Source organism: Populus nigra, chromosome 8 (assembly GCF_951802175.1).
Source record: "Populus nigra chromosome 8, ddPopNigr1.1, whole genome shotgun sequence".
Taxonomy (NCBI): Eukaryota; Viridiplantae; Streptophyta; class Magnoliopsida; order Malpighiales; family Salicaceae; genus Populus; species Populus nigra.
The window spans coordinates 9,098,634-9,242,812 of NC_084859.1; the positions used below are offsets into that span (position 1 = coordinate 9,098,634).

The 144,179-nt window shown below is 30.6% G+C and overlaps 8 protein-coding genes across 20 annotated transcripts; 2 read left to right on the forward strand and 6 right to left on the reverse strand.

Moving 5' to 3' along the window:
* The first annotated feature begins 16,488 nt into the window (after positions 1 to 16,488).
* LOC133701109 (uncharacterized protein At1g15400-like) lies at positions 16,489 to 17,408 on the forward strand. Its single transcript, XM_062124916.1, has one exon. The coding sequence runs from the start codon at positions 16,698 to 16,700 to the stop codon at positions 17,076 to 17,078; it is 381 nt and encodes a 126-aa protein (XP_061980900.1). The 5' UTR covers positions 16,489 to 16,697; the 3' UTR covers positions 17,079 to 17,408.
* A 12,425-nt stretch (positions 17,409 to 29,833) lies between these two features.
* On the reverse strand, positions 29,834 to 31,217 carry LOC133701925 (uncharacterized mitochondrial protein AtMg00810-like). Its single transcript, XM_062126125.1, has 2 exons — positions 30,982 to 31,217; positions 29,834 to 30,683 (listed from the first exon to the last, which is right to left on the reverse strand). The coding sequence occupies exons 1-2, from the start codon at positions 31,215 to 31,217 to the stop codon at positions 29,834 to 29,836; spliced, it is 1,086 nt and encodes a 361-aa protein (XP_061982109.1).
* A 16,672-nt stretch (positions 31,218 to 47,889) lies between these two features.
* On the reverse strand, positions 47,890 to 50,005 carry LOC133701064 (glyoxylase I 4-like). The gene is made up of 3 exons (XM_062124845.1): positions 49,715 to 50,005; positions 49,504 to 49,609; positions 47,890 to 48,392 (listed from the first exon to the last, which is right to left on the reverse strand). The coding sequence occupies exons 1-3, from the start codon at positions 49,855 to 49,857 to the stop codon at positions 48,132 to 48,134; spliced, it is 510 nt and encodes a 169-aa protein (XP_061980829.1). The 5' UTR covers positions 49,858 to 50,005; the 3' UTR covers positions 47,890 to 48,131.
* Positions 50,006 to 72,700: 22,695 nt separating this feature from the next.
* LOC133700650 (O-fucosyltransferase 13) lies at positions 72,701 to 76,897 on the forward strand. 2 transcript variants are annotated; one of them, XM_062124241.1, is made up of 6 exons: positions 72,701 to 72,954; positions 73,039 to 73,118; positions 73,695 to 73,765; positions 73,863 to 73,951; positions 75,595 to 75,816; positions 76,002 to 76,897. In XM_062124241.1, the coding sequence occupies exons 1-6, from the start codon at positions 72,836 to 72,838 to the stop codon at positions 76,732 to 76,734; spliced, it is 1,314 nt and encodes a 437-aa protein (XP_061980225.1). In that variant the 5' UTR covers positions 72,701 to 72,835; the 3' UTR covers positions 76,735 to 76,897. The 2 variants fall into 2 exon arrangements, with proteins under 2 accessions (XP_061980225.1, XP_061980226.1); XM_062124242.1 differs by having other exon boundaries at positions 72,895 to 72,954; positions 73,659 to 73,765.
* Positions 76,898 to 80,206: 3,309 nt separating this feature from the next.
* Positions 80,207 to 85,033, reverse strand: LOC133702171 (pentatricopeptide repeat-containing protein At1g80150, mitochondrial-like). 6 transcript variants are annotated; one of them, XR_009843672.1, is made up of 4 exons: positions 84,645 to 85,033; positions 82,957 to 84,472; positions 82,511 to 82,590; positions 80,207 to 80,610 (listed from the first exon to the last, which is right to left on the reverse strand). XR_009843672.1 is itself a non-coding variant. In XM_062126424.1 (2 exons), the coding sequence occupies exon 2, from the start codon at positions 84,396 to 84,398 to the stop codon at positions 83,193 to 83,195; it is 1,206 nt and encodes a 401-aa protein (XP_061982408.1). In that variant the 5' UTR covers positions 84,399 to 84,472; positions 84,595 to 85,033; the 3' UTR covers positions 82,510 to 83,192. The 6 variants fall into 6 exon arrangements, 1 of the variants encoding a protein (XP_061982408.1); XR_009843670.1 differs by having other exon boundaries at positions 84,595 to 85,033; XR_009843674.1 differs by lacking the exon at positions 82,957 to 84,472 and having other exon boundaries at positions 84,645 to 85,030.
* Positions 85,034 to 86,004: 971 nt separating this feature from the next.
* LOC133700603 (uncharacterized) lies at positions 86,005 to 91,113 on the reverse strand. The gene is made up of 8 exons (XM_062124178.1): positions 90,798 to 91,113; positions 89,700 to 89,812; positions 88,493 to 88,564; positions 87,445 to 87,480; positions 86,948 to 86,993; positions 86,693 to 86,780; positions 86,486 to 86,543; positions 86,005 to 86,370 (listed from the first exon to the last, which is right to left on the reverse strand). Exons 1-8 carry the CDS (start codon positions 90,874 to 90,876, stop codon positions 86,320 to 86,322), a joined length of 543 nt encoding a protein of 180 aa, XP_061980162.1. The 5' UTR covers positions 90,877 to 91,113; the 3' UTR covers positions 86,005 to 86,319.
* Positions 91,114 to 94,691: 3,578 nt separating this feature from the next.
* On the reverse strand, positions 94,692 to 101,061 carry LOC133701909 (polyadenylate-binding protein-interacting protein 3-like). 7 transcript variants are annotated; one of them, XM_062126096.1, is made up of 15 exons: positions 100,683 to 101,061; positions 99,707 to 99,862; positions 99,482 to 99,637; positions 99,204 to 99,334; positions 98,766 to 98,956; positions 97,941 to 98,118; positions 97,613 to 97,849; positions 97,241 to 97,365; positions 97,037 to 97,106; positions 96,883 to 96,910; positions 96,253 to 96,578; positions 96,003 to 96,146; positions 95,479 to 95,577; positions 95,295 to 95,357; positions 94,692 to 94,978 (listed from the first exon to the last, which is right to left on the reverse strand). In XM_062126096.1, the coding sequence occupies exons 2-15, from the start codon at positions 99,843 to 99,845 to the stop codon at positions 94,946 to 94,948; spliced, it is 1,920 nt and encodes a 639-aa protein (XP_061982080.1). In that variant the 5' UTR covers positions 99,846 to 99,862; positions 100,683 to 101,061; the 3' UTR covers positions 94,692 to 94,945. The 7 variants fall into 7 exon arrangements, with proteins under 7 accessions (XP_061982080.1, XP_061982077.1, XP_061982081.1 ...); XM_062126093.1 differs by having other exon boundaries at positions 96,877 to 96,910; positions 99,707 to 99,865; positions 100,683 to 101,059; XM_062126097.1 differs by having other exon boundaries at positions 96,877 to 96,910; positions 99,716 to 99,862; positions 100,683 to 101,058.
* A 1,622-nt stretch (positions 101,062 to 102,683) lies between these two features.
* On the reverse strand, positions 102,684 to 108,648 carry LOC133700636 (phospholipid:diacylglycerol acyltransferase 1-like). The gene is made up of 7 exons (XM_062124221.1): positions 107,970 to 108,648; positions 106,919 to 107,141; positions 106,531 to 106,814; positions 105,298 to 105,625; positions 104,865 to 105,124; positions 103,743 to 104,235; positions 102,684 to 103,208 (listed from the first exon to the last, which is right to left on the reverse strand). Exons 1-6 carry the CDS (start codon positions 108,413 to 108,415, stop codon positions 103,752 to 103,754), a joined length of 2,025 nt encoding a protein of 674 aa, XP_061980205.1. The 5' UTR covers positions 108,416 to 108,648; the 3' UTR covers positions 102,684 to 103,208; positions 103,743 to 103,751.
* Positions 108,649 to 144,179: the final 35,531 nt, after the last annotated feature.

The following is a 144,179-nucleotide window of genomic DNA, read 5'->3' on the forward strand; positions in this document are numbered from 1 at the left end:
TTAGTTAGTCGGAATTTTCATCTTCGTCCTCTATTGAATTGTTATCATCAGCTTCATCGCACTCTTCAATTTCGTTATAATCTTCTTCAACAACATTCTTTTTTCCACTAGTAGAGCTCAGAACAACATTCAACTCCTCTGCGTCAACATCAACAAGACTATCGTTGAAAACACGAAAATTCGAATTTTCTTCTAAGTCAATCGACGGAGCAACTCGGTATGGTTCAACCAACTCACTAGCTTGAAAGACTTCATCTATCACACTTGTGTCTTCGTTCTCATCCTGAACAACCTCGACACGACCCTTGGGTTTTGTTTTTAAAACGGATAACCAATCAACTCTTGATCGGTCCTTTCTAAAGGAAGGGGTGTATGTGCAATAAACTTGTTGGCATTGCTTTGCGAAAACAAAGACGTCGTTTACGTTGCGGTGTCTAGCTTTTGAATTGATTTCAACGAGACCATAGTGAGGATCTACTCTGATTCCTCTGTCAGTTGTGTCATACCAATAGCATTTGAATAAAAACACTCTATTTTGCTCGCTATGATATTGCAATTCGATGACCTCTTCCAATCTACCGTAGTAGTCAACTTCAAACTCACTAGAAGTCGATCCCTTAATACAAACACCGCTGTTGTATGTCTTTCTTCCATGCCCGTATTCTTCAGTATGAAAGACATATCCATTGACAAAATATCCATTATAGCACTTGACTTTTCTTTCAGGGCTCAAACATAGTAAAGACAGTGAAATAGCAGCACTACCTCCCATTTGATAAACCTAGCTTGTAAATTAAATACAACAATAATCAATAAACGGATATTATGTAACATTGACTACAATTAATTACATTGCAAGAGATAATGAGTTTGTGATAGGACTTACATGTGTTCTAAACCATGTGGCAAATTGTTCATCTTGTAATTGAAAGATCTGGGATTCGGTCAGCTGTGAGTTATTGGACAGTAAGTATCGTCGATGTTGCCTGCAAGGTTGTTCCAAAGTATATGAGTGTATGGTATCACAAAACATAAATAGTACACTCTTGACAAAGTTTAAGTCGAACATCCACTTACTTAATAAAAGGTCTAAGCTCATCACAGTTAAATAGGACATAATTGTGTGCTTGTCTGAACTCTATTTCAGACAAATATCTTCCCCTCACGGCATTTTTAGGTGTGGGTCGTCCAGGATTGGAGAATATTGACAAGTTCCCACTTGAATGCACTTCACCACCATCATCATGTCGTGGAACACGGTTTATCCTCGTTCTCAAATGAGGTTCAAAATAGTATGAGATAAATGTTGAGATCTCCTCAACAATATACGCCTCACATATCGACGCCTCAACATGCGCCTTGTTCTTAACCTTTTTTTTAAGATTGAGCAAGTATCTGCATATATATATATATATTAATAAAAAATTATCAATTAAAAACATTAAAATAAAAATAAAAACATATAATTATAAATGTCATAGCAACTGTAATATCTAACCTCTCGAATGGATACATCCATCTGTACTGGACCGGTCCTTAAACTTTTACCTCAAACGGTAAATGTATGGGTAGATGCTCCATTGAGTCAAAAAATGATGGAGGGAATATCATCTCAAGTTTGCATATTGTCTCGACGATATTCTTTTCAAGCCTTTCAATGTGATCAACATTCAACTTGCTGGAGCATATGTCTCTGAAGAAATGACTAATCTTCGTTAGTGCATCCCATATCCCCTTTGGCAACAAATCACGAAAAGCTAATGGGATGAGTGTTTGCATAAACACATGGCAGTCATGACTCTTCATTCCATATAATCTGCATTCCTCCGTATTAACCAGCCTTGATATGTTCGAGGCATGTCCATCGGGGAAACGCAGACTCTTAAGCCATTTGTAGACTAGTAGTTGTGCGTTTTTCTCTAGCACGAAGCTTGCTCTTGGTTTTGCGACCCGTGACCCATCACAAACCAACTCCATATTTTTACGGTTACAGAACAACGCTACATCCAATCTAGCCTTGATGTTGTCCTTTGTCTTCCCCTTCACATCCATGACGGTGTTGAAAATGTTCTCAAACACGTTCTTTTCAATGTGCATGACGTCAAGGTTATGGCGGAGAAGATTGGTCTTCCAATAAGGAAGCTCCCAAAATATACTTCGCTTCACCCAATTATGGGTCAAACCAAAACCAGGAAATTTCTACTTACCTGATTGGAGACCAAACACAATTTCACCGTACTCTGACACAACATCAAACAATTCTTTACCGGCAAGACGCGGGGGTGCAACATCATTTTCAACTCTGCCAACAAAGAAATCCTTTCTGTTCTTTCTGTACCTGTGGTTATGTGGCAAGAAACGACGGTGACAGTCAAAAAAAGAAGCTTTACCCCCGTTTGTTAGCGTGAATGCCTTGTTGTTCTCCATACAATATGGACATGCTAGCTTTCCATGCGTGCTCCAACCAGAAACCATTCCATAAGCTGGGAAATCATTGATAGTCCACATCAAAGCCGCTCTCATAACAAAATTTTGTTTCCTCGAGATGTCATAAGTCAAAGCTCCAGGGGACCACAACTGCGTCAACTCATCAATCAACGGACGAAGACAAACATCTATATTCCGCCCCGGACTGCTCGGACCTGGTATGACCACAGATAAAAACATGAACTCCGGCCTCATACACATCCCCGGTGGCAAGTTATAAACCGTCAGTATGACCGGCCAACAAGAATAAGGAGCAGCAAATGACCCGAATGGGTTGAATCCGTCTGTACACAACCCAAGACGCACGTTCCTTGATTCAGCTGAAAAGGGAGGATGCATACTGTTAAAGTGTTTCCAGGCTTCACCGTCAGAAGGATGAACCATCACTCCATCAACCGCATGGTGTGATTGGTGCCATGTCATGTGCTCAGCAGTCCTTGGTGACATGAATAACCTCTGCAGTCTAGGTGTGATTGGGAAGTATCTAAGTTTTTTATATGCCACGAGAGTCTTCCCTCTACCAGTTCTGGGTTTGTAACGGGAATGCCCGCATGTCATGCACTCGGTCATCTCAGCATTTTCAAGGTAGTATAACATGCAGAAGTTAGGGCATATATCAATTTTCTGGTATCCTAAACCGAGGGGTTTCATCATGGACTTGGCAGCATAGAAGTTCTCTTTCAGCCTGTTCCCTTCAGGTAAAATGCTTCTCGCCCATTCAATAATCTTGTCATAACCGGCCTCACTCAACCCGTGATCTGACTTGATGGTGAACACCTGTGCTACAGCTGATAATTTACTGTGGTTCGTGCAGCCATCCCATAATGGTTCGTCAGAATCTCTCAACAGATCAAAAAACCTTGCTGCATCTGCATTAGGTTCTTCTTCTACGATTGGACATTCCCTGACATTACATTCACTCATTCTCATTGCATCCATAACCATATTCCTGTAAGGATTACTGTTCTCATTTCCAACTTCATGCATGTTGCTAGCACTAGAAATTGACCCAACCACCTGTTCTTCCATGCTCTCATCAGGAACAAATAGTTCTCCGTGAGCATACCAACACAGGTAATCTTCCATGAACCCTTTGGTTAGAAGATGCATCGTTACAACATCTTGATGCAGAAACTTTAAATTTTTACACTTCCTGCATGGACACCTAATACCGCCATCAGTAAAATTCCTCGGAATAGATGTTGCGAAATTAATAAAACCCTGGACACCGTTACAATAATCCATCCTCCGCAATCCTTGGGGTGAGTCCCGATACATCCATGAACGATCATCCATGACTTCTATTGAACCTCTATAAAACATAACAAAAATATTGGTTTTCCCCGACATTATCCAACAAACTAAAACAACACTTATGTTAAATATTCATTATCAATTATCAACTATCAACTATCAACGTTCATACAAACAATTTAACAACTACAAAATTATACATTCATACTACAAGTTTCTTTGACAAATAACAATTAAACAAGTACAAACATTAACAAAATACATATACTAAAACAATAAAATTCACAATTAAATATTAAAACTAAAAAGGATAGATTTACTTACAAAAAAATGAAAAAATCTACAAGAAACGGATATTGTGACCACGTACAAGATATAAGAAACTTGAGTGCTCGTGTTGAGAATAGTGGAGAGTTTGGGATGGGTGTTTGGCTGCAGTTTGGGAGGGGAGCTGTAGTTTGGGAGGGGAGAGGTGGGATGGGAAAGAAGAAGAAGGAGAAACAGAGGAAGAGAGTGTCGGCAGATGGGTGCATATAATGGTTTTTCCGACGGAATCACCGACGGACTCCTTCTGTCTGTGATTCCGTCGGTGATGCCGTCGGTGACAGCGCCACGTCACTGTACGGCTATCTCAGTTTGAATCCCTCGGTACTTTCCGTCGGTAAAATCGCCTGACGTCACCACGCCGTTGCATATTTCCAGACGAACTGTATACCCCGTCGGCGAAACCGTCGGTATATACCGACGGAATGACCGAAGGAATAAATCCGTCGGTATATACCGACAGATTTGGAGACGGAATTATTTCCGTCGGTAATAATTACCGACGGAAAAATTCTATCGGTAATTCCGTTGCTTTTCTCCGGTTTTCTGGTAGTGCAAACGGGGATAGCCTCCTATCCAAGGGTATTGTTCTGATCTGAGTGAACTTTGCAAACTTTGCAGCCCATCTTAACTGTGAACCCGTATCTCTCACGGCACTAATTTCAAGCATTGAAAAATGAGCTGTGTCCAGGAAGATATATATAAACTCCGTACCCGTCAAAAACTTATAAATGTTCATCAAAAGGAACTTAGTCAATAACTTGAAAGTAATATTCTCAATCTTTATCATGGCTTCGATAAAGCCATGGGACTGTTACATGCATATAAAATTCAGATATGGTGCAGATGAACAAGAATCGGCCATGCTCACCATCCTCGAAGAGTCTTCTACGCCATCTAGTTGACCTCGCTGCATGAACTTCTAATCTACTCTGCAACTTGATCGTAGATAATATATGTGTGTGTGTGTGTGGATGAATATGAACAATATAGTAGCGAGGATGAATTTTTTTTTTTTTGGTATTGGAATATACCATAGTTCACTTCAATATGATCTTACTAACATATAGTAGCGAGGATGCATCTCTTGGTCAAGAAAATTTCATATAACATCTAAGAAAAACTCATTTTTCCAGGTGATTTACTGTTTCTTCTAATATTGTTGACTTACTGTTTGCTTCTTTTTCTTCTTCTTCTTCTTCTTACTTTTTTTTCGTTCATTTTGTTTCAATATCATGTCACATTTGGTTGGCCTAAGATCTGGGATTGATAGTTTGATTCACTTAACTTAGTATGGGGTTTTCAATGTAAAAACAAATAAAATCAACTTTGGGTTGCTGCTAGATTTTTCAAAAAAATTGTTCTGAATTTTTTGGTTTTCAAATAATTACAACTAAAGGGACTGCAATTAAAAATTCAGAAAAAATTCAGTTATTTTTAGTCCAGGAGAAGAAATGTTATTTACTTTTCCTAGATGATTTTCTATTTCTTCTCCAAGACATCTTCAATTTAATTTTAAATTTCATTCAAATCAAGTACAATCAAGGTCCAACATTGGAAAGAAAGAGGAAAAAGAAAGAGATAATTAGCCCACTAGATTAACACATTATAATCATGTATATATTTTAGATCATTAGCTAACACAAAATGTATAGGAATGATCAAATATATTACCGTCTTATTATAAAAAAAATATACTATCTTGAAATTAAATCGATTTAAATCTTAATTAGATAAAGAAATCACTTAAAAAAAACTAATTTTTTGTTAACAGCATATGTTACTCGGTTTATTTTAGTAACCACAAACAATTATATTTCATTGACAATCTTAGTTTTTGTACACATTATTTTTTGGCCTTGTATAAAAAAATTTCTCAAACCTGCAGAGAATCACGTAACAAGTAACTAGTTTTTTCTCAATTCCCATGTAGTTGACATTGTCTACTTCTGACATGATTGATCAATGATTTATATAAATTGTTCACCCACTGCAATTAACAAAATTATTTCCTTCTTTTATTCTGAATCTGTATAAAGTATTCATCAATAGTAATATTGATCAATGATTTATTGGGTAATTTTTTGTTATTTAATTTGCAAGATTTAAATTTCTAATGTACCTAATTGCAGTCCCGTTGATCCAGCCAAAATATAGAAAACAAACATCAAAGGAGCAGTCAAAGGTGCTTTAAGATGTTTTTAAAGCTATTTTATTTATAAAAAAAAAACCGAAAAACTTATCGGATTAGGTTTTTTTAAAAAAATTTGTGTTACTTCACTTGATTAATGATATTGAAAAGAAAGTCAATTTTATTAAATTAATCAGTCGTCTGAGCAATTAAGGTGCTAACCAGCTAGCACACCACGTGGGATGTCACATTTTCGCTTGTTTAATAAAAACTTTACTTCAGCCATTTTATTATTGTGTATTCGATTGCGTCATATGTTCCTTCCTTGTGAGATTAATCAATCATGTTCCTTCTTTCTCAAATTTCTATTTGTTCATCTAAAAATTCATAATGTGAGAGTTGATTTACTTCATATCTTGTTTGAAATTAAATTACTTGCTGGATTAAATTCATTAAGTAAATTTAAATTCAATTAATAGTCTATTATGATTTTTATATTTGAAATAAAATACTAAAATATATAATTGAGTTCAATTATACTATTTATAATGCATGCAAAAATAAATTAAATTAGCAATTTTAATTATTTTTTATTAATTAAAAAAATTATTTTTGTTACAAAAATACCCATCATTCATGCATAATTGGCCAAGTACAACAAAAAAAAAAGAAGAAAAAGAAATGAAAGAGTCGGGCAAAAACCAACAAAAATAAAAGATAAAAAAAATTGAAAGATTACTAACATGCCTTCAAAGGTGATAAGATATAAACTATAGCTTCAGTTTTTCCTCTTTGTTATTGATCAAAACAAGTGTGTAAATACATCAAATGAATAATAGAGAATTGTTCAAGATCCTACAAACTAGGAGTTTGTTACAAACAGAATCTTATACCTAGAAAAGACAGCTAACTATATTTGAATAATGCAATATGATATCTACAAGGAGGACTAAGTCAAGTAGTTAAGGACTGAGTGATGCGAACCTTATGATCACGTGGTCACGCAACTCATACGCAAAGACATCAATTCCTGAAAAGCTAAGTAAATCAGGTTTGATATTAGTGTGACACAAAGATAACTTGTATCTAGATACGAACACTATTGGAAACGGAAACCCCCACCCAACGAATATTAATTCGCGAACGAGAAGTATGAGGATAACGCCACAAAGTCAGTTGTTCTTCAATAAGTAGTTTTTCTATTCTTTAGAGAACCAAGTAAGGGAGATTATCTCACCAATACACATACAAAGTACGGCAAATAAGAAGTTTTATTAATTTGAATTATCTAACTTACATGTCTGATATGTCTTTATTTATACTGACTCTAGACTTAAATAAACCCCTAATGGATCTTCCTTGGGTGGACTTATATCAAGCCTTACAATTGACCCAAATAAGTAATAATAACCCAAAGACTAAGAAGAAAATAACAAAAATAATAAAAATCTGAAAATTACTATCCTACATATGCTAGAATCATATTTGTCACCATTAAGAAGTCCCAAGTAGACTAGGAAATCTGATTTGAAGGTAGAATTAATTCTGAAGTCTTATTTCCTTGTTGTAGCTAGGATGAATAAGGAATCCTTGTAAGAAAAGGATTCTGAAACATTTATGAATCCTGCCACACTTAGAAACTATGTTGCAGCCCATTAAAAATCTTTATAGAACAAGGAGATTCTCAAAATAAGTTACCACATCCTTGTAGGGAAAGGATCCTTGCTAAATAGGAAGTCCATAAATCCAAAGGAAGTAAATAACAAAATTCATACAGCCTCTATTGATCAATATTGCAATGCCTTCCTGAACTCAATGATACGATCCAGGCAATAAAAAAACAATCAGATTTGGATTATGATGTAAAATTCATAATTGTCCAATTTCACGGCAACAATCATAATTCTTAATCCAACTATTGATGGGGCTAAAATGTTATGTGGAATCTCTTGACATGTTGTCCTACCTTGGGTTAAAATTTCAGGTCAATCAGAGTTCAGGAAGGCATCGCAATACTGGTCAACAAAGGATGTATGAATTTTATTATTTACTTTCTTTTGACTTGTGGACTTTTTATTTGACTAGGATTCTTTTCCTACAAGGCTGTGATAGCTTGTTTTGGAAATCTCCTTGTTCTACAAGGATCTTTAATGGGTTGCAATATAATTTTCAAGTGTGGCAAGGATTCATAAATTTTCAGAATCCTTTTCTTATAAGGATTCCTTATTCATCCTAGCTACAACAAAGAAAGAAGACTTTAGAATTAATTCTACCTTCATATCAGATTTCCTAGTCTATTTGGAACTTTTTAAGGGTAACAAATCTTATTATAGCATATTTAGGATAGTAATTTTTGGATTTTTATTTTTATTATTATTTTCTTTTTAGTCTTTGGGTTATTATTATTTATTTTGGTCAATTGTAAGTGTGGCTCATACAAGTCCACCTAAGGGGGGTTCATTAGGGTTTATTTGAGTCTAGAATTAGTATAAATAAAGGCATAACCAAAATGTAAGTTACATAATTTTCAGATTAATAAACTTTTTTTGCTGTACTTCTTGTATGTTGGTAGGATAATCTCCCTTCCTTAGTTTTCTAAAGAACTAAAACATGATTTATCAAAGAACAACTGACTTCATGACGTCTTCCTTATACTTCTCGTTCGCAAATCAATATTCGTTGGGTGGGGATTTCTATTTCCAATAGTTCTGGTGCCTAGGTACAAGTTATCTTTGTGTCACACTCCTATCAAACCTGATTTACATGGCTTTCCAGAACTTGGTGTCTTTACATGTGGGTTGCGCGACCACGTGATCACGAGATTCGCATCACTAAGTCCCTCTATTATGTCTCGTCTAGATGCATTTCGGGAGAGAACTCCAATCTTATACTTGAGTTGAAGAAAACATTATCGTGAAAGAGGTTGTGTGAAAGCTTCAACAAGTTAATCTTTAAAAGAGACATGAGCAACACGAAAAGCACCATTTTGAACTTGATCCTGAATAAAATAAAAGTTTATTGCAATATGCTTCGTGCGGGAATGAAAATTTTGATTGGAACAGAGTTGGGTTGCTCCAATATTATCACAATAGATAACAAATGAAATTAAATTTAGCAACAGTATTTGCAACAGAGTGATACTCTGCCTCAGTAAAGGATCTAACAATAGTCTGTTGCTTTATAGAACTCCAGGATAGTAGATTCTTACCAAGATAAATAATGTAGGCACTTGTTGAGCAAAAAGAATCCTTCTCCCCTACCCAATCACCGTTAGAGCAAGCATACAAATTGATAGAAGAGTCATTATAGATTTGTAAACTATCATTAATGGTGCTAACAAGATAATGCAATAACCATTTTTACAAAGGACCAATGTTTTGTTCTTAGGCAGTGCATTTATTATGGCAGCTTGTTAACAACAAATGTTATGTCTGGTCTTTTTATTAGCAAATATTGGAGGCTCCCAACTACCTAATGATATTCAGCTGGATCAAACAAAGAAGATCCTCAATTTAACATAAAATGAGGACTAGTTGGTATGGGAGTAAGAACAGTCTTGGCCCCTTGCATCTTGGTTTGAGTTAGAAGATCCATGATGTAACGCCTTTGTGAGAGTAACAAGCCATGTTTTTTGGAACAACTTCTACACCCAGAAAGATTGTGAGTTATCAAAGATCTTTGATGGAAAATCATTGAGCTAGAGTGTCAATAAATTGATTGACTTTGGTAGCATTGTCTCTTGTGAGAATTAAGTCATCCACATAAATAAAGAGATACATGATGCAGTCATTAGCATGAAAGACAAATAAAAAGGCTCTTGGTACCATACCTAAAAGGCTTGTTTTAGGCTATAAATTGTTTTTCTGAGTTTGTAGACATATGAGGGGCTGCCTTTATCAATAAATCCTAATGGTTATGACATGTAGACATTCTCTGAAAGGTGACCTTGAAGAAAGGCATTGATTACATCAAGTTGTCTTAAGGACCAATCATGACTCATAACTATGCTAATAACAAGGCGAATAGTGGTTGGTTTTATAAATGGACTGAATTTGTCATAGTAGTCTATTCCAGGGCGTTGGTGGAAACCTTTTTCAACCAAACAAGCTTTGAACTTGTCAACAGAACCATCAGATTTATTTTTAGTTCAAAAAATCCATTTGCAACCAACAAGATTGTGACTTGTAGCTGGGGGAACTAGCATCCATAGGTCATTATTTACTAGAGCATCATACTCCTTAGACATGGTTTAATGTCATTTATGATCTTTGAGGGCTTGGGTCACTGTGGTTGGTTCAGTGTCTCTACCTTTGGTTAATTAGGTGTGTAGATTTATTTTTGTGAGGGGTTTGTGAATATTATTTTTGGCTCTAGTAGTTAAGGAGTGGTAGGTTGTGAATGAGGCACAAACAAGTCCATCTGTTGTGATGGTTGTTGGAAAGTATTGATATTAACAGATTTATGTGGTGGTTGAGTAGATGTGCTAGTATAGGTTAGACTTCACTAGAGAATTATTGTTGAGCTTCCACTACAGATGGAAGATTGAGTAATAGTACCAAGGACGAGGATAAGATTCGAGGTGGTGAGGGAATCCAAGTGGCAATAGAGTTTGAATTGGGATGAGAGGAATGTGCAGAGATACGAGTGAAAGGAAATACAAATTCAACAAATCTGACATGCCTAGAGACATATTTTAGAGATGGATGGATCAAGACAATAATAGGCACTCTGAGTTAAAGAATATCTAAGGAATACACATGGTTTGGATCGATTGTCTAGTTTATTGGTTGCATATGGTCTAAGTCAGGGATAACATAAGCAACCAAAGATTTTTAGTTTTGAGTAATTAGGAGTTGTTGTTTTAAAAAAATTCATATAGAAATGAGAGGTTTTAGTGTAGGTATTGGCAAACAATTTATCAAATAGATTGTTGTAGCTAAGGGATAAGTCTAATAACTTAAAAGAAAAGAGGCATGTGATAGTAATGCTAATCCAGTTTCTATAATGTGAAGATATCTCCTTTATAAAAAAGCCATAATGTTTAAGTGTGTGAGGTGATGTAGTGAGATGAGAAATACCATTTTTTGAAAGGTAATGGGATAGAGCAATATATTCACCATCATTGTTAGAGTAAAGTGTTTTTATTGTTTTATCAAAGTGTTTTTCAACAATGGCTTTAAATTTAATGAAAATGGTTTTGACTTCTAACTTTTGTTTAAGAGGATAGAACCAAATATATCTGGTGAAATGATCCACAAAAATCACATAATATTTAAAGCCATCATTTGATATAATTGGAGAAGTTTGAACATCAGAAAAGCCATTTTCAAGAGGTTGAGAAGAAATAATTATGGATTAAGAAAATGATAATTTATGGCTTTTATTATATAGACAAGCATTACATGAAAAGTTAGAGGAAGAAGAGAAACCAAGTTTATTGTTGGAAACAATCTGTTTCAGAATAGGAAAAGCTGGGTGTCTTAATTAATGATGCCACTCGGATAAGGTTGTTATGATGCTTGAAAAGAAGTAATGGTGGAGATACCGACCACTCATAAATTTCATCTTTAGTTTGGCCCTTTAGAAGTGTTATCCCCGTGTGAATTTTCATTACAAGAAAAGCAGTGAGTAAGAATTCAATTGAGACATTATTTGAGATATAAAATTAAGAAATTGAAATAAAAAAATTTTTATAATAGGAACACATAGGACATTATTCAATTGAAAAGTGTTATGAGATGTTTTGAGAGAGGAAGAAACTGTGTGAGTAATGGAGAGACCCAAGTCATCTTCGATCATAATTTCATTTGATCCGTTGTATGGAGTATGCATGGAAAGATTGTTTAGATCAGTTGTAACATGGTGAGAGGCACTACTGTCCAAGAGCCAAGGTTCATTGATGTGATTATTGGTATCATAAGAAGCCCTTGGTTGCCATGGAGAAGCAGGTTTATTGATCAAAGTAGTGGGATTGCTATTGGATGTTTGAACTGGGACTAGCCAAAATAAAGGACATCATTTTGCTGTATGACCTTGTATCTTACAAATTTAGCAGTAACCCAGGTATGGTCGAGATGAGCGATTTTCTTGATACCTATTTTGTGTTGTGGGTTGTTTGTTGTTTTGTGTTGTATGATACCTACTGGATTGGTTGTTGGAGGGATGCCATAAATGATTGTTGTTGTTTGAGGATGTAGGTGGGCGCCAGTTATTCTTGCTCCTGGGATTAGCAATGGTAGGAAAATATAATGGTTCTGGTTTTGTAGTGAGCGCCAAAGCTTCAAAATTGAGCAGTTTTTCATGCAGATCCTTAAAGGTTATAAATGTGTCTCTAGCTTGGATAACACGTGTTAGTTCTTTATATTCATCACCAAGTCCATCAAGTATCTTGTTTGTGAGGTCTTCTACATCAAGTGGTGCGCCAAGAAGGGCAAGTTCATCAGCTTTTGCTTTTATAAGTTGCAGGAACATTGTGACACTGTCAGAGCCTTTGGTGATCATCTTGAGTTGGCCCTTGGCCTGTTTGTTGCGTCCATGAGAAGGCATGGCATAGGTGGTGGCCAAGATAGTCCATGCTTCTCGAGCAGTCGTGTCTTGAGCAATGAATGGTATGATAGTTTGGGAGATGGAGCCAATGATGGCATTCAAGATTAACTGATCCTGTCATATCTAGAGGATATGAGTAGGGTTTGATCTAGTTATGTCATTTTGTGTAAGAGTGGCTAAGGGACAAGGCCGTGAGCCATCAATATAGCCTAAAAGATCATAGCCAATAAAAAAGGTTTAAAATTGTAGCTTCGAAGAGGTGTAATTGCTGGAAATGAGTTTTAGAGGGGTTTGGGTAGCAACATTAATGCTGATAAGGGTGTGATCGGATTCATCGGTGTTAAGAATAGAGGTTGATGGATTGGCCATGTCTAAAAAAGAAGAAGGGAAAAAAAAAGAAGGAATTTGTTATCTCTTAGTTTTGCTTTGATACAATGATAAGATATAAATTATAACTTGAGTTTTTCCTCTTTGTTATTGACCAAAACAAGTGTATAAATACATCAAATGAATAACATAGAATTATTGAAGATCCTACAAACTAGAAGGTTGTTATAAATAGAATCCTATACCTTGAAAAGACAGCTAAGTATATTTGAATAATGCAATCTGATATCAACAAGAAGGATTATCAAGTAGTGAAGGACTGAGTCTCTCTATTAAGATATAGTGTTGTCAAAGATTTTTAGGAGGAGAAAAGGAGGGGTAAAAATAGGATTTTTGTTAACATGTGGGGTTTTTTTAGAATATTGTTTTCAACATTAATTTATCAACGAGAGATTATTATAGTAAATCATAAGATCTCTATATTTTTTTTATAAATTAAACTTCATTTAGAATATGAATCAATATCTTTAAAAGAATTCATTTAACCGTATTATGAATTCATTCTCAGGTTCCAAACAAACCATAACAAAGCTATACTCTTTTTAAACTCACGAAATATATATATAATTGGAGGTCGAAACCCTTTATTCCAATCCAAAAATAAGAATAATTAATTATCATAAGAGAAAGCAGACGACACAAAGAACTTGTTGCAGGTGAATTAGATGCCAAAAAAGCCTTCAATAGATATCAACCGTGCTGTCTTTGTTGAGCTTTAAACATGTTGGCATCAAACAAGCTTTCGGATAATCGTTCCAGCAATTTCTTTCCTCCAATACCTCAGTTTAGAGTTTTTTATAACGTCCTTTTACAGACAAAAACAATACAAGCTAGATGGTATATACTAAAACAAGGCGGCTTCGCGTGGAGGATGAGTTAGGCACGGGTCAGCTATGGTGAAGACATAGATTAACATTACAAAAAAAATAAATTATATATAAATTAAAAGTCATCAGTAAAACAGTGAAATGATACTTATACTTTTGAACTAAAAATTTAAGAAGTTTGTAGTTGGGGGTATAATCATTTTTTCCTGGTGATCTATTATGCAAAATTAATTGAAGACAAATTGAACATGACATCTTTTTTAGCATAGTAAAACGACTATTTTTCTCTTAAAAACAAAAAAAAATATTAAGTCTTCAATCATGAGTTTTTTTTGTTTTTTCAAAAAATAACTGCACAATAAAATTATAATAATACCCTCCAGAGAAAAGGAAAGGTATACATGTATGAGAGGCTTCTTCATCTTTCTAATTTTTTTTATAAAGTTGAATTACATAATCACCCTTGAATTAAAAAAACACTAAGGTTGGTTTCAATGCATTTTAGTCTTTTCATTATGGAATTTTTTGTATTTTTTTATTTTAGTTAGTGGTTATTTGGTAATTTTAAATAATTAAATATTATCGAAAAAAATTTATGAATCGCGTTGACACGTGACAACCCTCAAGCTTTTTGGGCAGCACGTGTAAGGTCATAAGGTTGCCAAAATCCTTCATCCGCGGTGGGGTTGGGAGCAGCAAGTCATCCCCTTTCCAGTAAAGTGACGTGTACTAACAACGAAGGTTTGGTTAGGCTGTAGTGGAGTTTTTCTCTCTTTACCCCTCATGTCTTGAAATTCATGACAACCATTCCAAAAAACAATTTTGTACTTCAGTTTGTAGTTTTATTGATTCTGACTTTCATTCTTTTAATTATTATTTTTTTTAATACTTTAAAAGTTTAACTATTTTACAATTATTTTCTATGTTTATATTCCATTTAATTTTTATATTCGATTTTATCCTTCTACTTTTAATTGCTTTTTTTCTATGTTTTATATACTTTTCTTAATTATTATTTTTTTCAATTGTCTCTTACCATTTTATTGCATTTGTTTTTTAATCTAATTTTGGTCATCATTTTTTTATTGTTATTTTCTTATACTTTTCTTTATTTATCTTTTTATTTATTTATTTTGCCTCTCAACAATTTATTTCATTTTTTTATCCAATGTTGATCTTTATTTTTTCAATTATATTTTTCTATCCTTTTCTTAATTTATATTATTTTTTAATTTTATCCCCTAATTATTTTCTTTTATTTTTTTATATCATATTTGGTCCATATTGTTTCAGTTTTTTACTTTATTATTTTTTCATGATTACCTTTTTATAAGTTCATTCTTGTCTCATAACCCGACCTTGATTAAGTTTGATCCTTTTTTGGGATCATTTATTAAAAAAAAAATTCAAATTTATCATTTGAGATATAGTTATTAAGCACTTGGCTTCATTGTTTGTTTAACTTTTTTTTTATTGAGTTGTCATGACCTTATAACCTGGATAACAGGTTGATCGAGTTAACCCAGGTTTACTTAGATTTTTTCCTGGATTTTTTTTATAAGGATGATTTTTTTTAATTTTATTATTTGATATTAAATTATTTGCTCTTGATCTTTGTAGTTTTTTCACATTTTGTTTTGTTGAGTTATCCTGAGTACAAGTTAGTCAAGTTAGCTCGGGTTACTCGGGTTTTTTTAATATTTTTTATTTAAATATGGGTTTTTTTTTTTGCAAGGTTCTTCTTTTGAAAGTCTAAGTTTTGTTTTATTTCGATCTTATGTTACGAGTACTTGATTAGTCAAGTTAATCCTGGTGTTTTCCCCTCGGCTTTTTTTATGACATTGATTTTTTTTAATTTTATTATTTGAAATTAAATTATTGGCCATTCACCTTTGTCATTTTTAGCTTTTTTTTTCCTATTAAGTTATCCTGATACCAAGTAAGTAAAATTAACTCGGATTAACTCGATTTTTTTATTTTTTTTATTGAACTTTGGTTTTTTTTACTAGGTTTTTCTTTTGAAATTTTATTTTTTTTAATCTCAATTTCATATCGTGAGCTATGGGTTAGTCAAGTAGTTCAGGTTGATTTAAGTTTTCTTCTTCGACGTTATATTATTTAAATTTTTTTTCATTATTTAGCATTTGGTTATTAAATCTTTAGCTTTGTAATTAATTTTTATTTTTTTTTATAAGTTATTTCAATTTTATATCTTGAATTACTTGTTAATAAAATTAATCCGGATTTGTTCGAATGGTCATCCCATGGGCTTTTTTATTTTACGTTAAGAAAAATTTAAGTATGTGGCGTATCACGTGGTCCCTATCTAGTGTTATATTAAACCTGAATTGATCATATAATACACGATATATATAGTAAATGAAATCACAGATAATAAATTCATTTGCCTAACAGTTGATTAATGAGTGCGGTAACAATTAAGTAAACAAATTTACCATGATAAAAGAAAAATTACTATCGATCCTTTTGAGATAATGGGATGACATGAATCTCAACAGAAAGAACAAGGTTAAACAAGTCTTGTTATATCTGACCGAGTTGCCTTCTTATGAGCCTTCTCAGTTCTCTCTCAACCAAACCACCGCGACCATTGTTTATCTTCTTCTTTTACATATGTCCCTTTCTATAAATATTCATATATAGAAAGAAGAGAAAAGTCGTATATATTTCATTCATTTATAGCCAGCCCATAGAGAAAGGTCTAGAGAGAGGATTAATTAATGGCTGGCTTGCAAAGATCTGCCGTGTCTTTCAGGAGGCAAGGTTCCTCAGGGCTTGTATGGGATGATAAGCTTATCTCGGGAGAGCTAAACAAAGTCAACCAAAAACAAGAACACGAAGAACAAGAGCCACAGCATGATCAGAAGACAGATATCAAGCTAGAGAACGATGTCAGACCAACTTCAAGATCATCAACGACGCCCAGCATCACCATTGAGAGAAGTCGATCCAACGGTGGACAACGTGGCTACCGCACCGGCAGGGTGTCTCCGGCAATAGAGCCTCCCTCTCCAAAGGTGTCTGCATGTGGGTTTTGTGGCGCTTTCGGAAAACAAGCAAAGAATCATCGGAAAAAAGCCGGTAAGGGCAGATCCCGATAGTTTTCGTTGTTTCGATGGAATATTCCGGTGGAAATGAGGTGTGGTTATTCATAGTATGGTTATATTCATACAGGTTTGTAGATTTATTAAAACTCGTCAGTTCATCTCAATAAAGTGAGATATAGGAATTTTTAGAAAAAAAAAAAAAAAAAGAGTTATGGATTGCATTTTTGTTTTGTTAATTTATCGTGGCAGTCTATTGTCTTTTGCTTTTTACATGTTTAGATTTTAGGTATGTTTTCTTGTCTTGGTGCTTCCACTTATGTGTATATGGTCGAGTACTTGAGGATTTTTTTTTTTGTGTACAAAATCAATTTTTAATTTTCTTTCTCTTGCATGTCTAGTCAAGTTGCCTTGTATCCGGAATCTTATTCTAATCATCGCAAAACCAGCTGAAATCCTTGATATATGATGGGATTTGAACATGTTGCAAAAGACTCAGATTTTTTTCAAGCTAGGATTTGGGATCTTCCATCGCTCCCAAATTGTCAAAGAAAACGCACAATCTAGGTGAATCTAACCTTTCAGTTCTGCTTCCTCTCGGAAGAGATTCATCGGGATCACTAGAGGTTGCTGGACCCTGTTAAATAGGTTGTTGCAGTTCGTTAACTATTTCTAGTAGTAATGCTTTTCTCCACGCAGACAACTTTTAAGGGTGAGTGGTTTGGGTGACCAACTTCCCTGCAGTTTTATTCTGACACGGACCTAATCAGCATCCACCGAATTGTGAACCAAAACCCCACTGATACATCTCAATCTGAGGTCAGCTAGGGCTGTAGCTACACAGAACTGAGTTGGCATTTAATCTAAGCCGAGACTCGGGTTATGGTTAAAGAAGTCAAATCATGAATTTACTGAAGTTTTGAATATTTCTTTTATAAAAAAAACAAGAGTTTTAATTCATCCCTTCCATGTTTTTTTTAAAGTGTAATTGGAATTATTTAAAAAAAAATTTTATGTGGGTAATATATCTAAATAATATTTTTTAATTTTAAAAATTATTTTTAATAGTAACATATCAAAATGATCCAAAAATATATAAAAAATTTAAAAAAAATTCAAAATTTACCTAACTTTTATTTAAAACACAATACCAATCAAGACTTTGGGTGTGTTAGGGGTTGTAATAGCACTGACGGTTAAAAATATTTTTTGTTTAAAAATGTAATAAATTATTTTTGATATTAACACATCAAAACAATCTAAAAACATAAAAAAATTCAATTTAAACAAAAAAAAAACCTGATTTTACCTTGTTCCCAATCATACACCTGTATAGGAGTATGGTTGCAACTTTTCACTCGTAAATGTATCAAAATTATTTTTTTTATTTTTTAAAAATTATTTTTTATATTAGCGCATAAAATGATCTAAAAACATCAAAAAAAATATTAATTTGAAGTAAAGAAAAAAATAATTTTTTTTTAATTTTTTCAAAAATATTTTTAAAACACAAAAACAGACATATTTTTTAATTCCCTCTGTTTGTTTTTGCGTTTCAAAAATATTTTTGAAAAAAAATAATTTTTTTTGCTTTAAATTAATATTTTTTTGATATTTTTAGATTATTTTAATACATTAATTTTAAAAATTATTTTTTAAAAAATTATTTTAATATATTTTTACATAAAAAATACTTTCAAAGAAAGCGCACTCCAAATATACTCCGAACTTCACTCATTAGACCCGGCTGGATAATATAATTATGGACCAGGCAAGTCCGGCAGGTAATGCCATGATTGTCTGATCAATCTGTGATATTCGAACCGGCCTCCGAAAAATTCCATTTTGCATTTAATGTATGTGGGTAAGTGGGTAACTATATATATAAATATATAATACAATACAAGCCAGTCTTTTTGTTTCACATGCGCTCGGATGATGATGCCATGATGGCTTTAGTTCCAACCACATGGTTGGATAAGAATCCTCAATATTTTTTCTTTCCTATTTCGGTGGGGTGAGGTGGGGGGGTGAGGTGGGGGGGGTGGGGTGGGGTGGGTAGATTTAGATTCTCTCGTAACGTTATCTTATTAAAAATAGTACCTGATTTGTTTTTTTTTTATTTTTTTCAAGTAATGAATTATATGTTTAGTAGGATAAGTAAATTAATCTGATTATTTAAAATATCAGTAAGATTTTTATGAAATTAACTGAACCGAACAATTTTTCTAGTTTATTGATTCAATTCCATTAGAAATTTTAAAAAAAAATTATTTCAATAAATTTTGATTTTAAAAATAAAAAACCTAATCCAAATCAAACTAAATTAAACAGAACTGATCAATATATTAAAGTCTTGAACAAATACCCAATTAAAGACCCATTAATTCAAATTGATCTTATTCAATTTTAATAAATTATTATTTTAAAAATCTTCATCCATTTAATTTTTTTTTTAATGGTAAGGGATATCCTTGGATTAACCTATACATTAATTTGAGACCAAGTTCTTTTTTCTAAGCGATCTTAAAAGCACTCCTTTTAAAAGCATACACTTTCTATATTGGTCTAATGTATTTAGAGATGTTTAATAAATCTTAATAATGCTAGTCTCTAAATTTAAACCTAAAAAATCAAAAAATAAATGAAACAAACCTCTTTAATCACCAAGCTAATCTTTCAGGTTATATTTAAAAATAAAAAAAAATCATTTTAATATAATTCTAAATAAAAAATACTTTAAATTTTAATAAAAAAAATTAACATTTATACAGGAAAGTAAATTGTCAAACCCAAAAAACTCGAAGAGGGTCTCAGCTATGGAGATTCCCTTGTAGTAGAAGTCTCTTATTTGGATCAGAGGATGATTGAAGCCTGTCATATGGATGAGTATATTTCAGACGATGATGAAGAGGCTGATGTGGGAGAAGAGGAAAGATTGCCCGCTAATTAAATTGTCTGCTAAAGAGAAAGCAAGAATCAACGAGCCTTGCTGTCAATCCTTAATTTTCAAAATTATATTATAGCAATAACTGAACCAAGAATTAGTGGTCGGGCAACAGAGAAAATAATTGAAAACTAAAATTCAATGCTAGTTTTTGAGTGAAAGCAAACGGTATTTGGTTATTGTGGAGTAAATCATAGTTGATATAACAGTGCTGAAACCATCTGGACATTTGATTCACATCCTGGTATATGATGGATTTAGGCAGTGTTGGTCTCATCTTTACAGACAAGAAAGTGGAGGGTATCTGAGAGGCTTGATAGAGGATTTGGGAATTAGTCACTCACCACCATAAATTTTAAATTTACCCATGAAATATTTTGTCGGTATTTATACTCTTCATTTGTCGGCATGAATTTTATTGATAGGCTCATAAACAGAAATACTTAGTTGGAAAAACTATTGTTGGTGATTTGTCATCTGTTGGTGAGTTCGTCGGTAATAAAATTTTCAGTGAATTTATAAACTGTGAATATGATATATCACCGATAAAAAAACATTATGCAATTCCTTTGGTGATTTTCTTGTCCGTCAGTATTTCTTATTGTGAATTTGACATATAACCGACAATAAGATCGTATGCAATTCCATCAGTTATTAAACAATAGTAGTGACATTTGCAGTAATTCATTTTCAACTCTATAGAATATACCAATAGATATCTTTAGTAATAATTTAATTTAAAAAGAAAATATATTAAATAAAAGTAGAAAATAATTAATATAAAAATCAATATATTATTACAAATTCAAACATTTATAAGTTCAAATATAATTAATCTAGAATACAGGTACTAGAAGATAAGAAGGAGGCGAGTCTTTACCAAGACCGTAGGGCCAATAAAGGGAAACACATGTATCACTAATCTGTGATTTCATCTCCATTACCGATAGGCCAAGTTCAGCTGTCTCAGTAGATAGTCGTGCATAATCAATAGTAATATAGGTCGTCCGAACTTGAAATCGCTGGTCTAAAATCACCTCGAACTCTGGAGTTTAAGTGCTTAGAACCAATTGAGAGCATCTAATGGTTGAAACATTGTGGGCTATCTGTAAGTCCTCGATCGTAATGTTAGAGAGACCGTACAACCTAATTTCTATCAGGTGTAATAAATGATTCTGTCTCCAACCACAAATCCAAATCAAGATCCGGATGGGTCAAAGATCATCCTCGTATTTCTCCTTCAACACGGTGTTATATGTATCCTAAAAAAAAGTCAGCAAATTCAAAAAAATAATAACTTAAGAAAAAAATAGTTGAAAACTAATATACCACAATGTACTGAGTTCGGCCATCCAAGAGCTTTTGCACCCTCTTTTTACAATCATCATTCCGCCCGTGTGTTTTCACAAAAAGCTTCATCGACTTGATTCGCATCTAAGAACCATAGCCTACAAAAGAAGACTTTAATTTGACATGTTAGCAAGAACCATTAATGACAAAAAAAAAACATTTTACCACCATTTGTTAATGTATTGACATGCTGATTTTTTATGCGCACTCTTACTAGAAACCATTTTATATGTAGAAAAATCATTGATAGTCTATATCAAAGTTGCCTTCATCTAAATTTTTTTTTCCTTGATGCATTATAAGCCAAAGCTCGGATGACCACAATAATAATTTATTCATCAATTAATGATTGTAGACAATCATCTAAATTCCAACTCGGACTATTAGAACCGAGTATGACCTTAGATAAAAGCATGAATTTCGACCTCATATACACCCCTGATGACAAGTTGTAAATTATGAGTATCACCTACCAAATAAGAATAGGAAGCAGCAAATGAATCGAATTGATCGATTTCGTCTATATATAACATAAGATACATGTTCCTTGATCCCGTTGAAAACTAAAGACGTTCCCTACTAAAATATTTATAAGCTTCATCATTGAAAAGGTACACCATCACTCCATCCACCACATTATATAATTGGTGTTATATGTAGGAGGGAATTGTTTGATATAAAATCCTTTAAAGCTCCAGGTCTGGATGATTATCAACCTTACGTTTATCAATCTCGACGGAATATAATAGGGCCTGCTGTTTGCAAGTTTATCAAAAACGTTATTAAAGGAAAAGCTTACGTATCCGAGATTCACCAGACGTTCTTGGTTTTAGTTCCAAAGGTGCTAAAACCAGAGTATCTGCACCATTTCAGCCTGTAGGCCTATGCAATGTCAATTTCAAAATCCTAACAAAACTTCTGGTTAATCACCTTAAATTCATGATGTTAAAACTAATCTCTATTAATCAGAGTAGTTTCGTGCCTAGAAGACAGATTACTGATAATAATATAGTGGTGGCTCAGGAAGTAATCCATTCTATAAGAAATATTAAAAGGAGAAAATGTTAAATGACTATTAAAGTGGACCTGGAAAAGGCTTATGATTGCTTGAGATGGGATTTCCTCAGAGATACTTTGATGGATGTTGGTTTTCCTACTCAGTTAGTTGTATTCTATCAGCTTTCTTAAGAATTCTATGAAATAGAATAGATATCCGTCTCATTTATTTTTTAATTTTTATTTAAATTTTTATTTTTTTATTGTTATTTTTTATATAATTAATTTTTTTTTTCAATTTTATCTTTCTACATTTGATTTATTAGAGGTTGGAATTCATGGTTTGTTTAGTGACTCGAGTCACGAATTTAAAAGATTAGAATGAGTTGACATTGTTTTTTTGTTATTCCATCCTTCGACATTGTTCATTTTGAAAAAAAGGCTTTTACATTTTTTCGGTTTCCTTTCAATCATTTTACCATGATCTTATAGCCTAGGCAACAAGTTTGGCCAGGAAAACCCTGATAGGTTTTTTAGGGTGTTTTTTTTTCGGTTTCATCCTTAATAATTAGGTTCTCTTTAAAATTTATCTTCATTATTTTTCCTATTTTTTCTTCTCTGAGGTGATCCTGTTCGCATGATCTAACTTGCCAGCTTTGGCAGCATTACTCGGGTTTGGTATTTTATTTTTATGAGCTTCTTTTGGTTGACTATCTTTTGTATTTCATCCTTTTGTATTTTGATTATCAGGAATTGGCCATCGTTATTTTTTTAATTTGTTTTCTATAAGTTGGACCGACCTCACAACATGGGTTGACTCGAGAAGCTTTATCTTTTAATATTATGTTATCTTGGAATTAAACTTTGTAATTTTTTATTTTTTTTAACAATTTCTTTTTTTTTAAGGCTTATCGTTATCACTTTTTCTCCATATAATATTGTTATTATATAATTGAATGAAAATAGCTTGTTTAACCCAGTAGCAAGATGACTCCAGTCATTAGTTTTCTCCTTCTTTAAAACCCACTAGCGGCGCCTGAATATCATTTTTACACATTACAAAAAAAAAAAAAAAAAAAAAAATTGACTCGGCCCTTGTCCAAGAGAAGGCCACTTGTCGATTGTAAACTAAGAATACTCGAGCCTGTCCATGATGCGAAAGGATTGGAGCAAATACAAAGCAAAACTAAAGCCATCGATCGCATATTGCGCAAGCTGCCTTTGTTAAAAAAAATATAAGACTTCTTATTTTTATAATAATAATAAAAAAAAAGCTAAAACCAAAAGCAAATTCAATGTAAATAGACTTCTTTCACTATTCACCACTATAGTATAATTATTGTTTTGCCTTTAAAAATCCAAATACTTTGGTGTAAGGGATATATTAATCTTTTCACACAATTCTTTAGTCATTAAATAAATAATCAAGGGTATGTGTTTTTTCTATTTTTTTTACGCACAATATAATAACTCAATTACTCTTCAAGTCAAGAATTTAAAAAATAATAGACAATGGTATTTCTATCTATTCATTTTTTGAAAAACAATGATATTATAATTTTACCATTGAAATAAAAGAAAATAAAGCATGCATTTTGGGGCCTTTCAGTCTTTTCACTAAAGGTTTTTTTACTACCAATTTCATGAAGAGAAATTTTTGTTTATTTTACGTAGATTAAATGGAAAAAGGTGTTGACATGTGCAACAAAATGTCATTTTATTGTGTCATTAAAAGTGATATCATGTCCTCTTCATGTTGGGACAATGCGTGTTGGTGGTAGTGGTGATGCAGTTTGTTGTCAATGGGGTTTTTTTTGTTTTTTTTATTATTTTTTCTCTCCACCTCTGAAAACTATAGTTTGATCCTCTTTGTTGTTGGTATTTCAACTTCAGTCTTTATTTTTTTTTTATTTTAAGTTTTTGTTCTTTGCCCTTTTGTAAGAGTTTTATTATTTTCAATGTCATCCTTCAATTCCAATTTGTTATATATTATTTTTTTTAATTTAATCCTTATTATTTTGATTTTTTTTCTAGACCATTTTATAAAGATTTTATGGGTTTTCAATTTCATTCTTCAATCCAAATTTATGGTATATTCCAATTTGTTCCACATTCTTTTGATATTTTTGTCCTTTTATTAAAGTTTTTTTTTCAATTTAACCGTTCAATAAAAAATCAACAATTGCCCCTGTAATTTATTTTTATTTCAATTTTATCCTCATTCATTTAATTATTATTTTGTTTATATTTTGGATCCTTGTGTGTAATTGATTTTCTTTTCTGATTTTATCTTTTAACGTTTGATTTGTTAGATAGCTTCACAGTTTTTCCATGTATGGTACTTCTAGTTTAATGACCTAAGTCACGAGTTTTAAAAGTTAATCGTTTGACATCTTTTTTAAAAAAAAAACAAAAAATTAGCTTTGTAGGTTTTTTTTTGTTTTTTTTTTCTATTGAGTTATTCTAATCTCATGACTAAGGACATGAGTTTAGTTGTTAACCCGAACTAGCTCGATCCTTATTGTCTAGGTTATATATCTATCATTCTAACTCGATTGACTTGAGCTAGTTTTTCCTTTTTTTAATCCAATTTCATCCCTCCATACTTAATTAGCTAAAAATTGAATTACATCGTTTCTCTACTCTTTAAAGAAGGTTTTTTTTCTTTTGTTTGTTTATGATTTTTGTCCATTTTTTTTTATTATCTAATTAAAATAAAACTAATTTATTTGGCCACTTAGGACTATAACCCGAGTTGTTGAAATTTTTTTTCTCTTTTTAAAACATGCTTACAACACCTAAATATTATAAAAATATTATTTTTTATGAAAAAAATAATACAAACCCACAACGTACTGCATGCCATATCTAATTGTACCTATATGTGTAAAGGCCACAGTATAATGAGATGAACTTTATTGATAAAAAATATATAATTATTTTACCCTTTTTATTTATTTTTAATGTGAAATATTTATTATGTAAAATACGTAATAAAGTTTTCTTTTACATTCAAACACAACTCTTCCTCTCACTGAAATATCTTTAATAATTCGAGTGTGATATTAAAAACTTGGAACCTAGCTTTTTTCCTTAACCATAGAAAAACAGACAAAGCCATAGAAACCTAGCCACTGTTAGGATTCATTCCAAGCCTAATTTGGTATGTATTGAAGAGATGCATTGACTTCCGCATCTATATGAGGCCTTCACACATGAAGCCATGCATACAAAGATGACGAATTCAAGATGTAAGAAAATTGGATTCAAGGATTAGATTCTAATTCTAAAAGATTTTGGTACCAAAATGAAAATAATTTAAAATTTTGAGGATCTAAGTGTAAAGAATAGAAGTTTGGAAAGATATATCTAGTTTCAAGTTCGATTTTAAAATTACAATATACCTGAAACATGTAAGGAAAGCATTGTAACTTTCCTCATATTTTATTGTAGATTGCTACGGTGTTTTTTTTTTCTTTTCATAATTGTTTTTTTAGATTTTATTTTTTTAATATTAAGCTGTTAAAAATTAACTTTGTAATTTTTTTCTTTAAAACACTGTAAATTGCTATAGTGTTTCCTCACATAGTTTTTTTTTGTTATACCTAAAACATGTGGGGAAAGCACTGTACCTTTCCTCTTATTTTCCTGTGGATTGTGATAGTGCTTTCCTTCTTCTTCTTCTTCTTCTTCTTCTTCTTTGGTTTTTTTTTGTAATTTTTATTTTTTAAAAATTATCTTTGCTGATTTTATATATATATATATATATATATATATATATATATATATTAAGCTGGTTAAAAATTTAGCTTTGTAATTTTTTTCTTTAAAACATTGTGAATCACCACATAGTTTTTTTTCGTTATAATTTTTTTCAAAATTGTTTGTCGATTTTATTTTCTTAATATTGAGCTGTGACTTTTCTCATAAAACACTGTGGATTGCTACAGTGTTTCCCCACTTGGTTTTTTTTTTTGTTTCTTATGATTTTTTTCAAAATTATAGTTGTCGATTTTATTTTTTTAATATTGAGCTAGTTGAGAATTTAGCTTTGTAATTATTTTTCTTTAAAACATTGTGAATTGCTACAGTGTTTCCCCACATGGTTTTTTTCCCTTTTTTGTGTTTTCTTTTTTGTATGATTTTTTCTAAAATTATCTTTTTTGATTTTTTTTAATATTGAGCTGGTTAGAATTTAGCTTGGTGATTTTTTTTCTTTAAAATATTGTGGATTACTATAGTGTTTTTCTATATGGTTTTTTTATGATTTTTTCTAAAATTGTCTTTGTCGATTTTATTTTTTTATATTGAATTGGTTGAAAATTACAATCACAATAAAGCTAAATCATGTGGAGAAAGCACTATAGCTTTCCTTACAAAACATCATGGATTGCTACAGTGTCTCTTCACATGGTTTTTTTTCTCTTATGATTTTTTCAAAATTATCTTTGCTAATTTTATTTTTTTAATATTAATTTGGTTAAGAGTTACAATTACAAGTAAGGCTAAATCATGTGGGGAAACACTATAGATTTTCTCACAAAACACTGTGGATTGCTACAGTGTTTCCAACATGGTTTTTTTTTTTGTTTTTTATGTTATTTTTTTAATATTAAGCTGGTTGAGAATATAGCTTTGTAATTTTTTTTAAAACACTGTATATTGTTGTTGTGTTTCCCCACTTTTTTTTTATTATGATTTTTTTCAAAATTATCTTTGTATAATAAAGCTAATTTATATAGGGGAAAGCACTGTAACTTTCCTCACAAAACACTCTAGAATGCTACAATATTTCCCTACATGGTTTTTTTTTAAATTATCTTTGTTGATTTTACTGGGGAAAACACTGTAGTTTTCCCCACAAAACACTATAGATTCAGTTTTTAAGTTTTTTTATCATCAACATAATTTTTTTTTCTGCCATAAAATATTAGCTTCATCGTACTTTTAGTTTATATTATTTATTTAACATTAATTCATAATTATAATACTATTAAATATATATATTTATTTTATATCTATAACATGTAATTGAAAACTTAACGGGAAGTTCGGTTGTGTTTGATCTTCTCATTGTTTTTCATTAAAAAATTATAAATTTTGAAAAAATTCGTTTCCCTTTCCAGTAGAGACGGTATAACAGCCCGTAGATTTTTAATTCTTACGGGCTGCCAGACAAGGGGCGTCTTTTTGAAAAACCGCGTCGGCCCTTGTCAACCTGGTCTGGGATGATCTAGGCATCGTTTGACATTGCGTTTATAATTATGTTTCATTAAAATTTGAAATTTTTTTGCTAAAATTAAATGTGATTTGTACTTTTTGGATCGTTTTGATGTGTGCTAATATCAAAAATAATTTTTAAAAAATGAAAAAAACATCATTGACATGCATTTCGGCACGAAAAGCTATTTGAAAAGCATCCGCAACCACACTGCCAAACACGCTCCTAGTGTGGCAAGTTACCGTAGGGGAGATACCCAGCTTCCTGTGAAAGTAATTAGGATAGAGTTTACTTTAAAAATGTTTTTTTTATTTGAAAATATATTAAAATAATATATATTTTTTATTATTTAAAATTTATTTTTGATATTAATACATCAAAACGATAAAATAAATATATAAAAAATTAATGTTAAAGTGAAGTTCAATTATTTTTTTTGTGAAAACTTTGTTGAAATTTAATTTTCACCATAAACCCTTTAACATAAAATATTGACATAATTTAAGCAAATTATATGTGAAAGAGAAACATGTTTTGGAGAAATTTAAAACCATTTAAAAGCTTTTATAATACATGGAAAATAAACAATTTTTCATAGTGGTTTATTTAATGATAATGTGAAAAGTTAAAATCAGGTCTAAATAGCATTCTAGATTTTAAAGGAAAGAGAACCCAAGTAAAGTGAGTTTTCATTTTAAACTTATACATGCACTTGTTGGTTGGCTCAGCTGGTATCTGAGTTTGAGTTTGAGTTCGAGTTCATTGTAAAATAAGTTTTTAAGCTACAAAAATAATTATATTTTTCTAGCTCACTAGTTTATTTAATCTAGCCTAAAAATAATAGAATTTGATCAGTTTTCTTTTAAAAGATTTTTTTGTAGACCTAAACATTTTTTTTATTAGCTTAGAAAAACATTTGATTAATTGCTAATACGTTGAGTTTTAATTCATGTTTATGGAGGGTAATTAAAGCTGGTAATGGAGGAATTCCATTAGTTTTTGTGTTCCAAAAATCCTCTATAATAAGGTGTTGAAGAAAAGTGTTTTGATTTGGTTTTTTCTACTCTATTTTGGACAAAATTCTCTGCAGATTTTGACAGTATTCTTCATCTCTTTTGGTTTTTTAATTTATTTTCAATGCTCTATTTTTTAATTTTTTCTTCACTTATTTTGCTTTTTTTAATTTTTTTTTCTAATCTAAAGCTTAATATCAATTCTTATAAAGAGATTCTAAGTAATATTTTATTAGTTCATTGGATATTATTTAAAAATGCACTTAAATAAAATAATATTGTCGAAGTCTTGTAAGGTTGTTGAAGTTACTCTTTTGCACAAGTGATGAGTAATAAAGTTTTAAGGATAAAAAATTAATCTTTAATAACAATAAAAATTTCAACTAAATACTTTAACCTAGTTTTGTTTCAATATAATTTCTATACATGCATGTTAAGATTGTATTCCTATATCTTATGCAAGTTTATATATTTTCTGAGAATATATGCTAGTTTTATGTAATTACAAGACTACTAAGTTCTTATATTTTTGCATAATTATAAACAAAATAAATGTACTTATTGTTTAATCATTTAATTATCAATTAATTTTGGACAACAAATGCTGCCTTATAAAATATAACATGAAGATAGTTTGGAAATAGAATTTTGAATTGCACTTTCTTGAAGCAAAGTTTTCGAACCCACAACGTCTTAAGTTGGGATTTTTTTTTCGTAGTTCACCAACAATTGTCGATATAGGGCTGGGATGATATTGTTTTGTGCAAAGGAATGGTTTGGGAGATGATAGGCTGATGTGTAATGAAGGCCCAAACCTAAAGCTTTAATGAATGTGCCAAGAAAGATACCCACGAACACAAGATATAAGTGGTCGATATGAATTGCAAGCTTTTTATACTGACACCAAACATATCACTTCAATATTTGAAAATTTAAATAGAGCATTAGATAAGATAAAGGGTGTTTCGAAAAACTGGCACAACTATAATATTTATATTTTCTGAGCTAATCTGAATAAGATAATATAAATATAAGATAATATAAATATTATAAATGATAATGAAATAAAAATAAATAAATAAATAAATATTATAATGGGGTGAATAGTTCAAAAATTTAAAATTAAGTTAACTTTGTATGAAAACTAACCTATCTTTTCTTTAGTACTGTATTCATCTTAAATAGAGATGTGTATAAACCACATAAGTTCAGCAGTGGTGGAGGCTAAAGCACAATGTTCAACTTCCGCTGTTGAACGAAACACTGTAGCTTGCTTTTTAGCTCCCTAGGACAACAGGTTATCACCCATATAAATAGCAAAGCCAGTTGTAGAACGACGATCATCCCTGGAACCTGCCCAATCCGCATTACAAAAACCACGAAGTGCAATGTGAGGAGTTTTTACAAAGTCAAGACCAATATTAAGAGTACCTTTGAGGTACCGAAATATACGCTTAACAACAATGAGATGAGTGTCACGAGGATGTTGCATGAACTGACAAATATTATGGACTACATAGGAGATATCAGGGCGTGTTAAGGTGAGATATTGAAGTGAACCAACAAGGCGCCGATAATAGGATGGATCAAATAGGAGAGCTCCCTTATTAGTAGTCAACGACGTACAAGAGGCCATAGGAGTGGAGACTGGTTTCGCAGCAGCCAGACCAAACTTCTGAAGCAGAGAAAGTAGATAGCGAGTCTGAGTGACAATGATGATTGACTCATCACGTGTGATTTGGAGTCCTAAAAAGAAATGAACATCTCCAAGATCCTTCATATGAAAAGCAGCAAAGAGATGAGCAATAAAGCTCTTGATTTTGGAAAGAGAGCTCCCTATTATAAGGATGTCATCGACATAAATTAAGAACACAATTATATCTGAACCTTGATGATGAGAAAATAAGGATTGGTCATAGAGACATCGATGGAAACCCATTTGCTGAATATAAGCACTAAACTTCATGTACCACACTCTAGGAGCCTGTTTTAAACCGTAAAGAGCTTTATGCAGGTGGCAAACATGATAAGGATGAGATGAGTCTTCAAAGCCAGGGGGTTGAGATAAATAGACACGCTCTTGTAAATCACCATGGAGAAAAGCATTACTGACATCAAGTTGTTTAATTGACCAGCTGTGAGACAAACCAAGTGTGAGAATTAATTGGATGGTACCATGTTTAACCACTGGACTAAAGGTTTCATCATAATCCAATCTAGGAAGTTGTGTGAAACAACGAGCTACTATTTGGGCTTTATATTGTTCAATTGAGCCATCAGATCGTGTTTTAATTTTAAACATTCATTTGCTGCTGACTAGGTTCATGTCTGGTCGTCGAGGCACCAAAGTCCAACGTGTTGTTGCTGGAAAGAGTAGTAATTTCATCTTGCATGGCTTGCTGTTATTTTGGATAAGTGAGAGCTTGCTTATACGTCTGAGACTCTTGTGGTTGGTTGGCAAAATCAACTAGTAAGCATGCAGGTATTTGATATTTGGAAGAAAAGAAAGCTTTAGGCTTTAATGAACCTGTTTGAGCCCGTGTGATCATAGGATGACTTCGACGTGGAGCAGAATGTGAGATGATCTCAATTGACAGAGAAGACAATTTTGAAGCATCCTGAATGACAGGGTTAGGAGGAGGCTCCTGGTATGGGGCGGACTGAGGCATTAATGCAGAGTGTTGAACAAGAGGAGATGAAGAATGCATATGGCCAATAGGATTGACAGAGTGTATCTCTATATCTCTTCAAACTCGACCCACCCATTTACCTTATAATAACAAATTTAATTTGTTATTATATGTTCTTTCTTTGTTTTGCAATTGATTCTTCTATTTTAGTCAATTGATTCAATTGATATATTAAGTCTAAATTATTTGTTAGAACTTATAATAGGTTTTGAGCTAATTTATTGAGCTCAATTCTTAGTTTTAACTAAGCTCAACCCATGAAAATTAGTAATATAAGCCAACTTATAAATATTTATGATATCCATATAAAAAATATAACCTAACTTGATATATCCAACCCACTTAAGTTAAAAAAAAATGGATCGGATTTATAATTTGTAAAATATCAGAAGTTGTATTAGATATAATTATAGGTTTAAACTTGACCCAACTATTTCCATTAACACCCCTAACATTAGGGATGGTTAGTTTACCCATATCAAATGGATACCGATCCAAACCAACCCAAATGAGTTGAGAATTTTTAGACTAGATTTGGTTCGGGTCAGGTTCGAGTAGAACTTAAAGACAAAAAAAAAATCAAGTTTTGGATTAGATATGGATTTTGATCTCCTCAACCTGAACTTGGCCCAGCCTAAAACAAATAAATAACCTTAAATTTTAAAAAAACTACATATGTATAAAGCTAGTTAAGTACTAAATAGTTTCAAATTATAGTATTTGGATTTGAGTTTAAGTTGTTATGGATACACGAAACCGATTAGGTCGGGTTTGGGTTTCGAAAATCCATAATCATTTGGGATTAGATTTGAATAGTTATTTTAGATTCAAATATAGATAATACAAAACCTATATATATATATACATTATCTTCCCTAAAAAAATATGATAAACACCTTAATCAATCTCATGTTTCATACAGTCAATTTCAAATTAAGTTAATGATCAATAAGAGCCTTTCATTGTATAAACATCATTTGCTTTGCGTTTAACCTTAGATATATTGATACATTAATATTTGGTTTTTTCAAAAAAACAGTGATCAATTTTTTTAAAAAAAAAAAGAGAGAAAAGTATCTATTTTACTTTAGTTGTTGATAATGTGGAAGAGAACATAACGATCACTTTTCCAACTCTATGTAGTTCAAATGAAGCTTGTAAACTTATATGTTTTTTATGTATATCAAAATAATTTCGAGTCTATTTTATATTTTGATAGCAAATAATTTTTTAAAATAATTTTTATTTAAAAATATATTAAAATAATATTTTTTTATTTTTAAAATTTATTTTTTGATATTAACATGTTAAAATAATCTAAAAATATTAAAAAATACTTAAATAAAAAAACATTTTTTTTCAAAAGCAAATTAGCACCAACTTGTCAAAGAAGCTACAAAATTTGCATGTGATGACAACTCACCCTGTACAATGATATTCAACTTCTATCTAGGTCTTTTTGTTAGCAAACTTATGGCTCAAGTCAACAATAAAATTAATATAATAATTAAAAAGATATATAAATAGAGAAATAAAAACTGGCTATGTTTTCAAAGAAATTAGATCCAATGATGAAGTACTGATGATTAAATGATGTTAAAAAAATGTATTTATAATGAAATTATTGTTTTACATTTTTAATTTTGTCAGAGTTTAACTTTGTGTTAATCAAATATTTTATTTAATTATCATTGCTTTAATTATTTTTTATTGTTAATTTTTAAAAAAAATAATAATTTAATGACTGAATAAAATTTAATTTAATTATAGTATCTTATTAACAATGAATTATCTTTTTTATGATGATTACAAAAAGAAAATTAAAATAATTTTGATAAGTTAAGAAGTTACTATTTTAAATTCATTCAGGAAAAAAAAAATTCATTGTGAAATATCTTAACTTTTCAAATAAAAAATTTAATAATTTTGATGGTTATAGGATATATTTGTTTACTATGTCCTTCATCAACTATGTATAAATTAACTAAAAATATTCATAAAAATATTCATTTTATCTTGTATATCATCATTGATGCAACCATATTATTCAATAGTTTCACCCATATTTAACTAGTGTTTTGCCTATTTTTTATATATAAAATGTCTTGATATTCTTTGTTTTATGTTTTGAAGGCATTTTTGAATGAAAGATGCAAAAAGAAGTAAATTAGAGATAATTGGCAGATTTGACCTTCGGTCGATGTTTTGTGCAGAGCGTGAGCTCTAGAGGTTGAAATGAAGTGATTCCAGTGGCATTAAAAAGCTAACATCCATACCTTTCTGGACATCTAAGGCAAGAAAATAAAATAAGGAAGAGCATGGAAATCGCAGCCTTCAAAGTCAAATCTCGCAATCTGTCAGTGTTTACCTTCGGTCATTCCAACTTGAATATCTGGAGCTACAGAAGTCCAATTGATGCAAACTCAATGTTTTTGGATTTAGGACTCAAATTTCTATCAACTCTCCAAATTTCAGCCAAAAACGATGTTATATGAGGGAGATATGAATTTTCAAAGATGACATCTGAATTCTGCCAGCAAACAGATTTCGTGAAGAAACGAGTCCAAATTACATTTCGAAGCATCTAAACCGACATCCAAGTTTTTATTTCAGCAATTTAGCTCCTCTAAGTCAAAGCTTGAAGATTTCATGCAAGGCTATTTCTCCTTTTTTAGGAAAATAGTTATTGAAGTACTTAAATGTAAACAGTCTACTTAATGGAGGACTATTTTGTAAAATAGAGACTTAGGGTTTCCTAGGATATAAAAAGAATGAGAGAAGAGAAGGGGGGCAGCCAGCCAAGAAGAGAAAAATGCCCCCTCCTCTAAGAAACCCTAAATTATGCATTCTTCCTTCTTTTTGATTAGTTGTTCAACAAACATGCAAGGCTAAACATTTTTTCTTGGTTGCAAGGACACGGAAACCTTCGGATTTCAAGAACTGTGAGATTTATTTTACCTTTTCTTTTCAGTTTATATGATGAATATGTTTGTTCTCCTATGCTTATTTTTCTATGATTGTTTATTTTAATTGCTAGAGCGGACTCTAAGTTATTATTGTAGACAATCTATTGCTAAGTTTGATATCAAAACCGGAGTTGTGGTATATGAACTTGTGAAGCAACTGAGTTTAATAATTGTGGCAGATCTACGTTATTAATCTTAGGGAGAACATTCAATCAAATCAAACATAGACTGCGGACAGTTATGTTTTCTTGATTAATCAACTTATCTAGTTCTTAAGGCTGCCATTGAATTAAATTACTAGTGCGGACACTGTGGTTGTTTGATGGTTAGGGTTAGTTATACGACGGATCCGTTAACTAACCAATGTTAAGAAGAGATAAATATTCAGAATATAAATTGATGTTTTGTTTCCATGATCAGTTCTGATTTCTGTAGGTGGATGTATGCTTGCGACCAAGGTTTGTTTTCTTGATAAGTTTCGGTTTTAATTGATTTTGTTTGCTAGTTTAATTGTTGTCATAGTTTAGATAATCACAAACCAAATCCCCCCAATTACATAGCGTACAACATAAAAATCTAACTTGAAACTTCCTCGTGGGATCGACCCCTTGCTTGCTCTATACTATCTTATGTGTTTTAAGTTAGGGTAATTAATTTGTGCGAACGTGACATCGCAACAATCATCATATAGAGCTCCATCTCTATCTTTTTTATCTTCTCATCTTTTTTATTTTTGTTTAGTTGTAACCAAATGCTACATATCATCCATAAACAAAATACAAATAGAGTCGTGCCACATCGATTTGCTAAGCATTAACAACATTATTGATTAGTCAAGTGTTAGGGTTTACTCATGCGAGACAAACAAGTCAAGGCACCGCAAATAATAGAAAACCTAGAACACTTCACTGCTTGTTCGTTGAGACAATGATAGAATACAGAGAGAAAATATGGGTTTGATTATAGTACTCTTCTTCTCATGATTTCTTTGAAGTTTTGTTGATGCTATAAAAAGGGAACCATCGAGTCGCGTTTAAACCATCAGCACAACAACATTTAGAAACTCCAGAATTTTCATTTCCAGACATGAACTTTTCTAGAGTAAGAAAAAAGAATACATTTTCTTTCAGCAGATACAACAGTAGAGACCATTTGGAACATTTTGGAGCAATGAACAATTGAAATCATATTTTTCTTTACAATTCCTTCAAAAGAGAAACTAGAAAGCTATGATTCCAACAGAGTCAAATTCATCAAAAGGCATAAGTTAAATATTGCTCTCACCATGTCCTATAAATTGGATTTCAAACTAGAAGTTGACCCCAACAGCTGCTAGTGAGAACCAAACTTCGAACAGTCCTCAGCAAGTGACAAATCCAAATTTTCCACATTTCTGAATGTTCTTGGGACCGTCTTGTTGTTAGAAATTTGTTTAAAGAACATGATTAAATAGATATATTTAAAACCACATTAAAAGTAAGATCTACTCATTTTTAAGTTAAATATTTATTGGAATTTAATCTCCAATATATAGAATTTAATCAACTTTATTAGGCCTTTGATTACTCTTTAACATAGAATATTAACATGATTTAAACAAATCATATTAAAATGAAGACACTGATCTTTAATATTTTTTAGTGCTTTAATCAAAGGCCTTTAAAGTTGATAGAAGAAAAAAAAATGATGAAGATTAAGCGATCAAGGTTGGATAGAGAAGCTGTAAGAGTTGCCTAATAACAATTTTGATTGGAAAGCCTAGTAGATCACAAAAGTAAATATGTTGATGAGTTGTGAGCAAAGACACTGGGTATCTTTAATCGGGATTACTGGCAATGTAAGTTATGTTATGACCCTTACAATAAGACAACTAAGGGGCATACAATACATCCCGAGAATTATTGGACTTGCCCAATTTTCTTGGTCATTCAAAGATCTGTCTGCATATTAAGTGCTAAAAATTATCAAATAAGATTGGAAGCATTTGGTTATGATTATAAAGGAGACTGAAAGTTTGAGGGATGGAGAGTATACGAGATGGAGAGATTTGACCTTAGTCATTGTTCCTAAGATGTCACACTCTAAAGCTAGACCTTCATAAGTTATAGAAGAGCCGATTAAAAAACAAAAGGTCAACAATGAGGAGGAGTTGAGAGAGCAAGTAAAAAAGCTCCAAATATAGTTGAACAAGAGCAAGAGAGACAAAGCAACTTTAAAAACAATGATGCTGGAAGGAGACAAAATGAAGGCATTTATAGACAAGCAAGTTCAATCCAGAGATGCAAGAATAACAGTACTAGAGCTACAATTGAGCAAAAAGAAGACTGCAAAAGAAGAATCTGAGAAAGACATAATGCAAATTAAGTAGCTCCAAACTTGAAGCATTGAGGTCTGACTTCAATGATTGTCAAGGAAGCATAGAATATTATCAAGATAAATTTGTACAAGTTCAAGTAAAGAAGGTAGACAAAATTGAGAAATATGAGGAGCTAAACAAGAAATATATAATGATGAAAAGTCAACTAGTCGAAGCATAGGAGGTAGCAAGGGTTGAAGGTAAAGGGAAGAAAGTTGAGATTGTTGAAGCAAATCTAATGAATAAGAAATATGAAATCAAGGTGCTGAGAGTGAAGCTCAATAAAGAACAAGAAAAGGTAAAGCATTTGAGCGAGAAGTTGTTAGCATTAGAAAAGCATAAAGATCATATCGACACCAACAACAATACCTTAAACCGAAGCAACATGCTGCTCATAGAAAAGATGATTAAAATGGATGAGCATATAGACAAAGTTGTCGAACATACTCGGACTGTTAGGGCCAAAGCTCAAAAGATGGGAAAAGACATCCTTCGCTACCGAAAAAACTTAGCTGAGATTGATTTTTCTGGGAAATTAAGAAACGTTGCTTTGCTTTCCTACTACAGCTAGAGATATGGTTGAAAAGAAAGACTGGTGTAATTTTCCTTTTCCTTCCTTGAGTTTCTTGTCCAAAAACAATGTAATGGACTTATTAATATTATTAATAAAAAAGGCTTTGAGCCATCTTTTGTGTAAAATTTATCTGTTGAAAAACATGATTTAAAGCAATGACTTAGGCAAAATTACTCCTGACAAGAAATGTTACAAAATCCATACCTATTATGCAAACAAAGTGGTGGCCATCAGTCATTCTTGAAAATGCTAAATCCATATCCAATATACATTGACATATACATCATGTTCATGCATTTAATCATGCATTTGCTTATAAATTATCATATCCATTATAAGTTGTGAAACATAGGCCCCTCACCTAAAATATACTACACCCGACAAAGAGAAAGAATGGAGAATGAACAAAGGGCTCACCTGGAATTACATTATCAGAGAGAGTTATAATCTATAAAGAACAAAGTTTCTTGAATGACCAATCTGCTCAAGAAAGCTTTAAGGTCTAGGAATGGGAAGGGAATGTCTGCATAACCTCTTATGGAAGCACTAGCCCATATCCCTCATACACCTCAGAACTTGGGGGAAATTCGGCAACTAAGCAGCATTTCACCTTTATTTCCCCTGTCCAACTGGCTCAAACTCTGGTCATTATAGATTTGATAGTTGAAAGACCCTCTAATGATAGATCTATTGATCCTATAAACTATGATAAATGGATTGTCTAGAAGAGAGATTACGAACAATTGAAGGTAATGTTCTATTTAACCCTGTACGAGTAAATGAAGTGTGCTTGGTACCAAACATTATAGCACCAAAGGAATTCAAAGTGCCAGACTTCATCAAGTATACTGGACTAGAATGCCCAAACACCTATCTCCAATCATACTATAATAAAATGGTTGAAGTGATCTATAGTGATAAAATGTTAATCTATTTCTTTTAAGATAGTCTCAAAAGGTCTACCCTGAGTTGATATATGAGACTATATAATACTAGGATTAAGAAATACTAGGATTATATATGAGACTATATAATATTGATAAGTCCCTGACTTGGTAGCCCTTCTAAAGCAGTACAAATTCAATCTAGAAATTGCCCTCAATAGAACTATCTTAATGACCATGTAAAATGGAAGTCAAGAGTCAGTAAGCGCATATGCGCAAACATAGCAAGATAAAGCAACACATGTCAAATCTCTATTGATATAAAAAGAAATGATGATGTTTTTCGCTGATACCTTCAAATCCTTTTATTATAAGCATTTAATGGGAAGCTCAGCTTAACATTTCTATAATGTTATGAGGATTATCGAGAGGATAAAACAGGATATTAAGTTTAGGCATATAGTCGAGCTAGTGGAAAAGATAACATGATGTGAACAACTTAGAAGGTGGGTATAAAGGCAAAAACAAGAAATACAATAGCTCTCAAATACCTACCTCTCAAATTATTAGTATTAACTTTGCCAAACCCTTTGCCCCAAACCAATCCAATCAATCAAATAGTTAATTAAATAACCAGAACAACCACAAGAAATAAAACACAAGAAATACCTTATAGTAACTACCACTTCTTCATATGCCCTTGAAGGAGTTATATGTCAAATTAATAAGTATTAGGCATAAAGCTCTTATTCATATACCACCATTACAACCACCTTTTTCTGTCTGTTATACATCAAAATTGACTTATGGATATTATGTTGGCAATCCCAATAATGATACTAAACCTATAACACTTTCAAGAAAAGGTTATTAGAACTAATCAAAATGGGATGGTAACTTTTGAGGATTCACCCAATGTTAATTCGAATAATTTACCTAGCCATATTGCAGGTAACAGTGGAGTGAGTGTAATGGAAGTTGATAGTAAATAAAAAGTGCTAAAAGTATCCATGAAGAAGTTATATGGTATATTGGTACAATTAGGATTTTTGTAAAAGTTCATTCAGTATCACCTGGAGAGAGGTGATTATTATCATTTTCTTGAAAATAAAAGACATCACATTGATAAATGCATTGAGTTTCACTAAAAGGTTGCAAGAATGTTCGACCTTGAGAGAGTTAAGGATTAAGACCTTGATAAATGCATTGATTATTATCAATACCAAAACTTCTGTTTCTTTGTTCAAAATTAAGATAAATAGGTTGACTCGAAGTGGTCATTGCTTTACACTTGAAAAGATAGAGAAGCAAAGAAAAGCTAAAGGTTAAGAGGTGATGGACCTTGATAAGGAACTTGAAGTTAACAAACTTGTAATTGAGGAAGAGGCGAGTGAATTTCTAAAGTTAATGAAGCATAATGAATACTGTATAGTGGATTAACTAAAAATAACTTCGGCCAGTATCTTTATCATGTCTTTGATACTCAGCTTTAAGCCTCAATGAAATGTTATACAAAAGGTTCTGAATGAGACTTATATACCTTGGGACATTGAGTAGAAAACCACAGAACATTTGGTAAGGAAAATCCATGCAACCAATTACTTGTATTTAATGAAAGATAAGCTGAATGTCGAGGAAACTAGACATAATAAGCCCCTATACATCACTATCAAATGCAAAGATTGCCTCATTGGAAAAATGCTCATTGACAATGGCTCGGCTCTTAATGTGCTGTCAAGATATATGCTCATAGAGATACATATTAATGTATCTCATATGAAACCATATACCATGATTGAAAAGGCATATAATGGCCCACCAAGACAGATAGTAGAGACTTTAAAAGTAGAGTTGTATATGGGACCACAAGTTTTTTTATTACACTACAGGTGATGAACACTCATCCTTCATGTAGCATGTTGTGGGAAAGGCTTTGGATTCATACGGCTGGGGTAATAACTTCATCATTACATCAATGCTTGAAGTATATCATAAATAGAATATTGATAACAATCAAAGCTGGAGAAACCATTTCCATGACAAGAAATATGGTGGTACCATTTATTAAATTAAAGGATTGTAGGGATGAAAGTATTCATGCTTTCAAATTGTAAATATAGAGCGGATTCCTAAAAATACTATACTAAGAAAGCTAAAAAACTTTGAAATAGCAAAGATGACAGCTAAATGTTTCCTAAAACATGGTATTTAATTTCAATATGACCCAAACATTACAATGCTGGAAAATGATCAATCTAATAAAGATGAAATGTGTTGATTAGATATTCGGGCTTGGATATAAGCCTAAAAAAAAGATTATAGATAGGCTACTGGAATGAGAAGAGAAAAGATAATGGCCAAACTTTAGGTAAGAGAGCCTAAAAAAAGGATTTGGCCATCCCTCTAATCAAGGTTTCATTCCCAAAGGTTGCATAGGTGATGCAACCTAATAAAAGACAGGAAAATTTTGGTAAAAAAACTCTTTATAATGAATGTAAACACCTTGGAGAAAGAAAAGGTCAAAGGATAACTAAGATTATGGAGTTTGGAAATGAGGATGAAGTACTGCCACAGTTCTCCATTCATACTTTGGAAAAAGTCTTCGTCAAGACCTTGGTGCAAAAGCTGATAAAAGGCAAAAAGTTTAATAACTATGTGACCCAAGAAGCTCAAGTGGTACTTAAAATGTAAATCAACATTACTCTCAAAGTGTTTTTTTCTCTCCTTTTGTTTGTCTATTTTTCTTATTCCTGATTGACAATCGAGGCTCAAGTTGAACAAAAAAACACTTTGAGAGTACATTTATATATAAAAGTTTTCTAGCAAACAAACAAACGAGATCTTAGTTGAAAAAGTGTTAGTCTAGAAACAAAAAAAATAGGACGAGCCGACCATTTAATAAGAAATCACTTTTAGAAAGAAAAATTACTTTCCAGCAAAAAGTACCAAGGAAGAAATAAGATAAGCCAGCCATATAATAACTTTTATTTTATAGGCAGGTGTGGCAAGGGATGAACCATTTTGATGACATAGAAAGAGGATTTTCTTAGAAGAAATAAGAAATGTTTTAAAGTTACTTGCCTCTTTTTAACACTCACCAATAGAATCTGAAGTTACCCTCTCTTTTTCAGAGTTTTGAAACCTAGTCCGGTGGTCGACCCGACCCAAGGCTCGGGTAACAGGTGTTGCCCGGGTCACCAGGTTTTGATCAAGTCACCCAGGTCAACTCTATTGTTTTTTATAATCAAAACGACATCGTTTTGATAAAAAAAATAAAAAAAATTATCAATGGATTACAACCAGGTTTTGTCACGTCAACCGGGTCACCGGGTCAGCTGGGTCACATCGGGTTGTGACTTCCCCTATTTTTTATTAAACCTGGTTTGATTCTAGCCTCCGATTAGCCGAATCCTGGGTCGACCTGTCGGACTACGCCAAGTTTCAAAACTATGCTCTTTTTTCCTTCTCCGTATTCTTTTCCTCGAAAGTCAAGATTGTCGTAACTCATCATATGAAAATCTTTTATAGATAATGGTTGACTTTTGTGAGTTAGGAATCTTCTCTTCTTGTGATAGCAAAGTCTCCTAGCTAAATATTGTTTTTAAGTTGCATGCAGTCAAATGCCATTAATATATATAAATCAAATATATTTATTTTATTTTAGATAATTTATAAAATTAGATTATTTTTTTCAATTTCATTCCCACTCAATTTTTTAATTTGTAAGATTTGTTTCTTATTATTTTAATAAACTTGAAAAAAATATTAATCAGTTCATTTTCAGTTCATTTTCCATGACATAGTCACACACTGGAAAATATTTTCCAACTTATTTTTCATAATACTATCAAACATCATAAAATAATTAACTTTTGAAAAAAATCATTTTCAAAAGAAATTATTTTTCAAAATAAAAATATATTTTTTAAAAAAATTAATTTCCAGCATACAAGATTTTAGTTGAAAAAGTATCAGTCTAAAAATGAAGAAGTAGGACGAGCCGACCATTTGATAACTTTTATTTTGTAGGGGGGGGGGGGGGGGGTGTGGCAAGGGATTAACCACTTTGATGATATAGAGAGAGGATTTTCATTGAAGAAATAGGAAATGTTTTAAAGTTACTTGTCTCTTTTTTTCCCTTTCTCTATTCTTTTCCCGGAAAGTTAAGATTTTCATAACCCATCATATGAAAATCTTTTGTAGATGATGGTTGACTTTAGTGAGTAAGGAATCTTCTCTCCTCATGATAGCAAAGTCTCCTAGCTAAATAATATTTCTAATTAAGCCGCATGCAATTAAATGCCATTAATATATGAAATCATAATGGAGATTCTTTTTTTTTCTTAGAAAAAAAGAGGATTATTATTTGAGATGATAATTGTAAACTCTATTATTTCTTCTAATATAGTCAAATATAAAAAGATTTTTGTCTTTATGAAGATGAAAAATACTTAATTTATTTGGTACAAAAACAAATAATATATCATCTAAGCTGATTGATGGACACGCAACTATATATGATTCCAAAACAAAATTATTTTCTATATTTTATTTTTTAAGAGAGACATCTTTCTGTATGCTTGAAGGAACCTATATGGGTGACAAGTAACCATGTTGTGCAATGAATGTCAAACATGTGCCATGCAGCACTATCCTTAATCATTTCGTCTATTTGATGGTATTTAATTATGTTAATTAAGATCAGTATATTTCATTTCAGTTTAAAAAATAAAATAAACTAGAATAGATTTTATTTTATTAAGAATTTCAACTTATTCCAGAAATTTCAGCCAGAATATTTCAATTATTTATGGTAATTTATTTTTATTTTTTGTTGTTATCTCATTCTCATGACTTATATCATGAATTTGACATATTAACCTAGTTGACTCGATTTTTTTTTAATTGATTTTTTTTCAATTTCATCATTCAATATTTTTAATAATTGGTTGATTATAAATTACACTTTGTCATTTGTTTTAGTTTGTTTTCTATAAAATTATTCTAGTCTCGTAGCTTAGGTCACGAGTTTTGCGAGTTAACCCGATTAGACTTGAGTTGTTTTATTGTATCATTTTTTTAGATTAAATTTTTTCAAATTTTATCATTTAACAATGAATTTATTAGGAATTTAGCTTCATATTTGGTTTTGATTTGTTTTATTTAGAGTTATCATAATCTCATGATCTGGATTGTGAATTTGAAAGTTTAATTCGAGTTAACCCTAGTCAATCCAATTTATTATCGTCTCAATACTTTTTAAAAAAATTACCACATTGAAATTTTTTTTATCAAATTATATTTTTATCAGTTGTTTATGTTGGTTTTGAACTTATTGAGTGAATTGAGTAACATCAAGTTAACTCTCATATTTTTATTTGTCTTTTAAATTTGAATGATATAATTTCTAGTTAACTTATTTTTAAATTTTGTTAAATTAATATTTTGAATATACACATATAAATTATACGTTGCTTAGATAATCGTTTTATATTCTTCTACTTTAATCTTAGTACAATATGCAATTATTCAATGAACTTTATAAAACTTGTGGGTCTTCGTATTAGTGAAAGCTGTAATGGTCCTCAGTCTCGGCAACAAAGGCGTATCTGGTGCCAACTTTCGACCCAGGCCCTCGTTTTAAGCCGCACGTTTGCTTTGAAAAGTCCTCTTCCTATCACATGCTTGCGTGTGGGTGATTCGATATAATATTAGGCGAATTCCTTCTGCTAGGTCAACAAATACGGTTCTAGGTTCCTTGGGGAACTCCTCCTTTTGCTCAGGAAAGGGAGGGGTGAAAAAACCTTAAACGGCATAATGCGTGTTTATTAAGAATATTGTTGGAAGTTCGTTTACGATACAGGATCATGTTGGAAAAACTTAAATTATCTTCTTTTTTTCCCTAATCATGGGTGATAATATGACAAATTGTCATAAAATGATAGAATATTGCGTATGCTTTCGAGTACTCCGAAGGCACTTGCCTCTAATTTTCTATGAGAAAAACAATTGTCAGAACTATACAATGTTTCGGTGAAAACAGTCAAAATTTTGGAAATTCAGTAAATCAAGTGCTAAGACGTACAGTGATAAAATATGAATACAGTGACACCCAAGAAGCCACCACTCAAGCAAGATGCTCTTTTACCCTCACGAGGGTGAAGCTTCTTACTTCGATCGGCTCATGGATTTATTTATTTTTTTGGTGAACACATGCATTTAACAGTTGCACACTTCCTACGCTTCTTCCTCTATGTATAAATATATAGATGAAACCGTATGGCCATGAAATGCCTATAGGAAATCATAGTGGTTATTGACAGGGGAAAGAAGGAACAGAGAAGAGAAGCCAAGATGAAGAGCAACAGATCCATACCTCCTCAACACCAGGGCTCAATAACTTTTGAAGCGAGAAATGATGTTCACAGGTCCAAAGAGGATAAAACAGCGGTGAGGTCTCATGTTGTGGAGGATAAAGCAACACATAACAAGCTAGCGAGCAAACCATCTCTAGACATAGATGCAAGCGCTGAGGCATTCATTAAGAAATTTAGGCAACAACTTATGATCCAGAGGCTTGAATCCATTGAGAATTATGAGCAGATGCTGGCAAGAGGTCTCTGATTAATTTGCCATCGTACGTAATCCTTGAGTTTATGTAATGTCATGGTTATGTTTAATCTCGTATTGTTTTATGCGTTGTAACTTGTTTCCTCTCTTTAATGATCTCATGTGCACGTATGTTTTAGAAAGCAAGCATGCATCAGAAGAATAAAGTTGCTCAATTGAGTATGAAGTTCTTCTGTGCTAAAGTTTGTATACTTATATCTTCTGTATGAATAATCGGCTTCTTTCCCTTTTTTTCTCTCCATTTTTTGTGATTTTGGCTATTGATTTGATCAATGAAACATCTTTATCTTTCAAAGATGAAGAATCAGTCTGCGAAAATCACATAGAAAGGTTCATAGCGTTTAATGGCGCTCTGATCAGTGGAGTGCTATGCATTCCATTTTCCAATATATTTTGGTGCCACACCTTGATCAACCCAGGTTTTAGTCATAGCAAAGCTTCGTTGGAAATAATAACCTTCGGATTCAATCCAATATTAATGGAACCACGATACTTGGAACAGCCGAAGGGCAGGAAGTGGTTTGTTTGGTTCAAACAAAAGTCAAATTACCGTTTCTGATTCAAGTGTTAAAAGACAATGAAATTCATGTGATCTGTTGTGGAATCCATTGATTCGGAGGGTCACTCCTTGAAATTTTTATTATAGCGGTGATAAATCTTTATTTTTAAAAATTTTTCTCTAATATTTTATTGTGACGGTGGTAAATTTGTAATTTTTGAGTTTTTGTTTTAGAAAACAATTCTTAAATTTGTTCTCTCTTTCTTTATACTTAATTTTTTTTATCATTTTACCCCTGACCTATTTATTACTATTTTTTTCATATCTTTATTTTTTAGTTTTTTTCTTTATACTTTTGTTTTTGAAAAAAAAAATATTTATCATTCTACACTTGAAATATTTATCATTCTACACTTGACATATTTATATTATTATTTTTGTTCTTATCTTTATTCTTTTGTAATTCACTTTTTACTTTTATCTTTGAACTTTTTTAAAAAAAAATTATTAAACAAAGACTAAGAAAATGAAGTGTCGACAATAAAACAATTGCAATATTGTCTTATTCTTCTACTACATTAAAAATGAGCTTGAGATTTTACAAGTCTTTATTAACACATATTATCTTCACTATATTTTATTATATGTAAGTATCGGCTTATTGATTTACAATGATATTTGTTTACTTGCTGTCAAAAAATATGTTAATAACACATACACATTAATTCATTTGCGATAAAAAAAATATTAAACCTGCAACTAGAAGATACATTAATACTTTTATTTTGCATTTATTAACACAAATAGTTCTCAATTTATTTAATTAAATGCATGCATAGGCCGTTTGATTTATAATTATGGTTTTTCTTATTAAAAGAACACATTTAAAAAAGTTGCATATTTTTTTGCCAAAAAATTATTATCCAAACCGTGTTAAAGCACGAATCGAATAACTAGTATTATCCATAATCTCTCAATAAAATAGGGATTTAATCAAATCCTTGGATTAAGTAAAATTAGTCCTAATATAATTTTGTTAGGCCAATCATGCCTCTCCTGTGTGTTTGTTAACTAATTTAGATTGCAACCTAGTTTTACTTAACAAAAAGATTTGATTAAATTCTCGTAGAAACTAATTATATTTATTGAATAATTCATTCCAAATCTAATTATATCTTTCTTTTATTTTTTTCTGAGAAATATATAATCACTTAATAACACCAGTATTTGGATTGAAATGGTTTTTTTTAATATACTATCATAGAGTTTTAATGATTAAATAATTATGGATTTAAGTATCATTATTTTCATTATTTTTTCTAATTAAAATTAGCACAAGAGAGTGTAAGTGTAAATTTTAAAATAAAAAAACTTTAGAATATTAAATCATATTTTGAAGTATTATCTAATATTATGATTGTATATTTGAAAATATACATTCATTCCTAAGGAAAAACTAACATTTTAGGAACTAAGGGATTGAGTTTTATTAGGATACATTAAAAAATAAAATAAAATAATAATGACAACGAATATAATTAAACTCCTAAAGCTGCAAAATTTGGAAAATCTTCAAAATAAGCCTTAAAGTTTAGGGTATATAGATTAAGAGAAAAAAATTGAAAGTTTTAAAACTAAAATGAAGAATTCATTAGATTTTGGTTGCGTCATACCCCCAAGACCCCCTAAGACATATAGTCCTATTTGTTTTTGTGTTTTAAAAGCTCTGTTAAATTTTTTTTAATATATATATATATATAAATAAAGGTTCTAAATTGAAAGATCTTGAAATAAAAAGAGAAAGATCTTGGAATAAAAAGAATCTGATTGATTGAACTACAAATAAATTACTTTTTTTAAAATTAATAAAGATGCCATTTAATTTTCATAGATCCCCTAAAACATATAGTCCTATTTGTTTTTGTGTTTTAAAAGCGTTATTAAATTTTTTTTAATATATATATATAAATAAAGGTTCTAGATTGAAAGATCTTGGAATAAAAAGAATCTGATTGAACTACAAATAAATTACTTTTTTTTAATTAATAAAGATGCCTATTAATTTTCATAAACCTTGTTTTTTAAAAAAAAAAAAACCCAAAGGTTAGATTTTGTACACCGAAATAGGTTGGGCCGAGCTCCATAGGAAACTTTATGGATCGAGTAAATGGATGGACGTACAATTAAATGGGCATGGACCAATAGGATTGAGTAGGCTCAGACCCAGAGTGATACACCCAATCAAGAAACAATATTGATAAGGTTGTGGTCAATCTGTAGGCGGAGTGGTGCTCCACTGCTACCAGTACTCTAGGAGGAGTAGGAGAAACAGAAATCAATGACCAATTATGCAAAAATTGTTGATTTTTCGTTCTTACCTCCCCCACAGAACGGCTCAAGGCAAGAATCTTTCTGGTCAAAATAGCTAGTTACTTGTGCTCACGGGAAGAAAAAATGGATTGAAATGATTCAAAGTCTAGCCAGAAAATTAAAATTAATGCGTGGGTGCGTGTTGTCGTCTGAGAAGGGAACCGCCGCCATTCACCAACATAAAGTAGAAAGTTAAGGCACCTGTGGCATGCCCCTCGTGCTGCGATGTCTTCTAAACCAGTCCATGAACACTGAACTTTTATCAGTTTTAGAAAGAGAGGGACGGCATGGCCCTTGTGCTGTGCCAGCCCAGAAACATTGATTTTATATCAGTTTTAGAAGGAAGGGAAAACAATGAGTAAGGATGAGTAATTCCGCAACAGATCCAATCTGGAAGATTAATACAATTGTATACAAGAAAGTTCGCTAGATTCTCTTGTTATTTAAGTAGAGTGAAACAAGATGATCATCTCCACATGGGATCTCATATGCTTTGTTTTATTTTATGTGCAGGAACTAGTCACTAACCAACGAAAATAAGTTATAAAAAAGTGCACGGAACAGAGACCGCAGACCCAGAAGCTTCGTGCAATTGATTGATAACATGGCAGCAACTAGATTGCTCTCTCCTGCTGCACCATTGGCTGCATCTGCTGCTGCATCCTTTCGAGGTTCAAGTAAGAACATGATTGTGCGATTTCGCCAGCCAAAGGGATCACTGGGAGGTTATCACAATCGCAAATCTCAATCATAAATCCATCAGGGTCATGGAAGAACAGCTGTTCAACTTGGATCCCACCTTCCTCCACTAAAGCTCGAACGTGCTGAATTCCCATGTCTTTCAACTTCTTCTCCACAGCTGCCATACTCTCACACTGTATACGACACAAGCAAACACATTTACATTTGCCACGCCTGTCTCTTCTTTTTAACAAAACAAAGCTACACGTTTTAGTATAACTTCTTGACTAAATGATGAAATGACTACATATTGGGATTCTCGACAGCCATCTTCCATGAGCAGGAATCAAATATGGGATGAGGACAAGGTTAGGTATTATCTGTCCCAACGTCTGACTAACTAAAGAGTACTAGGCAAAACCCGAATCGCCTTCGACAAACTATAGTGATGGGCCATCCATACAAGAGAAACACAGACACAAGTACTGAAAACTCTGTCGATACCAAATATTATCTTAACATTCTTGGTAATAATTGTTGCCATCTGACTATACGTGATGCAATTGCTTAGTGAAGAGACCAAAGTATAGCCATACTTGTTATGAACAAGGTGAAAAAAAATTAAAAATAATGTATTGGGTGTCAGAATGACCCTCCGGATTCATGTATGGTTAAAGCGAGACTACAAAATTGTGATGAACAAAATTATAATTGCATGCTTAGCGTTTGCTTCATCTGATGGCTTTATCCAGGTAATTGATCCCCTTCTCATTGCAGGGACAGCACAAAACTATTGTGTCCCTTATTTATTTTTTAATTGTTTAAAATTGTTTTTTGTTTTGCATAAAAACCAGCAATTTTGTCGTTATCACTCAAATGACGTCATCACTTTTGGAACCACGGTACTATCATGGACGGACAATATGATGTTTGAACATCCACCAACCTAAGTGAGGGGTCGAAGTGCGGTTGTCCTGTTGTTTTTTAGTGCGGAGATTGATATATATATATATATATATATATATATATATATATATATATATATATATATATTTTAATAATTTTGATGTAAAAGCAAATTATGAAAATCATCTCCATCACGTTACCGAACACTTTAATCCCGCATTGAAATTGAATGAGGTTATATTTCAAAATATTTTTTTATTTTGAAATATATTAAAAAAAAAAACCACGGGTCAATCGGAACGGAGAAAAAGAACAAACAATACGCAAGAAACAAACACAATTAATGAGGATCTACGTTGAGCTTAATATGATTGACATTCTAATTAATTAATTAATTACCTGGAAAGAGATATGATTGTCCTTGGGATTAATTTTACCTTTCTTCTGCATCTTTTCTGGATTTTCCGACTGCAATAGATGAATTCCAATTCCATAACCAAATAACCTAAGTGAACAATTAAACAGATTTAAAGAAGAACAGCGTCAAAAAAAAGTGGTGCTTTTGTGATCTTCTTATACGTTTGCAAGGGCCATGTAAGGAATTACTTACCATGCCCCATCAAAGTTAAAAGATCCTGGCCTCCTTATCGGCACGAAACCAAGAACATCCTCATAGAAATCAATGGATTCCTCAAGTGATTTACACAGAAGTGAGATGTGGTTCAAAGACTTGAGATGAAGTGGGTTTCCCATACTGCTAAATTCAGTTTCAAAAGAGCTGAACAGCACAACTCCAAGAACAAAAAGAAAGTAATGAATCAAATAGAATAAGTAGAACAAAGAAGGGTTAGGAGGACTTCTACAAAGAGTTATTCGAGCTAGTCACGGCCAACTTCAGCTGTGATTTGTGTGAGGACATCATTTTTTGGTTTAATTTATAGAAAAAAAAACACAGGGGACGGCAGAGGAGTGATCTCTTCATGCGCGCCACGTGTCGCTGTAAACGACGTGTTTGATTTGGATGATTCTGACACGTCAGAGTCTACATGCTGAGTAGGTTCCTCACCTACTCTATTGGCTCACGGGCATGTACCCTTTACCCGCTTCAATTTCCATTCACGACGATCCACCAGCTCCCCACGTAACATGCAGTCTCGCACGCTCCAAACGAATATATATATATATATATATATATATATATATATATATATATATATATATATATAAAAGCTCTGTAAATTTAGAAAAAAAGAAAATAATTATTTGAGAGTAATTTTGAGTGACGTGGAATTTGTATAAATTAACACAGCTATATATGGATATTCTTGCAATTCTCACTATAGAAAAAAATAAATATAATTAGACCGTGAGATATATATTAGTAATTGATTAACGAGAAATAATTTGTAACCTTTTTTATAAGTAGAGATTTTTCATCATTCCACGTAAAGGGCGTATTTATCCTCTAGAGAGTGTCACGTGGGTGGCGCGAGTTGAATGGGTATGGTGTAGACTTGTCTCGTGCTTTGACTACTGTCTCGATAACCGTCTGATAATTTCGAAAACCTTTCTTTTGGTATATAAATAAATGAAAACTAAATCTTTTGGGAAGTTGCTGTCCATCTAGCCAAGAATATTATTCTTTGTAATAGGATGACAGTAATATTGTGTTTCAATCATAAAACTTTTAAACAAGTCTGTAGAGCAATGTATATGAAATTTTTATAATGATTTAGGACGTGTTTGAGAACGCGATTGTGGCTGTATTCCTAAAAAATTTGAAATTTTTTATCTTTTGCTAAAATTTAATATGATTTGTACGTTTTAGATCGTTTTGATGTGCTGATGTCAAAAATAATTTTTAAAAAATGAAAAAACATCATTGACATGTATTTTGGCACGAAAAGTTATTTGAAAAGCACTCGCAACCACACTGTCAAACATGCTTTTAATCAGTGTGGAGCTAGAATTTTTTAAATGAAAGGGCAAATTACTAACAAATATTTAATATGTTATATATATATATATATATATATATATATATAAATTAATTTCTATATATAACACACACACACACACACATATATATAAATTAATTTATATATACCAACTAAAGTTAAGTAAAATTAATTTAAAAATACTTTTAAAATGAAAAAACTTACACTATAATTGTTATCTTCGAGATTTTATATTTTAAAACTGTTTTATAATAATTTTATTATATTAACTTAAATTTGGACATGATAGAGTTGTCATAATTTTGAAAAAATATCTCAACATCATGGGAATACTTGATTTGACTAAATATAATAAGATTTTATTTCTTAAAACAAATGGAAACTTATGGAATTTGACACTGAAATAAATAAATAAATAACAACATTTTTTTCCTTTTTACCATACATAAGGCACGTGCTTTGAAATTTTGGTCCTTAAAGATTTTTTCATTTTTATCCTTGTTTATTAAGATTTTGATATTTTAGTCCTATATTTTATTTGTTTTGTGTTTAAATCCCTGAATTTTATATATATCGTCAAAAAATAACAGATGAGAAAGAAAGCAGCTGGTTTGCCGCGTCTTAGCAATAAACAAAATGCAGATTTTGGTGTCAAGAGCTAAAGTAATAGCAATAATAGGTGGGACTAAAATGCAGAAAAATAAATAACAGTAATTGAAGTGTAAGAAACACTGATGAAATGTGGAGTTTTTTTAAAAAAAAAAATCTACGAACAAGATATAACACATGAAAATAGAAAGAAAATCATATAAAGTAATAAGTTAATTTATCCTTGTGGTTTAATTAAGTACACGGAACTTTTGGAGTTTTCCTCCTCGAGGACGAGTATCTATGTTACCTTCGTTTTCTTTTTTGATTTTTCAGCTAACGCTATTTTTCTCGCAACAAAATTGAGGACGCGTTTTTATGCAGTAAAAGACAAGCTTGACATGTATGAATTAAGGAAATTCATAACAATGTTACTTCTCCAAATTTGCTTTGATGTTTGAATTGAGAGGGTGTTTGTTTTTGAGGTGGAGGTGAAGTTTTGTGTGTGGAACCTATAAAAAAACTAAGAAAAACAATAAAAAATAGTTTAATTATTGACATGACAACATATTATATGATCATTTTTTAAAATATTAAGATCACGATAAAATGAATTAACTTAGGTTAACCTATTAAATTTATAATTTGGATCATAAGACCATGATAAATCTATAGAAAGAAAATTAAAATAAATTATGAAGTTTAATTATTAATCAATTAAATGTTGAAAGAAAAAATTAAAAAATTACAAAACAACCTACTCGAGCCAGTTTATGTTAATATGTCAAACCTGCAACCCAGATAATGAGATACAGAAAACCCTATAACAAATTAAAGAAAAAAATAATTAAAAAAACTCAATTTCAAACCAACTTAATAATGAAGGATAAAAACAAAAAAAAATTAAAAAATAACAAAAAAACAACCCAAATCAACTTAAGCTAACTTGTTAAGCTCGCGATCTCGGTCATGAGACCGGATAACTTCATAAAAAAATTACGGACACTTCATTTCTAATAAACTTAATGTTGAAGGTTGAAATTTAATTAAAAAAATATAATAAATATATGAGACCATGATAACTATACAAAAAGCAAATTGAATGAAATTACGAAACTCAATTCCCAAACAACAAAATACTAAAAGATGAAATAAAAAAAGCTAAATGAAAAAAAAAAGAATATTGACTTCTTGCATGGTGAAATTGAAAAAAAAATCAATTAAATATAGCAAAATAAAAAGAACAGAGCAAACTCGAGTTAACCTGCAAAACTCGCAACCCGAGTCATAAGATTGGGATAACCTTATGGAAAGAAAATAAAAAATATACGAAGCCCAATTAAAAAACAAGGTGCAATTAAAAAAAGATGTAAAAAATGAACAGAGTTAAAACGGATCAGTCTTCCAAACCCGCAACTTAAGTCATGAGATCAGGATAATCCTATAAAATCAAATAAAAAAAATAATGAGACCCAATTTCCAACCAATCCAATATTGAAAGATAAAAAAAAGTGTCAATTAGAAAAAGTGTCCCCAAAATAATAACTTGGATCAACCTATGTTAACTTAAACTCGTGATCTGAGTCATGAGATTAAGATAAATTTATAGAAACCAAATCAAATAAAAATTATGAAACCTCACTTCCAATAGATCTAATGTTGAGGGTTAAAATTGAGAGGAAAAAAAAACCAAATACATGAGACTAGTATATAACTCAATAGAAAAGAAATAAAAAAAAATACAAAGCACAATTCCCAAAATAACTTCATATTGAATAATGAATTTGAAAAAAAAAACTCAATAAAAAAATAGGTTGTTAAAGGTGATTTTTTTTTCATTTTTGGCCTTTAATATTTTGTTCATTAGAATTAGGCTTTTTAATTTGTTTTGATATGGGTTTTATGGGGGTTATCATCGTCTCATGCCCTAGATCGCAGGTTTTAGAGGTTAATCATGGTTGGTCCGGGTTGATTTAAAGTGTTGTCATCTCAATATTTTTTTAATAAAAATATTAAGAAAAATATATCACTGTTTAAGTATTTTAAAAGTGTTTCGTCTAGTCTACATCAATTTTTTTTACTTCATGATGTATTTATGTTTTTTATAAATTGAAAAAAAATAATTTGACCCACAGAGCGCAGATCAAAATATACTACTTTATAGCTAAAAATTGAGGAGCACACATCTCATTTTCAGCTAGTATTTCTCCTAACAAATCACCACGATATCATTTTCAAAACATTTCATTATTTTATTTTGTGTATCAAGTTAAGATAAAAGAAACAAACAAATAAATAAAATATATTATAGTTAATTGCTAGATTAAGAAAGATTTGTCAGGATCAAACAGATTTTCATAAAACTCTTCCAATTAATTAGTGAAATAAAAAAGATTCTTATAAAAATTTTCAATTAGTTGCTAGGATCAAGAATATTTTCATAAAAGTTAATTGTTGACATCAAAAAGATTTTCATGAAAATCCCATTAAAAGTTCATTAATGGGAGCAAAGGTATCCGTTCAGAAGAGACATAATTTTAAGAAAGAAAGAACAACAAAGATAGTGAGAGAAAAGAAAAAAAAAAGAAAATGGAAGAATAGAGAGCATAGAGGAAATTATGAAAGGAAAAATTAAAAATATTTAAGAAGAATTAAAGGAAACAACAACATTTTCTTGGCAAAATAAAAAAGCCATCAACACCCATCTCTTTTCTCTTTCACCACTACTAGGACAATTCCAGCTACTTCCAAGCCATTCTGGAAAATCGCTTTTGATCCTTAAATTTATATCTGATTTTTTTTTTAATATGCTATTGAGTTTTTTTTATAAAAAATTGATTATCATTGATGATTTTCAATCTACTGTGAATAATTGCTATTATATGATGGATGTTGACATTGCTTTTGAATGGTTATATTGTGTTTGATTTGTGATACTTTGTTGTTAGTTTTGGTTTTTTTTTTTAATTTATATGATAATGTTGTGTTGACTTGTTGTTGTGTTGTTTTTTTAATTTATTACTTTGCATATTTGGAGTTTCACACGCAATTATTTTTTGTGTATTAAGGCTTTTATTATCCGTGTACCAACCTAAGATGACTGAATTGTCAATGGGCTTCATTCTTAAAAGTTAACCAGAAAAATAATGAAATCACTTGTTGCATAACTTTATTGTGTGCAAAATATTTTTAAACTGTTGTTTTTATAATAAAAAAAAACTTTGTGATTAGTGTTTAGAAATTCTTGTTGTGTATTAACATTTTCATTATCTATGTACCAACCTAAGATAATTAAACCATCAATGGGTTTTATCCTAAAAATTGACCAAAAAGACAATGAAACTACTAAGTGCATGACTTTAATAGGTGTCAAATATTTTCAAACCTTTCCTTTTATAATAAACAACTTTGTAATTATTGTTTTGAAATTTTTGTTGTATATTAATGATTTTTATTATCCATGTATCAACCTAGGATAAACGAATCATTATCTTAAAAGGTGATTGAAAAGATCATAGATTCTCTTAATACATGATTTTATTATTTGTAAATTTTTTTATCTTTTATTTATTTATCAATGTGTGCAAATATATGATCATAAATTTTCACATGTTAGGATATTACTCATCATTGTGAGTAGACTCAGGTTGGCTTAACATGACCCCAAAAATACTTATTGAGTGTGAGTTGTGAATTTTTTATTCATTTTAGACATAACCCGTGAAATGGGCTCAAAGCCTAATTGTCATTTAATATCCTCTCAAGTTTGATGCTCTCCTCTCAAGTTTGATGCTCGTGTTTTTAAAATAAGGATAGGATCTTATAACCAGCCTCATGTTGCAAATTACTTTCTTAGGATTAATAGCTTTTTATCAAATATGCATATACGAGTTTAAGTCAAATTTAGCAAAGCACAATAAATATCATAGTCATGAAAAATAAATAACAATACAATTTATTTTAGATAAGATATTTTAAGGTAATGTTTACTTTTCATTTAGCATAACAAGCCTTTTACTTAGAACTTTAAAAACTAGTTAGGATTTCTTATTACCATAAAACTAAGTTACAACTTATTTTTTCTTTTTCTTTTTTCTATTTTTACCATGTAGCTCGTCGAGATGTCCCACACAACAATTATTAATGTATTTTAAAATTAAATTAGAAAGCATGTATTTTATGAAAATTTGATCATGTATTTTTTTTAATTATTCTAAGAGTGTGTTTGTTTTTTAGGTAACTTTTATGGTTGTGGTTTGAAAAAAGTAAGTTTTCAAAAAGTGCGGTTAGCTGTGGATAGTTGGATTTAAATATGGGTATGGTAAAAATTATGGTTGAAATTTCTGTGTAGCAAAAAACATGTATAAAATGTTTATGAGACTCAGCTAAAAAACATGTAAAAACTGTTTCACAAAAACTACGTTTCAAACTCAATTTTTTAGTATGCCCCGCAGCATAAAACTTAGTTTGGTATGTTACCAAATACCTTAATGTGTTTGTTTCACCGCAAATATAAAAGCCAGCAGAAAACAAGCGTAGTCTTAATATTGTTACCAAAACTCATGTTTAGATTTGAAGTAAATTTCTTACTATTTTTCAAAAATATAATCTAAATAGACTTTGTTAACACTATGGGTAAACATGTTGTTTTTTAATGACATATTAATACCTTTTATACAGAAATTCTTCACAAATGTTTTATATAATTTTATAAATTTACAGTTAAAAACTCACTTGCATTAACAACCAAATGTTATTAGACTTATTAAAAGAGTATATACTAAAATTGTTCATAAAAATCTAGTATGTATACCAAACCTATCCAATCACAAATAAACCATAAAGTTACCAGGTGTCAAGCTACCAAAAATATAAACTTACCACATTATAATAATGCCACCAGCATTTCATAGATAAATTAAAGTTTAAGAATTACAGTGTAAAGTTAAAAACATTTCATCTCTGCTCTCGGGTTGAACTAACCTAACTAATTTTTTTTCTTAATATTATTGTCTCGAGGAGGGTTTTTTTTATCATAATTTTGTTGAGTCATTTTAGGCTTTAATAAAAGAAAATATTTTCTATATGACCATATTTTTATGGTTTCCGTATTTGGTTATCAAGTTTGCATTAGCCACCTTCTCCAATGAAATTTGTCTATCTTGTCTTGATTTTTTTATTTTTTAAAAATAGTTAAATAATTAAATTATTTAAAAAAGAGACTAAATTTATTATCAAAGGCTCTCATGTCTTTTTCATTATGATTTTTTTTTATCATATGGACTGCGAGGTGATTTGAAAATTTTCTAAATATAAATACTATTAAAAACAATTAGTTGACATGTGTAATGCACATTTCAGAACGTGGATTGTGCTGGCGAGCTTTAAACGGCGTATGCGACATCGTCCGGTAGCCAAATACTAGATTTCAGGGTGGTATTGGAATCTCCTCAATATCTCCTCCATGCCTAGGCAGCTTGTGCGGTCAACAGACTTACGAATTGGTGCCGAAGATCTTTCTTTCCTTTCTTTTCTTTTCTTTCTTTTTCTTTTCAATTTTCATGTCAAACCCTCTAATTTTTTAAAGCAACTCTTCAATATGTTTTTCTTTAAATTTGGTTCTTATTCTCTTGATTACTATTTATTTTATTTGAAATCATTTATAAAATTAGAATTGTTTTTCAATTTCATCCTCTATTTTTTTTCATCTATCATATTTGCCACTTATTCTTTTGATTGCTATTTTTTTAATTTTTTAATTTCATCCCTCATTCTTTTCTTTCATTTAATATTTATACCAGATTTGATCATCGTTCTTTTGATTATTACTTTTATTTTTTTTATTCCATCCATCATTGTTTTATTTCATTTAAATTTTATACTAGATTTGTTCCTCATTCTTTTGATTGCTATTTTTTTTTTTGGATGATCTAAAATTTTGCTTCATGATTTTTTTAGGTTTTTCTTCTATGGAGTAACTCAATCTCATGACTTGGATCATGAGTTTTGAAGATTAACTCGGTTTGACTTCAGTCTTTTTTTAGTTTTCTTTTTCAAAATTAATTTTTTTTCAATTTCATCCTTTGATATTATATTAATAGGCCTTCAGCTTCAAGATTTTTGCTACTTTCTTTTCTATGGGGTTATCTCGATCTAATATTTCAAGTAATGGGTTAGTTGAGTTAACTCGTGTTGACTTGAGTCTTTCTTTCGATATTTTTTTCATTGATTTTTTTTCTTTCAGTTTTGCCTTTTATTATTTTGTTTACTTGAGAGTTGACTTCAATTATTTTTTTTAATTTCTTTTGTATGGGGTTAACCCGCCCTCACAAGTAGGGCGCGAGTTTGGCATACCAACTAGAGTCATGTTCTTTTGTTTTTTAAAAAAAAATTAATTTTTTTTAATTCATTCTTCATTGTTTGATTTGCTAGTAACTAAGCTTTGATTTTTTTTCTTTTTCTTTATGAAATTATCTCATTCTTATTCAAGTTTTGTTTTGTTATAAAAAAGAGTGTTGAGACCTTCTAAGAATATTTATAAGATATCTTTTTATAATATTGGTAATTGTTTATTTTTTTATTAGTCATTTTTGTTTTTTGTTTTCGTTGCTTGCTTTTTTTATAATGATATTATTAAATTAATTAATCTTATTAAACTTATTCTAATCAATAACTTGCATTTTAAATTTTTTTTTTAAAAAAAAATATGTTATCATTGCATGAGCATTTTTTTAAAACGGTAGAAGAAACTTGATCAATTCCAAAATATAACGCGGACCACCTATTGAGTATTCTACATCAAATCTTATCAATGGATCCACTTCAATATCCCACTTCAATTAATTCAATATATAATATATATCTATAAGTAAATAGTACGCCCGTCACGAGCTTAATCTCTATCATTTCGTTAAGTGATGGTTCAATTTCTTCGTAGTTTTCTTCACTTTGTTGAATTTAATCGATTCTCTCTCTCTCTTTATATATATATTAGTAGTAGGTGGTAGAGACAAATATATATATATATATATATATATATATATATATATATATATATATATATAAATTGTAGTAGGTGGTAGAGACAATCGAATATCAAAGTTCTTTATTTAAAGGTTTGGTCACCGAAAAGTCCATCATGTTTGTGACAAAATAAATGAGTGAATAAGTCCAGCATAATTTGTAAAGACTTTGGAAGAACATAGTCAAGGGGACCGATTTGACAATGAAAAATGACCTAAGAGAATAAAAAAAAAAAAAAAAAAAAAAAAAAAAAAACTGAAAGAGAAGGCAAATTCACTTTGCATATAAACACAGTTTAGTTTTCACTTTAACCATGTTATTACTGTTTTACTATTCCCCAAAAATTCAATGGCGATGGTGCTAGGGTGTTTAGAATTTTTCCCATGCGTTGAAAAATTGACTACGAGGTGTATATGTATTTTTTATAATTTTTTAGGATGGTAAAATTTTAAAATTTAAAAATTAAGAGATGAGGGTGTTTTTATTAAAAAAAAAATAAAACAAAGTAGAATGACATCTTTACCCTTGATATATATATAAAAAATTGTGAATTCAAGGGCCTTTTGTTTTTTTCATTATAATTTTTTGTTATTGTTTAATTTCACGAGTGTTTATATTCGTTGCCATATAATTAAATAAACAAAAAGTTTTCTTAAAAGGTTATTAAATCAAGTGGAGTCCATGACCCCGGTCATGAGTTTAGTAAGTTTAATGTATGAAGCTCTAGTTAATCTAATATATTGTTGCCTCAATATTAAAATAAAATATCATCTTGAATATTCTTTTAAGCCAAATTATATTTTTACTAGTAATTCAGGTTACTTTTAGACCCATTTAGTCAATTAAATCATATCGGAACAACTTCCACATGGTTTAATTAAAAATCATGATAGGTAAGGGTTTGGGTCGATAAGTTTTAAGGTTAGCTCGTTGGACCTGATTAAATATCAATGCAAAAAATTCCTTATGCCCTAGACTTTTTCTTACATTCAAATTTGGTTTTGGGCAAACCCATAGTGTAACGTGAGTTAGTATAGTATATAATAGTACATTACATTACAATTACAAAAGAAAGTGAACTGGGTGATGAAGTTGCTATAGCAATTCCTACTGTAACACAAGACACATAAACACAACTAATTACAATAATGAATCCATAATCTTTTCTCTTTTTTTCTTTTTTTAATTGCTCAATTATTTTTTTTCAATTTCATCATTTTTTGTTTGATTTATTTTGGATTGTAATTTATGATTTGTTTTGATTCGGTTCGTATGGGACTCTCGTGGTGCTGGGGAAAGAAACAACATTCAATCGATGTTCAATTTGGATAAAAAAAAAATCAATCTCATTGATTTAACAATTAAAGCTTCAAGGATTAATTCTAAAATTGACAATTCAAGGACTGCTTTTGAACAAAAAGGGGAAATAATTAGAGGGATTTGAACGCGCTAACAAATAGAAGAGGCCCCCTTACTTGGGTGGAATGTGTGGCGGCCTATGACAATTGCTTCCACACTTTTTTGATGTCATTTGAATTGCCTCGCTATGGTCTACCACCACATGTAATGCATGTTGACGACAGATGCTCGTTTTGAATCCAATAAACCATTCTTTTTCTCTTTTTTTCTTTTTTATTTTCTCTCCCCTCACCTCGATTTCCATGTCAAGTACTCTTGAAAGATCAAAATAGGCTTTCAAAATTTTTTTAATCAAATTTGATTACTATTATTTTTATTGTTGTTTTTACCGATCATTTTTTTCTATCAATTTCATCCTTCGATATTTGGTTTGTTAGAAAATTGGATTCGATAAATTTTTTATGCTCCTTCTATATGGTAATCTCAATCTTATGATCCAGGTCACGAGTTTTTAGGGTTGACGTGAATTTATTCTAGTCTTTTTCTTGGGTTGTATTTTTAAAATTAGTTTTTTTTTTTTTTTGCATCCTCAATTACTAGGTTAGTTAGGGATTGAGCTTCGTAGTTATTTTTTATTTGCTTTTTATGAGATAATTTCATTCTCATAACCCGAATCATGGGTTTGGAAGGTTCATCTAGATTGACTTGGGTGTTTTTTTTGTTTTGTCTTTTTTTAAATTAATTTTTTTATTAATTTCATCCTTCAACATTGTGTTGATTTGGAATTAAGGTTCATCATTTTTTTTCTTTTCCTTTTCTATGTGATTATTATGGTCTCATAACCCTAGTTGTGGTTTTAAAGGGTTAAGGCTTTCAAACTACTTCTTTTATTATTATTATTATCATCAAATTTGGTTATCATTTTTTTATTGTTGTTTTTACTGATCATTTTTTTCTATTAATTTCATTTTTCAATATTTAGTTTGTTAAAAAATTAGATTCGTTAATTTTTTTATGCTCCTTCTATATGATAATCTTAATCTCATGATCTAAGTCACGAGTTTTTAGGGTTGACTTGAATTTATTCTAGTCTTTTTCTTGGGTTGTATTTTTAAAATTAGTTTTTTTTTTTGCATCCTCCATTACTGGGTTAGTTAGGGATTGAGCTTCTTAATTATTTTTTATTTGCTTTTTATGAGATAATTTCATTCTCATAACCCAAATCATGGGTTTGGAAGGTTCGTTCAGATTGACTTCGGTGTTTTTTTTTTGCCTTTTTTTAAAATTATTTTTTTTCTTACTTTCATCCTTCAACATTGTGTTGATTTGGAATTGAGGTTCATTATTTTTTTTCTTTTTCCTTTCTATGTGGTTATTATGATCTCATAACCCTAGTTGCGGTTTTAGAGGGTTAACCGATGTTGTCTTGGGTCTTTTTTATTTGTTTTCTTTAAAATAAATAATTTTTTTTCCAGTTTTGTCATCCAATATTTGGTTGGTTGGTAGTTGCGCTTCATAATTTTTTAAAATTACTTTCTATGGGATTATCTCGTTCTGATGATTCATACTGGTGGTTTGAAAGGCTTATGGGTTGACTCAAGCCTTTTTTTTTAAATATAACTTTTTTTGTTCATTTTCATCCTTTAACATTGGGTTTGTTGGGAATTGAGTTTCATAATTCCTTTTAATTTGATTTATAAGATTATCTCATTTTCATGACCCATGTTGTGGATTTGGCCAGTTACCTAGATTGACCTAGGCTAATTTTTAAATATTATTAGATTGAATTTTTTTTTTCAATTTCATCATCTAGTATTTGGTTGTTTAGGAATTAATCTTCATAATTGTTTTTTATTTGCATTCTATGATATTATCACAGTCTGAAGACTCGGGTCACAAATTTTACAAGATAACCAGGGTTAACTCTGATAAATTTATTTTGTCATCATCTCAATATTTAAACAAAAAATATATGGATTATTATGTTATTGTCTCGATATTTAAAAAAGTTGTTGTTTAATATGTATTATATTTTAAATTTATAATTGAATTATATTTTTTATAACAAAAATGTTAGTTGTGCATTTATTTAACTTTTTTTAAATGATTCAACAGTGATGGAGCGCGGATTATGGATCTAAGTAGTTAACTATGTCATATTATATCAATATAAGTATTTGAAGGTCCCACAAATCTCAGGGTTACTGGAGGTTTATATAGTCATTAACTACAAGGCCCGTAGAATTAGTTAAAGTACACGTAAACTGGCTCGAAAACTCATATTAATTAAAAAAAAAAATCACCTCAAGGTAAGAGACCCTTTTATTAATGGAGTGTTTTTTGAAAGCAAACTCTGTCTAGGTTTGGAGGCTCTTTTGTACTTAGCATAAGTTTCGTTGCGATTGAAAATCCATCACCTCAAAGGAATAATAATATATATAAAAAATACTTTGTTTTTTCACCTCCTGCTCGTAGCTTCTCAGCTTTGAGTTGGTGCGTGTTGTGCATGAGTTGTATATTGGAGTATAGAGAAAGTTTGGTATGCTTAAAAGTTATTTTTAAATAGAGTTGTGTACGTATAAAGAATTTTATCTATTAGTTTTAAATAAAATTAATGTTAAAATTATCTTTCTATAAACAATTCTAACATAGTTTTGATGAGAAAAAAAAAATTTTACTCTTTCAAAAACTCTTTATTCTTATATACTCTACTATCAAAATTATCATGCAACCAGAAAACAATGTTGCAGTGATGCTATTAACACCAGATAGAAGATAATAAATTATTTTAAAGCTAGAAGATTAATTCTTGTTTTAATTTATCTGTTTAGAAATGTAGTTGTGTTTGTTTTTTAAAGTGTTTTTCATATCAAAATACATTAAAATAATTTTTTTTTATTTTTTAAAAATTATTTTTAAAATCAACGCATTATAACGATTTAAAATATAAAAATAAAAATTTAGCAAAAACAAAAATGAATTTTTGGGGTCCCAAACGGAACATATATCTTCCTTTTCTTTTTTACATCAACAAATACTATAAGTTAATTTTTTTATTGTTAATTTAGATGTCTGACATATTTTATAGAAACTAGAACACCAAAGTTTTTTTAAAAAAAAAAATTCTTATGTAATGTGCTATGACATTGTATCCTATTGAAACCCCGTCGTTATCGTCTTAGAGAATTTTCTCAAATGATACAATCTTGTAAATATAATCATGAGTTAAATATGATATTAAATATTGAGATTAAAAAAACATCAATTTAAAAATATTAAATATTGCATTTTCGATATTTCTATAACATAAAATTATAAAAATGCTCACATTTCAATGATGATTTGAATTAAAAAATCTAATTCGTAATAAAATTATACATTTCACATAATTAATTAATGTAAAATTATAATTTTATTTCCATGAAGAGTAATAATAAATAAAGAGAATTAAAAAAAAATTTAAATTCATATGAAAAAACACAAAATATAAAACCATTAACATTACTATTAACCATGGTTATTAAATCTATTTACTTGAGATATAACTCAAATTAAATTTAAAATTGAACCAAATAATAAATTTATCATGTTAAAATTTGATAAAATTTTATAGAAATTCAATCAAATCAAAAATTAATTTTGATAAAAAAATATTTAATACATGAGTTCAACCTTAATTATTCTTTTATATATATATATAGACACACAACCATTGGATCAACTACCCATGTAGGTAGAATCTTAACAAAATCAAGTTGAATTTGACAGCTATATTAATGCATGTCAATATCATTATCATTAACCTAATTGATATATATTAAAATTGAATTTTCAACTATCTTATCAATACAATTGATCTTGATGCATTGTAAAATTGGATTTGACAGCTACACTATAATGATCGATGCATTTCAATAGCATTACCATTATCGTAATTAATTATTTTTACTTTAATACAAATAAATATAAATTTTGAAAAAAAAAATATTAGGGTAGATTATATTTTTACCCTTACAGATTTATCAACTTCTACTGTTATAATTTATAGTTTTTCAATGTTACCCTTATGGTTTTTAATTTTGCATTTTACTACTAACCAACTAACAAGATTACTCTTTAATACCGTATTACTCTTTAATTATAGAATAATGGAGAAGATTAAATAAAATGAAAAATGGTGGCTAAATTATAAATTGTACAAATTAAAACTACTCTTAAGGATAAATTACTTTACTATTAAAGTAGGTAATAACATATTTGAATTAAGATATAATTGTTTAATATGTTATGATAATAATAGTTATAATGATAGACGAGAAATCACTACATAAATAAAGACAAAAACTTTATACACAGTTAACTATTTAATTAATCTTATTGTATTCTCCATGTTTCAAAGAGCCATCTCCTATCATTTGTCATGTCTTGGAACTCTTCTTCTGGGATAAATTCACAAAATTATTGTACTTTACTTGTTTTTTTTTCCAGCTTAGTTAAAAAAAAAACACTATACAAAATATTTAAAAAATAACACGATTTAGAAAATTGAGAATGACTTGTGTGATTTGGAAGTAAATATAATTTTCAAACTATTTAGAATTGTAATATTTAAAAGACACATGATTTAATAAAGAGAGAGAATAAATGAGAAATAAAAAGAAAAAAACCTTAGATATATTGAAACTTTAATGATGATACAATCAAAATCATTGAAAAGATCTTGACAAGACGAGTTTAACAATACAAAAAAAATATACCAACAATAACCAAAATAGGTCACACTAGTGGGATGATTTTTTTTTACCTTTTCTCTCTCCTCTCTACTCACAAATCATTAGGAGGAGAAATAAAAAACAAAGAAAGAAAAAATAATCTTGAAGGCACACCAAAGTTTCGATGATGATATCACTAGTATTGTTAGAAAAATCTTGATAAGATAAGTACAACAACACTAAAAAAGATCACAAAACGGTGAATAAAGTGAGTCATACGAGTTGTTCAAAGGTGTCGAAGCTCATTTATTTTTGAACCGTTCATGTGGTCCACTGTAGTTACTGTTGATGACTTTTCTTAGTTTTGTTTTGTCAATATCTTTTCAACAGTATCAGTGATATCATCATCAAAGTTTTGGTATGTTTCTAAAAATTTTTTTATTTTTTTTCTTTCTTCTTATTAAATTATATTATGTATCTTTTAAATTTTATAATTTGAAAGAGTCCAGCAATACTATGTCCACTTGCCTTGATTGTTTTTCTTTGTTTTGTCAAGAAGCACACTAGTGTTGCCCTCCATTATCTTACTCTCACAAAACTTATCTTGTCTTATCATATGAATATAATAAGGTTTCAACAATTTGCAGTGAAGGGTTTTGTATCGTAGGAGTTGGTTCTGTTTTTTAAATTATTTTTTATATAAAAATATTAAATTAATATTATTTAAATTATTTTTTTATAGTTTTGATGTGTCGTGTAAAAAATAAAATATAAATCTAAAAACATATTATTTTAATATATTTTCAATTAAAAAATATTTTTAAAAAACAACTTACAACACATTACCAAATACACTAATCAATAAAATTTTTAAAATAAAAGCATTTTGAAAAAATGATGGAAACTCTCAATAAGTACTCAGGTAAATCCGGTTATGGGATCATCTTAGCAAAAACATGTGCATAATTTTAATTTTAATTTTAATTCCTTCATCCATCTTGCTATAACTTGGATTTTTCTCTACCTATGATTGGAAAAAAAAATGTACGGCAATTCATAAGATAAACTCGTTTTAAAGTATGTGCTAAGATTTTGGAAAGCCAAGAATATAGTTTGTTTTGAATTTTATTTTTTCTCTATATTTTTATAAATTATATTTTCCAATCATATAATTTACATGTTTAACAACAATTTACATTCTCAATCTTGTATTTTATCCGAACAGCACCGAAGATCAAGCGTGTGAAAATTACAAGTTTGTGGACTTGAGTCCAAGGGTAAAGAGATTTGTTATACACGTTATTGCTGGTTTGATTTCATGAAGAGATTAAGAAAAGAAAATATTTTTCAACAAGTACACTACTTCAATTTTGATTTTGATGGGTTGTCTAAAATATCGAGCATAAAATGTTGTTTGATCGCTTCATTATTAAAAGAAAAAATGCTTGCTAAAATTGAAAAATCATAATAAAAAAAATGATGTTCTAACTATTATAACATGAGGGATAAAAAAAAAGAAAAATAATCATAATAATTATTAGAGAATAATATAAATTATATTATAGAACCTCACTTAACAGTTTAAATTTTTGGATTGAATTGGTTATTTAAAATGGTATCAGAGTCTCGATGACCAAGCGATCACGGGTTTGAATTTTACCATCCTCATATATTTGATAAAAATTAAGCATAAAGTAATATAGGCTTATGCAAATTTCAAGTTTAAAGGTTTTTTACTTAAAAAGATACGTAAGAGAATAATATAAATTATATTATGAAACCACACCTAGCTAAAATTAAAGTGAGAAAATGATGTTCTACCTAGGAGCAATCATATTTTTTTTTATGTTAGCTAATCTTAATCAATACACTAAATATAGTCATGTTAATTTAAAATCATGTTAAGGAATTACTTTATTTTTGTATTTCAACCGATCTATCTTCTAACTAGGATTTAAAAACCATTCCGAATCACGATAACTTTTTTTTTTTCCTCTGCCTGACAATGTATATAAAAATTGTAATTAAATAGGACCCACATTAATATTTTGTTATTTAAATTTGCATGTAAAAATTTATTAGACAACAATTCTAATCAAATATATATATTTTAAATCTTTAAATCACAGCCGCAAAAGCTTCACCAATGTCAAACACTGACGTATAGCACTTGTTCATTTATAGAAGAATTCAATGGAGACAAGATAGTACAGAGATACACGAAAGGTTCCATGGCATCACATGTAAGTTAAATATGGGTTATTTCCCATATTTTGTTAATTGATCTTGTCTTTGTCTGCACTGAATTGTCTCTGTCAAGCATCGATGCATAGTCTTATAGTATAAATATTTTCCCTCCATTATGCGGTGGCCGGCAAAAATGGGATTCAACGCAAAAGAGCACTAAACTAAAGGATGCAAAATAGTTTCCATGCGACCGACGAAAATGGATGATGTTTGAGAGTATGGTATTGATAATTTTTTAAAGTATTTTTTATTAGAATAATATTTTTTTTATATTTAAAAAAATTATTTTTATTAGCACATCGAAATAATCTAAAAAACATAAAAAAATTTAAATAAAAAAGTTAAATTTTACTAAACTGTATTTAGAACGCAACGTCAACCACAACCTAATTTTTTATTATTATTAATATGAGTGTTCAAACTAACTTGCAAATATCTTGTCTAATCCTACAGGTCCTGAAGTTAATGATCATGTAAGCTTCTAGTGACCCCCTAAAAAAATTCAAATTCATAACTTTTAAAAAATAAACCTAAAATCTAACCTGCGTCCACGTGAAGGATTAACCTAAATTTGATCGCTATTGATGGCATACAGGTTAGTGTTTGTAAACTTACTCTCGTCAGTGCCTTCTTATTGTCATTAAATAATTTCTGCGTCCATATGATGTGAAAGGTCACGCCATCAAGACAATGAGGAAGCTAAAATAACCAAGAAAAAGAGACAAGAAACAAACTTAAAGAACAAGTAGCCTTACAGACACATGAATCTGTGCATGCATATGAAAGCGATTGATGAAGAAAGTTGTGTAGCTTACAAGAACTTCCTATGTTTTTCCACGTCCATCCTCGTCAACAAGCACCAACATTATTGCAAGATACAGAGCATGATGTCCACTAACTGGTAAAATTAGGTGAGCTTGGAACTGAAAAGCTCCTTTTTCATGATGTTTAAAGCAGACCACAGGCAGTTTTTTATTCACTAAACAATAATTAGAACAAGGAAGTAAGATCTACGGAAGAGGAACGGAGAGATAGCTTGAGACTGGCTTTGTCAGATAGATGGAGACGAATTCACATGCAGCAGCAACTTGTAGCTAGCTAGTACGACGACATAGATCATTTATATAGTTAATTATTAATCGGACGTGATTAATCACAAGACAGACATATATGAGTAAAGACAAGGCAAATCACTGCTCAAATTCCTGGGGTTTATTTAAATTTCAGACTTGGACTGATAAAAGAGAAATAAGACGTCCGTTGCCCCCTCCTCCTCCTCCTCCTCCTCCTCCTCCTCCTCCTCTTCCCCGTCCATTATGACTTGGGTTTTTCTTGTAGGATCATAATGATTATTTTTTGAAGTATTTATTTTTTTATTTTTAAAATTTATTTTTCACATCAACAATTCAAAAACATTAAAAAAATAATTAAAAAAAAAACAAATTCAACATCAATTTAAAATAAGTCCCGTGATTCTTTCATCTGGGGGAGGCATTTACTGGGCTGGTCCTTGGTGGGGAAGGTTATTATGTTCCTATTGGTTTCTTTCCTTGTACAAAATATTCTCCTTTGGCACACCATAGGATTGACAATGGAAGTTGTTTTATTAGGCCCGTCAAGAATTCAGGTCTGTTTTTTTTTATGTTTTAAAAATAATTTTTAAAATTTTTCCTATTGGTTTCTTTTCTTCTACAAAATATTCTCCTTTGGCACCAAACGATTGACGATGGAAGTTGTTTTATTAGGTTGGTCAAGAATTAGGGTTTTTTTTGTGTATTAAAAGTATTTTAAAAAAAATTAAAATTTTTTTATGTTTTTCAAATCATTTTGATAGGTTAATATTAAAAATAATTTTAAAAAAATATTATTTTAATATATATTTAAATAAAAAACATTTTAAAAAAATCATTATCACATTTTTAAACACCCGAAAATTAATATTAAATGCGTATTACAGTAAATTTCAAGTGATTAAAACCAAATTAACACTATACCTAATACCTACACATGTTTCTTTCCTTTTACAAACTATTCTCCTCCGTCTCTTTTCTTTTTTTTTAATATGACCATTTACATAGTGATTGATTGATGAATCAGTTGTACATGTACATGATTTTGGTTATTTAAGAATATTATAGTAATTATTTTTTAAAATATATTAAAATAATATTTTTATTATTTTATAAAAGTTATTTTTGATATTAGTATATTAAAATAATATAAAGACATTAAAATATATTAATTTAAAAAATAAAATAAAATTTTAATTTTTTTTTAAATATTTTTAAAATACAAAAACAAACAATCTTTTTATATATCTAGAAGCATCCATACCCTTACTCTCTAATTTTAACCAAAATAGCTGAAAGTTAATTTTTTTTAGCTAGTTGATTAAAAAGAGCTATTACATCTAAGCTTTCTAAAATAAAAGGTCATTAATATTTTATTAATTTTTTCAAAATCAATCAAAACAGAGCATCGTGTCCCTCTCCTGGTCACCATCAATTCCAGCCGACAGCAACACGCTGCTTTCGGGCTGTTTAGAGATGTGATTAGAATTATTTTTTAAAATGTTTTTTATTTTAAAATATATTAAAATAATATTTTTTATTTTAAAAAATTATTTTTTAAAAAATAAAAATTTATAAAATTGCCTGCGTTTCCAAACGCTCTCACTCCACGCCGGGAACCACACAGTCGACCCTCCAACTTTGCTCCAGCGGTCAGCACAAAAGTCCAACCGAAGATTCAACCTCCATTCAGACCTATTTACCCATGGTCCATGCAACACCCCAAAGCTCACACAAAATCATCACTCTCATATTTGAAAGCCCCTCCACTGTTCAATATTTCTCTCACGACCAACGCCGGCGACGGCAGCTTCCGCAACTTCGTCACTCTCTTTCTCCTCCACCCACAATAACCAGCACGCCGTTAACGTTCAACCCATCCACGACTCCAACTCCACCGAAACAACCCTCTCTGAAACAGCCACAAACCGCGTCCTCACACCTTCATTTGAGGAGTTGATGAACAAGTACTGCTGGGCTCCAGCCCAATGCCTAGGGGCTAATTCCAAGAAAAAAAATATTAAATGTTAGAGGTGCTCGCTCGCTTCATTTATCTAATTGAAGGCAAAAGCGTACCTGTCAAGCCCACGAGGAAGTGGGCTTATATCACCAAATCAAAGTCCAGTTTGCCAAAACACACTCTCTCTCTTTCCGGGATCCATGAAAAAAAAAACAACGGTCCATCTCGCTCACAATTAATCCTCCGAAGTCCAACCATGGATGTAACTGTATTTTCCAAAACAACTTAAATGGAAGATTGATAAATCAAACCAGATTCATGTCTTGCATAAAATATTTTAATTTTTTTTTCTTGAAATATTTTTATAAAAAAATTAATCCATATAATATTTTACATTTATTTTATTTATTAGAACAAGTTTAAACTAATTAAATTTAAAAAATCTGAACAATATTTCATTCAAAATTTCATCTAATTTTTTTTATTAACGTGAGTGTCCGGGTCAGCTTCCTCGCATTTCAACTAATCGCACGAGCCCTGAAGTTAACGACCATGTAAGCCTCCAGTAATTTCGAGGTTTGTGAGACTCGAACTGGTAACCTCTAATTATTTTATTTTATTTTATTTTTTTGATTCACATGGGATGTCCGGGCCAGCTTGCACTTACCTCGACTAATCCCCATAGGCCTTGAAGTTAACGACCAAGTAAATCTCCAGTGGCCATTAATATTAGTAATCTCAGGGTTCGAACCTGAGATCACAGGGAGAACAAACCTCTTGATTCCAAACTCTTATCATTAGACCATCTACTAGATAATTAAACTCTAATTATTTTTAAACAACCATCATGTTGTTATCATCAGCATCATACAATCATTTCTATTATCATCAGTATTATTACTAGGTGTTCTTAAACTCAATTGAGGAACTAATTAGAAATAAAATACAAGTTATATATTGAAAGATTAAACCCGGGTTGACTTAAAAAATTTAATTTATCTAAAATCAGCCATGTTGTTTATAAAACAACCTTTCATTCTCTTATATCTTATCCAAAATCTGTTTTTTTTTTTAACTAAAATGTCATCTCATCTTGCCTTAGCTGACTCTACCCTCTCCTCTCACAACATCATTTCCACCCATTTTCTGTAACAAAACATTCAACCTTCTCCTTCTTTCTTTTACATCTTTTCTTCTCCTTCACTAACCAAAAAACTAAAACTATCAATATTTATATTTTTCATACCTCTAAAAAACCTTCTCCTAACTTCTCTTAATCATGCCATGTTACAAACACAAGGTTTGTTGTCATCTTAACATTCATGATTCAGATGTTGAAAAAACCCAAAGTTATACTTGCTCTAACCTTGGCACAAGTTTTGAGAGTGATTTTATGAGTTTGAGAGATGACCTAGATCTAAATTTGGTGAAAAAGATTTATTGTTTATGTTTTTTCAAGAATTTTTGAATCAATTTTTATGGAATTCATTTCTCTATCATTTGTTCTATATAAAGAGAAGACATTTTCAATTTGAGGGTTTAAGGTTTTTGACTGGGGTTTTACCTGGATTAACTACATTGCAAGTCAACCTTATTTTTTAATCAAATTAATTTTTTTTTCTAATTTTTCTTCAACCTGAATTGGTTTAGGTTCCTAGTCAGTCGGTTCACAGGAGGGTATTTGGGAGTGTGGTTGTGATTGCTTTTCAAAGTGCTTTTCACTCAGAAAAGTGTGCCAATAATATTTTTTTTATTTTTAAAAAATTATTTTTGAGATTAGCATATCAAAATAATTTGAAAACATAAAAAACATATTACTTCAAAGCAAAAAAAAAAATTCAAATTTTTTTGGAAGCACTTTTGAAAAGCATTCCCAAACAAGCACTTACAATTATGTTATTATTATCACTACCATCTCACTGCTATCATCCCATTACTCTTCAACCACCACCTTTTCTCCTATCTCATTATCATTTACCATAACTATCATTACTTTACTTGATATATGTAGATAGTAGGGCTTTTGTTTTTCCAAAGGAAAAAACATGTAAATGAGCAAGCATGGGCTTTTTATATACATTGATAATACTTAGAAAAACAATTTCTAGTCATTTATGCTATGCATAATAAGAAAATTCAAGCCTAGCTAGGATTTTCAATACGGCACTAAAATTGATCTTGATCTATCCAATTTTATCTCAATATATTTTTTAATGATTTTTTTTGAATTTTCAGAAGTAACACACAAACTTTTCATACACAATTTTTTTTACACACACCCAAATTTTTCTGTGTAGAATAGGCATTATTTTCCACCAATAATAACATCTCTCGTCATCAATATTTAAGTATCAAAGTATCCTCTTGAGGTCTAGTTTTTCAAAAGCAATCTAAGTTATCCTAGAGTAGAATTCAACCATGAAAAACTCATATATATATATATATATATATATATATATATATATATATATATATATATATATATGTGAAACAATTGCTATGAAGCAAATATATGTCAATATCCAAGAGATGAAGGTGGCAAATTGCATTGATAAAAAATCTCCGAGTCTACTAATGTAACAATCTTTTTTATAGTGACTAAAATGGAAACAAAAGTAAATTAGAAGTGCCAAAATAGAGAAGAATGACATATTTAAAAACAGGTTTTAATTAACGAGAATACCTTCTCCTTCCTTACTTTACCTTGAAGACTCGATCCGATCTAGCATAGCGAATTCTCTCTCAGTGAAACAAAACACCAAACCCAGCAACCTCATCGTTTTTTTTTTCATTAAAAAGAAAATCTATCATCAAATGATTACTGTCTCCGTGAAGCCATTGTTCACGGCCATCTTCACACTCTCGCTTTTCCTAGCTATCGTTTTGCTGTCTCCTTCTTCGCCGTTTTCATCGGTCCCTTCAAATAAACAAGCGTAAGTCACATTATACTAGAGCTGCTTGATGCCATTTTATGTAGTGCGATTGTAATTGGGTTTATTTACTTGTATTTTATTTAGAGGGAAATCGGATATATGGGGTGTTAAGAGGCTTGTGGAGTGGAGGCCGTGCAAGTGGTGGATTCATGGACCTCGCATCGGTATGTCTCTTCTGTGCATCTGATTTTTGCGTGGGCTCTTTTGTTTCTGGTTTCTTTTTTTTTTTCCTCTTTTACTGAATTATGCACTTAAAGGGTGTTGGTAATAAATCCAAACTCTCTATATAGCTTTAGTGAGATTTAAATATATTTTTTAAAAAGCACATACGAGATAGAGTTCATTTACTTGGCTTTGAATAGAAAGAGAACAGAATTTGGAAACTTAGAATGGCAGTGAGTTTGAGTTATGGGAAGCAAGTTCTTTTCTTACTGTGTTGTCAATTAAAATTTTTACTGATTCAAGGTTTGTAAATGGCTTGGATTTTGGAGGAGATTTGTTTATGCACAAGTTTTTTCGTTATTTGCTTAATATTGAAATCTGGGATAAATCTGATGTTTCGGGAGGGATTCAGGTGTTTTTTTTCTAATCATCATGTATGCTGCTCGGAATATGGTTTGAGTCAAAGTAAAGGAATTCTCCTGCCTTTTTCTTTTCTTCTGTTTTTTTTCCCCTGAGTCAATTTTAATTGGTTTTCATTGCAGAAAATTGCATTGGTTTTTTTTGTTGAAATCATGCAGCCCTACCAGCGGAGAGTAATGGATATATCCGTGTGGATTGCTATGGTGGCCTCAATCAGATGAGACGAGATGTGAGTGTGGAGTGAACATTATTTTTTGTTATTTCCAGGTAATGCTCGTTAATGTATGCTGTGTTCATAAATGCTCTTTTGTTTATGATCTGTGCAGTTCTGTGATGGCGTTGGCATTGCCCGCTTGTTAAATGCAACTCTGGTTTTGCCAAAGTTTGAAGCAGCTGCTTATTGGAATGAGTCAAGGTAGTTGTTGATCATGTTTATCAATTACCACTGGTTACAAACTCGGAATAATTTAGATTGAATGTGCAACTTATGGAGATGGTCTTCATTCTTGCATTCTGAATAACTAGATAAATCAAGGAAAAATTTTGAAATCCATATCAAACATGAGTTGATTTACTTTATTCTTTTGCCAGATGTTATAACTGCTCCAAGTAGATTGTGTCTGGGATTTTCACGACTTCAAATTTTGTATGCATTTCCATGCAACATTATTAGGCTATTGTCATCATGGATCAAAATTTAGCATGTTTGGTGGAACATACTTTTAAATGGATGTGCTGTGTTTGATGTTGTGGCGATTTGGTATGTTTTAATGGAGTGTAGAGTGTTTAGGTATTGAACTTTGATTCAGTGCAGTTAGATTGATGTTTGTGTTTTTTTGGAGCTGATATTGCCGCTCCACATGTTTATATTGGTGCTTGTGCTTCATTTTTATTTTTTTCATTTTCTTTACAGATGGCATATGATTATGAGATCTAAATGCATCAAACCCAAGGACATGTTGTCTTGTTTGCTCTCACCAGCGGATGCATGTCATCTGCACTAGTTGGCACCTCTTTTAGGAGTAAAACGTCACCGTTTCAGTGTCATTTGAGTCCTCTGTTGAACATGTTTTTTTTTATGAACTTTTGGCCGCCAAAATCATTAAATCTGATCCCAAGACAATACTACAGTGTCTTTCCAGTTTTCAACCTCAAATCATCTTTTAAATTCAAGATCTAAACACAAAATGAAAACAACTTAATTTTTTTTTTCCCTGATCCTTCTTATTTTAGGTCTAAAAGCCACGTAAATGGGGCAAAGGAATATGATGATGGCAACAAACTGACAAAGGGCCATCTAGGTTTTGGCAGTGTCGGCCCAGTGCCATGATCTATTTCCTTTCTTGTTTTTCCTTCACTCGCAGATTTCTATGGTCAGTTTATAAGAGGTCAATAAGATGGTGCAAATAAGGTGGGTTTTTGAAAGTTAAATCGGTCCAATTCATAACTAAAAGTCAAACTACTAATTCAAAAGGAAATAAACAGCACCTAGTTTATCTTCCCCAGCCAATCCAATGTGTAGTGAAAAAAAGTGAAAGTCGCAGATATGGCGAAAAGGGCACGATGCTTTCCACTAGAAGTTTAAGTAATGTGCTGTCACTCTAAGATTGTCTATGTCCATTCATAAAAACAAAAAGAAAGAAAATTCTGTGGAGCAGCAATAAAGCTCTCATCTCTACTTCTATTTCTTTTCAAAATAAGCAGATATACAGTGTAATTTCCCTGTTCATAATCACTCTCCCCGCCACTCAATCCCCCAATAGTGAATTATTTCTCCTCTTCTATGGAAAGTCTTCTTTTATCCATAAGTAATATGAAGATTTTATTGCGCTTGTTTCATTTTTGATATTCGTATTATTCATACTGTTTTAAGCAGTGTATCTAATGTAATAGACTGAATTGGAAACTCTTCTTTTCTTGGTAGCATTGTGAAAATGTTTGAGATGTACTATAATCCAATATCAAATAATGTAGGCTAAAAGCATCTTTATGTGTTTGAAATTGATTGCTGTCATTTCATGGACAATATCAGTAAATGACCCTTTAATTGTACTTCAGTGGATTTGCAGATGTATTTGATGTTGATTACTTCATTCAACAGATGGATGGCTTCATTAAAGTTGTTAAGGAACTGCCACCAGAGGTTGCATTAAAAGAACCCTTTCGTGTAGACTGTAGCAAAAGAAAAGGCCAATTTGATTACATTGAAAGTGTCCTTCCATCTTTATTGAAATACCAATATATTTCAATTACACCAGCAATGAGTCAAAGAAGGGACAGGTACCAGATTGCATTTCAATTTCAATATATTTTTTTTTGTGTAGTGATTACATGACAATGACTGTTAGGCCTGTAAGTTTGACTGCATGCATATTTTTAGTAGCCCTAGGCTTTGTTTTCATTTTAGAAATGGTAAAATAGCATGCAGTTTGTTATGTAAGAGTTTGCACCTTTTCTTTGTTTAGGTATCCTCTGAATGCAAAAGCTGCACTTTGTCAAGCTTGTTATGGTGCATTACGCCTTACAAGAACCCTGGAACAGAAAGCTGCAGAACTTCTGGAAGCTATACCGAAACCCTTTCTTTCGCTTCATCTTCGATTTGAACCTGACATGGTTGCATATAGCCAATGTGAATACCCAGGCCTTTCCCCTGCCTCCAAGGAAGCTATTGAAGCTGCTAGGGGAGACAGAAAACCATGGACTGGGGAGCTGGCTCGCACTTGGAGAAAGCGAGGGAAGTGTCCCCTCACGCCTAACGAGACAGCCTTCATTTTTCAGGCACTTTCCATCCCTACGAACACAAATATATACCTTGCAGCTGGGGATGGCCTGATGGAAATTGAAGGTTTAAAATCTATTTACACCAACGTGGTCACCAAATCTGCACTTCTCAGTGGTGAGGATTTCCTAAATATGCACGGGAACACAAAAGCTGCATTGGATTATTATGTATCAATCAACAGTGATTTTTACGTGGCTACTTTTTTCGGTAACATGGACAAGATGGTTGCTGCAATGCGAGCTTATAAGGGGTTGCATAATACCCTATTCCTAAGCCGGAGAGCTTATGCAGAGCTCACTTCTAAGGGCTTGGATGGGAAGGAGTTGATGCAAGCCTTATGGCTGGCTCACAAAGAAGATTTTGCCATGGGAAGAGGGTCTGCTCTGCCTGACTGCTTTTGTGACTTCAAATCGTGATTTCATGTTTTAGGATTTGACTTGTTCGAATTTCTTTGTATATGACTAGTCCTGTAACATGTGTTACCGCGGGTAGGTTTCTAAATTAATTTTAAATGTAAGAGAAACTATTGACATTGGATATCATGATTTTTTTAATTAGAAAACAAAAGGTTATTGTTTATGCATGATAAAATAAATAAATAAATAAATAAAATTAATGAATTTATAAATTAAAAAAGCTTGTTAACATAAATTAGAGGCCGTCTGGTAATGTGACTGTGGATGAGGTTCATTCGTAGCCACAGATATAAATATTTGGTTAAAGAAAAAACATAGTTTGATACTGGTAGGACTCACCAAAAATTCGGTTGTGCTGTAAGTTTTGTAGAAGTAGCATTTTGCTGCTTCTCGTGGAGAAGAACCACTGAACAGTGGAGCAATGTTTCATTGTCGCATTGTTCATTAAAGTGAACAGTTTTTTTCTTGAAAAATCAATGCAGTTAATTGTTTTTTTTTTTCGAAAAACCAATGCAGTGAATTTTAATTCACTCGCACTGTTCACGTGAATATTTTTTTCTCTTGAAAAACCAGTGCAACATTGATTTTACTCGCATTGTTCACGTGAACATGAACAATAATTTTTTTTTGTTTTTTAAAAAATTAATTTAAGGTGAATTAAATTTACTCGTACTGTAATCTCAATTTTATTCCTGATAATATTTTATCTAATTTTATTGCACGCTAAAAAAATCATGGAAACTGTAGTTCTTGTCGGATGAATTTTGTACGTAATGGAATTGTAAATAATTTAATGGAACAATAAAAATTTTTATATATAAAGTATGATTTATTTCATGATGTAATAGCAATAGTTAAATCTACAATATTTAAATTAAAAATCATAAATATTAATATATATTTTTTAAAATTATTTTATAACCTTAATTTCAAAAGCATTCTTAACCAAACACATTAAACTATTTTTTATTCAACCTCAATTTCAATCACAGTTTTAACCAAATATATATATTTTTCCAACCCAACCTCAACTAAAAATACCTTTTATAAAACAATTTTTTTCAAACCACAACCACATGAGTTACAGCAATGCCAAACACACCTACTCTACTAAAGATAAAGATATTTAATGCAAATATTTTATAATGGTTGTTTTTTTATTTTATCTTAATTTTGGGGCTAAAAACAAATAATTTTTATTTTTATGAACTTTATACTTCATACAATTTATTTATATAAAATTTAATAATTTAAAAATAAATTACAATAATTTCTTTTAAGAATAAATATTAATTACTATTTAAAAAAATTGAAATAAACATTGTTTTAAAAAAAGAATATGAATTAAAAATTAAATAAAAAAAAGGGCCAAGCATCTCTAGGCCTTGGCCAATCATAAAAAAAACTTTAACCCTCGTGCTTTGTTATTAAATTGTTTTTAAGTCGTTTGCTCAAGTTTTTTTTTTTTTTTTTAAGGGGACAACATGTTTGTTGTGGCCCACAATAGTCTAAAACACTAATAAATTCATTTTTAAATCAAAGCACCCTCTAATCATTTTTTTTAAAAAAAAACTTTATAAACCATGTTTTATTTTTTTATTTTTTTTTGACATTATCAAAAAGCAACACAACCTATATTGATCTCCTATGGAAAAGACGAACCTATTAGCACTAAGACTGGCATTTTGATGGTAAGAATGTCATCATTCAAGCTCTTTTCTCGTTCTTAATATATTTTAGTTATTTTTTTTAATATTCAAGAATTGAAATGTGAAAAAATAAAATTTAGTATCGAAATGTCTATTAAAAAAGGACAAGATAATACATAAACTAAAACTTCAAGGAGTACTAAAGTTTTCCGCACGAAAATACAAATGAATCTTCTATTTTTTTTAAAAAAAAAATATCTTTGTTCTCTTAATTTTATTGTTAACTACAAATAAAAATTTTATTTCACAAAATTGATTTTAGTTCATGGTTAGATTATTGTTCAACATTTTGCATACAGTTTAAAGTAAAAAAAAAATCTTAGAATGTAAAAATACTAACATAACTTGAAAGAATGAAATTAAAAAAAAAATATAAAAGAAAGTGTTCATATAAACAATGCAATGAACAATGGATATGGTTATGGAGGAAAATATCCAACGCACTGTACCTTTCCCTACATCCTTCAGTTTATTTTGTAATGTAATTTGACACTGATTGCAGTTCCCATTCCAAGAGCTTATTGTTCGAATTTCCTTATAATTTATTTTGCAATTGTTTCATGCAAAACAAATCCCCCCAAAACCTTTGGCAGAAGAACAACAAAAAAAGAGACGTCTACAAATTCATTATGCATTTTTTAACAGGCTTCAGATTCATATTATCTGGAAGTCGTGCTTCTTTCAACTGGGATTTCACAGTAATTTTACAGTCCTGGTTTTCTTCCCTGTTCTCCTGTGAATTCTAGGAGTGACATTTCCCTCTCTAACCTCATTTCTTCTTCATGTCAGGACCTCCCTGTAACTTTTGGAAGTAGGAACGAGGAATTTACACTGCCCCAAGATGTGTTATGCAGCATTTTGGAAGTCCGTGTATCAAAAACAGTACATTTTACTCTTAGCAGCTCTGAATGAGCAAAAGATAGTATGAGATTTTTTATTGAACACAGAATTATGAACAACTAATATTGTATTAATTATGCACATGCGGTTGCCTGAGAAATTGCCACATTGGGCTCTAGGAATTTCTACAACCATGGGTTGTCGGAGACTTTTTGTTCATAAAAAGTTTTATAATCCTCTCCATAAACCCACCAATTATTCACCATGAAAACTCAAAGGAGAGACCATATATATATATATATATATATATATATATATATATATATATATATATATATATATATATCCATGTGCCTCTCACTAATCACCAATAAATAAACAACATGAATACTATACCTTCTGAGGCCTTTTTTACAGCAAAGTGTTGAATTCGAAGAAGACAAAAAAAAAACCACTTTAAATCTCGAACAATAATTTCTCCATTTAAATAACTCCAACTATATATATGGCATCTTGGGAATGCAGGATACATCTCTGCCAATAGCTGCTTTTCTGTCTTGGACTTCTGAGAAATATGCTTGGATATCTCTGACAGGAGCAAAAATTTGAAGCATGGAACCGAGCAACAGGATGGAGATTCGTACATCGCACTGCTGCTAATAAGTAAAATCTGGGGTTGCCGGTTAATCAGGCAAAACATAGAGCACTTACTATAAACAACCAAACTCTCAGCAGCAGAGGGCATTCAGGTACCTCAATCATAACAAATTATCGTCCATGTCCAAGGATGCAACACCAATCATTGCTAATAAAATGTTGTCAAAAGACGTTTAGATGCCTAGACAATGAATTTCAACGAACACTTACATGGTACCTTTTCGCGGCGAAATAACTTTTTTATTTTGTTTATTTTGTTTTAAAGGTGAAAAAAATGTAACTTTAAATGATTATGTATATAATATCATACATATATTTTTTGAAGTTATAACATATCATCTTGGTTCATTCCGGCGTTCACCTAACACCTTGGGCATTTTCGCCTTTGACAACACTGGCTAGTTATCCCACTTTATCCAGATCTGCAACCACAATCTAGCCATGAAAAATTAATCCGTGGAACACTGACTGCCTCAGTCAAATGAGACATCAAATTTCTACTAGAAAGCTATAAACTAAGAAACACTTCAGAATCAATTTCTGCTGCCAAAGAGCACCATTAAACATTCCACCTTGCAACCGTCACCCCATTACTTCACAACAGTATCCTTTCTCCAGCACTTCTCTCTTCCCTTTCAGGCTGTGCCAATTTTGATTTGCAACTTTTGTCCTGCACAGGTACAATTATGAAAAAGGTTTAAGAATTCCTATCATTAGAGCAAATGGATGGATTTGAAGAACCGGAAAGGTTTGGTTTTCTTCCCTTATGGCAGAATGCATTCATGAATAAATTTCATTAAAACCCCATGTGTCTAGTTTCTGTTCCTACCTATCTATTATTAAATACACATTAATAGAAGAGATTCAGTCTAATCCTAGTGTTCATGCAGCAATCGACTCTACAAGGAAATTTAACATGTAGATTAGGAGATCGGAAGGGTGAGGAATAGTATGATTTTGTAATAGCCGTTCACTCCAATAGGCATCTTCACCTGGAGGAGCAAAATCTACCCTTTTTATTATTGATAAACAAACTATAGTACTTGATGTACTTCATGTCATCATCAGAAGGAACTATAAAAAACAATTATCACCAACAGATGACTTTGCACAATAAAGCTTGTTTCATCTTTATATTGATGCAACTTCAGGCAAGTCAGCAGCTTGTCTAGAAAAGGAAGGAACAGGTAGTGGTGGTGCACTGTGGGGATGACAAGGAAGGGGTAACCATATTGTTTTGGTTTTTACCTAATGTGAATTCGGCTTCATAAAGAAGTAAAGTTGAATATTCATTTCATGAAGCTCAGTAAGCACCTTTTGTGTGTGTATGCATATTTCCAAAAAAGAATTCCATTGAATCGCTTGTTAGGAACATACAAGACCTGAAAAAATGTTCTACAATTCTGCTTTTCAATTTTAGTTTATCAGAACAGCAGGTTCACCAAATTAAGGCACCACTTGACATTGTGTTTTAGGTGTTTTCTAATGTTCTTTTCAAAGTGTTTTTTTTGTTTGAAAAGCACCAAATTGATGCCTTTTTAGGTGCTTCTAATGGTTTTGTTATGCGAATATCAAAATCATCGAAAACCATTTAAAAAAACATCAATTTGGTGCCTTTACATATAAAAAGGCACTTTCAACCGCATTACCAAACATACACTAAAATAACTTTTGACAGTTTATCTACCCTAAAAAAAGGTAACCATATTTTATAACACAATATGCTCCTTTTGGTGTATTAGTGCAATTTTTTGGATGTTTCATGTTACAACAACTATTTTTTAAGAGATGAAACCTCTAACACCCACTACTACTATTAGTCGTGATGATGCAGAAAACAAGAGAGTCAAAATTGTTGTATTCTAACATGATTTTCATAGACAAGGTATTTCTGAAATTTCTAGACTTGCTGTAAATTCTATAGGTCTTGGTTTTTTTTCTATTTAGTATTTTATTAGTCCTAAAGAGTAATTAGCTTTATTAGGATTTTCAAATAGGATTATAAGCATTTTCTTATATAGGAAGATAAGTCCTAAGAACTCTATATAAAGGTTATGTAATTGTTCAATACAAGAGGAAATCAGTTCATGAAAAAAAAAATCCAGCAATTTGCCTTTGATAATATGACTCAATCTTCTCTTAGGTGTGACTCCTAGAAACCATATTAATAAGACTCTAATAGCTTCCAACAATTTCCAGCAACTCAAATCCCATATTCAAACAGCCTCCATGGAATTACTAAGCATCCAGACGTTCAAGCCCAATCAGTCCTATAGTTACTGACGATCAAAAGACCAACTCAAACCCTAAAATGTTAATGTCCACAGCTGTAAAACAGCCCCAAAGCTGTCCTTTATCATGTAGTTCAATATAACATTGAACATAAAAAATTTTGAATCAAAACATCAGCCATCACTATCAACACATATCAGCTTACATTGATATACTTCACAAAAGTTCAAATTAGAAATACTAGGCATCTAGAACAATGAAGCGGTAAGTTCTGCAAAACAACTTGATGCATCTGCTAAGCCCAACAAACAATAATGAGCAAAATAATTGATGCTTACCAATGTTGGCATCTAAGCAATAGATAACAAAGAGATAACACACTCTTTTGGCTGGCTAACCAGCTCTTTGTCAATTGAAACTGCAAAAATTTCAAATAAAAGGCATCATATTAGAAAATCAAATCAAAACTTTAAGCCAATTTATATATCACATTTGATGTAAATATGCCTAACATGAAAGTCAGAGCGGAAGACACGTTCCCACTCATAAATACATACAATGAGGAAGTTGCATGATGATTTAAAAAGAACACCCTAAGTCCATGAAGATAGATACAAATAACAAGTATAAAAGATGGCATGAGACATCAGTATTCAGTAAGTAGAGCAATTATTGACAGGTGAACATCCAAAACTCACATGCTCCAACACTCGTAGATTAGAAAGAAAAGAGTAATGCATTTGAAACAGACAAAGATAAGGGAAGAAATTGAATGAAAACTTACAAGAATCATGGCACCATCCAGTTAGAAGTTTAGAAATTTCATTTCATCAGGAACTTATTAAAAGCTACAACAAATTAATTGAATAAAGGGAACGTTCCCTTTGTTTGATGTTTAAGGACAAGGATATCCATATGGTTCTGTGGATGTATCAGAGGACAAAATGAAATGAATATCCCCTGCTGTGTGGCTGTGGTGTTACAAAACCAAGCTTATCTGAGCATTTCCATAACCTCAATTCAACTTCTAGACAATACAGCTTGCAAGGAGCGCAAATGACTAGAAGGAAAAGGAGGCACTCTCTTCTGAGCTAAAGTCACGATCACCTTAGCCTTGTTAAGCTGCCCATTCTTCTTCAGCCCTTCAAGCAGCGTATGAATGGTATCCACATTCAAAAACCAGTTATTTCTCATGCAATCTCTACACATTGTATAAGCCAAATCAAACTCCCCACCCTTGCATAAATAATGAACCATTGTTTGGTAAACTTTAACATTAAATTTATGCCCCTTGCCACGTAAAGAAAAATACACCATTTTGGCCATCTCAAGTTTACCAGTCTGGAAAAAGCCTTTTATAACCAAATTATATGTAACCTCATCAGGCACAATCCCAATTTTTAGCATCAAACGCATGACATCATTTGCATGCCATGCCCGTCTTATGTTGACCAAATACTGAATTCTAACATTAAATGTTGCGAGATTGGGTAAACATCCCTTAAGCACCATAAGATTCCACAATCCATTGCCAATCTCTGACCTGTTGTTCTTATAAAATGCTGACATAAGTGTGGTGTATGTGATGACATCTGGCCTTACCCCTGACTTTTCCATCTCTACCATGAGTAAATATGCTTTATCCAAATTTCCCGTTTCACATAAAGCCTTAACAATGATGTTAACAGAAAATATGTCTAGCTCAATATCAAACTTCTTCGGCGCCTCATTAACAAAGGCCTCGATTGCTGCTAAATCACGGGTTCCAGTCAAAACCTTCAGTGCAGCATTGACGGATTTAACAGTCCTTTTACAGCCGTGCAAATGCATATTATAGAAAGTATCAATAGCATGCTTTATCATTCCAGCCTTTCCATACAACATTATAATCCTCACCATGAACCCTTCGCGCCTACCTTGTGGAAGAGGCTTCTGGTGCTCAAGTAAATGCTCAATGTAATCAAACCTGTTAGCACCAGCCAAGCGAGAAACGGTATCTTCAAATGCAAACCGATTCTCCACAACAAGCCTATTCTCAGCATTGGCCTTGAAAAGATTAAATAGCTTTTCAGGGTCTCTCTCAGCTTTAAGCTTAACAAGTGCAGGTTCCTCCAAAGGTTTCTGGTTTTGATTCTGAATGCGGTTAGATACAGCTGCAGGACTACGACTTAATGCAACGGAGGCAGAAAAGTTGCAGAATCTGCGAGTGTTTCGCAGAGAGAGCATGTCTTGGTTTCTTCCTCAAATTGAAACATATCCATGTTCCATCCTCAAGATCCAATGCAATAACGTCAAGAAACCTTCACAGCACATTTAAAAAAAAATGAAAAACCAGAAAAAAGAGGATTTCTATCAAACAAACACAAAAGCCTGCCCACATTAAAGAGATTATCTTGACAAGATTTTTAATGAAAATCCATACCCATTACACATGGAAAACTCGCAGAGGAATTTTATCAAACAGAAGCATACCCATATGCTAAAACAATGATACCAGGCACCGAGTTGAAGAAATCTTCAAAACCCATGTGGAAAATAGAAAAACCAACAAGATGAAACTCAAAAAAGCAATCTTGAGATAATTAAGAACATGAATTAAGCAAAAAGGAGCAGTGTATGGATATATTTGTTCAGTGTTACACAGAGTGACAGTAGTGGCTATAGAAACAAATATGAATAGAAAAAGAGTGAGGATTGGATCTTCTGGGAGGGAAGGGGGCTTTTGTTGTTTTGGGATTTAGGTTTTGGAGTTAGGACTTCTAAGTTTTTTGTCAAGTGTTTTGGGAAGATCATGCCATCATGGTAAAGCCAGAAAGAAAGATACTGTGGGCTGCCATGCTGTTATTATTATTTATTATTATTTTTGGGGGTAGGATTTAGGTTTCGTGTCACAAATTTAACCCTCAAAAGTTTTGAGAATAGTTTTGAGCATAGTTTCCAGATCCGGTTTGATAGCTGGTCCGGTTTAAAATCCGGGTTTTGAGTTTTAGTCAAGTTAATTAGGTTAAATTTTTTTAAAAAAAATCAGAACAATATTATTTTAGTAAAAAAAAATCAACGAGTTGTAATTAGATTTTTAACCGGATAAACTAGGTTTTTTCTTACCTTATTTTTTGTCAATCCAGCCTAGTTTCAATCTCAAATCAGTTGAATTTTAGATTGACCCAGACAGACCGACTGAATTTCATAACTATGATCGATAGGGTACGGCTACAAGAGATGGGATAGAGAAGACTGATATGTGTTACAAATCAGATGAGAAACTCTCTTATTTGTAAATCAATTATTCTTAATTATTTTTTAAAATTAACATTAAAAATAATAATCGACACCCCAAATGGGAAAATCGATTGCGTGCTGCTAGAGGCAAATAATTGAGTTTTATTTTTCTTCTTGTGTTGTGCTTTCAAGATTATTGACAAGTACCATCATTCAATAAAGAATTAAAGGAAAAATAAATCTAAAAAGATTTGTAATGATTTTTTTAGAATTAAAGATAAACTAATTAAGATTGTTAATTTGATTTGTATTAAAGTTATTTTAAAAAAAAATTGAAGATCCTATTGAGTTGTTTGTTACATGTTAGTTCATTAACCAAGTTCGTTTTGCCCTTTTAGCTCGGTTCTATTCCATGAGTGTTTACAGCATAAACCACAAGAACTCTCATTTAACTAATTTTGACTTCCATTCCACATCTCTCGACTGTAGGTGTGTTTAAGATTGGAATAGCAATTATAATTTAATATGTTTTTTATTTAAAAATATATTAAAATAATATATTTTTATTTAAAAAAATTATTTTTGATATAAAAATATTAAAATAATCTGTAAATATATATAAAAATTAATTTTTAACCACAAAAAATTTAAAATTAAAGGAAACACGGTTTACGCCGAGTTTCCAAACAAACCTAAGATCCAAATGGATTTATGGTTTGCAAGCGGGCTTAGGCATAAGCAGAAATCCTGGAACATTTCAGCCAAAAATCTACAAACATAGCGAACTTCACAGTGCTTCTGGTGCACAATCATCCATCTTTCTTTCGTCCACCTTACAAAATGGATAGCAAAGTTGATACATTCAAGGTCAAGCCAGGACAGCGGGTGCTAACTACTACATTGCAGCTCTCGAATTTTGTTTCAGCCATTAGTCCTTTGAAGTTATAACAAGCAGTCCCAATGCGCCAATAAGAATATACTGCAAGAAATGAAGGATGGTCATAATTGTACTATAGTGACAGTCAAACGCACAACAAATGGTGAGCATGAAACAATATTTTAGTTTTCGCAGATGATTGACAGAGAAACCATACCTTGATAATAGGCTTTTCGGTCATTATAATCGTTACCCAACCAACATAAGGTAAGAACCTGCAAAAAGGGATGCAAGCAACATGAAGAACCTGCTTGGTGCTATTGAGTTCAAATACCATGACACAAACCCAGTATTCAAACAGCCTGACTATCCTACAAAGAAAAACCCTGAAAAAAAAAGATAAAGTTACGGTCAAAATTTGTACCCAACAGCTCTGCCCATGATGTGATGCCGCTGAAGCCAGAGCTGCCCTTGAGCATACAAAAGCCTGTCATCCCCATAATTGTTATCTCCTGATAAAAACATCATTTTAGAAAATTAGGGATTTTAATAGAACAACAAGATTAACATTTTTGTAAGATCAATCACATACGAAACGATACAAAATTTGAATATTGAGAAGGATTATTTAATGGAACTCATGATTTTAACAGTTTTAATATCTAGAAGCAGCCAGCACCTTTTGTGAGGACATCAACTTCCCCAGTATCTTGCCTTTCATGGACCTGTGAAAAAAAGTAAATGTTATATGTAACTACATAATAGTTTGATGATAATTAACTAAATTAGAAGTGAAATTAACAATGAGAAAGATGGACTTTCAGTTTTCCCTCTTATTTTTATGAAAGAAAATGTTGATTTGAGATCAGGATAAGGAGGCCATATCAGCAACTATCCAACTTATATTTTATCTACCCTGGTAGTTTCTTAGCAAATGTAGGAAATTGTCAACATCCATTTCCACATACTTGAGATGTGTTTCACTGATTGGCAAACCAGGACACAGTCCTCCCACCCCTACTGTCACCCCATACACACTCTCACTTATATCGGCATCCAGAATGCATCACTTCAATTTTGTTGTCACACACAGAGTGCACTCAACTTATCCAAACATAGATTTCAGTATCAATATAGCATTAAACTAAATTGCAGTAAGATCAGCCAAATCTTTACCTTAATTACACGATGAACAATTGGAATTTCACGACCCTGGTCAATGAATAAGTATTTTCAGAGTTAGCATATTGGTGGGAAAAGTAGGTAGAAGCATGACAAAACACCAGCGGATATTGAAGGAAAAAATATTACAAGCATACAAAAAAAAATCAAAGAATTTCCACAAGCAACAAATGATATTTTAAAGTGCAAGATCATTACAACATGTATACATGTATTCAAACTATAGCCCCAAATAATCACATCAACTGAAACTTCAATGCTCAAACACAAAAACCATTTTTTAATTGCTAGATTTACATATTTCCATCTATTTGCCTTTTCACACCTGATGGTAAAAACTTGATAGCAGTTTTCATGAACGACCGACAAATTTTTGTTTCACAAATAGCAAATGATTTACGGTAAAAATACATTATTAAACTCTGTCACCTTTCATCCAATATAGAGGTAAAAGCAACATGGCAGTACTTATAAATATGATTTATGCAATTGTTCAATCAAATCGACAGTTCTTTCCCTAATCTCCAATCTTCATATAGCAAGCAAGTTCTATTTATTAGTAAATTATGTTTTAATGTCATAGTAATATTAAACTAAAGGAAACATGGTAACCTACATACAAGGCTTGAAATAATAGGAAAGAGAAAATTGTGTTAAGCTATCTCAAACCAGACTAAAGAGCCATAAATAAAAACACATGATAAACCTTCACAAAGAGAAGGCCCCTAAGAACCCAAACATGTTCCTCTGCTATCCATGCTGAGATGGAAAGCATATATCTCAAGTACAAGCAGCCTTGGACCTTCGTTTCTGTAAAATCAAAACCCAAATGCCAGCCACTATTTCCACTACTATCAAGCATACAACTTATACTATAATAGAGTTATAGTGTCACAGGAACCAAAACCTCATTTCAAAGTCATTGAAAAGAAAGCAGGCGATGGAAAACAGAAGGAAGCCTCAACAATTTACCCAAAAGCAGACTGAAAATACAACCAGGGATATTATGCAAAACAAAATATAAGAAAAATTAGAAACTTACATCAACATTAAAAACAACAATTTCTCCTGCACGAATAGGATCTTTACTCATGTGCAAAAACAAAATGTCACCCTGAAAAAAGAGATTATAATTAGTCATACAGTTTGAATAGTAAAAATTGTAGGAGTTTAAGTGCGATGAAATGTATTATCATCATCAAAACTAAAAAATAACAATTAAAGCATTAAGAATAACTTCCTGTTGCAAATATTTAGACAAAGCATTTTTATGATAATCTCCTAAAATATTCAAAATGGATTTTACTAAATCAACTAGCAAACTAAAGTTTGATGTTAAATTTCATTGCAAATATTCAGCAAGATCAGAGCAATTAAATACATAAATAACATGCAAATGATGTCCTGTAAGACTTCCAGTGCATCCAATTCAATTATTTACAAAATGTTGTTTATTTTGCCACTGTTTAAGCTTAACCCGAAGCATGGGTCAGATAATGCAAATAGTTATGTAGCTATGTATGGGGAAAGGGGTAAATTAAATATAATCAAGGCTGCTAGTATGAGATGCAAGGCACTTTTTGTCACCAGCAATTCAAGCATAGAGGTGCAATATAATGAACTTAAAAAATATTTTAGTCCCAATCATTTGTGCATCGTTAAAAAAAATGTAAATTTCTAATCAAATTTCTGCTTTTTCTAATGAAAATGAAAATCCTATGAAAAAGTGTGTAATTCTAGTGAAGGACATACAAATCATATTGTGCTAAGACAAAGCATTGGTAATAACAAATTGGACGTTGCACCCCTAAATTGTAAAATGGTGCTCAGAATCAAAGAACTTCAAAAGAGAAGGTAAAAACCACAAGAGGAATGCATGCAGATGGCCAAACATTCTGTCATAAAAGCCTCTGCATGTAAAACGTAACTGTTCACAGAAATTGACATGGTACTTTTTTACTTCTTCTGAAGCCTCCAAGAGACAAGGTCATTTAACAGAGAAACATCAAGCCTGAGGAAGAATTCAATCTCAGCTTCCATAATTGTGAAAACTTGAGCGAGTGATTCTGTCCTCCATGCTTGACAAAATAACAGAAAAATGCATTTCTCTTCCTTTTTTATTGTAACTGTTTGTGTATATTATCACATACTTAGAAAACGAATATGAGTGCAAAATGGGACAACATGACCAATTAAGGATCATCTTATACCAATAATAATTCCTATCATTCCCATGTTATTCTGCTTACCCTCTTGAAGCCAGGTTCCATACTTCCAGAAAGAACAACCACCACAGGAGATTCACTGCCAGTGATGCACATCAATGCCTTCCATATTATTAGCGCAGATGTAACAATCATTCCTGGAACCAAAAGCAGATGTCTCAAAACAACAGATATCCTAGCAGATAGAATACAGCCAGACCCCAAGTAAGAGTTCTCTAGAACTGCAGTTTCTTCTCTAATGGCAAACTGAATGTGCTTGAATATTTGAAATTCAATAATGCGAACTATCCAAAATCTCAAAGTGAAGGAGAGGTAACTTAACCATGTGCCAACGAATTACAAATATAACAGGAGTGCTTAATGTGTCCTAAACTGAATCATGTAGCGTAGTAATTAAGGAACTACAGTAGATCAAACATTAGAGGGCCTAGTTATTACCTGCTAGTTTTTGTGCCATGTTATTTGTTTTATGAAAAGATCTAAAGATTTGCATGAAGTAGTTCAATTGGGAACCAAACAAAAGGGGGGAATTTTGGACACTTGATAATGCCAACCACAGCCCGTCCCAAACTCAAATGAACAAATTATACTAGATTGAAACTCGGCTCAATTGTAACTGAAAATTGCATTGAACCATGCAAGGGCTAAGCATTTACATAAACAGATTGCAATCATTTCACAGTTTGTTTTCAATAAATGATTAAATGCCAAGCAACCAAGTAGTACAAAATCATAGTCAAACTCGAACGCTTAAAACCAACTATTCATTGAGAACATATAAAGACAAGACGGTGTCCAAAAATGAAAATTTTCTGGCCATTTTGCATCTTTGTATTCTATGGCATATTCATCTCTCTAAAAAAATAAAAATAAAGCTCACTTTACTGTGCAGTATGAGTCCAATGACTACACTAAGCACACTAAAGTTCAGTTTAAAGCCCCAATTCTTAAACCTTGGCAAAACAGCAATTCCCAATTAAAGTCCAAACCCTTCGCGGTATCATCACTGCCTGCCTAGCTGCCTCACCCACCAAATAACATTGCATGCACAATTCAACCATCCAAAGAACAATAATAAAAAAAGCATAAAATTAATTCACAATTCAAACTTTAACAAATGACCTAAACTGACGGCCTGGGTGAGTAGCTGCCGAATCTGGATCGATTTAACGGAGTCTACGGTGTCTCCGATCCAACCCATTTTCCTTTTCTTCTCTCTACTCTTGTGATTGTGATTGATTCTACCCTCTTCCTGTGATTTTAGGCTTTTCCAAGGCAGCGTATAGCCTAATTGAAACGTTTACTTGTTGGAAAATAGCGTTAGCAGCACTGCAGAGAAGCTTTCAACGACATCTCGGAGTTTTTATTGACTAAACGGCACGTCGGTAGAAAAATGGAAATTTTCCCACAATAAATTGGTTTCAAATCTTATTTTCCAAATATGGTGCTTTTGATCTTGTTTCCGTATACATTATTTTCTATATATGTCACCCAGAAAAAAGTAAAAAGTAAAAAATAAAAAATAGAATAAAGGGTAATGTATTTTCGAGAATTTCCACTCCTTTTGCCTAAACTTTCTATTTCAAAAACTATATTTTATATGAATTCTCATTTTAATTACAAGAAAGTCTCGAGCATATTAGGCACCTAGGTGCCTTTTTTATATTCTTTTTCATATTGTCTAATCTCCCATGATTTTTTTATTATATTTTAATTTTCTATATTGTTTGAATTTAATTTCAAAAAAACATGAGTTTCCTATGATTTGTGTAATAAAATCCAAAGAAAACCATGCCCCATTGGATGTATATGGAAAGGAGGTTTCTTGAAAATGTCACCCAAAAAAAGAACCTTGATAGTAGTTTATAAATTCTGCAAATGCTAAAAAGTGGTCTGGATAATATTGCAGAGAAAGGTCTCTCCATCCACGTGCCACTTTTTCGTCCTCTTCCAATGGAAAGGTCTCTCCATCCTCTACAAATTCTACTATTTTATTTAAAAAAAGTTAATAACTCAAAAATATATTATTTTTTCATCTTATTTTATTTGATAGGTTCATACACTATAAAATAATTTCGAATTTATTTTTATTGAAAATCATTTTTCTTAGAAATCATTTTTTAAAAAGAATTCACTTTCTAGCAAACAAACACAACCTTAATGTGAGAAAAAAAATATTATTTTGAGGTTTTAAAAATGAAAAACATATTAGTATATTTTACTTAAAAAATAATTAACAAGGTTATATGTGTAATTGTATTTAAAATATTTATATTATATGTATAGTCATTTTATAAAATAATATATATATACATATATGATATAATAATAAAAATTTCCACCATTATATTTCTTATATCTCATTATTTTATTATAAATGATCAAATAATTATATTTAATATTCTATTAGATAAACTAAAAAATTAATAGTTTATTTTTCATGGCATAACAAAACACTGAAAAATATTTTTTAATTTTTTTTTATGAGAGTGTCGGACATAATAAAAAAACTCACTTTTTAAGAATGCCTAAATAAATAGCAATTTGTAGTTATTTTTCATTTTTTTATGTCTAAAAAGAACTCAAAACTATAACTCTTTTGAATTTAAGAATTTTAAGAGGTTGAATTTAGTTATGCTACTAGATAGGTGGCCCGTTTTATGCCGCAGGTTGCGCTAAATTTTTCTGAATTTAAAAAAAATATCTAGGTAATGATAACTCAAGTTAATATGAGTTAACTTGACTAACTTGCAATACGGGATATGAAATAGAAATAACCCACTCTAAGAAAACAAAAAAAAATCACAAAGTTAAAGAATCAATAACCAAATATCAAGGATGAAATAAAAAAAATCAATTTTAAAAAAATTAATGTAAAAAAAAACTTGAGTTAATTTAACTGACCTGCCACCCACAATTTGAGATTGAGATAAAAAAAAATTAGATTAAAAAAACTAGCAAAAAAGAGTGAAGTTAAATAAAAAAATGAAAAAAAACCCAAGTTAATCCAGGTTAACTTGACTAACTCGTACTCAGTATAACCCCACATAAAGAAAAGTGAATAGATCATAAAGTTCAAGGACCATAAATTTAATGCTGAATTATGTAATTGAAAAAAAAATTCATAAGAAAAACATTGAAAAAAAATCAAAGTCAACTCAGGTTAACTCAACTAACCCGCTACTCAGGATAACCCATAAAAGTGGAATAAATAATAAAGCTCAAGGCCCAATAATATAATGTCGAATTATAAATATAAGAAAAATTCATTTTTTAATAAAGGACATAAAAAGAACTAAACTTAAATCAGGCTCTGATCGTTAGACCAATATTACGCTATAGAAAGGAAAACACAAAAAATCATGAATCCAATCATAAAAAAAATAAAAAATAAAATAAATAGTAATTAAAATAATGAGGATCAAATTTGGTATAAAAACTAAATGAAAGAAAATAAATAAAGACTAAATTGAAAAACAAAATAAATTAAAAAAATGATAAAAAAAATAGCAATCAAAAGGATAAGGAACATAATTGAATAAAAAATAAATGAAATAAAATGTGGTGGGGGGATTGAAAAAAAATAAATCAAGAAAAGAATAAGAAAATATAAATAAAACAAATAAGACCAAATTGAATATAAAAATTAAATAAAATAAAATGTCCAGGGATGAGATTGAAAAAAAAAATCTCAAGTTTCAAAAAGTATTAAAAATAAAATAAATAATAATTAAAAGAAGAATAAAATTAATAAAAATAGAAACTGAAGGATACTAAAGATTTTTGGAAGGATTGGCATTCATTTCTAAGCTGGGATAGATAAAAAAGAGAGGAAAAAAAAAGAATTCACCAGAACCCAACAGTATTTTTTCTGTGGGCATGCACCCCATCACCATGAAAAGAGCGACACATTGCTTCTAACACTGTCGTGGATGGTGAATTCTGGTAATCATATGACCCTTCACATTGCTGAATTTTAGTTTTTTTTTTTTTAGCTTTTAATGGTGTAAGCATAATTTTACTTTGCAAAAAAATATTGAAAAGATAAAAACAACCATGGATAAAAAGTAAATTTTTGTTTTTGTTTTAAGAGGTTTTTGTGTTAAAATAAATATGTAGATAAATTTAACCCTAATCAATTTTATAATATCCAATGAATTCTCTAGGAAAGATAATTTCACCCTCAAATACGCGTTTTGATTCTTTTTAATCGATGGCTTTTAGTTTTTTTTAAATACTCACAAACCTCAAAAGTAAATTAGAAAAAGAAAAAGAAATGTCTTTCATATATTTTCAAAAAAGAACAAACAAAGAACAAGTGAAACTATTCTTTCCTACAACATCACCCCAGAATAGAGCGTTGTTTCGTTTTTCAGTTATAATAATTTATAATGTTAAACATTAACGGCATGCTCGAGACAATGTTATATAATATAATAAAATTTATAATGCAACGTAATAGGATAATGCAATAGCTACTTCGGTTTCTAAAATTTAATCACATGTAATGAAGGTGCGACAAATTCACTGTGATTTTCAAAAAAATTATTTTAATCCACATATTTTATTTACAAATGCTCCCTTTTTGAAAATGTTCTTGATCCTTGTGTTTTATAAAAACTAGAATTTAAGTCTAATAATGAAAGACTTTTTACAATTAAATTCCTATATGATTGCTCTTAATCATGCAATGACCCATCATGTATATATAATGCTTGTAATGTAAAATATGTAATAAATCAATATTTAAAGAATTACACACACAACCACATATAAAAATATAATGGACCGTTATATACATGCATACATACCTTGAGGAGAAAAAAAAACTGAAATGGTAAAACCTACAAGTAAATTCCACTTTAAAATCATAATCTAACAATCCATTCTAATTCTTTTAGTTTTTCTCTCTGTTTTTTTTTTTTTTTTTTAACAATGAGCATTATACTGGGCTGACACGAGATGACAAGGCACCAAGCGGAAAGTTAATCGCACAATGCGAAGAAACAGGGGGCATAAACAATAAAGGAAATTTTGCACCTTATTTTGTCCAAAACTACTTTATCAAAAGAAAATAAGTACAAGAAAAACAAGAATCCAATCAGTGTAAAGGAGGCACACAAGTCCAGTCAGTGTAAACGACGCACACAAGTCATAAGATTATATCCCACAAGTCCACTTCCTCCGCCCCAACCGGGGGTGTCGAGAAATACAGAATCTTAAAACTCTCGTCCTTTATATGGCATTTCCTGTATGGAGAACAAAATAATCTACATGAGGTGACTGGTACCCGCTCCAGTGATCTAATAAGAGCACGGAATGGTAAGTTTTACACCATTTTCAAGAAAATAGTAATATATTCCTCAATTTTTCAACCACATTCATGACTAGTGATTTATGGGATTGCTTATGTTTCTCTTTTTGTTAATAAATGGAAATTGCTATTTTAGGCTTTTGTTTTTTTTTATAAAAAAAACAAATTATGAATACTGTTCTCAATTTCACTACATAAAGAAACCAGCTTCGGTGTTTTTTCTTAATAGAACACTAATTATAATGCAATATAGTAAAAAACAAGACACTTCTCTATCAAAATTAAAAGATCAGAATTTTGCTTACAGGCTGGTAGGTTGGCATGTACAAGACTTGCCTAGGGTGGCCAACAAGCATCTGCTGCCCAAACTGCAGTTATATGCATACAGCTAGTCATATATAATTATACATGTGTGTTCATATGTATACATGAACAATTTTACATTCAGAATGCCAGAATGCCAGAAATACAAGGTAGTAAATATTGTACCTGAGGTCCACCTGGATGAAAATATGCTTGCGGAGTTTGCAATGGTGCAGCCTGTGGATTAAATATAACAGGCTGTTGCCCATTGAATGAAGGTCCAAGCTGCAAATTCTTGGTAGTTAGTCACTTTTAATAAATGAAATTGGATGTGAAGTTCGAAAAGAACCACCCATAACACCTGTTGAATGCACATTCTTACATTTAAAAGACACAATCACCATCCCCAGAGTACTGAAAACATGCAGAGATATTATAATCACAACATTAAATCAAGATATCCAAGAATGATATTGGAAATCAGTTTTTCATTATTCACCAATATTTTAGAGTTCATTTGTAAAGGGGAAAATGCAATGAACCATACATCAGTTTTCCAACCACAGTGCGGAGACTAAAAATATATAATAAAGCATCACAAAAACCTAACTCTTCTTATATTTAAACTAAACACAAAAAGGAGAACAAATAAGCAATCAAGCAATCAAGTTATATCTTAGTAGAGGCAATAAAGTTATTTCAGTACTTACAATTCCCATAGGCATGCCATGCATATGTGGTAGATTAGAAACATTAGGTTGAAAATAGAAGGGGCCATCTGACATTGGGGAAGGGGGCCTAGGAGGCATTTGAGAAGGGGTGAAACTCTTGGCATTGGGATTAAGTTTAAATTCCTGATAACCGAAATAAAAAAATAGAAACAAACACCCAAATGTATTAGCCAAGGGCATGTTAAGAAAATAATCAAGGTACATATTTTTTTATTATTTCCAAACAAACCTTGGCATAAGGATTTAATGTTGATTTCTCAGAAGATAATGAACCCATTGATGAGCTTGGTGATAAACCAGGACCACTAGAAGCTAGCAAGGCACCTGCACAATCTGAATTAGATGAAGTGGAACTACCAGGTTGTCCACGAGGGTTCACAGGCTGCGTTTCTCCAGATCCTTTGACAGATGCTGCATCCTCTAACGGTTGGCCAGGGGGGCTAGCCTTTTCATTATTTTTTGGATAGACATTGGATGAAGGGGCATAAGCAGTGGTATTCAAGGATGGCCTCCCTTTATCAGATTCATTTTTCTTGCCATCCAGTAACTTGGAATCTACAGAAAATAAAAGAAAGATTGTTTGAAAGAAGATGAAGTTTAGAATTCATAAGTTCCATTAAAGTGAGTATCATACATTTCTACTCAAAATATGCGACACAATATCGGCCAGGTGCAGCTGGAAAAATGTAAGAGAGCAAACCCAACATATTTTATTAATGATTACTTCATTACAATATTTTCATAACTCAATTTATTTTTTGACAAGTTCGTACAACAACTTCATAATAAAAGTTGTTCATACTACAACTTAAATGATGGATGAAGTTAAGGAATAGCAGAATAATTGACTCACCTTCACCTTTTGGCAATTGAGCATCCTGAGTTAGCTGGAGATTACATGAACAGAGATGAAGAACACACCAATATTAGAGGCATCACAACCAAAGGCAATTAATAATGTTCTCTTTTAAGTTTTGAGCAGAAAATTTGTAAGTAATTAAAGTTTTACTGACTATCTGCTCTTCTACAAGCTCCTTGATGCTGTCAAGTTCTCCATGTTCATGATGCCGATCCTCTTGGACCCTATCGCAATTGTAGAATTCAAGAATTTAAAAAATCAACAAATTCATTCGTCCTCCCAAGAACAATTCTTGTGAAATGAGATGCAATTTAAGTTATCATTGAGGAAATACTGAATTAAACACAATAGTAAGAACCTGCTGTCACTATCTGAAGTGGAGAAACTTTTAGAAGGTTCTGATGACAGCTGTGCAGCAAGATCATGAGATCCTGGATGATGCAGATCTGCACAAGTACTTGATTGAGAACATTGTGCCTCATCCTTGGACAAAAAGAAACACAGAAATTCAATACAAGTACGACAGCAGGTAGTAATTCCTTAAAGAAGAATTAACATAAATCAAGACTAACTGCCAGGCAGGAGATGCATGAAAATAAATGACTATATAGTGCTCCAAGTAGAAAATATGCTGAAATTTTTTCTTTAGAATTACAAAGCAAGTCAAAAAATGCTCGACTTTGAAATACAACAATTTCTATATAAACTTAGTGATTATTTGAGGAAATACCAAGGAGGAGCTTGATAACACTCGAGGCCCATCATTGCTTTTTGCATGGCTCAAATCAGCCAACTTCTTAATGGAAGAGGCAGATGGCCCTCCAAAAGTTTCACTGTTGTGAGAATTCATCACTATATCATCAAGTTCTTCATACCCACCATCATCAATGGCTCCACCTCTATAGACTGATGAGTATCGGGTCTCCTCATCGATATTACAACTTTCATGAAGATTGATGCCTCTTTCCTGTTGGATGAAGTAGCAAAAGCAGTAAAAAAAATGTAAAGAAAAAATAAACCAAAATAGAAGCAGAAAATGACATTAGGGATAACCTCACCTCTGCTAAGTGAAGGTCGCTTGTTTCCTCCCACTCGATCTCTCTTGCTATCCTCACAGCTTCCCTTTCCAATTCTTTCATCCGAGGACCCCTCTCCAGCTTTGTTGTATAAAGTTCCTCGTCAAAGGTGCTTTTTACTCCAAACAGCATTTCATTTGTTTCAAATTGATCCCAGCCCCTAATATGCAAATAAATAAAAATAAGCATCAAATCAGTAATAAAAATTACATAAGGATACCACAAGATTACAACCACAAGGAGAAAAAATAAAGGATACTGATTTTAAGTCTCATGTATTAATGGAGAAAGGATAGGAGACATTTAACATGGGTAATATAAGCTAGATTTCTAAGATCTATGTTACACTGGATCCCTTTTCAATTATATATTTGTATCAACCACAGAAGGTTTAACCTTAGCCTTACGGTAACCAAACTTCAACACCTCTGTTTTTGTAAAGTTAACTGAATCCTGAAAAACCTAACCACAGGTAAGGATCAGGCACAACAGAAAATATGTCCACATGCTTCCCAAAGACATCTCTCAGGGGATGTAATCTATAGAAAGCAAGTTTTCAGAATAAGTTTTCTATGGTATCTTGTAGAACAATCCAAATTAACACTACAATTTTGATGAGTATAAATAGGGAGAGGATGAGAAAACATGATTAGAAAGCTGGAGAAAACAAATTCATTCACGAAAATACAAGCAGCTGACAGCAAGGTAAAGATTAGGCAGTTGAAATTCTACTGAACCAGAGAATATATTAAAGACAGTAGAACAATTACCAAGAAATTTGGGGAAAGAAATACTTATTATAACAACCTATTCCAATGGCCATCAAATATGTTCTCTGATTCAGGGCACTGTGGATCATCTTTGTCAGGGATCCAAGGTTCCAGCTCTCTCTCCGCTTCAACTTGTCGTGGTTGTGATATATGGGAGTCAATCATAATTTCTTGCTGCTTTGCATGTTGGGGCTCATTGGACATCCCATCTACGGTAACAGAGACATCCTGGCACCATATATCAGACAGCATACATAAACATCCATTTAATCTGACACAACCTAAACTTGTTCTCTACAACATTAACTAACAAATCACATGCATTTTTTTTCCTCTATTGTTCTTTGTTAACTTATCCAATAAATATCACCCCAGGTTCCATTCAGAACCACAGGTCAACAACTTGAAAATCAACTTCACTCAAGAGACCAGATTCAAACAAGCAGAATATGAAAGAAAGAAAATGTAGCAGAACCTTTCCAATAACTTGCACAACTTCTTTTCCAGGTAAAATCAAAGTCTTTGATGGAGCCTTGCTGACAAATTCTGCCTTTTGGCCTCGGAAAGAAATGTCCTTTATCAGGCGAGCCATTTTCAAAATTATAGCTGAAAGAGAAAAGCAAGAGAATGCTGAGAAGGAAATAGACTAACAGAAGATTCCATGTGAAAGCTGGGTATAATTTGAATCAATCTACAAAACAGCTAACAACATGAGTGAAATCTCTTCAACTAAACTAAATCAACAGAACTTACCAAATTCCTTTTCAACATTTGTTGTGTAACATGTTCCAGAGTATACAGATCCATTTTTCAGCTGGACTTCCACAGGATGCCCAATTAGACAAGTTGTTAAATATATGAGCCGTTCTCGCGAAGGACTCTCATAAACTCCAACTTTTCCCATCGCACCTATATCAATATTGTTAGAACAGAATATATAATCCAGAGTGACAAGTGCTTCAGGCCATGAGAGATTACCAGCATTACCCGATCTATTGGTATGTGGTTTTCCAGATTGCACCTTATTTTCAAACCTCGTCCCCCAATCCCTTTCAGCTCTCCGACGACCAAAACCATTAGCAGAAGATTTGGGATGCATAGCCTGTTGCAAATTCATCTCAACAGCAGCACCCTCTTCTCACAAACAAAAACATGTTTGAAATCAGTTCAGATCATTGGGATACAGTATGGCACCAAAGATGAGTGTAGATCCCTTGAAAGCACTTATAGACGCAGTAGCAAACAGATTTTAGGGGGGGAAGGTACATCAAAATTTCCAAGCATATGGAGGCAATATAAACTTAGATAAAGAAACATTAGAAATATAATTTTACCCATCCCTGACATGTTTGAAACAAGTAACTTGTCTAGTTACACGGGTACCATGCAGTTACTGATTTAGCACTTGCATAATAGACAAGATATTACCACGCTCCTAAAAGATGTGACAATTTTCAAGGGGCTAACTACATATGTGTTATTCTATTCATTTATTAATCTTAGCAATATGGGTTATTATCCGCATCATTCTTTTATATGCACCTTTAAATTAGTATATAACATATAGACAAGTGCCGATACACAACTTAGGAAAACTAGGATTACCCAATACCAGCAAATATATAGCTCATTTCCTCAAATCTAGAATAGCCTCGTGTCAACAAAAATCCCATTAGTTCAGTTCCTTCCCGTCGCTCTCATTTTCAGAATTCTTACCCCCTTACTTCCACTACTATTTCTACAGTCTTGCTCCTAATCTTATAAGAATGCATTCTAACCAGTCTCAACAGACAAAAGAAGGGCTGTATTAAAGTAACCCTAATGCAAAATCTGCTTATAGAACTATTATGTATGATTCAAAACTTAAGGCATTTAAATAATTCGAGTTTAAAGATATTGAAAGTGTGAGATCAAAGGAGAGAAACAAGTAATTAACAAAAGGATCGAAATTTACCTGAAATAAGCTTTAATTAATTGAGCTGTAATTTGCTTTTGACGCAGCGTCGACGACTCGAGTGGTTGAGATCAGATACAGTTAGTGGAAGGATTGGACTCGGTGAGTTAGGGTTTTTTTTTTTATCACAGACCATAAAATAGGAGGCGGGGGTGCATATGCATGTATTAGCGATGGGAAGTGAGCGAACTCGGTCTGATCGAGAGAGAGAGAGAGAGAGAGAGACCGTATGAGAGAGAGAGTTACGGGCGTGTGTTTTTTAAAGAGAACGTGAAATATATATATAGAGAGGGCGATGACAAATTAAAAATTGAGGAAGAATGGTCGGTATAACGCTAGAGTGGCTCTTCCTTTACTTTTAATAAGTCTCTGTGTATCGACTTGAAACTGATCGATCATCCAGTTAAAAACTTGAATTGATCTGCTAATTCAGTTGATTCGCATCTAACCTGAGTTTTCAACTCATTGATTTTTTAAAAATTTTTATTGATTTTTTTTTTAAATAAAATTTTTTAGCACTGACCCGAGTTGACTATCCAAAATTGTAATCTTGACCTTGACTTGCTTGTTTTAGCCACGTTTTCAAGTTAATTTCAAGCATTAGAGATATGTTTTTAGATATTATGATTTTTTAATTAATAAATAAAAAGATAGTGTTTACTTTCTAATAAAATAAATTAATAAATATATAAACCAATAAATTAAAATGGAATTGTTAATATTAATTAAATATTAAAGTGAAAATTTAATCTTCTTAATAAAAACAAAAGATAAATACACATACAAATATTTAAATTTAGATTTTATTTTATATGTTTTTATTTATTTTATCTTAGAGGTTAACTTTGGTTGTTAAGAACAAATAATTTTTATTTTTATAAATATATCAGATAAATAAAGTTTTTTTCGTATAAAATTTAAAAAATTAAAGAAAATTATAATAGTCTTTTGAAACATTATGAAATTTAAAAAAAATTTAAAACATTAATTATTTTTTAAATAGGTGAACTAAATAGTTTAAAAAACAAGAGAGTGGGTATTAATTAAAATTTAAACAAAAAAATAATGCAAAGTAAAATAACAAAATAAATAAATAAAAGAGGGAGTATTAATTAAAATTTAAATAAAAAATTTAATCAAAAGTATTTTAAGAAAAAAATAAGGCCAGACCTGTTTGAATTTTTGTGTGTGAAATGCTGTCGGCTTCATTTTTTTAAGAAAAAAATAAACAATGACGGATGATTTATAATCCTTTGCACCATTTTCAAATAGTTTTTGGTGATTAAAAAATTAAAGTTTAAGTTTTAATATTTATTTTATAATTTATTTTTATTTAAAAACACCTGAAAGATATCTTGGAAGCTTTTATAAATTCATTTTCGACCCAAAATAGCTTTATAAAACAAAATTTAAATGAATAAAAAAGAAATTTTAAGAACTTTATTCTATTTTTTTTTAACATGATTAAAGAACAATATAATCTCCATTAAATTCTGTTTAAAAAGACAAATTTATCAACAACAAAATCAATATTTTTGATGGTGGGGAGGTGGATTTTTTTTTTTTTTTTTAATCTAGGTGCGCCGCCCAAGCATAACTTCATTGCATCATCTGCAGCTGTAAAAACAGTAGCGTCATATCAGAATCCTTGTCAGCATTCAATTTAGTGCTAGAAATGGCTCCATATATGCAGCCACCACAAACTCCATCGGGGACGAATGTGGATTTCCAAATTACGAAAGGTGCTAAGTTTGTTTTTCTTATATTCAAAGATATTCAGAGATATTCAAGTAGGTTTTCAAATCCAAGAAAGACATTCTGAAAGCAGAAATAAATGGCGGTTTAATTCTCACAACAGGCAGAATTTGCTACATCTTCAATCATCCAATGTGGGAAAAATGTCAGATTCACAGAACAGCTTAGAAAAGCTGTAGTAAAAATTTGAGAAAAAAAATGAAAATCTGTTGACGAGTCGAAGCAACGAATCCACCAAAAAAGAAGTGCTATCTAATGATCTTGATTCTTGACAATTATTCGTGTTAGCCCTTGTGGAGAATAAAATGTTACAAGAGATTCAACACTTCTGATATGAACCAAAGAAATCCGAAAAGGTATACAATCCTTTTGGTAGTGATTTCGTGATTTTTCATCTACACTACTAACAATTAAAAACCTACAGAACCAGGACAAGTTACCTGAGTTTCCATTACTTCCTTTGAATACATCGCTTTCATTTTTAAGAGCACCAGTAGAAGAATTATACAAATGCAATGAATGAATACTAACCTACTAATAATCAAGAGCGAGAAACAACAAAAGTAGCAGCTGAATTCAGTTTAAATCCATTGATCCATCAACTTATAACCAGCTCTGCTGCTTCCTTCACAATTACTTTGAAAGGAGAAATCAACAAGCTTCGATTTCATTGCCTACCCTGTCTTCACGTACCGATGTTCAGGACAAGCACAAGCACACAGAACGTCTGTCAAGAGTGAATCACTTCCGCTGTCTTCAAGCCTCATACCTCTGCACAGACAAAAAATAACTAAGTTTCGGCCAAACTTTCTTCAAATAGGAAACAGAGACTGCCAAATTGAGTGCGGGTCTCACAACGAAATGAAAAGAGTACGAGTACAGATGAAGAAAATATTGGGGTCACATTACAGAAGGTTGCAGACTTTGTTTTTCTTTTAAAAAAAATTGAAAGGATATTAAGAGGAAGTTGACAGCTAATAGGAATGCCAAACCAACAGGCATAGGGCAGCAGCATCTTGGAAACATAGACCACAAATCTGACAGTAAATGAAAAGAGCATGACATCAAAATGAAGGGTCCAATACTGTTAAAAACCCATCCCATGAAGATTGACATCATCCACAACATGAATATGGAGCCAGGAAGGCGTGGATGAGGCCTAGTATTGTTGTAGCTATGGTCCAGAGTAGATATTGCCACAAATGTCCAAAATCGAATACAAGAACTGGATGAACAGCAAGAAGCAAAAGAAAAATGCACTCTCAAAAAGAAAACTTTTGAAGCCCACAATAAGAAGGTACATACCACTTGCAATCACAGTTGTAGATGGATCTTCTCAGACCACTTAAATATATCTGAATGAACTTGATCACCCCCCAACTCTTCTCCTGTAGCACCAGCTGCCACTCTCATTATATCCTCAATCAAAGCAAAGTTTCCCATTATATCAACGTGAGCACCACTTTGGGTGCCCCGACCTTCTAACAAGTTTGTTGGAGGAGAATGATCGTACTCTCTAATATACATTCGACTTCCTGAAGGGTTGAATCTTGTTTTCCCACGCCAACCTTTAGCACACATGAAGCCTGAACTTAAAACAGGAACAGTCTCGTCCCCATCAACAGTATAGACTCCACCTTTCAGACAGCTGTCTTCAAATTGTTCATCAGCTGATGAATCAATCTGAAATGGAATAGCACACTCAGCTGAAGGAGATAACTTGTAAACATAAGATCTTTCGGTTGGTATGCCCACTCCATAGAGGGAAAAAACCTCCATTTCTGGGGCATTGGGCAATCTGTCAAACCAGAGTGAGAAGTTATCAGCAATCGATATGAAGACCTTGTATAGACAGCCATGATTAGGCCACTCAATCAAGTAATCGAACATCATTCAAAAGAAATGAAAAAGATAATGATCCAGGAGGCTTGCTAGTAGAAAACATTTGAAATGGAATTCAAAAGAGGTTGTGTGACAACAAGGAAAGAAAAAAAATCTTAGATATCAAGAACATAATGCTGTACAGGGCATCTACAACAATTGCATACTGGCATGTTATTAAAAGAACTGCATGTTTATAAAAAATCTACATCAGATAATTTCCCATGTTTGAACTTGATAGTGTCAATTTGGCTTTTTTTGTGGTGCAATAGTTATTCAAAATTGCCAAATTAATTCATAGGATTCATATCTCTCTGCACCATACACACTGTAAATCAGTATAAAGTTGAACCATCAAAGATTTGACTTTCTTAAGAAATCTAGCTATTTATGCTCACCACATTTATATATAAAGCATATACCTGATGAAATGGGAGTGTATGAAGCACTATGACTAAATGCCATCATTGAATATATCACAAAACTATTGCCAAGAAGACTAACATATCACAGTTTCCATAATTGACTGGGCAGAAAGATCCTCACTTTGTCTCCAAAGGGTTTGACCAATATTTGTAGTGCTGGTATTTTGGATCGTCCAAATCATCAGCAATTCCATAAGAGAAATGAGCACTGCCACGCTCCATCATCTTTGGGGCAACAAAGTGCAGCAGATCTAGAATAGATCCAGCAGTATAAACCTTATATTCTGCAACAGCTTTAATACCTCCAAATCCCATGTCATGGTACTCCGTCCACACGTCACGACAGGAGGTGTTTGCAATGCTTTGACCTTTAACAGCATCCTGCATGTTAAGATAACAAATAATGTATTTAATGAAAGAATTGGAGCATTCATTAATTTTCTTAAAGCTAATTTTGATGTGTAAAAGCACTGAAACTCAGAATGAGAGAGAGATTAGTATATCTTTAAAGATACAGCCATCTTTTCACCAATTTAGGAAACAGATAAACTTACCCTGAAGTCAATCCTCTCAATGTCAGATGAAAGTGCCTCAGCTACATCCTTCCCAAAGGATATGATCCTTCCATAATTGGCTCTCTTTATTTCAGAGATCTTTCTTTCTGGGCCATCTTGGCTTGCTTTCTGTGTGTCAGTGTTTTTTTGCTTTCTCTTAATAGGAATATATCCTTCCTCAGGTGACCAGTCAAGATCACCCCAAATGGTGGCACCACCTTTTGGAATCATTGACATGGTTGAATCCCATGTGCGAGACATCCTCATTATATGTTGCAATGTCTGAAAGCCAAATAAATCTTTGTCCAAGACACCAGGTGCAATGGCCCTGCAGAATGAGGCATGTTACAGAAAATTCACTATATACAAGATCAATGCTGGTATACATATAAATTAAGATCATCAGTCCAGATAGTTGAATAAACTGTGTTAAGTATGTCCATAAGAGCAAGAGCCTCTAGAGAAGCAATAGCATGACCAACTGTCCTTAAGTATAAAAGTTGAAAAGAGCTGAGTATAAAGCAACAGAGATATTAAAAATTTGACCAAGGAAAGAAACCCAAATCTCATATTTTGCAAGTATAGTGGTTCCCATTAAAACTGTAGCAGCGACTAGTCTCTACCAAAAAAATTGTGGACAATTATATCACAATGTGAAAGTTTATGCCTTTAATAAATAAAAGACCAGGCATTCAAATCAGTTATGGTTTGTACTTGAGAAAATAACTAAGACAGACAATGTATAGAAATTAGAATGCGAAAATATGCTACTCAAAAACCAAGAATTCAAATGTCAGTGCAACAAAAAAAAATAACTTCCTCGGAACACCACTCATAGCAGAATACTATTTTTGCGCATAAAAAATGTTTCTCCCAGTTAACATGCATTGCCAGTGTTTCAAGTTATGGATTAGGGGAATTTTTGTCCAAGCTGTGTTATAAAGTAGGCTATTGGAGTAACACCTTTAGGACATCTTGGAATGTCATCAAGGAACAGACTTTGACAGAGAAATAAATGGAGTTAAATAGGTAGTATTATTATGGTCATGCTCTATGGGGAAAATGTTTGAGATGATGTAATTTTTCTCCAAGTTATGATTTCCCTGTCTGAAGATTGTTTACTGTTTTCCCTGTGTAAAGATTGTTTATCGGGCCTAGCAAGTCATACTCATCTTTAAACAAGCCATAAGAAGCTTACTACTCATTAACTACAGTAGAGTTAAACTAGATAACCTGGCAACTGCAATATCCTTCGCTTCAGCAGAGAAAAGTCCAGAGACAGCTTTTGGAACGCCTAAAAATGGTCCACCAATATTCATCACTGCCTTGATATGCTTAGCACACCAATCTGGACCACCACCACCACCCATTGGAGCTGGTGCCTCCACCCACTTCATAAAATGCAGAAAGTACAAAGCACCCATGGAATGTGGTATAATTACTGCCTTGTTCCCACCATTTGTTGCAACCATGAGTTCAATATTACTTTTTATGCGGCTTAAAGTTTGGTCACGGACCTGATTAATTGAATTCAACGAAAGTAGCAAGTTCAAAAAAAAAACCACCAGCATATACAACACGAACGATAAAATCAAGTTCCTAAAAAAGAATAGAAGAAAACCTCAGTATTCTGAAATGAAAGTCTCCAATCATATGATGCCATGTACATTGTCTTCTCCTCGTATCCAATGCGTGCCAAATTAGCAATCAAAACTGCCCATACAAAATATCCTGGAGCAAAGTAATCAGCAGCCACAAGTCCACAGACAGGCCTGACCCTTATACCTGGAGGATCCAATCCAGTCTCATTGTCCAGTGACATATGTTCCACCCAGCAGAGAGGCCTATAAAACATCCAAGAATAAAATGAAGAATCAGCTGACGAAGCATGAAAGGCATGTGTGGAGCTTCATAAGTTCACAGACAACTAACAATGTGAAAGCTGGCAATGATATATAGGCTGAACCAGAAATGTTGTGCACTAGGAATTTCTTTAAGATTATTGATCAAGAAAGCTGTTGTCTTTCTCTTTCTCCGTGGTGTAGCATGTAGAGTATAAGCTCCAAGCTAGCCAGGAGAGGAGCAAGGTCGTTTACTCAATGTTCAGTTAAAATGATGAAACATGACTATTTATCATTGGAACAATACCACTAAGAAGCAATTTTAATTGACAACAATTCACCATCTTCTTCCATTCTACATCTAAAACACCAGTCTTGAAAAAAGGAAAGTCATTTAAAAATCTAAAATAGACATCAAGATTTCCATAAATGGAAACAAGTTGACAAACAACCAAGAACCAACTTTCTTTCTCGCCATTAAACTAGCAAATTAATTTGTCTACTCAACAACTGACCACATTTCTTCACATGATAGTTACATCACACAAAATCAATCAGCAATATACTCACGTCAACTCTACTAAAAGCTTGAAAAAAGGCACACAAAAAACTAAACCAATGACAGCCAAAGCCTAATAATAACACTTATGAACAAAACTCACGAAACATTTAACAACTAAATGCCTCTAAATTCACAAACCCCGGATTTTATATTTGGCAAAGAAATGTATAAACTCATTGAATCAACAAACCAATTCAATTTCCATGTCAACAGAGAGTATTCTATCAACAGTAAGTCGAAACAAAGGAACAACCACCAATCATCCATACCTTCTATAAACTTCACCAAAAGCTCCACCCCATAGCCTTTTCCTAAACAATCCATCAGCACACTGATGCCCTTCCCACAGCTCAAGCCCTCCAGTAACAATCCCAGGAACAAAAACCACAGGATGCTTTGCCTTCAACCCTTCTTTCCTCAACTTGACACCAGGTGGATCAGGCAAAGGACCAGTGATTGCCTCAGTCACATATTGAGGGAAAGAAGCAGGCATAACGTTGTAAAGAAACAATAAAATCCACCAAGTTACGCATATGCACCCAACAAACCAGCAACAATTGTCTAAACATGTCCATTTTGGTTTGGATTTTGTGTAACTCTTCTTTGCGTGTTTGTTTTTAGTATTGTCTTCCTCCTCCCCCTCCTCCTCCCCCTCCTCTCTTTGCACTGGGGTTTTACTGGGTTCGACAGGTTTTCGGCGACGAATTAAAGCCATTGTTTTCCGGGTTTAATTTGCTTTAAAAAAAAAAAACCAGAGAGAGCATAGAAATTGAAGAGAGCGAAATTAATACCAGAAATAGACCGGCAGTTGGAGTTAAACTGAGAGGCAGCCAAATTAAAATTGACTTTGTTTTGCGTCTCTGTCTTCTATTACTATGAAAAGAGAAAGAGAGCTGTAAAGTCTAGAACAGAATAAAATTTGTTAACTTTTTTATGAGCGCATAAAAAGGATCACCGATTCTCCTAGAACAAAAATAATAAAAGCCTGTTTGAAGAACCTGTAGTAGTTATTTTTAAAAAATATATTAAAATAATTATTTTTTATTTTTAAATTTTAATTTTAACACATTAAAATAACATAAACAAATTTAAAAAAATTAATTCTAAAAAAACATTTTTGCACCGAAAAAAAGAGAGTTTAGATTGTCTTTTTGCGTTTTCTTCAACTTCTTCTGCTAATGCTATGAATGAATACTATTAAAGTTTTTTTTTTTATTTGAATATCCTTATATTCTTTTAAAAGGTGAAATTAGTCCTCTTCTAATAAATATGATTTTTAAAAATTAAACTTGTATTTTCATCTTTACAAGGATATAATAATATTTTTTACCGCTAAACTAACATTTCATTAATATTTTATTTTATTTGTTTAAATAATAAAATATGAATTATTTTATTTTTCTCTTATTTAAATAAGTGGAAATCCCAAATTTCAATCGCTGATTTGTTTTTTTTTTTTTTGAAACTAATGAAATTTTAATATGTCACATCTTAGAATATATTTTTTTTTAATTAAATGATTCTTCTAGTACAATGTAAACAGTTAACTTTGGTGATGGAGAAGTGGGGGAGGAATCCTCCTCTCAAAATCAATTTTTTTTTACTTGCTTTATGAGATAAAACGTTCTCATAAAAATAAAATTTGAATATGAATATATTTATATTTGTGTAACAATAACCACTTTTAAATAGAATTATGTTCAGTTACTATGGTTGATTGAAGGCACATAATAATTATAGTGTTTTTAAATTTACCACTTGATGAGATGAGATTTATGATATATAAAATATAAGTGATAATAATTCATAATCATTTAAAAATGGTTTTTTCATCAAATAGATAATTCCTTTTCTTCTCTAATATAACAAGATACTTTTATGATTAAATTTTTATTTAATTATTCATAATTATTGCAATTACATGTAATTAATTAAAATTTTTAATGAATAATACTTATTGGAATACAATTTTTTATATGATTAACTTATTGAATTACAATGTAACTATATCATTCACAAATTGTGTAATTATGAAGTTACTAGTTAACTAACATGATGGTATAATAAAGTAAGTGTGCCTTTTGATAATGAGGTGTCATATATTTTTGTAAAAATATTTTTTAATTGAAAATGTTTTAAAATAAATTTTTTTATCAGGACATTAAAATCATAAAAATATACCTAAAAATTATAAATTTAATATTTTTTTTCAGGTGAAAAACAGTTTAAAAGTACTTTAAAAAACTAGTTCAACTGCAAAAACAAACACCCCCTTATATAAATGAGTGTGTTTGTTTTTGCGGTAAAAAAACGCTTTTGAAAAGTTTTGAATTTGTTTTGCTTCAAATTAATTATTTTTATATATATTTAAATCATTTTGATATATTGATATAAAAATGAATTAAAAAAACATTATTTTTATGTATTTTCAAGCAAAAAACATTTTAAAAAATAACCGCTACCACAATCTCAAATACTACCTTAATGACATGAAACCTCAAGAAACTATAATCCTAGTGTGTTTCAAACAACTATGAAAAACAAGAAATTTTTTTATTATCAATAAATCTAAAAGGTGTAGGGAATTCATTGTGCAAAATGAATTGTGAATCCCCTCACAAAACATTATGAATGTAATGTTCACAATGTTTTTTTTTTTTTACCATCCCTTTTCTTTTCTTTTTATTTAGTCCTTATTGGACCAGATTATAGGCTAATTTAGACTAATCTGTTAGGAGAGAATAAGATTGAAAGACAGGAAACCAAAGTAAAAAGTGAGAAATGGGTGACCTTTTAAAACTATATGGTAAAATACTTATTTTGCCCTTAAAAAAACATAAAAAACAATCAATTTGTGGTAATTTAGTGCTTTCATAATGGTTCATTTAACCTTCCAAAATTTAAGGGGGTAATTACATCCTTTTGTTTTATTATGAACATTTTTTTTTTAGTTTAACATGGTCAGCTTGCGCACACCTCGACTAATCTCACAGGTCAACTTATTTTATTATGAACATTGTAATAGTTTCATAGTGGTTTATTTGGCATTCCAAGATTTAAAGGGAGCAAGTACATTGTTTTGTTTTATTATGAATAATGTAAAGATTCTTATACCTTTGAATTCAAAATATTTTAAAGATTACATTCAGGTGCATTTTCATCCTCTTTTGATTTTTATTTTTAATGAACAATTAAATGTTTCACATGCCATTGAAAGTAGATTTTATATTACATCCAAATACATTTTTGTATATGTACTCATATATGTTTTTAATTATAGGTTGTTTAGGGGTAATTATGTAATTTAGCATATAAAATAATTATTAAAAAGAAGCTGTAGCCCCCTTGCCCTTTGGGCAGTGCTCGAAAGGTTGTCCAGTTGTCAAACATCACCTTCTACTACGATAGTGTTTCAATCATCTTGTTGTCCTCTCCTTATGGAAGCGATAAGTACGGCTCCAACAAGCTTTTTTTTTTTCTTCACTCTCCTCTCCCTTAAAATTTACACTTGGCATTTAAAATTTCAAGGTAATCCCCTTAGTTTGGGATATTTAAGTGCTAGTCCTCATTCTTTTGATTTGTAATTTTTATTAGTCTTTATTATTTTTATTTATAATATTTGTCCTTGATTTTTATTAAGTTATTTATTTATTTTTAATTTCTTTCTTGAATCTAAATTTTTTTTTCTCAAACTTAGCCCAGATTTTTTTATCTTTTTTTTTTCTTACCTCTTTTGTAATCCTTCAATTTTTTTAATTTAATCATTTAATCAAAAATTTTAATTTTTTATTTTTTATAACATTTGGTCTTCATTCTTTTGGTGGTTTCTTCTTTTATTTCTTTTATGGAATTGATTTTTCTTTTCAATTTAACCCTTCAATTCAAAATTATTTATCCTTTTTTTTTATAAATTTAATCATCATTCTTTTAATTGCAATTTTTTTCTTTTGAATCCTTTTTTATTGATTTTTTTCTCAGTTTCATCATTTGACATTTGATTTGTTGAGATTTGGGCTTCATGGTTTTTCCACGTTTGGTGCTTCCAATTAAATGGCTTGGATCATGAGTTTTATGAACTAGCATGGGTTCACATTCTTTTTTTATTTATTTTCTTTTTCAATCTCATTACTCGATGTTGATTTTCTTAAACAATAGGATTCTCTATTTTTATTTTTATAAGATTATCATGATCTCATGACCTGACTCGTGTGTTTGGTTAGTTAACTCGGGTGGGCTTGTGCCTTTTTTTTTCTTTGAATTACTATTTTTTTATTTGGGATTCTTTTGTGTGATTGATTTATTTTTAAATTTTATCCGTCAATATTTAATTTATTGACAATTGATCTTCGTGGTGTTTTTGATCCAATGACCCAGGACAAGGATTATCATTGAGTTTTTTTAGGATTTTTGTTTTTCTTCTTATGATTCAACATTAGGTTTTAAAGAAATTAGATTCGTGATTTTCTTTGTTTTCCTTTAATTTGGATTGTTCCGATTTCATAACTTGACCTGTGGGTTTAATGAGTTGACACAAGTGGGCTCGGGTCTTTTTTTGGCTTATAATTGCTTTTTTTTTTTCATTTTGTATGTTTATTTTTTTAATTTATCTTTCAATATTTTATTAGTTGAAGATTGAGCTTCAAGGTTTTTTAAAATTTATTACTTTCAGTCAAATGACTTGGGTTCCAAGTTTAATAGGTTAACATGGATTGTCATTGTTTTTTTAGCTTTTTTTTCATTACTCGACATTGGCTTTTTCCCTTCTTTAAAACACGATTACATAGCCTAGCCTGAACATTTTGTTTTTTATCAAAAATATTTTTTTATCTAACACGCGGCGAAACACATGTCATAGTTAGTATTATCAATACATTATAGGTTCAAGAATGATTGGGAAAACTAAAGATGTAGCATGGCGATTTTCCTTTGGGTGATGGGTAACCTTTTTCTTACATGGCGTGTCACGTTTCTCAATAAAATGGTGGAGAATTAGGGATTTTCTGATATTATGGTAGCTTTTGTTTTTTGCCCAATCATAACGAAAAAATCATTTGGTTATTTAAATAGCTTTTGTATTTTGCAAAACAAAACAAAAAATTGTTCATTGTTGAATTAATTAACAAAACTTTAAAGGTAATGGCCAAATCATTATAGCCACACCCACAAAACATTATTTAATGGAATATTGTTTTGTCTTTTGTTTTTTTTTTCTTGTTTTTTATACCCTTCAACAACCCATGCTTCTTTTTTTTTTAGTTTTATTTTAAAATTTTATCCTTTAATATTAGGTTATTTTAGGAATTGTGATTCATAATTTTTTTTATTTGGTTATATATTGATCTCATGTATTTGTTTTTTTTTTATTGATTTCAACCTTTAATATTAAATCTTTTGGAAGTTGAGTTTCATATTTTTTTTTATTTACTTTCTATGAATTTATTTCAATTTCAGTATCTAAGTCACAAATTTAACATGTTAACTTAGGTTGACTCGAGTGATTTATTTTGGTTTGCTTTCTCTAATTGATTTTGTTTTTCGATTTCATCTTTCAACATTAGGTAGGTTGGAAATTAGGCTTTATTTTTATTTATATGATGTTATCTCTATCTCATGAATTTTGTCAAAGTTTTGGCAGGTTGACCCAAATTGACGCTGTTTATTTTTTTATTCTTTTTTAATTGAATAATTTTTAATTGGTTTTGTAAATTTTTTTATTTGCTTTTATATGGTTATCTCGATATCATGACCTAAGTTGAGAGTTAGCAAGGTGACCTGAGCTAACCTGGTTTATTATTTTTTTTTAATTGAATAATTGTTTTTTCAATTTCACCCTCCAACAACTCAATCTTTTTATTTTTTTTTCAATTTCATCCCTCAATATTATGTTGTTTGAGAATTGAGCTTTGTGATTTTTTTTTCATTTTTCTTTATATGAAGTTATCTCGATCTCATGGAGTTAGTTTTTTTTTTTCTGGATTTAAACATTCAACATTGGATATGTGTAAAAATAGAGCATGGTAATTTTTTTATTTACTTTGTATGAGGTTTTTATGGTCTCATGAATTGATTTTTTTTTATCCTTTAATACTGGGTTGATTAGAAATTAGGTTTCATATTTTTTTTATTTGCTTTTTATGGAATTATCTTGATCTCATGACTCATGTCGTAGGTTTAGTAGGTTAATCCGGGTTGACTCGGGTAGTTTATTTTCTTATCTTTTTTAATTTAATTTTTTTTAATATTATCTTTCAACATTAAGTTGATTAGGAATTGACCTTCATTATTTATTTTAATTTTCTTTCTATAGGATTATCATGCTCCCATAACCAACATCATAAATTTGACAAATTAACCCAAATAGATCTTATATGTCGTTGTCTTAATACTTTTTTTAAAATATCATCAAATATATCTTCCTATCAATATTTAAAAAAGATATCTTCTAATATGTATTATATTTTGAGTTCATGATTTAAATTTTTTTTTATTAGAAAACACGTTAGCAACACTTGAATATTTTCATTTATGTTAAAAAATAATTATTCAACCCGCAGTGCAGTATCGACTAATAACCTAGTAGAAAACACTAAAAGGCGTGGGGAAAATATTTTTCCCCCAACCACTTAAGCTCAATTCATAAGTAACTATGGGTTTTTTTCATTTTCCTAATTAAACTTTTTTCTCATTAATTGCATCATTCTATGAAAAAATTAAAGGCAAATTACTTCTATGTTATTAAAGAATGACAAAATTGAAAGACAAGGGACCAATACAAAAAATCACCGAGAAAATAAGTGGCCATTTTGAAATTGACTAAAAAAGTTGACTTTGATCCTCTTAGTTTGCAACATACTCATTTCTCATCCTTTTAATTTTTTAAAAGTTTACTATTAGTCCAAAACTTAATTTCTCTTATTTTTTGGTGCTTGGTTTGAGAAAGAATAGAGAAATTCACTGGATTCCGATAGTAAAAAAAGAGCTCCACTAAGATGTTCTTTCACCCTTAAATTTCCTAAAAAATCATATTTAACCTTGGTAAGTTTTTGACTTTCAAGTTAATTTGTTGTTTATAAAACTTTTTGTAGGTTATTTAAAAGCGTAAACATGATTGTTTGTTTCTTTAAGGTGTTTTTTAGGTGGTTTTTGGTCAAAATTGCTTGAAAATCAATTTTTTAAGTATAAAACACCCATGCATGAACTTTCTAGTGACTAGAGGTTATTGTAATCTGGTTAGAGAAGCTGACAAGTTGCTTGTTATTTTTTTTCAAAAAAAAGGGTTGACGACATGTTACCCACTCCATAAAAAAACAAACAAAAAAATTTTGAAATGGGCCTAAACAAATGGGCCTCAGACCCACACGCATAGGCCTTGTTTTTCAAGGCCTAGGCCGCGCACTTGGGTTTTTTTTCCTTTTTGGTGATTTTTTTTTTCAATTTGATCCTTCACAATTGCATCTTTATTGATTTTTCTTAGTTTTGTTTTTAACTTTATCCTTTAATATTTTGTTGATTTTTAATTGGGCAACGTAACTCATTTCGGTTTGATATTTATAGGTTTATCGTGATCTCAAATAGAAGCTCTGATATTTAGTTGGTTTTCAATTTTATGAGTATCTATTTTTCTTATCATATAGTTAAAAATATATATATAAATTTCTTGAACCTCGATTGAGTCTATGATTCAGGTTACAAGTTTAGCTTGTTGAGCTGAATTGGTTAAAAGTCAGGCTTTATAATTTATTTCGGTTGCATAACTAATTCTCAATTTATTTAATTATATGCATGCATAAACTTTTAAATCTACAATTGAGAATTTTTTAAGTCAAAAAACATTTATGAAATGCCATCATATTCAATTTTTTATGTTGAAAGAAGAATTTATCCAACCTGTACCAAAGAGCAAACAAATAGCTAGTTAACAAAACACTAAAAGGTGTGGCTAAATCATTGTAGTCACATTCACAAAACATTATTCATTGGAATAACTTTTTGTGTTCTTTTTAAATCTTTTTTATCTATTCTGTTTTTAAATTTTATCATCTAATATTAGGTTGTTTTGAGAATTATAATTTTTTTAAAAAAATTTCAACCTTCAACATAAAATCTGTTGATAATGGGTCATGATTTTTGTTATTTGGTTTCTTTGAATTTATCTTTATCTCATGATCTAAGTCCATAATTTAATAAGTTAATCTGGGTTAACTCGAATTGTTTTTTAGTTGCGTTTTCTAATTGATTTTTTTCCGAGTTCTCCCTTCAATATTGGGTTGGTTGAAAATTGATTTTCATAATTTTTTTCTTTTTTGGGACTATTTCGATCTCATGATCTTAGTCGCAGATTTGACGGGTTGACTCTGTTAATTTTTTCATGTATTTTTTTAATTAATGGGCTACATAATTTTTTTATTTGCTATCCAATGGTTATTCTAATTTCATAACCCGAGTCGTGGAATTGGCGGGTTGACCCAGACAAACTCAATTCTTTTTTGGGTTTTTTTAATTATATATATATATATATATATATATATATATTCTCAATTTCACCCTCCAACAACTCAATTTTAGTTTTTGTATTTAGTTTTTTTTTTCTATTTTATATTTCAATATTAGGTTGTTTGGGAATTGGACTCATATTTTTTTTAAAAAAATTGCTTTCTATGAAAATATTTGGGTCTCATAGATTTTTTTTTATTTTAACCTTTAACATTGGATCTGTTGACAATGAAGCTTCATAATTTTTTCTTTACTTTTTATGAAGTTATCTCAATCTCATTACCCGAGTCACAGGTTTAACAAGTTAGTTTAGGTTGACTTGGGGTTTTTATTTTTTTTAATTGATTTTCTTTCAATTTCATCTTTTAATATTGAGTTGGTTGGAAATTAGACTTTATATTTTTTTTATTTTCCTTCTATGGAGTTATCTAGATTCCATAACCTAGATTGCTGGATTGATAAGTTAACTCGAGTTGACTCAAATAGTTTTTTTTAATTTAATATTTTTTTATTTTTTCTTTAAACATTGGTTTGACTAGGAATTAACCTTAATAATTTATTTTGATTTATTCGATCTAATATGTTATAATTTTAATATATGAAAAAAATCATCATCCAACGCTTGAATAAATTATTTTTACATTAAAAAATTAATCTAACTCGTAGCATAGTGTGGACAATGATATAGTAAAGTTTATAAGTAGATATTAATTTAATATTATAATTGAATGATTTTATTATACTTTTTTATGTTCGAAATTACTTAAAATAGATGTATGGGTTTGTGATTAAATTGTCAGCTTCTTTTTTTAAAAAAATCTAACGATATCTTTTTAAATAAAAAAATAGTAATTATAGTTAAATTGTAATTTTCATAATTGATTTTCATAATTTTTTTCTTTCTTGAGACTATTCCGATATCATTATCTTAGTTGCAGATTTGACGGGTTGACTCTGTTAATTTTTTCATGTATTTTTTTAATTAATTGGGCTACATAATTTTTTTTTATTTGTTATCTAAGGGTTATTCTAATCTCATAACCCAAGTCATAGGATTGACGGGTTGACCTAGACGAACTCAATTCTTTTTTGGGTTTTTTTAATTGAATATATATATTCTCAATTTCACCCTTCAACAACTCAATTTTAGTTTTTGTATTTAGTTTTTTTTTCTCTATTTTATATTTCAATATTAGGTTGTTTGGGAATTGGACTCATATTTTTTTTTAAAGAATTGCTTTCTATGAAAATATTTGGGTCTCATAGATTTTTTTTTTATTTCAACCTTTAACATTGGATATGTTGACGATGAAGCTTCATAATTTTTTTCTTTACTTTTTTTGAAGTTATCTCAATCTCATTACCTGAGTCACAGGTTTAACAAGTTAGTTCAGGTTGACTTGGGGTTTTTATTTTTTTTTAATTGATTTTCTTTCAATTTCATTTTTTAATATTGAGTTGGTTAGAAATTAAACTTTATATTTTTTTTATTTTCTTTTTATGGTGTTATCTAGATTCCATAACCTAGATTGCTGGATTGATAAGTTAACTCGAGTTGACTTAAATAGTTTTTTTGATTTAATATTTTTTTTTATTTTTTCTTTAAACATTGGTTTGACTAAGAATTAAGTTTCATAATTTATTTTGATTTATTCAATATAATATGTTGTAATTTCAATATATGAAAAAAATCACCATCCAACACTTGAATAAATTTTTCTTACGTTAAAAAATTAATCTAACTCGTAGCACAGTGTGGACCAATGATATAGTAAAGTTTATAACTAGATATTAATTTAATATTATAATTGAATGATTTTTGTATTATACTTTTTTATGTTCGAAATTACTTAAAATAGATGTATGGGTTTGTGATTAAATTGTAAGCTCCTTTTTTAAAAAAAATATAACGATGTCTTTTTAAATAAAAAATAATAATTATAGTTAAATTGTAATTATTTTTTTAAAAACAATTTGTATTTATCTTATGGAAAAAAAACTACTTGTGGTTAAGATGAAAATTAAAGCATATAGATTTGTATACTATTTACCATCCGTTCTTTCTTTGATCTTTAAGTTCTTAAGACATGTTATAAATGGGTTTCAAAACACGTTAGACCATGCCCAATTTGAAAGATGAAGTTTTGTTCAAAATTAAATATAAATTAAAAAAAATTGTAATTTCTTCGACGAATTCAAAGAAAAAAAAACAGGATTATAACCTATTAAAATATTATAATTATGGTTTTATTTAACACTGTCCTACCTTTAATTACTTGCATGTTTCTCAAAAGAAAATAATTTGTGTGTATACTTGTAGATGCCATTTGTTTAATTTGTATTTAATTTTGAAAAGAAGAAACCGAAGAAGAATAAGATTGACTTTTCAACATTGGAGGTGAGGAGAGAGAGTAGATCAATGGTGCTATGGTTATTCAATGATAGCTGGACATAAGATCCAAAAAGAAGATAGACTTGTTGCTTGCTTAATTTTATCATGGATTTGAAAACAAAAAATACCCAGATATAGACAAAAAAGGGATTGGGAAAGAAGACATAGAAATGATGTTAAAAGGGCATTTTGGATGTTATATCAATTATAATGTAATGGGTAAACTTGAAATATCTTAGAACTTTTTTATTAATTGAGTTTGCGAATTCATTTTGGATGTTATATTTATGGGGTTATAATTATTTTTTAAAGTGTTTTTTATATTAAAATATATTAAAATAATATTTTTTTTATTTTAAAAAAATTAATTTTGAGATCAGCGTATTAAAATGATCCAAAACATATAAAAAAAATAAAATTTTATCAAAAAAATAATTTTTTTTAAAATACAGGTTGACCCGCGTTTTCAAATAAGCTTTCTTGATAGCATGTGAAGTATGCTTTTCAAATATGAAAGAGAAAGTATAATCACAGACAAACCTTTAAATGTTTAACATAATTTTTCTTTTAAGATTTAATTTTTTATACTCTAAAAAATTAGTAGCATCCATAAAAACTTGTTGAGTGAAAACTGAAAATATTTGCCATAATTATTTTTGTTATAAAAATAAATGAATAATATTGGAGTATAAAAAAAGGACAAGGTATAAAGAACATCAAAGACCACCTAGGGTTGGCCATACTAGTGAGGGATCTTTTAACACATGATCATGAAGCACGAGATGTAAAGGTTGCTAGGTTCATAGGGTTAGGAATGACTAATAGGCTCTTCACAATCTTCCATTGGAAGAAGATGAGGCGGAGATACCTCGAGCACAAAAGCAGTCGAATACCTCTCTAAAAAGTCATTAAGATGAATTTATGAGGGAAAAAAAATGTCATATGTAATTTCACTATGCAAGCAATGTCAAAGGCTCTAAAATGTATGTCAGGACCAAGGTTCTTAAAAACAAAAAATTTAACACGACACGAAATATATAATATAAACTTGGATTATAAACTCGAATAGTAAAATTATAAAATCACAAGAAAAATATTTTAACTATTTATATATTGATAATTTCAGTTAAGTAGTAAATAATAATATAACACAATTAAAATAAAAGTGAAATAAACAATATAAATGTCCAAACACCTTAAAATACATAATTCAAATAAAAATTCATATATGGTTTAAATAACTTAAAAATACGAGAGAAAAAAAATTTGAACAACTATGTTTTATTGATAGAGTTTTAGAACATTTTATAGAGAACAGGTCTTGAAACACACTGCAGGCAACTAGTGAGATGATACAACATTCTCAGGTATATCACCAACTTAAAAAAAATTTAACAAAAACCAATACAGTGAATCCGTGACAACGAGAACAAAAACATACAAAATGACATCAATTTTATCTCATGTCACCTCAACTTTCACCTTTTTTATGTTAGTCACAAGTCTTAGACATAATGTCCAAATATCCCACCAAGCAAGACATGTATTTCAAGTTCTATCTGAGTCTTTGTCGTCTCTCTTTGTAGTAGTTAACAAATGGTTAGTCTAAAACACAATATTTCTCACTATATAAGTATTAATATCTTTTATTTTACTCATTTGATTCCTCACCATCTACTTCTGTCTTCCAATGGTTTCAATCCTCCAATCATGCGTTCCTGGCCTAAAATACAGTATAAGGTTTTCTTATGCCCAAGATCTTCTAATGCTGGTGTTAGTCTGTTAAGATTGAAAATTTGAGATTTGGGCAACGTGGAAAGGGGAGATTGGAGAGTGGAGACTATGTAGTGGAGTGTCAGGGAACTCGGATAGGAAAATAGTAAATTTTTTAACTTTTAAGGTGAAAACTCGAAATCGGTCAAACTCGATCAAAATCGGTCAAACTCGTAAAATTGATCCGATTTTACCGATTTTAATTGAGTTTGATCGATTTCGAGTTTTAACTTAATTTGACACATTATATACATGTTGACTCGTAAAATTATAAAATTTTAAAAATTAACTCGTGATTTTAACAACCTTGATGAGGAAATTTGGTTGCCTATGACCGATGACTTTAGCTGGCTTTTGGGTGGCCTTAACTGACTTTCATGGAATTCGGATGGCTTTTGGTTGGCTTTTATAGCCTAAGATGGCATGATTGTCGTCTTGCTAGGAATCTCTCTAGCTCCCTGGCTATGCTCCTTGACTTGTTTTCCTAGTGACGACTACGTGTATTTTATACACCTAGGCATTGAAGTTTCTTTTTGGGGAAGAAATTGTATCATTGGTGAATAAATTGGCATTTGAGATGATCATCCATTAAAGAAAAAAATGATGTTTTTCAGTGCCATCCAAGCTACAGGAAAAAACCATTAGCTAGCCATGGTTGCTGGATGGTGGACGTGTCATGATTATTGTGTCATGAGTGCGATTGATGAAAAATATTGGTGATGATCTGCCATTGATATAGATAATGATATCTGCTCTGCATAGAAAAAAGTTGTCTATGCACAGAAATAAGTCATGTATTAAAAACTTGCGTGGTTGGCTCATGAGAATCCATAAAATGCATTGAAGAAATGCATTGAAAGAATACATCCCATATCCCATGGTTGGGGAAAACCTATGTATTTCTAGTTGAACTCTAATTATGTATTAGAGTTGTTCTTACGTGCGAATTTTTAGATTTTTAAAAATCTTAATTTTTTATTTTTGTTTCAAAGTAATTTTTTTAGATGTTTTTAGTTTTTTTACGTGAAAATATTAAAAATAAATTTTTAAATTTTTTTTAAAATATATTTCTAAATAAAAAAAATTTTAAAAAATAATTACTACTAAAATACCAAAAAAAAATCTATTTATTATGTACGTAAAGTAGGAGGTGTTTAAGAGCATGGTAGAGTTGTTTTTTAAAGTGTTTCTTATTTAGAAACACATTAAAATAATATATTTTTTTATTTTTTTAAAATTTATTTTTAATATTAATACATCAAAACAATTAAAAAATTTATTTTTTAAAAATTTAAATAAAAAGCAAATTGAAACTCGATAGCAAAAAAAAAGACTATTAACAAAAACGAGCGAATAGAGGAATAGCAATCCACAACAGGTCGGGCTGTAGTTGGTAACTATGGTCAGGACTCAGGAGGGTAAGTAAGGCATTGCCATGTTTCATGTTTGCATTTTATATTGCACAGAGCATAGGCATTCGTCAACTATGATCCGTACTAATAACAAAAATAATTTTTTAAATTAGTAAAAAATATTTTAAATTATTTTATTTATATTTTAAAATCATTTTAATATACCAATAATAAAAATAATCTTTTAAAAAATAAAAAATATATTATTTTAAAATATTTTAAAATAAAAAATATTTTAAAAGACAATCTCAACGAAATATGTTGATACCCAAAAAAAACATTTTACTTTGTTTTTATCTATTAATCTTAAATAAGTAAAAAATTATTTAGATCCTTATGTTTGTTATTATAATCTGATTTTATTCTTCTAATCGAATGAATTTCATATTTGGATATATGTTAAGTTGACAATTTATTCTTCTAGTGATATTTTCAAGCCAACGTGTTAAAATTAGTCGCTTCATTTGGATGTAATTAAAACTACAATATATCCAGGTATAAATTTTTTATCAAATGACTGATTTCATGAGTTGGCCTAAAAATCTTGTTCAAAATTATAATATATATTTAAGGATAAAATAGGCTCAATTAAAAATATAAGAACATATAAAAAAAACACACCATTATATAAGGACAAATGGAGTCATTAACTCTAAAAAACACACCTTATTGCTAGATTAGATATATAAAATTTAAATAAATAGTAAATTTATTTAAATATTTCATGAATATGCAAATATAAACCAAATGCAGCACTATGAATTTTATTTTCAACCAAAAAAACAAACAAACAAACAAACAATTACATCCCAAAAAATCATATTCTTGATATTAAAATTATTATTACAAATAAAACTTAAAGTAATCATTTTCTTCAAGAGATTAAACATTCTTTCAAGAAATTAAATGAGTTGCATAAAAATTGAGTTCTTTTTCTAGAAAATTCATAAATTGTTGTGCAATCACAATTACACTTCCAAACACTTCTGAAAGATCAAGTATAACTCTAAAACTAGTGAGTTTTTCACTATGCAAGATTTTATTGTTCGTCCTCTTACATATTCTTGTGAATGTGTTATGAATTTTTTTTTTAATTTGGTCCTCAAAATATGTTTTTTGGTGATTTAGTTCTAATTGAAAATTAATTAATTTTGATTTTTCTATGAAATTATGAGATTGGAAAAAGAGGAACGGAAATGAAAAAGGCATCAAGTATGGATGGTGTGCCTTAAGTTTCATAAAAGATGCATTTTGGTTCTTAAACTTTAAAAATCATGCAAATTATACAATTTCAGTACCTCAATATTTTTCCAATTCAATTTTGGTATAAAAGTTAATTTTTGTTATTCTTTAGTCCTTATTTAAGAGAGAGAGAGAGAGAGGTCGCTAGATTCCAGTGGTAGAAAGGAAAAAAGTGTTGTTGACACCGATTTAGACTACCAAAACAGATAATTTTTGTATCAAATGGTTTTATTTGATGAAGAGAGTTTATATTAAGAGTTGTTTTACCTTTAAAATTCATAAAAAAAATAAATCTAAGCTCAGGTTAATTTTGATTATCGGGGAAGTTTTTTAAGGCTATAAATAGATTTATCATGGTTCTTATGGTTTGTTATAGGTGTTTTGGATAAAAAAAAAAGGAGGGGTTAAAAGATTGGATTTTGGGTAAAAACTTTGGGGCAAACAACATACCATCCACCCCAATTGCAAACAAAAAAATTAAGGGACCAGTTGCGCGAGGCCTAAAAAAATAGGCCAAGCGGGCCAGGCTGGCTTTCTAGATCCAATAGCGTGACCCTTTTTTTTTTTTAAATAGTTTTATTTGATGAGAAGAGTTCATATTAGGTGTTATTTTACCTTTAAAGTTTATGAAAAAATAGATTTAAGCTTAGATTGATTTTGGTTTTCAGGGTAGTTTTTTGAGGCTATATATAGATTTATCACGATTCTTATGGTTTTTATAAGTGTTTTGGGTAAAACAATGAGTTGAAAAATGAGTTTTTAGATAAAATAATTTGGGATATATAACATGTTGTCCACCCTAGTTGCAAACAAAAAAAATTAAGGGTCTATTTACACGGGTCCTAAAAAAATAGATCAAATAGACTTACTTGACTTTTCAGGCCCAATAGTGTCACCTCTCCTCTTTATTTTTTTTCTAATTTATATTTAAATTAGTATTCTTTCTTTCTTTTATTTTGTTTGGAGAGCCTAATTTAAATAACGATTATTTTCTTAGTTATGTATTTATATTTGAAGAGTTTTTTGGATTTATCTAATTTTTTTATCTTTTATATGGATGAAATTTATTTTTAAAAATAAAAAATTTATTTTCAGATAATATTTCTTATATGTGAAGCCTTGCATATTGTTTTGTCTCCCTTTTATTTTATTCAATCAATTTAATTTGTATCTTTATTTCTATTATTATTTGTTTGAACAAAAAAATTATTTTAATAAATAAATTTAGCAACCACAACATGATAGATATCATGTTTTTTAGGTTAAATATCTTAATCTATTTTTATCTATTGATTTCAACAGTTTTATTTAAGTATCTTTAATGATTTTTTGTTTATTTATTTACTCATATAATTCTTGATTTATTTAATTATATGTATATATAAATTTTTTATTTAAACTTAAATTTTTTAAATTATAAAAACATGTTGAAAAAACTAATATTAATAATTTTGTTTTATATAAAAAATAAAAATGTCTACTCCGCTATTGTCACTTCACGGATGTTCACAAACCACGACCAACGTTTTACAAATCAAGAACAACACGTCTCAAATAACCATTGATTAGCGAAGGCTAAAGTCACCATCGAGTGGTCATTAGTTTCATCTGTTCAATTTAATTAAACGGTACAAAACGTTTATTTTGAAAAAATAAAAACAGGCAAACAAAACGCGAAACAGAAGCTGATATAATTGCCTCATTTTGTTTGATTCGGGTGTGTTTGGCATTGAGCTAAATTGTATTTTTAAAAATTTTGATTTTATTTTAGATTATTTGGATATTTTTGGATTGTTTTAGTATGCTAATGTTAAAAAAAATTTTAAAAAATAAAATTTATTATTTTAATATATTTTTAAGTAAAAAATATTTTAAAAACAATTTCTTATATACTTTCAAATAAACATTGAAGAAAGCTGTTTTTCTTTTTATATATAATTTTAAGGCTATTTTTAGTGGACTGGGCCCTTTTTAATGCATTCTTGTAGCCTCTGTTTTGCATGAAGATCAGTCAGCATCACAGTCTCGACCTTCTTCTTCCCCTATCTAATTATTATACAGAATTGTCGGCACCAAGTCTTCAAATCCCCGCAACTCCCACGGCCTCCATATACACTCTCCAGATTTGGGCCTAATTATTAATCTACTGGATTCTAAGGGGTAATGATCTTCCGTTTGGGAATGTTGGGATTTTGGCATTTATTTATATTTTGAAGCTTTTTTTTTTTAAAAAAATCAATGTAATTTTATATTATGAATTGAATTTTATATGTGCGCTAGCTTTTTACATTCTCTTAAGAAAAATCCCTTGGAGCCTAAAAATAAAAATTGTCATTTATAATTTATAATTTATAATTACTATAATGTCATTTATAATTCTAATTGTATGAGCACAAACCCCTTTAAAGCAATTCTTCAAACAATTTCAATTTTTTTTCTACTGTTCTTTTCTCTGGGGGTTTCGGTTTATCATGCGAAAAAGTTCCATTTTCACTTTCCCCACTTGACCCATCCAAGAAGCGATAAGGTTGTCTACAGAGAAGCCATTGGTGGCCTTAATGAGCTGAGAGAACTTGAGCCATTTTTAATCCAAAAAGGCAGTGGGCGTCGAAATCAGGGCGAAATTAAGAATTTGATTCTGACGAGTCCAAAAGGATTTACAAGGATAATATTACTCTATAAAACCATTCTTTTACAGCCAGCCATGTACCACTGTTGTTGATAGTCATGCTTGAGCACTGAAAAATGGCTCGAAAGTGGGCATGGCTATAGAACTTGGGCCAAATGGTTTGACCTCGTGGGCGACTGACTCCCTTTAAGAATTGGAAGCATCTGATCTAGAAAAAAGGTTAGAAAATATGCTGTCAGGTGTTTAAGGACCCACGTGTCCTTCTAGTTTTAGATGCTTCTCATGCTGCTGGTAAATCCTAGAGCTGGAGTTTTCAGCAGTGTTTTAAGACCCGGCCCGGCGGGTCGACCCGGGCCTGTGATTGATCCGGGTCTAAGCAAAAAACAGGTTGGGAATTGGCCCGGCCAGACCCGGTCGATCTGGGACCTGGCCGGCCCAGCCACACCCAGCTGAGACCCGGATTTATTTTTTTTATATTCTTATACCCGAAACGACAAGAGCAGAGAGACGAATCACGAATGCATTGTAGAGCAGAGAAGTGAGAAGAAGACCTAATTAATTTCAAGAATTTATCAAACCCATTTCACTCTCTGTCGCGAAGAAGAGCATATGAGCAGAAGAATCTTGAATCCTTGATCGCCGTTTCAATTCTGAGCATAAGGTTAGATGAGTTTTTAATTGTTTCTTTCTTCTTTCGCCTTTCGCTATCCTCTGTTTCATCTTCTTCCCTATGTTGAAATTGCAGGAGAGTATAACAGTGGTATCGATTCTTCCCTCTGTTCAGTCTGTTGACCCATCGGTTCTTCCCTCTGTTCCCTCTGATTGACCCATCGGTTCTTCCCACAGGTATGTATCTCTGCTCTTTTATTTTTCTGTTCGATTGACCCATTGAGAATACATGTTCTTCCCACCGTATTATGATCCTTTGTTATTTGCTGGTTTTTTTAGTTCATTTTCGACAGTATTATCATGGATTAAGACTGACTTTTCTAGATAGTGAGGTGGGAGGAACTGATCTCTTATATAAGAATGTAAAGAAGGGAATCGATGATAAGAATCTAAAACAATGAAAAATTCTGAAGTAGAACTTCAAAAAAATTTCTAAAAAACCAGCAGCTCAATTGTAACTGATAGTAGCGGACTTCTATTCATGCTGGTAGATTGGAATCGATGTGTCAACTTCATTGATTGTTGATAGAACAGGTAGTGCAATGCCAGGGGGAAACTATGATTGTCGGTTTACAAGTATATTTAACCTTTTCAAACCATAGAACCGAAATTTGGAGTTTAAGCCATGAGAAAGAATTTAGCAATGCATTACGTACCTTGTCTTGTTGCCATGTCAAGTAAGGTTTATAGAACTTGAGTTGACTCGAGAAGAAATTTTGCGAACTGTATGAACATGTTGCTTTGATATTGTAATTTATCCAGAATGAAATACCTGCCTTCTAGAGCTTCTATGACTGACCAGCAAAAATTAAGGGCCTCTAATTTTCATGATATGCGTTGGCCTATCACCCAAATAGATTATTACAAATTCAGACATCAAGGATTTCTGTGCTTGAAGCATGCCTAATAATTTGGCAATGGCCTGTTTTTCTGGCACAAAGACTTTTCATTGCATTGCAAAGCATTTTAGCTCATAAAAATGAGTTGAGAGTTATGGTGACATCTAGGGAATGGGTCTCATCTGCTTACGCTAAATATATCAAAGGAAAAAAGTTTTGTTGAGAGTGTGCTCGACTCTTTGTTTTGGGAAGAATGTGCAATAATTGTGCGAATGAGTGAACCTTTAGTTCGAGTTCTACGATTGGTTGATGGTGATGATAGACCTTCGATGGGATATTTGTATGATGCTATTCATCATGCAAAAGAAGAAATGATGAGGAGATTTCAAAAGAGAAAGCCTAGAGTGAAACCTTTCATAGACATTATCAATAATCGGTGGGATGAACAATTTTATAGAAATCTTTATGCAACGACATTTTGGTTGAATCCTCGATTTCAATATGATGCAAATATAATGGATAAACATATGAGCACCATTTATGGACTTCTAGATATTCTTGAGAAGTATGCACATGGAAATCTACCATTGCAAAGTAAGATTACAAGTGAGATGAAGTTTTTTAGGAATGCTGAACATGACTTTGGCCGAGCGTCCGCAATAAATAATCGCACCTTTATGCCTCCAGGTATATAATTTTTATATTTAAAAATATTATTTGACATAGTCTTACACTTTTACTTATTATTTTTTTGTATAGATGAATGGTGGATGACATATGAAACCAGCGCTCCAAATCTACAACAACTGGCTATAAGAGTGTTAAGTCAAACTTGTAGTTCTTCGGTATGTGAGAGAAATTGGAGTATGTTTGAACATATTCATTCCAAGAAGAGAAATAGATTGGAGCACCAAAGGCTTAATGACCTTGTTTACGTCCACTGCAATCTAAGACTAAAACAAAAATATTTTTCTTTTCTCTAATTCCTTAAATATTATTTTATCTTGTTTAGTAGCATTATTAATACTTGTATTGTGTTTACCTTCACTTTTAATATATAGGAATTATTGGAAAGGACGAAATTATGATCCAATTAATGTTGAGACAATTTTTAACATTGAAAATTGGGTAGTCAAAGATGACCCATCAATGTTGACAACGGAAGAAGTAGAGAGTTTTCACCAAGCTCTATCAACTATGACCATACAAGATATTTTAGTTGATGGTAATTAATGATTTATTATTTAGTGATAAATATTATTTAAAATAAAGTTTTGTTTAACACATAATATTTATTTTTTAATTGTGTTTGAAATGTAGATGTCATAAATGTTAATGATATTGAAGATGATTGTGACGATGAAATTTCAAAGGAGCATGCTGATGATTTATTAGGTGTTGACGGGATTGGCTTCATTACATCAACATTTGATCCAAAATTTTCTTCCATAGACACAAAAGAACTTAATGTGTTAATTCAACATAAGTGAATGAGTTGTTGATTTAGAATTTATGTTGTTGGATATTTTGTTTTAAATATTTTATAATTTATGTTGTTGGATGTTTTGTTTTAAATATTTTATAATTTATATTTGGTTTGTGTGTTGGATATTGAATTAAATTTATATTGTTGGTTTATATTTTATAATTTATGTAAGTATTGCATTATAATTAGTTATGTGTTTTTTTTTATAGGTTTTTATACCCATGACCTGATCACTTGACCAGGTCAATGATCAGGATGAGTTTCAAAACTATGTTTTCAGTGCACCGCCAGACATGGCAAACCACATCTCTTCAGATAGGTTAGATCTCTCGAAACCCAAATCGATCAGAACGGACGTGATGGTTTTATCCCAGGTGGAAGAGAATAAGATAGCAAGCCAAAGGGCTCGCCCTCTGCATCTTTCTTGATCATTCACTATCAGTCTACCACTCTAATTATTTAGACATGGTTTGGTGCTGCAGTGGAGGGAACGAGAGTGGCAGCATGAAAGATTCCCTGGCATCCCTCGATAGCAGAACGAAGAGAGCTGTAATCCAGTAAATCTTCCTTGAAGAGGTTTAGATTCTCAGATGCCTTGTCAATTTTTGCCAACTGAGTGATCGATCGACCAATGAACTCTGCCCATGGACACAGAATGGTATAAAAAAAAGCCGAACACTTGCTCAATCTCTTTGACATTTTTATTTCCACTAAGAATAACATCTTTTAAAAGGAGTATAAAGCGGCGGAGCGATAGGGCGGCGCATCTCATAAATAAACACTCTAGATAAGATCAGTGGTTCTGTTGGAAAAAATAAAATTAATTTTTATTGGTTATATAACTCTAATTGAAAAAAGAAAGGAGAAAAGAAAGAGAAGAGATTGAAAAAAACAAAAAAAACTGTTAATTAATTATATTATACATGAAGATAATTTTTTAATTTTTTTTGGAAATTTTAAATTAAAAGACTAATAATTCAAAATCTTTTGCTTGATTTGTGTTCTAAAATGGTCTTTATATCATAAGATTGTATTTTAGTGGTCTTTTAGATCGATTTAGTGGTTACAAAGGTGGAGTTTCAAAAATGACGGTGACAAAAGAGATTCTAATCAAAACTTTTCATGGTTCATATGGTAAAAAAAAAAAATAGAAGAATAATGTCAATAAAATAAGGGTCTATTAATAATTTAATATAGTGAAATGGGTATTCATCCAAATAAAAAATAATATTAACGGTTTACGGTGTTTATACGGATTTATCATTTTTTATAGCTAGCCATAGCTAAAAGTTAAATCTTTCCCAAATGCACATGTTAAGTGAGACCCCAATATATAATTTATATTATTTTTTAACACATCCCTTTAAATAAAAACTCATTGGGCTCGAAACTTATACATGCTCACATTACCTTGTGCTTAATTTTTATCAAATAAATGGAGATGGTGAGATTCGAACTCGTGACCGCCTGGTCATCAAGGTTCTGAAACCATGTCAAAGAACCATCTTAACTCAATAGTTTAAACTGTTAGATGAGATCTTAAAATATAATTTATATTATTCTCTAACAATAAGAGAAAAACAGAAAAAAGTGGACGGAAAGGCTCCGACTTAAAAGCTCTTGAAGATTAAAAACCAATGATATATTCATTGCTTGAACTTATTGAAGTTTTCTAATTGATTATTTCATCTTTGATTTTATGAAATAGGTGTTTAAACTTTAAAAAAGGGAACAATTAGTTTGAACGTGCTTCTCCACTGCTAGATTAGTTTTCATTTGTATTTACAGTGATGTTCTTGTAACATTTTAAATCAATCTATTTTCGTGTTTATTTTTTATTAACATAGAAATTTGGATTTACTTACGCGTTACTTGACTAATTCAATGAATTCTAAATTTAACAACTATGTAAGCTTCTAGTAGGTTTAAGATTTGTAAAACTTCAACCGATAATTTCTAGAAACTAAATCTAAAATTTGACAAGTGAGATTATATTTCAGTAGTTTTTCCTGTCCATTTTGCTTACGCGGGTCATCTCCCCTGTGTTTCTACTAAGCTTTTGTGAAAGTAAACCATTGATGTTCAATCAAAGCACCAGAAGGAGAGAGAGAAAAAAACGAGCCCCCCTAAGCTCTAATGGTTTTTACGTACTTCGTGGTGCAAAGGAACAAAGAAACTTGATATAATCAGAACCTTACAGCTAGACTTCATTTTCTTTCTTTGCATCTTCACAGGCAAAGCATATCTTTTCCTAAAGCCTTTCATTTGAGTAGCTCAAGTTACTTACCAGGATGAACGCTATGATTTTGGCTTAGTTTTGCGCTATACTTTTATCCCTTCACCGTCACATATGGTTTACGGGGAGAAAGAGGAAGTTCCAAAGGTACATACTGTAGGGTTAGGTTGAAGACATGGCGTGTGACTGATAATCCAGCTCTTAACATGCATTCTCCACTTTCCCCACCTTTGAAGGGAGCAAAAGGGACGTGAGGTAGTGTTGCTTTAGCCCTGTTTTAAAAAAAACAATTAATTTTTTTTTATTTTAAATTAATGTTTTTTTATATTTCCAAACCGTTTCCATGTGTTAATATTAAAAATAATTTTTTTAAAATAAAAAAATTATTTTAATATATTTTCAAGCGAAAAACACTTTAAAAAACAGCCGCTATTATACTACCGATGCTAAATGTTAACTAATCTTTGGTGGCCATGCTTCATTTTTCAAGGCAACTAGGGTCTACCTAGAGAAGTATTCCTTGGATCCAGGTTATGGCAAAGAATATCTAAGACAATCGGATTAAAGATTAGGAACCAGCTAGCAGCTGCTTGTTCTGGAAAGGTGAAACAAACAAAGTTTATGATTCTGAACCTACAGTTTGATATATGCAGAATTAACGAGGGAATTGCTTGCCAACGAATCTCATTATTATTATTATTATTATTATTTGATAGAGATCTCATTAATTAATTTTGCAAGTGAACGATAGAAAAAGATGGAAACACGTGCACATCGCTTATGTGACAATTAATGCTTTTTTCAACGACGATAAATGATATATTTAGATAACTTTAAATATTAATTGGGATTAAAAAAACACTACACGGTTTTAAATACATCTATTCCCATTAATTTAGTAATTTAAGAAAGTATTTTTTTTCTATTGAGTAGTAATTTCAAATTTTGAATTCAAAAAATAAAGAAATACATTGGACTCACTTTAAGGAAAAAACAAATAAAAAGGAGAAATCCCAAGTGGAGTTATTTTTATCACTTTTGATAGGTGATATGTTTTATTCTCCCTGACTTTTTTATTTATCTATCTCTCTCTACAAGATACACACACAATGAGTAACTAATACAATGTCACTAGTTTTTAGGGGTGAGTAAAAAAATTAAAAAACTGATTAAACCGAGAAAATTAAAAAAAAATAACAAAAAAAACCAAACCATGAAAAAAAATCGATTAAACCAATTAAAATTTTGAAAAAACCGACCGGTTCGGTTCGGTTTCAGTTTTATAAGCCTGAAACTGAAAAAACCGAACCGAACCCAAGCCGAAAAAAACTGAGCCAAACTGGAAAAACCGAGCGAAACCGAGCGAAACCAATTTGAACCGGTTTTTTTCCTAAAAAACCAAACCGAACCGAAACCGGTCGGTTTCGATTTTTTTTTTTAAATAAATTTGATTTGATTATTTTTTTTTATAAAAACCGAACCGAAAATGATCACCCCTACTAATTCCTCTCTGCTTTTTTAAATTAATATGAATTTTATTGAATGGTGGTTTTAAAATTCAAATTTAAAAAAAGAAAATGAATCTCTTTAATTATTAAAGAATTGATGTAAATAGCTTTTTATCATTGAAATTACACATGCTGATGGAAAAATTTATGGTACCATAGTTATTCAAGATAAATATATTTTCATTATTTTCTATAATTCATGAATTTTATTCATTCTCTTTTATTTATATCTATTTATTTCTTTAGGTTATTACTTAGTTAATTCATAAGCATTATAAAATTTATTGTTTATTAATATATATACCATAAAAACATTAATTTTAAAACCTAAAAAAAATAACACATAAGAGATGAGTGCGTGCGTAGGCACACTATGATGTGCCACTATAAAGTTTTTTGTATGTAGCCATTTTCTAATTAAAAAAGCACTTTGACTCAAGAGTTAGTTTTTACATGTTTATCAAATATTAATGATTTCTTAACCTAACACTGTCTTTTTTTAATCTCTTAGAATCTTTGATTTTAATTTCAATCAAGTGCAGGGATACAAATAAATCCTTGCTACAACCTAAAAAAAAACCCTACTAGTTCATACTCTTGATACAAAGCAGCGGGCTGCTCAACTAAAATAAAAATTAATATTTTTATGTATTGGCATGTTTTTTTTTTATAAAAGAATAATTAAAAAATATAACACAGTTTCAAATAAATTTGTGAAATAACACAGTTTGTACATGTCGTGATTGAAAAATACAACTTTTAAGCTTTTCCACGTTAGAAATGCGGCTTTTCAAATAATTTGTGGAATTACGATGAGATGAGATTAGAGAAGGGAGGGAAAAAAGAAATAAAGAAAGAGATCTTGAATGTATATAGAAACTTCTATTACAACACCACCAATATTAGAAAGATCTTGATGTGAACATCTTGATCACATGGTCAAGTAATCTCCAACGAAGTAGATAACAACTCAAAAAACCAAAAATCAGGTTTGATAGAACTTTGAACCAGAGATAATCATGTACCTATGAACCAAGAGTATTGAAAAAAGACTTGGATCCAGATATAACATTGTATTTAAGAACTCTAAGTATGTGAATGATCCCTCGAAACTAGTTAATCTTCGATAAGTTAGTGTACGATCTTTATCTCTGCAAAAAAGGTTGTTTTGCCACAAACAAACAAAAAAAAACTCATGTTTATTCTTCAATTTACTGCTGAAATTTACAGCTAAAAAACATTATATAGTCTCCTCTAACTAACCCTAATAGACCTAAATTAGTAATCATCTAACATAAGTTCAATAATAAAATTAAACCCTAAACAATGTATAATGGGCCAAAACAAACCCAAATTAAAAAAAATTATTAAACATTAAATAAATAAATAAAATAGGATAATAAAAACAAAGTCTCCATGACAAAATTCCTTCATGTAGCTTGAATCCCCAATTCTCGCACATTCCTGGCAGATTTTCAATCTTGACTTCAAACACGTCGTTCTGTCTCATCTGGATGAATTACTTGACCTACTATATATGGTTGGGAAGCTTGAGATGTCTAGTTTTAAACCAACTTGAATCACAGAAAAATTCCACCTACAACTCCAGATATGTCCCAAATAATACACAAAAGTCTAGTCTGGCAGATTTGATAAGATTTGTTTAATAACTTTAACATTCTGAAAATGTTCCTGAACGAACTCCATTTGACCTAAAAAATTACCAAAACACATTTCCATATGTTTAGTATCTCCCTGTAAAATTTCAACTCATTCCAACGTACGATTTGAGAGATATGTCTGATCTCACAAAACTAATCATCAAACATTTTAATGTCAAATTTGGACCTGACTTTGTTCGTATCAGATCTTGAAAAGACAAATCCAACGATATCAAGAAAGATTATCAACGGTGACCCAAGTGGGTCACACTTGCTAACCAAAGATGGCTAGTGACTCACTTGTCTTTGACAACATGTGTAACCCACTTCAGTAATTGTTGGTGACTTTCACTAGTGTCATTAGGTTTGTTTTGTTGAGATCTTTTTTATGGTACCGATAGTGTCATAATCAGAGCTTTGGTTTGTCTTTATGGTATTTAAATTTTTTCTTTCTTTCTTTTGTTTTCTCTCTCCCCTCTCTTCATAAATTACAATGAAAAATAAAAGAGATGTGAGAAAAAGACCTCAAAAATTTATCAAAGTTTTGATTACAACTACCAGTATCATTAAAAATATTTCAACAAGAAAAATTAAACGACACTGAGAAAAGTCACTAATAGTGAATGGAGTGAGTCACATTTATTGCCTAAAAGTGGCGGATGACTCATTTGCCTTTGGTGAGAAATGTGACCCACTCGAGTCACTATTGATGTTCTTTGGTGTCGTTGAATTTTTTTCATTGAGATCTTTCTAAAAGTACATGGGTTATTGTAATCGAAACCTTGTTGTGTTTTTTTAGTTTTTTGCTTTATTTTTATTTTCTCTCATCTTTTCTTGTTGTAATTTGTGTAGCACATTTCATAAAATTATTTGAAATGTTGTGTTTCTAGATAGAAAAAACCTTAAAAATCATATTTTTTTAATCGTGATATGTATATTTTGAAACCATGTTATTTTGCTTTTTTTTTTTAAAAGAAAGCTAATTTTAAAAAATCCTAAAATCACAATAATTAATTATTATATATGGAGGTGAAGTGGAGGTTTTTCAGGGGAATTCCGGAAACCTGGCAAAGATTTCCTTTTCGGCCCCACTTCCTTATCTCTGGCATCTATGTGGGGCCGTGCACGTGATATCACGCGATAGTCCTCATACTCAGAACGATTCACTGTCGGTGTTGACCTTTCCGCTATCCAGAATTTTTCCCTATCGTCCTTTTTCAATGCTTTTGAAGACATGAGAATAATATAATTTTAAAAGTGGATTCTTATTTGATAGTGGGATAAGCTCCTTCTAGTTTTTTATTTATTTATTAATGGTATATCTTCATTTATAAAAAGAAAAAGGAAGATCACATGGTATTATTTTAATCTTTTAATCAATTAATGAAGGAGATTGTTAAAAAATAAATTAGATGAGTTGTGCAAGATAATTTTTGTGGTTAAAAATGCTTTCTTGCTCTGGGAAAAAAAAAATCCATTTAAATACATTGTTTAATAAATATTCCATTGGCTTCATCACTTGCTTCAGTGGGTCATGGGAGAGTTCATTTCGGATTCATTATTTTACTGGGGTCTCATATGTGGCCAATTCGAATATAGCCAACTGGTTTATTTTACCGGGGTCTTATATTTAATTCGGTTTTTATATAAAAAAATAACCAAACATGTTTTTTTTTTAAGATTTAGAACCAAACCAAATTAGAAATTGGATTTAAATTGACTTGTTTTGGTTCAACTCAATTCGGTTTATTTTATAAAAAACAAGCAAACAAAATATGCTCTAACCAATATAATGATTCAAAATAACCTAAACTAACTGAAATTTTTTATATTTAAACTTGGATTAAATAGTTGATTAAGAGCAAACTAAAAGACATGGTAATTTTCTCCTTTTAGCAACTACTAGATATTTTACCCAGGTGTGGCGCGAGCCGAATAATTTTTTTATATAAAAAAGTGATAGGTAAAAAAAGATTCAAGTCTCAAATTATTGGTTAAAGTGACAATTTAAATAAACTGAAAAAAAAAGAAAAAAAAGAGCTACATCCAAGCCTTTTTAATTATCAAACAACTCAATGCTAACCTGATTGAAGAAAAGTCAGCAAAAAGAAGTCAAACTTAAGAAAAAAAACATAAAACATCAGCTTAAAAAAAGAGAGAAAAAAACCAAAAAAAAAAAACCTAAGCAACCTCTTAAACTTAGTCTAATCTAAAAAACTTGCAATTTGTTAAATTATGGATTCGAGTTCAGTCAATAAGTTTAAATGTCATCCAATTTAATTTTGAAGGGAAGAATCATTTAAAAAACTATGAATAAAAACATTTACAAAAGAAAAAGAACAAAAAAAAAATAAGGCTAAAATCTGACAAGAACAAACCAAATGATGATGAAATTTAAAACAAAATATCTCAAACAAAAGGAGTTGCAATTAAAATAATTAGATACAAACTTGAAACGTTAAAAAAATCATAGAAGGGTAAAATTAAAAATCATTTGTAATATGATAGATTATTTATAGATTAAAAAATGATAGGGGGTGAAATAGAAAAAAATTATTGAGGGCTAATCCAATAGAATCAAACTGAAAAAAAATAAGAAAAAAAAGGAAAAAAAAAAGATAATTAAACCAAAAATAAGAATAAAACAAAAGTAAAAAAATGATAAAAAATAAGAAAACATCAATTTAGAAAAAGAAAAAAAAAACAAGGTAAACCCGTGAAACCTCTTAAACCTAGTCTAATCTCTAAAAATCATATCTCGTGAAATTTTTTACCTAAATTCAATCAAGAAGCATAATTCTCAACCAATTTAATTTTGAAGGATGTGTTCAGTAGAAAAATATTAATAAAAAAACCTATAAAAGCAACACAAAGAATGAAGATAAAATTTGACAGAAAAAAAACCCAAGGATGATGCAATTTAATGAAAAAAATAAAATAATAATCCCAAATAAAATAAATATTAATTAATGAATTTTATTATAAGCCAATTCAAAAATATAAATTTTAGAAACTTATCAAAACAAAAAAAATAACAAAAAAAACCTTGAACGAACCTGGTAGCCAACTTAGGTCAACAAATCAAACACATGAAATTGTGATGATCCTATAAATAGGAAAGCAAAAAATAATATTTGAAAAAACTGCTTTAAAATTAGACAGAAGTCGACTTCGACTAATCCTTTAGATCTGTTACTCGGGTCATAAGACCGGGGTGACCCTATTAAAGGTAAATCCAAATAAACAAAGAAGCAAGATTCTTAATCAAATAAATATTAAGGGAAGAAATTGAGAAAAAAATCAATAAAAAAACAATGCAAAACAAAAAAAAAGCAATTAAAAGAATTAGGATTAAATTAGACATAAAAATTAAATGAAATTAAATGTTTAGTGATAAAATTATATAAAAAAACAAATCCATTACGAAAATGATTTTCAAAAATAGCAATTAAAAGAATTAAGACCAAATTTAACATAAAAATAAATCCCCAGGGGTGGAAATGAAAAAAAAAACATCAATCAAGTAAATGATTCAAAACAAAACAAAACAAACAACAATTAATAAAATAAGGATCAAATTTAAAAATAAATTAAAAAAAATCAAATGATCAATGATGAAATCTAAAATAAAATCTAACTATAAATAATTAATGTAAATAAAACAACCATGGGATCTAGCTGCACGTGTCGCCAATAGGTGATGGAGTGGTTGACATGTGCGAGGCACACATTAGTAGTTTTTTTTTTTTTATTTGTACAAAACCAAAAATGCTCTTAGGACTAAACAATAAGAACAAAACAAACAATTATGAAATTACAACAAAACCCTTGAACAGTAAGGGTAATCCAGTAATTCTATTGCCATATCAAATATAAAAATACAAAAACATCATTACGCAAAAGACATTGAATTATTTTATTCAAGGATTACATTAATAATTTTACTATATAAAAAATATAATTATAAAAATAACCACACACAATAATAAAAATATATTTATATCATGGAAAAAATACTGCTTTACTCTCGAAACAAAGATAAAAGTATCGAGTATCAATATACAAAATAATTATTGCATTATTATTAGGAATAGTAATGTGTGCTTTATCGCTTGGGGGATTAGCTTTTTGTGGATAATAATTTCAAATACAATAACCAGAAAATAAAAATGAAGAGGGATGATGTTCATATCTTTTATATCTCACCTTATTGAATTCATGCATGCCTTGATTGTTTTCTTGTTTTTTCAGCTTAATAAGTTTTTCTGGTTTTTTCTCATCCTTACTTGGCAAAGTAACAAGATTGGGATTTTTTGTGTAGATTGTTTTTGTGTTTTAAAAATATTTTTTAAAAAAATTAATTTTTTTATTTTAAATTAATATATATTTGGTATTTTTAAATCATTTTAATACGCTAATATCAAAAATAATTTTTAAAAAATAATAAAAATATTATTTTAATATATATTTTTAAATAAAAAATACTTTTAAATAAAATATTATTTTAATATATATTTTTTAATACGCTAATATATTATTTTAATATATTATTTTAATTTTTAAAAAATAATAAAAATATATTTGGCAAATAAGCCAAGCTGCTTATGAAATTGTTCAAAGTGGACGAGCGTTTTCTGTTTGGTTAGATTCAATTGTTTTTTTTATTTTGTTAAAAAACCAATCCAGAAATATATAAGTTAGTTCAAACAAATTAATTTTGTTTTGGTTTCATTCGATTATTTAAAGAAAAAACTTGGAAAAACTTATTTTATTTATTTAGGATTTTTTTAAGCTTTTTTGCAACTATAGCCTTTTATTATTATTATTATTATTATTATTATTATTATTATTATTATTATTTTAACCGTGTATATCTGGATCAGCTTATATATACTTTGACTAATCTCTGAGACTATAAAGTTAACAACTAGATAAGTCTTTAGTGATCCTGATGTTTGTTATATTTGACCTAGTAATTTTTGAAAAATAAACCTAAAACTTGATTAGTTAAACTACTGCATTCAAAATTACTTCCATTTTTTTACTTGCTGATTAGAATTCCAGAAATTAAATGCCATGATCTCCTTGTAGGGAAATGCAAACGGAACCCTTTCTTGTTACATGTTGACATGGCCTGCCTTGCTATGTATTGGATTTAGGTACAATGGTTAACAAGGCAGATCCAATCACAAAGCTGCACATAGTGACCCTGTGCTTATACGAAAACACACAACTTTACAGAGAGCATGCAACAAGTGTAACATGCAAAAATCAAACCCAAAAAGAAAAGGTTTGCCAGAAAGCAGTAGATCTAAAGCAAAATAATAACAGTATTAATGGCAAAAAAAAACCCAGAAAAGATAAATCATGGCTTGAAAGTAAAAAACTAACAAAGAAGAAAAATCATGGAAAAAAAAAACAAAAACAAATTTAAACTCTAAAGCAATAACATAGGGAAATGATAGAGAGAGCGATCGATGGAGGCTATTGAGAAGAGAATGAGAGACAGATGAGAAAACCTGGGGTGGTAGAGAGATTGAGAGAAAACTTTAGGGGTGGCGTCGGTTCGATTTAGGCTTTAGAGTTAGAAAAAAGTTAGTGTTTATTCCAGGTTTTCAACTAGATCGTGTTGTTTGAATCGGTTCGGTTCAATGTAATTCAATTGATTTTAGATTTTTGAAATAAAAACCAAATCGATTTTTTTTTGTTTTTCTAATTAGTTAATTTAGTTTTTTTTCTTGGTTTGGTATTTTAGTTTTTTTTTGTTATCTTAGTTTAATAGATTTTTTATATTTTTTTGTTCACCATAGTTAAAACTTAGCTCAAAGCTCAAACTCATTTTGTTAAGGTTAATTAACATCTAAACCTTTTATGAAAGCTTGCTTTATACATGAGTTGATGCACCTATTACCTCAACTCCAAATGTTTAACTTCTTCAGTTTGATAAATTAGGTTTATAAGAAATAAAATAACCTAGAAGTTCACAAATAAATTTAAATGTAAGTTTGTAACCATTTGAACTAAATAAACACAACTAGAAAATTAACAAATACAAAAAGAAATACCGATAAAAACTTTTCGTTGGTAGATTATAATGAACTTTATTGACATATGTTGTGTCTATCAACAAACACCGATGTAAATGTTTTCTTGGTATATACTGAGAGAATTACAATGGAAAAAGAAGGAATTAGAAAAAAAAACCAAAAGGTACAATGACGTGTCATTTATATACACAAAATTACCAAGAAAATAAATTTAAGTTATGAACTGACGAGCGACCCCTCTCTCCCTCTTTCTCATTTCTTCTTCTTCCTCCATTAACTCTGTAACACAATAGAAACCCCTTATTTTATCATAAAATCAACCTCCCACCATAAATTCAGCAATCTCAATACTTAGTTTGTTAGTATTCCTATTTTGATTCAATTTTTTTTAGGATTCTCCACATCAAGTAAGTAAAACTACCAATTTTTTGTTTGAACTATATTTTAAAATGTTAATTTTTATTGCCTATTTTTGTAATATATATGTAGTTTGTTTGTGTGTTTACTTGTTTTATAAGTTTTTCTCATAGAAATTTGTTGTATGAGTGTATGATTTGTACATGTTAGAGTTTGTTTGAGATTTAAAAAATTTTTATTTGTTTGTAATTTGGTGAAATTGATTTTGATTTTGTGACTTATGTGTTCTGTAATGAAATAAATGATGACTTATTTAATGGGTTCGTTTTATATTTTGTCAATTTTATTGATGAGTTGAAAATTTTGGTAAATGTATAGGGATTTGAATTTATGTAGATAATTGATAATGATTTAAGAGTACTATTAAAAAAGATTGAATAAGTTTTAGAGGTAAACCAATGTTAGATAATTTATTTATTTTACATAATTAATTAATACATGTTGTTATCAATATTCTATATAAGTTTAATATAAGTAATTGATGATCGTTCATGAATGTATCAAGATTCACTCAAAGAGTTGCGTATGATGGATTATTGTAATGGGGTTGAGGATTTTATTAATTATGTACTATCTAATCTAAGAAATATTAGTGGAGGCGGTATTAGATGTTCATGTAAGAGGTGTAAGAATAAAAAGTTTGTCGATCTAGATGGTTTAACGATGCATCTTCTACAAAAAAATTCATAGACAAATACCTATGTTGATTTGTACACGGAGAACTATATGTTCCTTACGAGACTATGTTAGAAAAGATGGTTGGGTCAACTTCTAATTCTAACAATGTGCATGGAGTTGTAGATGACAATAATAATTCTTATAGGAATATGGTTATGGATGTGATGAGAATGAATTAGGGCTATGCAGGTGAATGTCCAATCATAGATGAAGAATCAAATGCACACACGATCAGGTTTTTTGATCTTTTATAAAACTTTGATGAACTATCATGGGATGAGTGCATAAATTACAATAAATTATCGGTCATTGCATATGTATTCACTATTAAGTCAGGTCATAGGTTGAGTGAGGTCGGTAATGATAGAATTGTTAAATGAGTGAGAAACATTTTATCTGAAGGGAATAAGTTAAAAATAGAACTTCTATGTTACTAAATCCATGATGAAACCTTTCGATTTAGGATACCAAAAAATTAACAATTGTCCAAACTTCTGCATGTTGTATTACCTTGAAAATACAGAGTTGATCGAGTGTAGAACATGTGGGCATGCTCGTTATATACCTAACTTGTAAGGAAATGACTCTTGTCGCACATAAAAAATTAGAAGATATATATGGAATAGTTTTTTTGTTTGAGTAGTTTTCTCTCTCACCTTTTTAACATTTTGGCTGCTAGACGTTTGGTTGCTGTCAATTAGTGTAAATGGGATAGATCTCACTAATTAGATCTTTTGAATATATCCAAAGGTGAAAGCTTCTTAGTGATCAACACTATCTAAACTGAAGAGCTCATTGTCAAGAATAACATATCAAAATCTCATCTTAATTGGATAAAAAATCACCGCCAGATTAAGGCACAAAAATGAGTAACATTTTTTCTTCACTCTTTCACTTTTTGGCCAAAAGCTCTTTTTTTTTTGTATATGTCAACTCACACTTTGAAAATAAGTCAAATTTGACTTTTATACATAGTCGACTATATAACCTAAAATGCTTTAAGCATTTTTCTCTTTTTTTTTTCTTACTTTATATGGGTTATCGTCCAAAAAAAGAGGGATTAAACCCAATAATTCTTCCCCTTCTAACTCATTTCGGAGGCTTTACCAAGCCCACTTGCCTTTTACAAAACTCAAATTTCTCTTTCGGTAAAAGCTTGGCCATCATATTTAATACACTGTTATCGGTATGAATCTTCTCAACAATAAAGAACTTCATTTCCGTAGCATCACGAATCTATTGGTATCTAATCTCAATGTGTTTTAATCAAGAATGATAAGTAGGATGCTTAGTGAGATGAATTGTACTCTAATTGTCGTAGTGTAATACAAAGTTCTTTTACACTATGACAAGTTCATGTAAGAACTTCTTCATTTATAACAACTCTTTACCCCTTTCGAGTAATGTATTTAACTTTTATACTGGATAATGCAACATATTTTTGCAACCTTGATTTTCATAAAACCACTCCCTTTATAAGGTCATTATGTGTCCTGTTATAGACTTTATAGAATCAACATTACCAGCCATATTTACATCTATGTATCCATTTCACTATTAAACTAAAATTGAAAGTACATTTAAGATACTTGAATATCCATTTCACTATTAACCAGGTTTGGTGAGGAACCAACTGACAATACCAACAACATGAGTTATATTCAACCTTGTACAAACCATGACATACACCAAGTTATCAACTACAAATGCATAATGAGAAATTGTTTTCAATGAACTCTTGGTTTTATTTTTTTGAAACCAAAAACCCTCAATTCTATATAGGAAAAATATAAGATTGTCATATAGTCAGAAGTTAAAAGGTCATAAGTGAGCCTAAGCAAAATAGTATGGATTTAACCACATGCACGCGCTCACCTCGACTCCTCTCAGGCTTAGGCCATGAGTCCCGGGCTCTCCCAGGTCTTGAGCTTTGATTTGTGTTTGTTTTTTACTAACCTATTTTGAACTTGGATTTAAGTTTATTATAAAATAATTATTTGGCCCATAAAAAAATTATTTTTTTTTATCCACACACACATATATAGTCCACTAATAAAGAATTTGAATACTCTTCTTTCTCATGAACAATTTATTTTTAAAGATAAAATGTCTAGTTTTTAAGGCAAAAAATAGTTGGAATTTTATTATTTTTATGATAGGTAAAAAGGCAAAATGTCAGGAATTAATTTTTGTAATTCTACATCAATTTTGGTTCTAAAAATCAATATAAATAGAGATTAAATGAGAGAGTTTCTATATATTTTTTTACAGTAGCTATTTTTTTTCAATTTCTTTTGCTTCTCCCTTTTCCATTTTAGAGCTTAAGTCTCAATCTTTCCTACAGAGATTGTGAGTTTCTTTCCTTTGGTTTATGTACCTTGATAAATAGTGTAATTAATCAAGATAGTGTTGTTAGAATAATGAGAGGTTTGTTGACATCATGTCTTTGCACTAGGAGAGATGCAATAAAACTTGAAGTACAAAAGATGGATTCTTGACAACAACATTTACTAAATCACATTAATTATAAGTTTTTTCAATAAATAAGTACCATATTTGTACTTTGATTTTAGATTAATTATATAATTGTTATTATAAATGATAGCATGCATGTTATGATTAGTTTACATATAAATTTTGATTTATATGCCAAGAATGGATGCTAAGTTTATTGTTTTATTTTATTGCAAGATTAACTTGATTAAATTCAATTATATGGTTATCTAAATTAAACGATCTACTAGAAAAGTACAAGTACATGTCATATAAACTAAACAATTTTGATCTATAGTATAATTTATAGCTCAAAACAAACATTATATACTTTTAATAAATTAAACTAACTGGACTTTAAATGAACTTGAATCAATTAAAAAATTCAAGTTTGATATTTTTTATTTTTAAGATAGTATTTGGTCATTATCTTGGGACATAAGAGACAAAAATAACAAGGATAAATGAGACATGTTTCTATGTACCTTTTATTTTAAAAATATA

Coding starts and splice junctions, on each gene's coding strand:
- LOC133701064 (XM_062124845.1), bottom strand. CDS start 49,857: ATGGGAAACCCACTTCATCTCAAGTCTTTGAACCACATCTCACTTCTG. Junction 49,610..49,714: donor TTTAACTTTGATGGGGCATG/GTAAGTAATTCC, acceptor TTGTTCACTTAG/GTTATTTGGTTATGGAATTG. Junction 48,393..49,503: donor ACAATCATATCTCTTTCCAG/GTAATTAATTAA, acceptor TGTCGTATACAG/TGTGAGAGTATGGCAGCTGT.
- LOC133702171 (XM_062126424.1), bottom strand. CDS start 84,398: ATGCTCTCTCTGCGAAACACTCGCAGATTCTGCAACTTTTCTGCCTCC.
- LOC133701109 (XM_062124916.1), top strand. CDS start 16,698: ATGGCTGGCTTGCAAAGATCTGCCGTGTCTTTCAGGAGGCAAGGTTCC.
- LOC133701909 (XM_062126093.1), bottom strand. CDS start 99,845: ATGAATTTGCAACAGGCTATGCATCCCAAATCTTCTGCTAATGGTTTT. Junction 96,911..97,036: donor AGCTTGTAGAAGAGCAGATA/GTCAGTAAAACT, acceptor TGTAATCTCCAG/CTAACTCAGGATGCTCAATT. Junction 95,358..95,478: donor TTCATCCAGGTGGACCTCAG/GTACAATATTTA, acceptor ATATAACTGCAG/TTTGGGCAGCAGATGCTTGT.
- LOC133701925 (XM_062126125.1), bottom strand. CDS start 31,217: ATGCCTCAGTCCGCCCCATACCAGGAGCCTCCTCCTAACCCTGTCATT. Junction 30,684..30,981: donor CAACCACAAGAGTCTCAGAC/GTATAAGCAAGC, acceptor TTTGTCTCACAG/CTGGTCAATTAAACAACTTG.
- LOC133700650 (XM_062124241.1), top strand. CDS start 72,836: ATGATTACTGTCTCCGTGAAGCCATTGTTCACGGCCATCTTCACACTC. Junction 72,955..73,038: donor GTCCCTTCAAATAAACAAGC/GTAAGTCACATT, acceptor TATTTTATTTAG/AGGGAAATCGGATATATGGG. Junction 73,766..73,862: donor TCAATCAGATGAGACGAGAT/GTGAGTGTGGAG, acceptor TGATCTGTGCAG/TTCTGTGATGGCGTTGGCAT.
- LOC133700636 (XM_062124221.1), bottom strand. CDS start 108,415: ATGGCTTTAATTCGTCGCCGAAAACCTGTCGAACCCAGTAAAACCCCA. Junction 105,125..105,297: donor TTGAGAGGATTGACTTCAGG/GTAAGTTTATCT, acceptor CTTAACATGCAG/GATGCTGTTAAAGGTCAAAG. Junction 104,236..104,864: donor TCAAACCCTTTGGAGACAAA/GTGAGGATCTTT, acceptor CTGGTTTGACAG/ATTGCCCAATGCCCCAGAAA.
- LOC133700603 (XM_062124178.1), bottom strand. CDS start 90,876: ATGGGTTGGATCGGAGACACCGTAGACTCCGTTAAATCGATCCAGATT. Junction 86,544..86,692: donor ATCATGGGCAGAGCTGTTGG/GTACAAATTTTG, acceptor CCCTTTTTGCAG/GTTCTTACCTTATGTTGGTT. Junction 86,371..86,485: donor CCGAAAAGCCTATTATCAAG/GTATGGTTTCTC, acceptor CATTTCTTGCAG/TATATTCTTATTGGCGCATT.